The following is a 107,540-nucleotide window of genomic DNA, read 5'->3' as shown; positions in this document are numbered from 1 at the left end:
AGCAGAGAAGATCATCGTCTCAAATATGTTACAACCGAGAAGATCGTCGTCTCAAATACGTTGCAGCCAAAAAGGTCGTCGTCTCATATATGTTGCAGCCGAGGATGTCGTCGTCTCAAATATATTATCGTCGAGAAGGTCGTCCCCTAAAATATGTTGCAGCTCAGAAGATTGCCGTTCTTAAATATGTTGAAGCAGAGAAGATCATCGTCTCAAATATGTTACAACCGAGAAGATCGTCGTCTCAAATATGTTGCAGCCAAAAAGATTTTTGTCTCAAGTATATTGTAGGCGAGAAAGTCGTCGTCTCATATATATTGCAGCCGAGGATGTCGTCGTCTCAAATATGTTGTTGTCGAGAAGGTCGTCCCTTCAAATATGTTGCAGCTGGGAGGATCTTCACCATCATCATCATCTTCAATGTGTTGCAACAGAGAGGATCATCATCTTCATCTTCAATGTGTTGTAGCGGAGGAAATCATCAACTTCATCTTCTCACAAATGTTGCAGCCGAGAAAATCATCATCTTCATCTTCTCACATATGTTGCAGCCGAGAGGATCATCATCTTCATCTTCTCACATATGTTGCAGCCGAGAGGATCATCATCTTCATCTTCTCATATATGTTGCAGCCGAGAGGATCATCATCATCATTTTCATCTTCTCACATATGTTGCAGTCGAGAGGATCATCATCTCATTTTCATCTTCTCACATATGTTGTAGCCGAGAGGATCTTCACCATCATTTTCATCTTCTCACATATGTTGCAGCCGAGAGGATCTTCATCAGCATGTTCATCTTCTCACATATGTTGCAGCTGAGAGGATCTTCATCATCATCTTCATCTCACAAATGTTGCAGCCGAGAGGATCTTCATCATCATCTTCATCTCACATATGTTGCAGCCGAGAGGATCTTCATCATCATCTTCATCTCACATATGTTGCAGCCGAGAGGATCTTCATCATCATCTTCATCTCACATATGTTGCAGCCGAGAGGATCTTCATCATCATCTTCATCTCACAAATGTTGCAGCCGAGAGGATCTTCATCATCATCTTCATCTCACATATGTTGCAGCCGAGAGGATCTTCATCATCATCTTCATCTCACATATGTTGCAGCCGAGAGGATCTTCATCATCATCTTCATCTCACATATGTTGCAGCCGAGAGGATCTTCATCATCATCTTCATCTCACATATGTTGCAGCCGAGAGGATCTTCATCATCATCTTCATCTTCTCACATATGTTGCAGCCGAGAGGATCTTCATCATCATCTTCATCTTCTCACATATGTTGCAGCCGAGAGGATCTTCATCATCATCTTCATCTTCTCACATATGTTGCAGCCGAGAGGATCTTCATCATCATCTTCATCTCACATATGTTGCAGCCGAGAGGATCTTCATCATCATCTTCATCTTCTCACATATGTTGCAGCGGAGAGGATCTTCATCATCATCTTCATCTCACATATGTTGCAGTCGAGAGGATCTTCATCATCATCTTCATCTCACATATGTTGCAGCCGAGAGGATCTTCATCATCATCTTCATCTCACATATGTTGCAGCCGAGAGGATCTTCATCATCATCTTCATCTCACATATGTTGCAGCCGAGAGGATCTTCATCATCATCTTCATCTCACAAATGTTGCAGCCGAGAGGATCTTCATCATCATCTTCATCTCACAAATGTTGCAGCCGAGAGGATCTTCATCATCATCTTCATCTCACAAATGTTGCAGCCGAGAGGATCTTCATCATCATCTTCATCTCACATATGTTGCAGCCGAGAGGATCTTCATCATCATCTTCATCTCACATATGTTGCAGCCGAGAGGATCTTCATCATCATCTTCATCTCACATATGTTGCAGCCGAGAGGATCTTCATCATCATCTTCATCTCACAAATGTTGCAGCCGAGAGGATCTTCATCATCATCTTCATCTCACATATGTTGCAGCCGAGAGGATCTTCATCATCATCTTCATCTCACATATGTTGCAGCCGAGAGGATCTTCATCATCATCTTCATCTCACAAATGTTGCAGCCGAGAGGATCTTCATCATCATCTTCATCTCACATATGTTGTAGCCGAGAGGATCTTCATCATCATCTTCATCTCACATATGTTGCCGAGAGGATCTTCATCATCATCTTCATCTTCAAAGCAGTGCAGCGAAACCATCATCATCTTCATCTTCAAGGCAGCGCAGCGAAATCATCATCAACTCCATCTTCAATGCGGCACACTCGATAAATCATCATCGTCTATAGAACAATCATCGTCGTCTCCATGCAGTGTAGTCGATAGAACAATCGTCGTCGTCTCCATGCGGTGTAGTCGATAGAACAATCGTCGTCGTCTCCATGCGGTGAAGTCGATAGAACAATCGTCGTCGTCTCCATGCGGTGAAGTCGATAGAACAATCGTCGTCGTCTCCATGCGGTGTAGTCGATAGAACAATCGTCGTCGTCTCCATGCGGTGTAGTCGATAGAACAATCGTCGTCGTCTCCATGCGGTGTAGTCGATAGAACAATCGTCGTCGTCTCCATGCGGATCCTCAAATTTGTTCAAGCGCATCATCTACACACTTCACTCGTATGGAAAAAGAATTTGTGGAAAAAAAAAAGGTTTAGCTTCACTCCTATGAAAAAGAAGGGTAAGTAAGTAAAAAAAAAATTGTTAAAAAACATTGGGGTAAAAAAAAAATTGCAAAAGAAAAAGTTTGGAAAAATGGGGACAAAATGGTTGAATTTTCTTTTTAACAAAATTGTAGAAAAAAAAAAAGAAAGAAAGAAAAAGATAATAAAAAAAGAAAAAAAATTGACAAAATTGGAAAAAAAAAAGAACAAGAAAAAGATAACAAAAAAAAAAAGGAAAGAAAAATGGAAAAAGATAAACGGTAATAAAAGAAAAGGAAAACGATAAAAAAAGAAAAAAAGAAAAAAAAAAAAAAAAAAAGAACTACATCTGCCGCATAAAAAAAAAGAAAAAAAAAAACAAGAAAGGAAAAAAAAAAGTTGTAAAAAGAAAGGAACTAAAAAAAAAACTTGAAAAAAAAATGTTAGAACAAAACGATTTAAAAAAAAAAAAAGAGAAAAGAAAACTTTTTCTAAAAAAAAAAAAAAAACAAAAAAAAAGTTAAAAAAAGAAAGGACAGGAAGAAAAAAAATGAAAATGAAATAAAAGTAAACAAAGAAAAACTAAACTAAACTAAAAGGAGTAAAAATGTAAAAAAAAAAAAAAAACATATATGTATATTGAAAAAAAAAAGATGAAAACGTGAAAAAAAATGAGGGGAAAAAGTAATTGAAACAAAAAAAGAAGTAAGAAAAAAAAACAAAAAATGAAAAAGAAAAAGAAAAAAAAAATATATATATATATATATATATAGAAAAGAAAAGAAAAGAAATAGAAGAAAAAAAAAGAAATAAGAAAAGAAAAAAAAAAAAAGAAAAGGAAAAGAAAAGAAATCTCTCCAAAATTAAAAAAAAAAAAGGGGGGGTTTTTTCTCTCTTCTCTGTCTCCTTTTTCTTCTTCATCTGTGCTCTTCCTTACCAATTGAATGAAAAAAAAAATCTGTTTTTTTTTCATCTATCACCTCTTCTTCCAAATCATGAAAAAAAAAAGAAGCACATCGGATTTTTTTTTCTCTCCCAAATAAAGAAAAAGAATTGGATGATCAAACACATATGCAATGAAAAAAAGTTAGAGAAGATGAATTGGTGTGAATTTTGTTTGCAAGCTTCTTCCCTATTTATAAAGGATGGAAGGTAGCAAATCAAATCTTTTCTCAACAAACTAAATAAAAATCTTCTTAACAAATAGTTAGATTAGGTGAGATTATAGGAGAGAATTCCTAACCTCCTCTATTCTTTTCCTTTATTAAATAAAAAAAAAAAAAAAAAAAAAAAAAAAAAAACCTCTATTGTTTTTTTTAAAGATTAATTAAGAAAAACAAATGACATTCTGTATTTTTTAAAAGCATTAAAAAAATTTCAAGTCTTATCCCTCCCATATCCTCTTCATAATTAAACCTTAAAAAAAAAAACCTCAAATCTTGGAGAAAAAAAATCCCCCGATTTTCTTTTCTCATCTATTAAAAAAAAATGTTTAAATTTTATCCCAAATCATAAATGGATTTGAAATGAAGTAAAAAAAAAAAATGGCAAACTTTCCAAATTTTATCCCAATTCGCTAAAAATTCAAATTAAGAGAATATGCAAAAAAAAAAAAAAAAAAAAAAAACTTTGACTTAAATTCATATTTTGATGAATTGGCAATATTCCAATTTTATAAATGTTAAGTCTCAATTCTTCCATTAAATTCATTGGTAAAAAAGAAAAAGTTCAATTTCATTCAAGTTTTGGCTATATTCCAAAATAAATAAATAAATTGTGAATTAAAATCAAAATTCACTACAAATTTGATATTGGGCTGTATCAAAACTTCATTTTTAATCAAACTTATGTCCAAACGCATAGTTTGATTAATTCGACATATTAACTGGAGCAAAAGTCAAGAACAAGATCACTTGTATTTTTTGTTTCAGCTTATCATTTTCGAGATTCATCCACCCATACACGTGTACAAATCTCGAAAAGGGGGCATTTGTTGAACAGGAAATTTTGACCAATTAAATCACGCCACGTCATCACAGCAAAATTGAGATAATTATAATTTGATTGGATTTAGGTAGTCAAGTTTTCTCATACTCAACCTAGTTCAAGGCCTTAAAAAAAATTGGGCCAAAGAAATAATGGACCCGAGCTTGCGCAAATAAGTGGGTCGAGTTCGAGCCCACCAAGCAAATGGATCCAAGCCCAAACCGATCGAGCAAATGGGTCCGAGCCTAAGCCTGTCAAGAAAACAGGTCCAAGCTCAAGCCCAACAAGCAGATGGGTCCAAGCCCAAACCCAACAAGCAGATGGGCCCAGGCCTAAGCCCGCCCAACAAGCAAATGGGCCCAAGCCCACCTAAAGCCCATCGAGATTCTCTATAAATAGAGACCTTCTCATTCATCTTGGGAGGACCTTGGATGGAAGAGAAGAATCGAAGCTCTGAAGAATTGAAGACAAAAACTTCTGAAGACTCTCAAGACGTGCAAGTTATCATCAACCTCAAAATCAACCTTCTGAAAGATCGAAGACTTGGAAGATCAAACTTTCCTTGAATTCCAGAAGATTGAAGCTCGAACTGACTTGTAGTTACAACTTCTTGAAGATCGAAGACCACGAAGTTTTAAATTTTACTTTTTGTATCCGAGAGAAAGAATCAAAGGAGTAAATATTAGAGATTGTATCCGCAATACATAAATCAATACAAAGTTCGATTCCACGAATTAAATTTCTCCTGAAAATCTCGTGTGAACACACTCTAAAATAGTTTAGATTTAACTTTTAAATTGTACTTAATAATTTAAAAAAAAAAAAAACATTTAGATTTGGCTAAACAATCAAATCTAAAAAAAATTAAAATTGTATAAATTTAGATATTCAATTTTAAATAATCTAACCATATAATAAATAATTTAAAAATAATCTTAGATTTGGATAGTCAAATTTAAATATATAAAAATAGTTTATATCCGTTACTAAATTGATCCCAAAATTTAAACAATCAAATCTAAACAACATTACGTGTGGGTACCGATTAATCACCTGACAATGTTCTGTAAATATTATGCACTCTGTTATATTTTTTAAAGAAACCCAATTTAAAAGTTATTTACAAATTTGTTATTTATAAAGAAGAAGAAAATGATATACGGAAAAATAAAAAATCAGCGCCACCGACACGGAACCATGTGCGTAAAAAAAATAAGACGATGCCGACTGCCGGGTCGCGACCGGCGGCTCGGGTGGTCAATTCTCGAACCTTCGAAAAGGCAAAGACCCTTAACCCAACACAACTTGTTTTCTTTGTCTATGGGCCCAACCATTTCCACGCCTCCTTACCCGTCATTAAACGTTCATTTCTAACTCATTTAATATTTTATTATATCTAATACCCCAATTTTGCTTAAAATTCATGCCATTATTTCTACATTTTATAAAATTATATTGCTTCATTTTCTTTTCAATTTTTGAAAATAGAAATAGCTTTTATATATATAAAAAAAAAAAAAATTAATGTTTTTTCTAAAGTAACACTATTATTATGATTTGTTTGGACTTAGTTTTAGTATAACAACTCATCATAAATACTTTTGATATGCGATACTAATTAGGTTTAATTAGCTCAATAAACACGTCTCTCTTATTTTATTAGCTAAGTTACCATTTTATTTTGAATCATAATTAATCTTTGATTTAATTAAAGTTACACCAAACCAATATAAGTCCAAAACCCCAATATAAACTTATAATGGCAGTGGGAAAGTTAGATTAAGGAAATAAAATAAAATAAAAATCATATTAAATTGTGACGTTCTATGACGACTACTAAGAACTGTCTCTCTTGTATTTTTGCGGAGGCACAAACGTCAATATGAAGTTATCAAATATTCCATACCACCTTCCTAAATTTTTTTTTTTTTAATTTAATCAAAATACAAACAATCTAAATACGTCAATCATATTCTATTTAATTATTTTAACCGTTTCTCAAGAAATCATTTTGTAAAGTTGGAAAAAGTACTATTTTAACCCTTCTTCTTCTTCTTCTTCTTCTTCTTCTTCTTCTTCTTCTTTTTTATGTTATATTTTTACTTCAATGATCCATCATATCACACATCTCTACCCTACTATAGTCTATAGGTAACGTGTCTTGAAATGAAACATAGGTACCGTTTTATTATTTTGTTTTGAATAAATTTTTGATATTTTAATTAAAAAAGGAGAGTTGGAAAAATGTTGGGCTGTGGTGGGCAGCGGGCAGCTGAAATTCGGGCTGGAAAATTGGGCTTTCTCACGTTGAAGGCTTTGTCATCAGTTACACACACACACCCTATGTGGTTGCCAAATGTCAATGTGTTACATATATTAAACACAAATTACTATCATTTATGTTTCTAAATTATAATTACTCCACAGTTTAATGCCATAATTAACTTTCGTTTATTCTACACTACAGTACCGGGGAAGGCACGAAATCAATTATTATTATTAAATTTCATAAGTAATATATATTAGTGTTACATTTCATATTTATATTTTATAAAGTTATGATATATTCTCCAATATATAAGGTAAATATCATCGTCTTATTGTATGTCTATATCTCATAAAAGCAAAGTATATGGTACTATTTGGTATATAGTTCAAATTTTCAGATAAGAAATGGATGCAAGATTTTATTTTAAATGTGGATGATGAGAAGGACAGGTCATTAAATGGAGAGAAAAGAAAACAACAATTAATGCAAACATAACAAAATTACTAAAATTTAAGATATTTGGAAATCAATAAAAAGGGGGAATTGTGGACAAAATTTGATGAAATTGTAATGTTTTTATGTTTATGTTAAAATAGAAATGGAATTGGGAGAGTGTGTGGAGGGATTGTAGATATGAGAAGAGTGGATTGAAAGAAAGGGCAGAGAAAAGGACGAAATAAGAGTGTTGGGTGTTGAGGTGTTTGTGCGTGCGTGTGCGTGTGTGTGTGTGTAGATGGGAATTTTGGAATATACGATGTCTTTGGTGTATGGGACTTTCCTACACTGTTGCTTGAGAAAAAGAAAAAGGCTGCCATTTCATTCCCCCCCCCCCCCCCCCCCCCCCCCCCCTCCCCTTCCCCTTTCCCACTTCCATCTCCATATCCCTTTTTTCTCTTTTATCTTTTTATCACTCCCTCTTTACCCCACACTTTACTCTCAAATACATAAACTTTTAAATCAAATGTATCCAACACATTTCTAGGGTTTTTAGAAATAATAAGTGTAGTATTAAAATAAAGGGATTTTTTTTTAAAAAAATATATATAACAAAGGACCAAAATATTTATGACAACGACCCACAATGGAAAATACAAAAAAAAATCCGGTCAACATTCGATTAATTGCATCTAATATATTTGTACACGATCTTGAACCACAATTGCAAAATCTAAACTATTTTTCTTAAACATTTTTTTTTACATTTGACTACCAAAATCGTTTAGATTTGAAAACAATTTTTTTTCTTTAATATTTGTGGTACATGATCGTTTAAATTTGACTACGATTAAACAATTTTTTTTTTCAAAATTCTTTGTTTTAGATTTGGGATCGTGTGTTTTGAACTCCAACAATTTATTCTTTCAAGATTTTTATATTAGATACAGGATCTTGAATCAAATAACACTTTGAAAAAAAACAATAGAAAATTTATAAGATTTATGATTGATTGAAAAAAAAATCATTATTTCAAAAAAAATATATTAAAAAAATGACAAAAGAAGAAAAGAAAGACGATGAAAAAAATCGCAAAAGAAGAAAAAATATAAATGAAAAGAAAAACAAGCCTGGAATATTTAAATAACCGTTTCATGGACTTTTTGATTTTATTACATGTACATAGATATTTTATCAGTTTGCTGTATTTATAAAAATTAACCTAAAATAAATTTACGAAATTTACCGACAAATCATCGCCAATGTGTACCATTAGTAATGATTAAAAATCAAATTGCGTAAATACTCCTCAAGTCATTTTTAAATATTAAAAAAAACCAAAACATTTATAAAATATCATATTTTATTAATAATATACCTTTTTTCACTAAGTATTTATATAATTTAAAATTTTACTATATTTATAATAGTTTATTATTTATAATAGTTTTCTACTGGTTTAGTCGCAATATATATATTAATTTGGTAGATTTCATTTTAATCACTAAATATTATTCTAAACTTTTATTTTGGTATTAAATCAACTTTATTGAAGAATTTATATTTGAAACATTTGTGATCCTTTTACAAAATGGGGAAAGATATTATTAAAGAAGAAGAGTTGGGAAGGGTTAGATGTGGAAACTGCCCTCAGGTAGGTTTGTTTGTTTGTTTGTTTGTAAGAGAAGAGAAGAGAAGAGAAGAGAAGGGTAAAAGAGAGAAAAATGAAAGGAAAGAAAAATGATTGGAAGGGGAAGGGGAAGGGAAAAAGTTGAGGAAGACACGTGGAGATGAGTGTGTAAGAGGGACCCACAGAAGTACCGAAGGCCCGGTTGAATGGGTTGGAGGCGGGCCGACCCAAATGGAAAAAAGTAAAGTATATGCAGTGGCTTTGGCATGGCTTGGCTTGGCTTGGCTTGGGCCTTGGAATCTTAATATGTTCCTGTGGTGGGTTCCATTTCATTTCTTATCATTATGCAATTTAATCTTCCCATCTACCAACCCTACCTCAATTTTACTTTATACTTTTTCAACTTTTCACTTCTCTTTTTCCTTTTTTCTTTTTTTCTTTTGCTTTTCGTTAAAAGAATTGTTTTAAACGACCAAACGATTCAAAATATAGTCAATTTTTAAATTTTATCTATGATAGATATTAATAAACAAAATTGCATAAAAAATCGTAATGAAAAAAAGAGTAATTTTGATGGAGGATTATATTTATGTTAGAAAGGGGGAATTTATCTCTCCAATTTGTAGACACACACTTGAAAACAAAAATAAGCACATCATGAAAATGAAATTCATCCACTAAACAAATTATTGAACCATAAAAAAAAAAAAAAAAAGGAAGAAAATGATCCCCAACACAAAAAGAGAAAAATGAATGGGTTGTAAAGTTGAAAGGAGAAATGGTTTTATCTTCTTTTTTTTTTTTTCCTCCTTTTTCTTGAGAAACTAAAAACATATATATATATATAATTAAGAAGAGAATAAAAAAAGGTTGTTTTTTAAATAGAAAAAAAAACTAGAATATTATAAAATATAACCAAAGTTATTCTACCGTCACCGATAAAAATGCATTTTTTTTCTTCGATTTTGTTCTATTTTGTAAATACTTAGTTATATTTAAAAAACTAAAAATGAAAAAACATAGTAAATTAAAAAAGTTTATCAACTTCTATATTTGATATGATCTAAAATTTTGTTTCATTTTATAAATATGTTGATTGATTTTGCTATATTAAAAAATGATGTTTTTTCTTTCAATAAAGTTTTTTTTAATAGTGTTTGTTGTTAGTTTAATGTTTTTTAGAGTCTCATCCTCCATAAATATTTGAAATATGTTCACATTTTTTTAGATAAAATGTAATTATTAAATTAACGCAGGGATAAAACTTAATCAAACTCCTATAACTAAAATGAAATTTAATATAAATTAATTCCTAAAAGTTCATTTACGCCAAAATAAATAATAATAATAATAATAATAATAATAATAATAGACTCTCAAAAAAATAATAATAAGAATTTATTAACGCATTGTTATTATTTCACTAAGTTTGTTACACTTTTTTTTATTCAATTATAAATCAATTCAACCTTTTTTCAATTGCTCTTTAAATGATCAACTTTAATCACCAAAACTTGAACAAATCTTAAAACTTTATTCTATATCTCGACTAGTGTTCAGCTATTCATTTTTTTCTTTAAAAATTGTCTTTATTAGCACAACATTTATAAATTATAATAATATAATATTACCATTGAATTTCAATAATTTTGATTTATGAAAATAGTATTTTATTTTATAACAAAAAGAAAAATATTATTTTCTCCAAAAACAACAAAAAGTATATAAACCTAACAAATTCCCAAAATCTGACTACAAATCCAACCAGCCAAACACATTTAAATCTAATAATAAATAAGCATAAGCATTAAACACCAAAGCAACTGAAAAAGATATTAAAAGATAAAACTTTACCCAAAATAAGCTGCTGAGAAAGCCACAAAAATTACCATTTCTTTTCTTTTTGCAAAATAATACCAAAGAGACAGACAGACAAACAAACAAATAAATCTTTAAAAGGACATAACAACTAAAGGTGGCAAAATGAACACATAGTTTATAATCTTTCAAGGACATGACAATACTCACATCTTGTTCAACCCATTAAATTGTTCTAAATATGTAGTTTTAATGGACCAATTTTAGTCCTAAAAGAATTAATTTAGAGTTGTAAAAAAAATTAATTCATATTACTCGACATATAATTCTTTTATAATTTTTTTTCTATTACAACCATCAAAAAGTTGGGATTGAATTTTCATATCAATTACGGTTGAACTAAGCTCAAGTTTGATTATAATTTTTTTTTCTATGTATATATAATTATAATTTTTTATGAATGACAACCGAAATATCCACGTCAAGAAATGATTTTTTTTACATTTTAAGATTGAAAGGAATTTCTTGCCAAGTGCAAATTAATAAAATTATTTGATCAAATCTGTATGTATATTATAAGAATAGATTGTTAGAATTAAGTTGTAATAAATCCTAAAGAATAGGAGAAGGAAATTGTTAAAGACCAAAGCGTAAGTAGTGAATGATTATACATAACATTGTTACTTGTACGAAAGATCAGGAATCAAAAGTGACTTTTAACCCATAAAAGAAAAAGAAAGTTTGGATATAATTAGGAAGAAAGTGAAGGGCAAAATAGTAAAGTTGAGTGAGGTACAAAGGAACATATGGGTAGGCTGCATTAAATTCCTCCACATCACTCACCTTTCAAAAACCCCTTCTCTTCTCTTCTCTTCTCTTCTTCTCCCACACCCATAAATAAATCCACACACTCTCACACACCAAAAAATTCAAACAAAACCATACCCCAAACAGACAAGGAAAAAAAAAAAGAAAAGAAAGTTGTGTTGAAAGCCCAACAAAGCCACATTGCTTCAAATTGCCACTTCAAAACCCATTAGTCTTTCTCTCAGAACACTCATCCATGGGTGAAGTAAGCAAAATTCTCCCTTTTTTTATTTTTCCTTTACTCTAATTCTCCTCATTAATATATTCACTTCTTAATTTCACACTTCCCCACTTCCTTTTCCACTCAAACATTCTAAAAAATTTCTTGTTTTTTGGATACCTTTTTCAGGAAATCAAGAAAAATGACGATGGTGAAGATCAAAAGAAGGAAGACACCAAACAACAGGAGAAAAAGGAACCAACTGAATCAGCAGTAACACCACCACCACCAACAACAACGACAGAAGATGAACAAAAGAAACAAGACAATAAGAAAAATGAAGAAGAACCACCCCAAGATATTGTTCTCAAAGTTGATATGCATTGTGAAGCTTGTGCCAGAAAAGTCGCCCGAGCCTTGAAAGGCTTTCAAGGTCTGACAGTTTTACACCGTTTTGAAAAACGTTATTGACTTTGAGTTTTTAAGAGTTCTTTAATTAATTTTTTCCCTCTTAATGTTGTTTAAAGGAGTGGAGAATGTGACTACTGATAGCAGAGCAGGGAAGGTTGTGGTGAAAGGGAAAGGAGCTGACCCTTCAAAAGTTTGTGAGAGATTACAGAAGAAAAGTGGGAGAAAAGTTGAGCTAATTTCACCGTTGCCTAAACCGCCTGAAGAACAACCTAAAGAAGAAGATAAACAGCCAAAGGAAGAGAAAAAGGAAGAGGTAAGTAAAGTTATCAATTTTATGCAAAGGAAAAGGAAAATACTATTCAACTGTTCAAGCAACATCCCTTTTTAAGTTTTTAACTTTCACTTTACCCTATATATCATCCATGCATTTATGCAAATACTACTCACTTTTTCAAACTTTCAAAAAGGAAAAGAGAGAAAAAATGAACAAAAAGGGTGGCTAAGGTTGAAAGTTGGGTTCTTATGTATACTGTAATGTTTTTAATGAACAAAACTTTATTAAGGGTATAAGGTTTTTCTTTTTTTCTTGAGGTTGATCAATTTAAGCATCTTGAATTCAAATTCCTTCTATAGCAAAGATAAGTCTTGAAAGCCAATTCCACCAAACCTTTTTTCTTTTTTTCCTTCTGTGGGTTTCATAATTGGGTCTTTTTGTTGTTGTGTTGTCAGAGAATTTAATTCAAGATTGAATTTTATAAGAAAATGAGGTAGAAATTCAAAGAAGGACATGAAGAGAAAGAAAGACAGTGGAGGAGTTGGGTGAAACTGACATGAAAACAACAAAACAAAAAAAACCAAAAGAAAAGGTCTGGAAATGGAGACCCCACTCCCACCTCACCTCACCTCACTTCACTCTCAGCCCGCACTCTGGTTTTCATTCAGTCTCTCTTCTCTTTGGTTCCACAACAGAAAATGCACATTACACAAGAATAGAGCTGGATTTGATATTGCTGTAGCTCTCATTTATGGCTTACAAAACCCTTTAGTTTTGACCCCACACCCTCTTCCCTTAATTGCCTTCTACTCACGGGTCCTTCTTAAGTTTCTTTCATTTTTGTTTCTTCCCTTTACTTATTTTCAAACAAACTTACATACCAAACATTACCATCAATTTATGGCCAAAACCCCATTTGCGGGGACCAACTCGTTTAAAACGGGGTTCACAACAAAGACGTAAGACAAAAAGGTTGTTTGAATTGACTTTCTTAAGTTTAAAACAAGTTCTTTTAACTACTAAGAAAATCAATCCAAACAAGCCTTTAATTTGAATATGTTCCTCATCCTAACCCATCTTGTAAATTGTTTATATCGGTTAAAATTGTTCAATAAAAAGTTCAAATTTTTTTTGCAGGTTCCTCCACCTCCAGCAGTGGTAACAGTGGTACTGAATGTTCAGATGCATTGTGAGGCTTGTGCTCAAGTTTTGAGGAAGAGAATAAGGAAGTTCAAAGGTAGAATTATACATTTAATAAATAAAAAAGAAAGGGAAATGTTCGATGATAGTGAGAAGAACATGTAAGAATAATGGAGGTTGTATTTGTGTTTGGTTGCAGGTGTAGAGTCGGTGGAAACAGAACTGGCCAACAATCAGGTCATTGTAAAAGGTGTTATGGATCCGGCGAGGTTAGTCGATCATGTATCGAAGAGAAGCAGAAGGCCAGCTTCCATCGTAGTGAAGGAGGAAGAAAAGAAGGAAGAGGAGAAGAAGGAAGAGGAAAAACCAGCAGGTGAAGAGAAAGCAGAGGAGAAAAAAGAAACTCAGGAAGAAGAAAAGGAAGAAGATGATAAGAAGTTCGATATAAAAAGGCTCGAGTATTGGCCATCAACCAAATATTACACTGAGTATGCCTATGTCCCAGAAAGACTTTTCAGTGATGAGAATCCGAATGCTTGTTCAATAATGTAGACTGCAATTCCATTTTGTAGTTTGGCTCAAATTTGCCTTCGTTTTGAATCTTCTGAGATAATTTGTAATTGTGTTAATGCATGCAAGGTTAATGGTTAATATTAACCTCTCCAATGACTTCTTCTGCTTCATTCACTCTACTAGAACAACACTTCGACAAGCATTCACATCTGGATAAAACTCGATTCATTAATTTCTTTGGTTACCTTTAATTCATTTTGATCTCGATACTTTTTTATCTATTTTGATCTCTATATCAAATACTGGGACTGTGGTTCATTTTGTCCATGTTCTTACAAAATATTTCGATTCTTATCTTATACTTCGAACATGGATCCTTTTAACCTTTGAACATTAAATGGCAAGAATAAAAATAAAGGGACCAAAATAATCATTTCTTTTTAATTACAAGAACCAAAATGGTCACTTAGTTTTAAAGTATAAGAACAAAAACTACATAATTCAAGGTATATCTAAACCTTGGAAATAAATTGCTGTCTTAGGAAAAAGATGAAAAAGTGAGTAAGATCATCCTGCTGCTCTGAAGGGGGAAAAGTATGGTAAATGGTTAGAATGCATGTCATATCAAAAAAGAGCTGGCATTATGTAAGGTACAATCTTGAAACGATCCATTCAGACTTCCTGGTTGATTCAGAAGTGTTAAAATGAAATGGCAATTGGCATCAACACCATATGAGGCTACAGTAAGGAAAAATGGCTTTGAATTTTGAATTTCATTACACAGGATGCCTATTCTAACGTTATCTCTGCAAGGATTTATAGAGCACGACAGTTACATACTTCGTAAGGAACCGGTGAGTCGTCCCGAGTGCGACCACAGAAGGGCCACCCCTTTCCTTCTGCATGTAGAGATGATTCAGCACTACATGTTGAGGTCTTGATAAAGGAGGTAAAATCTCATTGTATGGGCAAGGCATGTCAAGCAGTGTGGTTTTCAAGTGTGGAGGAGCCAATGGTGGCTCCTTTGAATAATCATCAGCTACAAGCTGCAAACTGTTGTAACTTGACTCTGGGGACTGAGGAGGTTCAAAGCTGGATATGCTTTCGATGTCTTCTGGGACATAGTCCTGCAAAAATGCATCAATGCAAAAATAACTTCTATAAGCTTTTTATTCCAAATACTGCACCAGAATGATCGGTCTCTATACATCCACTTTGGTGTATGGTTTAACAAAATTCTCATTCTAATTTCAATTAAAGCCAACCAAATGCCTCAATTCATAACAATCAGATAAAATGATTATTCGAATAAAACATCAAAGATTAGAAAGACATCAAATGTTTCATCAAAATGTCTGATAAAGCGTCAATTGAAGGTTTGACACAACAAAAATACTGAAAGTATATGCAGACATGGAAAAATACGAAATTTTGGCAATCTAATTTTACATCAGTTGATTATACAACTTCTTAACTAAAATGTCATCCATGTAAAAACATGCTTAGATATATATATATTTTTTTCCTATCACAAATTTACGAAGTGCTGAGTTCTTTTGAAACCAAATAGTTTGGTTTCTTAAAAACAATAGCATCATAACCAATCTAGTCAAATGAGAGGGAGTTGATTAGCAATCCTGATTTCCAGATCAGAAAGCTCCATACTCGGTAATTGCAAAAAAAAAAAAAAAAAAAAAAAAAAAAAGAATCAAAATGATCAACTTCGATATATCTCATGAAACTAAGTTTCATTGAAAATATTCCATTTAGGCACCAACTGTAAAATCAGTGATCGTAATAGGTTTTCCTACTTCCATTCATAAGCTGTGGTCGGTAAGAAAGAGATCTTTACCTGCAAGTCCAAAATATTGTAAGCATTGCCTGCATCATCTTGGGCCCAAGGCAAGTCGGGAGCATATCTCCATTGTCCATCAGCAATAAACCTATACTGGTAAACACCAGAAGGCAATACCTTCATAATGGCGAAGTCCTTCCCAGATCTCTGCAAGGGTATTCTGATCAGGAAGAAGACATTGAGTATCAGATGGCAGTCAGTCGAGTAAGAAACAAACTACGAATTGAGGGAACAGAGCAACATACTTCATTTTCCAGTTGTCCCAAGATCCCTCAACAGCTACTTCCTTGCCTCCATGGCTCCAAGTAATCATCGTTGGGATTCCTTGGTCACTGCCAACTTCATCAAACCAACTGTTATGCATCCAAGATTGGCTTGAGCTATGCACCTCATCAGGTCTTGGCAATGGAATGACTGGTACCTGTAAGACAGATAGAACTCGAGATTATGGCTTGAAAGAAGGAATGTGCAGACACTGAAAAAAAAAAAAAAAAAAAAAACCAGCTGAGATCACAGAATAATTTACACCACATCATACAGTAATACTTTTGATGAAAACTAAAAGAGGAACATTGTGGTTATAGCTCAACACCATATCTTAATGTTTTCCAGAGTCCAAAATGGGTAACCTTTCTAGACATTCAAGGTGAATTGGCAAGTTAGTTGAGTTAAAAGAAAAATAAATTGGGTTAAATTATACAAAATATCCCTACACTTAGATGTAAGTTATAATTATACCCTTAGACTTTGAAATTTTCATTTTAACTATTTGAACTTTGAAATCCTTAAAAAAAAAAAACTTTAGGGATGTTTTATACTAATGTTTGGATGGAAATTTGCTACACAGTTGATATGTGAAATTGAAATGCACGCAAAATATCATTCACAATATCATTCACGCCAACATCTTTTGAGTTGAAACGGTTGGTCATGACAACTTTAATCTTCTATATGATTGAAATTGATATGTAAATGATGCTATGCACGCTTTCCAATTTTTAAAATTAGTTTGCGTGTCAATTTATGCCGTTCCTTTTAACAAAAGAAGAAAAGAAAAAAATCTATCCAAAGGGTACTTTTTGAAATAATTCTGCGAAACCGAAGCTTTTCAAAGTAAAGAGGTATGATCGAAACCTACAACAAAGTTCGATCCTATTTTGTATAATATAACCAACAATTTTCTATCATTTTTAATCCCAGTCAGTCACCTCCTCCATCCAAGGTTGAGAGGACGACAGGCGTTTTTTTCACTTCCATACAAGCACAAGTAGACAAATTCCATCTTCATGGTAAAATGGATCCCTAAATGAAGATGCATTCTGTAAAAAGATTCCAGAAAGCTTATATAACACAATACTGCAATGGGAAAACTAGAGATAGAGGCAGTCGATCGAATCTACACAGAGAATTATAGTGCAAGAATAGCCATGTAGATTCACCAAAATCGTCCATCTATTCGTGTTGGACTTATATCAAACATATACTGTGCAGGTAAAGTAAGGACACAAAAAGGCCAAGATTCCTAGCAGACGCTTATCGAAAAAGGAAACAAAAGGCATTTCCAATTACATACAACACCAAACATTCCCACCCCATATCAATTTTCATCGAAAGGCAAAGTTCAGAGAACTAACTCACTTGGGGAGTAAACATCAATGGAGATGGAATAGCACGAGGGCTCTGAGGAGGAGAATGACCCATCAACTCTGCAGGTGGATCGCCGGCATGATAGCCAAGATGGGCATCGGGCGGCGCAGCCAATCCATCCGGCAAACTACTCCGACGGCCACCGACTTCTTCATCTTCTTCTTCAGCCCCAGATGGGTTACCATCCTCATCTTCTCTCCCGTTCACATTCCCCATTAATACGAACAAGAATAGATGGAAAGAAAATAAAAATGTATATATAAAAAAAAACCCAACTCGTGGAATCCTTTGTGAGGGGCAAAAAAGAAAGGAAAAAAACGATTCTCCACGGCAAAAAAGAAAAATCAATTGACAAGGGACCACATCATAGAGAAACCCTCATAAGTGTAAGCTTCATAGTTCATCCTGCAAGGAAATCAAAAGGGGGATATAAAATTGAAAACCCAAATAAAGAGAAACAGCAAACAGAGTGATGAAGAAGAAGAAGAAGAAGAAGAAGAAGAAGAAGAAGAAGAAAGGGGTAAAGATTAAAAGTTATTTAAGTCCGATGAGTTAGGAAGTTGTAATGGTGGCCAAAAGATGATGGGGTTTTAAGGATAACAAGAATCATCGTCACGTCATGGTTGACAAAGTCCTGCTACGGATCCACACCCATCGTTTCCATCCATTTATTTTTGCTAATTTACAGCTTCTTCTCTTTGATGCTTTCTTTCTTTTTCGTTTTCCCCAATCGTGGATGCCTCGTTCTAACCTCCTTATGGGCTACAATTACCATTACACTAATAATTCATTCATTCCTACTTTCTTTCATTTTACTCATCATAAAAATCACATCTTTCCACAATTGAGCCAAACTGTTTTTGCAGTGAAAATGACAACTTTGTTTCTATTCCATACAAAACCTTATTATTTTTCCCTTTGCCTTTTCTTTTTCACTCCCATACCATACTACCTTCCTTTTCTTTTTTCTTGGTTTATGGGAATTTACCCTCTGTTTCCCATTTGGAATCTTCAAAGTTCTATTACATTATTATTATAGTTTGAAATATGTAAGGTTGAGACTTTCTTTTTATGAAAAAGAAAAATGTTTCTTTTCTACGGAGAAAATCGAACCTTAAACTTTAATACAATTACATGTTTCATTAAGCATAATTACCTAAATGTGAAAGGTTGAGACTTTTTTTCTTTTGAAAAAAAATGTTTCTTTTTTCCTAAGAGAATCTAACTTAAAATTTAGTACAATCTTACGTCGAGCATGCTCACATCCTCTTAATTATAGAGTGTTATAATAATAAATTCTACGGAAATTCAATATGTGAAATCAATTGGTATTTCAAATTAGTCTATTCAAAGTGATACCATAATTTATTTGAAATTACTTAAAATTCGCGTAGAAAAAGTGAGGGACAAAATAGAATGAAGGAGAATGTTGAATGAAACTGATTCTATTTCTAACCATATGGAGGTGAGACATTACAACCATCAGATTCAAAATTTTTGCCCTCTTATTCCCATCAACAGTCCATAGGGGAGCACAAAACTTTCCTGTTTTAAATATTAGAAGCAAGGGTATGGTCCAATGGTCTAAAAAATGAAGCAAAGAAACAAGATTCAATCTACATGGCAAATAATGTATACATGATGAGCGGTCAAGAAGAATAGAATCTATTAAGGACAGATGACGAGGCCTCACCGCATGTTCAGGTCGTTTTTGTTTAGGTACAAAAGGTTTTTTTTACTTGAAAACGCTTCGGAAGTGAGCACAGGAAAAAATCCAGAATATTGCTTCTGGATCTTTGTGATAAAAATGTTGTTGATACACTTCCATACTTCGTGTTTCTGGATCAACGGTTGAGCGGTGTAGTCCTCGAGTTTCATCCACTGCAATGACAATGGTTACAACAATTACACAAGTGTAAATTGGCAGTTATTGTCTTACATTGGAAGTCTTTTGGATCAGATGGAATTAATCAGCATTGCAATTGAACTAACCAAAGTTCTCCTGGAAAGTTGGTTATTTCATTTTCACCACAAATATTCAAAACATTCAAACGGGTCTGAAAGTTTATGTTACATGACATGTCGATGTAAAGTTTTTCATTTTTATGTTGTTGGCATTGCCTAGTAAACCCAGACGCACCTGCGCATCCTCTATCTCCAGTTCTTGCTTGCTTATTTCAAAGGTCAATGGTTTCAACATGCAAATGAAAAACAAATCTGATTTCCCAAAGAATGTTTGGTGAGTTTGTCTGCAAAAATTTGAATGGGATATAAAAATAAAAAAGAGCAACAAACTTTAGGAGAAAGAAGAAAAGAATTGAACCTCTTCTGTCTTTGAAGATATTAAACATGCAATCTTAAGAAGTTAGTTGAAGAATTTATGGCTTTATATGACATCCAAAGTCTACGGACCATTTAAAATATGATTGATTAAGTGTAAGTTCACACCTGAATGCTAAAACTTCAATGAATTCTGTGTCGACCTGCAGAAGCATAAATCTGGAAACTTTAAAATAATTTCTTATTGGAACGAACATGATAAACAACTGATGACCAGATAATCAGGTAACTTAATTAACTTACACCAGTCTCTTCTTTGACTTCTCTCACTGCAGCTTTGCATATATCTTCCCCCTTGATATTATCCAGCGAAGTGATTACAAGAATTTAAATATATTTATATGCAGATATGGAATCAGATTATATCAGAAACTATTTACCTCATCAACAACTCCTGTGGGAAATTTCCATACACCAGTCCCTCGGAATATTCCACTCTTTTCCTGAACCACGAGTACCTAAAACAAACTTTTTCACCAAATTACACCACAGATTTGGATGAGGAACGTTTGTTCAAATGCTTTCATAATGCATTTGAACAAAAGGCAAAAATTTTAGATGCTAAAAATAGACGAAAACAAAAGCTAATACATTACTTTTTAAAACAAGTACCACCAGATTTATGATGCATAATATTAAATAAGAAAAATTGATCTCCCTGTCATACATGTTAAAGACTGGCCAGTTTAAAGAATTACAACTTAAATTCCATAAAGCTATCATGTCATGAGCATTTGACGAATAGTGATATTAGCCAATATTAATAAGCCATATCCACATTAACTAACTGTCATAGAAAATACTTCTTGCTGCTTTGGCTACCTGTAAAACGACTATGTTTCCTCTCGCTAAAATATTGAATAATCTTTAGTTAGCCAGATAGAGAGAGATTCATTTTAGCAATAATTGACAAAGGTCAATAATTAAACCACAAGATAAGTTCAACCTACATGCACTCTAATCATTATATTTTTCATAAAACGTTCTTCAATTTCCTTAATCCTAAATCCTCCACAAATTGCTAGTATATTACTTATCCTGATTGTTTCAGCTTTACCCTGCAATTAGACAAATAAATCAACATAATTATTAGTGAAGTGGAAGCCATTTGTTTAAAAAATGATTAAGGAGCTCATTCGACCTTGAAAAGCAATTCTATTACAGGCTTGCAGAAATAGATGAATACTTGCTTTAAAAAACACACAGTTTTCATCTCTTTTAAACGTCGTTGCAAATTCTTTCTCAATTCTAGTTTCTTGTTGCAAACATAATTACTGCTCACCTATTTATGTGAAGCATACATAAAGAGATATTCATGAACTAAGCTTCTTTTCTTGGTACACTGCAGTAAAAAAGGGCATGGAAATGTACCTCTTTGTTTTCGTTCAAGACAAAGGCACCAATGCCAACTTGATGAGTAGCATTTACAGGAAGAGTATGAGCACCTTCAGGTATCCAGTACACTAGCATCAAATACTTCGGCTCGGCGTGGTGATACCAGAATCCTTCCTAAACGGAAAACAATATCCGGTCAAAGAACTATAGAGAATAAAAACAATTACTTGCAGCATTGGAAAGTACAAGTTCCAAAATCTACTGTTAAAATGATCTAAAAAACTATATTGGAATATCACCTTGACAATAGCTTCAACAAGATTAGCAAGCTCAATGGGCAGTTTAAGCCAAACGCCTTTCTTTCCCTGCAAAAGGTTTGCGCATCATGAATATAAAAAGGAGAAGTATGAATGACTTAATTGCCAAAAGAAATGACAGATGTATCAAGACCCTTCAGATGTAAACAAAAGAGGCAAAAAAAAAAAAAAAAAGGTTCAGTATTGAACTCGTCAATATAAGAATGACCACCTGTTGTTTCCAATGTGCAATTGAAGCTCTAAGGATAGGTACAAAGACCTCAGAGTTCATAGGTTTATCCAATTCCACAATAACGCCTCCATGATCGTCCTCGTTTGCATCAAGTAGTTCAACACGTTGAACATAATTAGCAGTTGGGGCTTGCTCCATGAAGAATGTTGACTAATTAGCAGAAACTGAAAAGGATTTACTGCAAAACGAAGCTGAATTTCCGACCCCAATGCCTAATAACACAAGAACCAATTAGTTTCATACTAAAATCTCCAATTACGGAAATACTTCAGCGGATTCTCATATACTGTTAGCTCATAACAGAGTGTAAAACAGAAGCTGGTCGAGTATCATATCTCAAGTTAACTGACCTCCATCCAAAACTAAAACTCCGGGATGGGTATTCCCAAAACAAACAAAACAAAAGTTGTATTTGGCTGAAAAAGCGAAATTGAACTAAAAAAATTAGCCAAAAACCCATTTCATCGTTCGAGTGAGGTAAGATAAACGCAACACATTAAGAATCAAAGTAGCAAAACCCCACTTCTACATAACAAAAAGAAGAAAAAAAAAATCAAAATAGCATTAATATTCCCAATCAACCCCCTAACAAGTTCACAATAAAGAAACAAATATTAAGTAAAGTCCAGATTCAAAAACTAGATAAACCCAAGAAACATTACTTAACTATATTGAATTTTCAGGGGAAGGGACAGAAATGTGAAAATCAGAACCTGGGCAATGAAGAACAGAGCTGGGTGTGAAGCGAGCAGTGAAAGAGAAAGAGAGGAAATGAAATCCCCAGAAAGCAGGAAGAACACAAAAGAGATCTGATCATTAAGCCTCAACAGTCGTCAACGGCGTGGTTTATATTACCCACTTCACCCTTTTGCATTTCTTCGATTCAATTCCTTGTTCATGTTCTGCTTGATTTTCTGGGAGTTTTGTTGTGAATGCTTCTTTCTAATTCACTTTTTATTCCCATTAAAAAGTTTAAAATAGAAGTTGGTTTGGAGTCGTCGAATCGATTCCATTTGATTAGATTAAGAAAAATTAATAAAAATTGACTGCGTTTACTTTGACTGCAATCCCCCAAGAAATCTAGAGGTTGCCGAATGCCCACGTCCGTTCATACTCATACCACACCCACAAGCTAAGAAATTTCTATAGTTCGTTATTTCAATATTTTATTTCCTTTTCCTTGAATAAGATTGACATTTAAACTTTAAAATAACTTTTCTTTACGAATTTTGACATTTGGTCACGTCCACTTCTGCGGAGAAAAGGAAAATTTTTCTACCAACCAAATCGTGAATTTAAGGATAAAAATATTCGTGGATATCTATGTATTTATAAATTATAAGATTCAATGGTGCTTTTAAATATTAATGATCAATGAACATCTCTGGACTTCAACTTATAAAATACAAAAAGATGTCGTTTATGTAGTCTAATGTGAATAGAAATATTGCTAATAGTATTCATACGAAAACAATTTAATTATTAATTTAAACAAATTTAATCAATATTGCAACTTATATAAATATTATTCAATATGATATGTTAAAGATTTATTTATAAAATTAAGATTTAACATAAGTGATATTTTAATCTAGTAAGGTCTTATGTTTATTTGACTATTGTTTATTTCTTGGTTTTCTATTTACCAACAGATTCACAAAAACATCAAAAATAAACAACAAAATGATACACGTATAGATCGTAACCTCTCTATATACGGGTATATGTGCTTATCAGTTTGATGTTTAAGTTGAGTGTATTTTACCTTCTCAATGTGTTTGTTCACTCTTCTTTTTCTATGTATATATGTTCGTTGATATTTGCACAACATCAACATTTTTATATATGTTGTAAAAGATTCACAAAGCATACAAAATAAACAATAAAATTGTTACTAACATATATCTCTAAATCAATAGGGTTCAACTTAAATATTTCTTTTGAGTATTTTTATATACTTTTCTATAAATATAACAATTAAATTTAAAATATTGGTGCATATGACAAACACTTTTAAATAAGGTATAAATATAGCAAAATTTGTTAAAGTTTATTAAAGATAGAAATTTATCATTGATAGACAATGTTGTAAATATCGGTCTAGCACTAATATACCATAAAAGTTTTTAATCACCTACTGTAAATTAAAAATGGATTTTTTAAAAAAAAATATAACAAATTGGTAAAATATTTACATTGTATAAAACAATTTCAAATTGTGTTGACCATGTTAAATAATCATATTGACTAAGTAAGTTATCGTTTATATCATATCAAAGTGATATTTAATAATTTTGATATCCTCAAACAGGAGCTAAAAGAAATAAAGAGAAGATGAAATAATAAATAAAGAAAATTAACATGAATGAAAATAAAAAAAAAATTAGAAGAGAAGCTGAATAAATCTGAAATAAAAGATGAATAAGAATGAACAAAGAAAAGTGACGAATCGTCTACAATATCATCGACGAGTCCTAGAATTTACGAAAATATTTTACCGTATACTTTTAAATTTTGTTACGCGGATCGTAAATTAATTTTATAAAAATTAATCTTTAAAAGTTGAGAAATTTTATAAAATAAAAAAGCAAGCCCATCTGAGAAGGCCATGAAAAGAGCGTGGTGGTCGCTCTGCGAAGGGCTTCTGTTCCGGTTACAAGTCCGACCTCATTTGCAAATTTCTTTGGAGAATTATAATTATCAAGTATGTAACACTATTTTTAAATTTTTTTAAATATAGTAAAGTCTTAGATTTTATATGATTGATAGATCTTATGGTTTATTAGTAATATATCAATATTTACTACATGGTCTATTAGTGATAGACTACTATCATCAATAGATTTTGACCGATTTTTTTATATTTGTAATTTTTTTTAAAATGGTGTTATATATTTAATTGTTTTAAATATAATTGTTATATTTGCAATTATTCCAACTTCTTTTATATCAAATGTCACGTTAATGCTACTACTAATAGTCATGTGCATGTATGTACCTTTCACTTTTACACAACATTCATTTTCTTTCTCGTTTGTGTGTAAAATTTATGTTTGTTTTCTCCTAAATTGAAAATCATATAAACATATCTTCATCATTACATAGAATCAATTTATTTAAACAAAATATAAGTCTCCATAATTCTATTTCATTTGCATGAACTTACGAAATATTACTACTACAGTAGAGTCAATTAACCAAAAGCTAAATGCACGGATGATGCTTTATTTTCAAACCAATATATAAGTACCACTACGAAACTACCATTCTTGCACTTCATCTCTTCGAAAAGCTATGAGATTTTTCATCTCTATACTCCCAATTGTCTCTCTCTTTGTCTTCTTTAGTATCTTACTCTTAGTATATTGTCTTTAGATCCAACTACTCTTTCGAAATTGCGTTTCTTATTGTTCCAACTGGGAACCTTAGAAACCATATGAAGTTTCCCCTTTGCTTTCTTTAATATCTCACTCTCGCTAGTATTGGATTCAAATCCAACTCTTCTATTACATTTTGGATTCTTGTTACAAAATATTATTTGACGATTTTGCTTTCGAGTTTTTTCCTTTCGATAGGATTGTACTATTTGCTCCTCAATTTTCCTTGCCTTGCTTTCTAACTCATTCATCTTGGCCACATATAAATCCTTCCATTTAAATGTTTCAATATTCCTACTTTGCATCATCTTGACCACGGTATCAACATCATCTTTACCAAACTTTCTTTCGTAAAAAATTCTTCCATAACTTGTTGGTTATGGGAGTGAGATCTCTCCCTTTTGAACAGTTTTCAATGTGTAGCAATTGGTCAACAGTACAATGAGGTAAAATAAATTGTAAAAATCGTAAATTGGTTTTCCCAACATCTCCAAAAAACTTCACACTATCTATCGCATTGTTAACATCGTTATTCAAGGGTATTGGAATAGGTTTACTTACTCGATGAGACATTCCTATCGATTTTGAGAAAAAGGAATCGGAGGAATTGCCAAAATAAAGAGTGAGAATTGGAAAAAACCAATATGAATTGGGATTTGATCGATAATGATCACATTTTATATATAGCTTATAATATATATATATATATATATATATATATATATATATATATATATATATATATATATAATCAACAATATATAATTTCCTTTTCCGAAACCAAATAATTAGTTATTTTACCGCCCTTTGATTTTATAAAGTAAATTCAAATTCCCGCTTTTCTTAGTTTTAATTTCATTTTTGCGTTGCTTTCATTTAAAAATCGAAAATCGTTTTTATATACCAAATGCACGTGACCCCTCAGAAATCATAAAATTTAAAAAGTTTATTTGTTTTGAATTTTTAAACACACGCAGAAAAGAAAAAAAAAAGAAAAGAAAAGAACAATTGTCGAATATACTTTTAATTTTTTATTTAAAAAAATATAAGACTAAAATAATCACAATTGCAATTATGTTTTGGGCCTTTTGTTTTTGATATTAGGAAACACAAAAACTAAGAAGGATTGCAAAACTTGTATGATTTTTAGTTTTAATTTTATTTTTTCAAAACATGGGAATGAAATTAAAACAAAATTTAAATATGAATATGAATGATTATATTTTAAAACATGAGTTTAGACATTGTTAAACAGACAAACTTCAACATTCTTACTTCACTAGTTAAAACGGAATGTTTAGGAGCTTTTGTATTGACTTACCATTTTTACGTTCATTTTGATGATATCTTAGTCCATACTTTTCTTGACTTAGAAATAAAAAATGAGTATAACAATTTTTGTTTAGAGGACTAAAATTTGGTCATGTTTTGGTCTAAAATTACTCAAATGTTTTTAACTTAAAAATGATAATATTTTGAAATTTAAGAAGGGAAGAAATAGAAAGAGAAAAAGAGTATATTTTTTTTCCTAAGAAAGTGATAAAAGAGAAAACCTAGCCGGGTGTAAGCACACGTGTGTTTCTTTCTTCTTCTTGGTGGTGCCCTCACTCTCGGCAATTTTGATTTATTCAAAGTTCAAAGTATCCATGGTGGACAACGAGACAATGGAGCTTCCTTCATTGACTCTCTGTCGCTTTCTCTTTTTACTCTCCGTCCCACATGGCAGCACTCTTAGGTACACTCTCAAACAATCTCTCTTCTTTAATTTTGCATGATTTTTACTTTTCAAACATGCTTCTTCAAGTCATTTACTCCCGTCAAACTCAAACCAACCATCACTGTTTCTAGTCAAAATCTCCTTCTCCCAGACAATATCATTTCCCTCTTTCCCTTTGAAACGGCCTTTTTTTCATTCCGCCCACCAACTGTTTGATGAAATAACACCCTCCACCAACCCCTTTTTTTACCCCTTTATTTTGCTTTCAAACTTCACTTACCTGACTCACGGTTAACCCCTCTTCCAACTCTCCACCTTGCTTTCAGTGGTATCTTCGTTACTTCCATTTTGATTTCCCTTCTGGTGTTTTCCCCTTTTCTTGTTTCTGTTGATTTTTTGTGTGGGTCTGGTTCTTTTGTCGTTTGATAGACAAAAGTTTTTTTTTCTTCTTTTTTTTTTCACTTTAAAATCCACCATCTTGGCTTTTAATTTCTCTCCCAACCATGTAATTGCAGCTTTTCTTGTACTTGGATGCGGCCATTGCTATGGAAAGTGAATCGTTGGGATTGCTTAAAGTGCTTGTGATTCAAGGGAAGAAACTAGTGATTCGTGATTTCAAGAGCAGTGATCCTTATGTTGTTGTCAAGTTGGGCAATCAGGTCATTTCTTACCCTGTCTTCTTCTATGATGTTCATTTTTATTTTCTTCTTTGGACCCCCTCATGTTCTGATGTGGCTTGTTGAGCAAATTCATTTTATTATAATATTTTTTTCAGACAGCAAAGACTAAAGTTATCAATAGCTGCCTTAATCCTGTGTGGAATGAAGAGCTAAGCTTCTCCCTCACCCACCCTGTTCAAGATCTGACATTTGTAAGATTCTGCTCATCAGTTTTGTGACCTACTTTCTGTGTTCATTGAGTTACTCCCTGTTACGATCTTAGTTTTTCTGTTGCTCGTCCATTTATTTCTTTTCCAAAGTTGCATAACTTTGAACCGATATATGCCACTAGGCCGTGATGATTGTCTACATCAAGTTGTAATGTTTTGTGAATAAGCAACCATCAAACTGATTGTGCTCAGTGAAAAGGTGCATATTGTTTTGCTAGCTAAGCTAGGCCATCTCATGTTTGTGTTATCAGAGTACCATTTGATTACAGGAAATAGAAAAAAAAAATTCTTGATTGTTCATTCCTTTAAGTTCTATTCTATCATATTCTATATTGCTGGTTATTCTGTTCTTTTTCTGAAACTGAAGTATGTGAAATGAAATTATAACAATGCTTGATTGTTTCTCGTTTCGGAAAGGTAAAACAGACTCCTTGAACAGACTCCTTATCTTTTTGTTGGAATAAATAACACACTCTTCTAAGAATAACTCTAAACAACCTAAAATTCGTGTTCTTTCCGCAGGAAGTGTTTGACAAAGATCGGTTCAAGTCAGATGACAAGATGGGACATGCCAAGCTGAGTCTTAAGCCGATAGTTTCGGCTGCTAGGTTGAGAAGGGCTCTTGGAGTTTCGTTAGGGGCAACAATGTTAAGAAAAGTTATTCCAGACACTGATAACTGCTTAGCCAGGGACAGCAGCATTAGTTGTATGGAGGAAGGGGGTGTAACACAAAGTGTTTGGTTGAAGCTCCGTGATGTAGAATCTGGTGAAATAGAGCTAAAGATCAAGTTCATTGACCAACCCGGTCTGCCATCTCGATAAAGATTAAGGGAAGTTTTAGGCCTTGAACCTTGAATAAGCCTGTTTGCAGCCTACCGTTACAAGTGATTACTAGTAGAATGAGGCAGGTTTTAGTGTCTGAAGCTAAAGTAGAAGGTTGTGTTTGTGTTTGGTTGGTGGTTTTTTCTTGATGGGAATGAACGGTAGAGGAATTGGAATGGAAAGTTCATTCTTGTACTTGGATAATATTTTTAGTCGTGGAATGATTCTCTCTGAGAGTTCGAAGTATGAAAATTCGGTAGCACTAGAGAGAAAAATGATGTTGCTAAGAGAAATTTAGGACCAAAATAAGAGAATATGACTTGATGTTTAAACTTCAAAAAGCTTGCAGATCTTGTTTGGATGCATTTTAATTCTAAGTAGAGTTGGCGGGTGCCTTGAAAGACAACCCACTTTCACGACTTTGTTCATGAAACCATCAACAATAGTTTACATGAAATTATAGTATTGTCTTGAATATCTCTCTTTCCTAAATAATGTGACTGAGAAAGTTGAAGATTGAGAAGGGATAAATTTATCTCAAAAGAACAATAAAACAAAATTAAAGTGGACCAATTTAGTTCAGTATCTCTAAAGTATACCATCTTTTGACCTTAATTTTGGAAGTTTTTTTTTTTTTCTTTCCTATTCTTTAATAATACGAATTTGACCCCTACTATTCCATAATTTCCAATTTAGACTCTTCTCAACTATCTTTTTCAAGTATGCATATATAAGTTACTGAACAATGAACATTAAAATTAGTTTAGGATAAACTCACCTGATATTATATGTTGTACGTTGATTCATACTTTAAAAATTAGAACATTGTTGGAGTTTTCCCTTTTTGGACCTTTCATAATTTCCAATTTAGACTTCAAGCTAAAAAAATTATACTAACTCATTCTATAGGTAAGTTTTAGACTTTCATAATTTTTAATTTAGACTTTAAGTATCATTCTATAGGTAAGTTTATCATTGTTGAATTTTAACAAAATAATATAATAAAAATGTTAAAAGTGTAGCACACTAAATTGAATCTTTTTAAACAATTAAAACAAAAATGGCAAGAAAAAAAAATCTAACCATAGTAATTTTTTATGTTTCTATCAAAATTACATAAAAATAAAATAGAATCTAATAAAAAAGTCTATGAAATAACCAACAAAATCTCACAAAAATTTTATTGGATAAATTATAAATTATTCAAACATTTAAAAGTCATAAAATATTTAGTTATTAATTAATTTTTTTAAAAGAAAAAATCTATAAGTAAATAAAATTTTCAAAAATAAAAAAGTTTAATAAACTATTTAGACATACAAGATTAATTACACTTATTCTTTTTTATAAAGTTTAAATATTTTGTTAAATGTTGTATTTTCGACCATTTCTCCGTCTATCTTACCTACAAAATTATGAGAAATTATAATAGGTAGCAATTTTTAGAATAATTATTAAGTATGTAGCAATACTTTTAAAAAATTGTAAATATAGTAAAGTCTATAGACTCTTTTGATTTATCAATGATAGACCAACATTTGCTACATGGTCTATCAGCGATATACTCCTATCATTGATAGATTTTGACAGATTTTGCTATATTTGTAATTTTTTTATAATGTTACTAAATATTTAATTATCTTTTTTCTATGTGTATACATATTTTGACATGTAATTGAAAATAATTTATCAACCTATAATCAATGGATATGACATTTTATGGACATTAAACCTCTGTTCGTGGCCTTCCGGGCGCAGTTACCGGTGGCATCGATCAAATTAAATTTGGCGCAAAAGAAACGAAACGAAACGAGAGCACGAACTATATAAATATGGTACAGTTAAGAAGACAAGAGCCGCAAATTGTGAAGAAATAATGAGTCTCAGGTTCAAAGAAGTGACCGACTCAGAAACGGAGACGAAGATCCCTCGTCCTTTTGATCTAGGAAAGCGGCAGACGTTGGATCTCGGCAATGGAAGCGAAATCCTCTACATTAGCAAGTTCGTCTCCTCCGATCAGGCTTGGACCTGGTTCGATTATCTCAATCAACGTATTCCATGGACCAGGCCCACCATTCGCGTCTTCGGTCGCTCCGTTCTTCAGGTCTTCCCCTTTCTCCATTTCTTATGTTAGGGTTTTGAGTTATTGCTGAACAGCTATAGCATTGTTCGGCGGTTTTTAAGTTTTAATTTGCTAATGCAGCCTAGAGATACTTGCTACGTTGCACATCCTGGATTGACTACATTAACTTATAGTGGGTATAAACCTCATGCCTATACTTGGGATGATTTTACTCCTCTTAAGGACATTTTGGATGCTGTAAGATTTTTTGTTTCGATCCTTCCGTATTGGGTTTTCTTTAGCTACATGTTCTTGTTGACGTTTCGAGTGGCTCCTGATTGGCTTCACTTTTTTCTCTGTCAAGGTCCACGAAGCTCTTCCGGGAAGCAGATTTAATAGCTTACTCTTGAACAGGTATAAAGGTGGTAATGATTGTGTGGGTTGGCATTCTGATGATGAGAAAGTGTATGCACTGAACCAGGAGATTGCTTCTGTATCATTTGGATGTGAACGGGATTTCTTGTTGAAGAAGAAGCCCAACAAAACTTCTCAACGTATCCAGTCTACTTTATCTGTTTCTTTTTTGTTTCTCTGTTCTGATTTGGAAAGCCCTTTTCTCAAATCTTCAGTCTTTTGCTCAATTGCTTTCTAGTTCCATTATCTGATGGTTTATTTGACGTGGCCACAGGAAGAAATGATGAGGTGCCTCCAGCCAAGAAATCAAAGAAATGCAGTGGGGCTGATACACACTCATTTGTACTAAAGCATGGTTCACTTTTGGTTATGAAAGGCTACACTCAACGAGATTGGATGCATTCAGTGCCTAAGCGCCTTAAGGCAGAGGCAACCCGCATCAATCTTACTTTCAGACACATTATAGGTGATTGATTTTGAAGTTAATACCAGATTGTTGTAGGAATGTCCTTCGTAAGGTTCAAGTGGCTCTATCTTTGGAGTGGACGTTTCATTAGTTTTGGTATGTATTTTTCTTGTCTATTGTGTACATTTCTTTCATAGAGCAATGTAAGGTGGAGTAGATCCGGTTTCTCAATTGGCTCATCTATTATATTCGCTTCCTTGTCTCTTATTGCATTTCAAATTCTTTATGATTGCTCATTTTCATCTACAGCTCGCAGCTACCCGGAATCAAATTTATCTTCCAATATGTCACTTCGATCACTATAAATGTACTCGCAGTAGCTTAGATATACTTGAAACATTGGATTTAAGTAATTATATGTTTATACAATAAAATCAAGTGATAAATTGGAAAATTAGCCCGAAAAACCTATATAGAAGCGCACTTTATATTACAACGAGGCACGTTTCAAGATACATCATTTGAAATCACTCTCTATTACTTTAGTGGTGGATTTCAACAAGACTATGGATGTCACCATCATGAAACTGGGACTGTCCATAGGGCTATAGTGTTAGAATCAGTAAAACCAAATTTTTCCTTTCCATCATCTCCTCAATGAAGGAATATGCACCATTAATGAAAGAAATTCATCTCAAAAGTTGATGTTGCTTCAATCATTACATTATTTCGAGTTCAATCAGTGTATCAGAAAGCCTATTCCCATACTTACGTAACTCAGTTTCAATAGTTTTAGCCGTTCCTTTGCTTTTGGATGCTGGCACCTGAAGATTCACCTGAAAAGATCCTTTTCTAATTGGTTCAACAGGTTCATTGATCAAGGATTGTTGCTTGATGTAGTTGTATAACTGTTGATGAAAAAGGTGGTCCAATGAATAGCAATTATTGCCTCCTTGCCGAGCCGATGATCGGGAGGACAACGAGCTCTCTCGTTTACAGAAATGTGGAAGAGATGTATAATCCATTATCTACAAGAAAGAGAGAATAATTAATTCATCATTACATGCATATGGTAGGGAATCCGGTTATTTGATTATTATATTTTCCCCACTAGTACTTAACATTACTCTTGCCACTCTTCATTGTCTAACAATAGCATATGTGCCCTGCTTTATACACTTGGTATGGCATACTACTCAACTATATTCCCATCGAAACATTTAATGGAAAGTTTTGGAAATCTTGATTCTAGCTTCCATTGTCAACCAAGATGTCAAAACTTTTTATATAAAAAAACATGTAGTGGTCCATTTCATTAACAAAATATTCAAGCAGGCCCTTCTTTTTCTTTTCTTTTTTAATGTTTGATAAGAATCAGCAATTTTGATATCCTTTCAAATACTGCAGGCCTTACCTTCAGCAGCTCTTCTTTCCCACAGCCTGGTAGCACTTGAACCTTTTTCCTTGTCCTTTCATGTAAGAGAGGCTTGATAACCTGCGATATCAAAGAGATAACATGATGACTATGTACATCAGTCAGATTTGTAAGGCTATTGCAACATACAAGGTACAGAATCAACTAAGATCGATCTTTTTAATGGCCTTACCTTCCAACAGGATGAAAAGACGTAAGGTGCATTTACAATGTAGTAAGCAGTTGTTCTCTCTGGGTAGTTCAAATCATCAATGGTTGATAAAATTGTCAGTAACTGCAGAAACATGTGACAGGAGCGATTGAATGACCATCTTAGAGATTCGGGAAATCCTTGATTTGCTAGTTATAAATTGCGTATTTAAGGTATCAAAATACATCATAAGTTTTCTTTTCATTTCGCTATAGTTTATCATGGAGAATATGTTCCTCACCATTAAGGTCTTGTTTTAAAATAATGGTCAGAAAGAAATTCCTCCAGACAATAGATTTTATAAACAAAATGAACTGCTTTGAATCTTTTCTTCTCTCTTTTTTTCTTTTTTTCCCCTCCTCCAAAAATCGCACGAGCTAGTGTGAAATTAAATTGTTAGACGTGGATTCAAACCGACAAGAATCCTCATCATAAGAAAATAACTTTGCGATCTAATCGTGCAGATTTGTCTTTAGTTTGGACCAATCAGAACCACTAGAAATGGAATCAGAATTACGGGGAGAAATTTAACTTGTGCCGACAACAATTGGAGAAGGAAAAGAATACCTTTGTGTGGCCAAGTGCTGAAAGTTTCAGTCCAGTCATATCTAAAATCTTCACGCAGGTGGTGATGGGCCGTCCATACTTTTTTGATGCTGAAGGCTACAACAAAAAAAGCGTAGGTGTTATTGTAATGATAATGAAGGGTGAAGAGAGAAGCTTCTGTTGAATCCCAGAATTCAGTAACTCACCAGAATAACACGATCCCGATACTCATTGATTTGTATGTGCGACTGCACATAATCATTCACCTGTGAAGAGATTAAAACACCGGTTAGTAAACTCAACAAGCTTCTCAATTTCTCACAGGTTTTTGAAATACAGATTTTCAATAGTCTAGGCTGCTGTTTGTGGCATCGAAATTCACAGGATGGCCCAAAATTATTCCTATAGAAAATGAATTGAACCCGAATACTTACAGTTGCTTTGTCTAATGCGCTGAGTCCAACGCCAATGGCAAATACAGGAAGGCCCTGAGGTGAAACATAACAAATTACAGATCAGAAGCCGGCACTCAATCTCATTAGAACAGGTATCTTAGAATTATACGGAAATGTTTTATTCAACGTGAGATTTCTGGTTTAAACGAATTAGATATTGATTAGCAAATTCATACCTCTTTCGAGTAACCTGAAAGTCCCACAAGCTGTGAATCTCTCACTGCTCTGTAGACATCAGCAGGAAGTATAGGCTTCTGCAGACAACGGAAACTTTGTCAACACAAGAATTTTGGGGCATCGCAGTGAATGAGCTGTTGAAGCACTTACTCTTAATACATTGTCAATCTCGTTTTCTACCCTCCATTTTAAACAGTCCACCAGCTGAAACATAGAAACAAGGGGCTATTTTAGTAATGCATAACACAGTTTGATGTCCATAGAAAGTTGAATCAAAAACATATTTCTAACCATTTTATGGGCCTTGGCAACATCGTATTCTCGTGCCTTTAAGAATCGTTCTAGCGTTTCAGTTATGAATCCTTGATGTACATTCTGCAAATAGATCATTCGAAGTTACTTAAGAGAAGTTTCATAAGAGGTCATTTGGGATTCGATCTCATATTGTTAGCAGAACCAACAGCATTTTAAGCTCTTAGAACTTGCAGTTAGAAGACAGGTCGTAACACAGAAGGAGATGAAGAAAAAGAAGAAAGCTGGTGAACCTGAAAGGATTTCTTCATTGGCTGATCAACTGCAGTTTTCGAAACAAAAGGACAGAACAAATAGTTATTAGCAATTGAAGTTTTCAGAACTAAAATTGAAGGAAAACGGAGTTGGTCTACTGACCTCGATCCATCAGAGCTCTGAGCTTCTTGATAGCTTCCTGAGGATTGATACCCATTTGATTGATCTCGAGATGAAAAGAACACCAAAGAAAAATGCAAGCTCCCAAGTTTCTATTTCTCTCACTCTCTCTGTAGGACAAAGTGAGTACGAGAATCACGAAGCTAGATGAATAATGAATACAAGAGCCTCTCTTAGAAGAAGAGTCCGGACAAGAAAGTGAACCCAAGATCTCACAAGTCACAATCTTTAGAGGCGAAGGTGCTGTTTAAATACCAAAGGTCTCACACGGACTCACCCTTCTTTATTTCTCTGTCCTTCTCGATGGCCTGTGAGACTGACACAAAAGTCATTATCTTTTTCCTCGATTGGGAAAAGTAAGAAAGTGTGTGTCGGAATCTAAATACGACCCTTAAAAAATGCAGCGAAGAAGAGGAAAAAGGAGCTAACATTCTGAATGGGTTCTTCGTGTCGAAGTTGCTGGCTCTGGTTTGTTTCCAAATTTTTGCTTCCGTAATCTTTTTCAGTATTCTCCACTAATAAATATACACCACAAACATTAAATCTTGGTCGTCCATCTGGTCGTTGCCATCTACCCTTCACCATTTGATTTCGGGTTCTTTTTTCTTTTCTTCCCTTTCTTTCTTTTTTATTCCCAAACCCTGTGGCCAGTTAATTGTGGAAAGCAAAACCGTGGGAATCTTCTTAAAAAGTGAAAGTGCAGGAAAATGCCCATTCTCTTTGGCCTTGCTTGTTGGATCTTAAAGTGAGGAAATTTGATGGCTTTTGGTGACACTTATGGAGAAAACTTGGTGGAGATGTTTGGGGGACTGCCAAAGGTTTGTGATTCTTTGATTCTTGAGTTAATTAGGGACTTTGAATCATGTACAATTTGTGTTGTTTGAGCTGTATTAAAGTACTAGGTTAGAGAAACTTGAGACTATGTTACCTATGTTTGTCTTAGAATTATGATATGACATTGTTGTGTTTACTTAATCTATGATTATATAACTAACTAAACTAAACTATGGGTTTTATAGACCAAACTTAATTAGTTAAAACATCCTTTTTACATGTATGGTAGGGTGGACTTTCGATCCTGTCTCGTATTCTTTGGAGGTAGCATTTATGGAATTGGAATTGGTGGGAGAAATGGTAAAAAATAACCTTAAGGTCCGTTTGTTTGTTTAAATGTTTGGAATTATAGATGCTTGGCGTTCTTGGATAATTATGTTTGTTCTTGTAGCAATGTTTTTCTAAGATATCAAGAAATACATGGATAATTGTGTTTGGTTTAATTGGACTTCTATTAAAAAATATATTAAATTTACGTAATGTTTCAAAAATTTATTGTTAAATCAATACTGTTATATTATTTTATTTGCCTGGATTCTCAAAAAACTATAATACATCTTAAATGTATTCGGCTGTCCACTCATAGAAATTTTGTAAATGTTAAAAACGATTTGAGGGTTTTCTTTAAAAGTTGCGAGTTATGAATAATATAAATATTTTTTTCGACAACTTTTCAATTGATGAGTTAATGGACTCTCACATGTTTAAGTTAAAACTTCTTTATTTTCTTTTAGGTTCAACAATGGAAAATGGAGATAAAATCAACCACATTTGATCATTGAGATGGTTGACCATACTTTACCAGTTTGATGAGACTTAAATGGTACACCTTTTTTTTTTCTTCTTCTTTTTAATTAAAAGAAAGATGCATTTGTGGTGTTCTTTGAATATAGTTTCTATTGGATAAACTTTTTTATTTTAGCTACTCATGCTTTGACATTTTAAAATTCTACCATTATTGCTCTGCAGATGTTGATTTTGGTTGATATAAGGGTTCTTTTTTCCTAACATACTAACGGGGTTTCATCCATACAACTTGAACTAAGCTCTCTTTTGACTTATCCTTACCATGAGAAAAATATTATCTTATGATTTTAAATCAAAATGAGTTTTGTTTATATTTAAAAAATAATAACTGTGGTGAAGAAAATTTTAGATTCATCTTAAAGTTTTTATGTTATGAAAGGGAATACATAACTTTTTCTTAGAACGATGTTCTAATCTAAAAGTTCTGTCGGTTGATTATTCTTTAGTTCAATAACATGTGTTATTGAGAAGATTTAAATTAACTTTGACTTTTCTTTATATATATATATATAAGAGATTAAATTTAAATACATTTAGCTTCATTATTATCCTCGTCATCATTATTTTTTGAATTGGAATCAACAATGAGAATAATACGTGGACCCATTTCAAATTTGAGAATCTCATTCTCGTTTCTTATTTTAAGAAAATAAATGTGATCATTCACATTCTTACTATAACGTGAGATTCACACCATCCGTTTTTTTACCATTTTCTCATATTATGTGATATTCGTTTTTTTATATATTTGATATGATTTGCCATATTCTCTTTTTATTACTCACGTCTACTTTTTCTATTGTTTTTCTATCTTTATACTTATTTGATATTTGTTTCTTGTTTGAACCGATCATTTTTACTTTCATTTCTATGCCATCTTGGGTTTATTTGCACTAGAAATAACAATCAGATATCACAATTTTGCATTGTGGAAGCACTTTTTGTATCTAAGTTGCTGATATTTTAATACCATGTATTGTTTCTAAGGGTTTAAAGCTTGTGCTTGTTAAAAATATAAAGAATTTATTAGTTGATGTAATTTCATTTTGATAGGTTATTATTTATTTATATTAAATAAAATATAAATATAAAGTCATTTAATTTTTTACCGTAATTCTTTTAGAATGAAGAAATTATTACGGTGAATGACAAATCTATAAAAAAACATTTACAAAATATAGTAAAGTTTTAGATTTTATGAATGATAGTTTTAGATTTTATGAATGATAGACACTGATAAACATTTATAAACGTTAGAATATAAAATTTTACTATATTTAAAAAAAATTTGATTCATTTTGCTATATTTTAAAATGTTCAAAAGAAGTTATGATAATGATCCAAAATTATTGTTAATAAATAGCATAGATGTTAAATTGAAAAATACTTCCTTAAAGTGATGGTCTATTCAACCAAATGACACAAAAGGCATAGGGAGAGTCTCCTAAAGGGAGGGAAATAAGAAGCCAAAGGAGAGAAAATATAACCTTTTCTCTTTTTGGTTCAATCCGGTATTCGAAATTCAAATCTCAAAATTTAGAGCTGGATTTTACTTTTTATTATTTAATTTTAAAAATAGATCATTTTAAAGAAAAAAAAATGAAAGGTTTAAAACCACTAAAAGCCACTTTTGATCCAAAATTTACTCAAACAACAATATTCAATATAATTTTTTTAAAAAAGAAAAAGTTTACTATAAGATATATAAAGAACAAATCTTGTAAAAATAAAATAAAACAAAGAACAAATAAATTCCCATACTTTCCATTTTCATATGGCAGACATAGAAAAGTTTTTAAAATTATAATTTTTAAAATTCAACGATGATTCCAAATTTATATTTTAAATGGAAGTACATAATATATACACACATATATATGATATAAAAAAGTAAAGCAAACCGAAAGTGACCCTTTTTTTTTTATAAAAGAAATACCGAAAGGTTCCTATTTAGGCTATGACCAAGTGGTTTAGGTATGCAAACACTTTGTGGTTTGTTCTTTCAATATTTTTTTAGGATTAATAAAAATCTTTACTATACAAACACTTTTGATACATATCAAAAAATTAATATCCATTCAAGTCTAAACATTTCAGGAGTTGATAATATATTGCTTATAAAGTGTATTTAATGATCAGTATAGATTAGAATACGATGCACGTCTTCATTAGAATTTAATTAGTAATGTTTTTATTATCCGTTACTTTTTAAAAAGAGAAAATTAAAAATTTTGTTTAGGCAATGAAATTTTGTATGCTTTTTAATTATATATTTATATTTGGTTATGTTTTGATTGTTTATTTATGTTTATTATTATTTGTATTCGATCAAAGGTTTAAACATCATTGGGCCACTCCCTCCCTTAACCGTTACTTTCAAGTTGGGCTTCAGCCCATATAATGGCCCAGAATTTATTCTCTTAGACGTGAGAACAAATATATATAATTTCTATTTAATTAAATCATGCATAAATTGATACGATGGGGAAATATATATATATATATAATAATATGTTAAAAACTAAATATCATTAAATTGACTTCGTAGAATCAAATTATTAATAATGAATATTATGATATATATTCGAATATTCCAATGGTATTTTGGTTATATGTCAACTTTGACAGACACCTACACCTATGGGCTATATATATATATGTATATATTTATTTATATATTTCTTGATTTCTTGGGTTATAAATTTAAGTAGGGCAACAAATAATTAATTTATTATTATATTCCATCCATGCAAACTAACTAAAAGGGTTGACTTTAAGGAAAAAAAGAAAAATATGAAGTTTACTTCTTGAAATTTATGTTTTGTTAGCAGTTTACTTCATATGTATTCAAGTAGTAGTTATGTAGTTCTTGAACCATACTTTCAATGAAATTAGATATTCACATTATAAAAATTAATTGTTAATGTATCTTTTATGAAATGGACTAAATTTTTATGCAATTAGAAATGTATTGACTAAATTATTACGTATTAAAGTTCAAAAACTAACTTGCTACGAATATTAAACCATAAGAGCATAATTCTTACCAAGTACTAAATTCAATAACTAAATCATTATTCCAAGAAAAGTAAAGGAACTAAGAAGTGTTTTTTAACTTACAATTTAATTATCATCTATGTTGGGAGTTACCTCGGGTAAGGCTCAATTTTCAAGAAAAATTGAGAGGTAAGATGGAGAACGTACATCCAAAAAGAGAAATGTTAGAACCTTGAGTTTTGAGCTAACTAGTAGAGCTAATAAATGTATACCAATTGAGATATAAATGACTAATGCTCGTAGCCATCACAAACTAGCTTGACATTAATAAGGTTACATGTAACCATGCATAGATGAATGTTAGAGAAGACGACATCAAATGGGTATAGTAAGTAATTTTCAAAAGAAAAAAAATATATTCTTGACATTACTTATACATTGTTATACACATAATCTGCTAATTGAAATATCGAAGAAATGTAGTAAACTCAGTACCACATATATGCGGCGATGATTTTTTACACAGATTAGCTCGAAAAACGAGACCATACTAAAAGAAGTGGAATGAAGGTCAAACCTACAAGGGCTCGGTAATAACTAAGAACATGGCGAGATCATGCATCAACAATTCTGGTTGATCATTTAAATAAATAAATAAAACAAATTGTTTTCTTTTTAAAATAAGTAGGAATAATTATAAATATTATTAAACAAATTCAGATCATTTTACCATTGAAATCATCATTAGATAAAACCATTTCACAAGGGACAACTAAAAAGGTAGATTGGACCGTACAAAACAATAAGTCAAACCAAAGACATTAACCAAATCCGTTGTTGAAGAGCCAACCACTATCGTTTGTTATCATCACCCTCCGTCCAAAAACATCACTCCAAGAAGTTGGAAAACTCTAACAAACACTGCTCAATCGAATCAATTCCCTATTCCCGATCTTCATCCACCATGTCGGCGTTGCCATCATCGGCTGAGGCCAGGCACTTTAGCTCCGATGAAGGGCTCCAAACCGAGTTCAGCAATTACAGATACAGCAGCAGCATAAGCGAGATTGAGGAAGAGAATTCAGCTGAGACGTTAGACATTAAAGGAACAAACGTCTCACTACTGGCGACCACGGCGTTGGAGAGCATTAGAGAAGATTACAGTGGCGGTTGTTCGTTCTCGTCGGATGCTCTGAAATGGGAGGATTGTGTTTATGTTGGAATTGGGAAAAACGATTCCAGTGTTGATGCTCTTCAATGGACACTCAAGAACGCCATTACAACTTCCACCACTGTTGTCTATCTCTTACATGTCTTCCCTGAGATACGTTACATTCCCAGCCCATGTAATTTCTCAACTCTCTGTTTCTCTTTTGTGCTTTTTTCTTGACAGAAAAGCTTTGGTCAAAACTATAAAACCCCCATTTTTTTTTCTTTTTTCTGTCTCTAGTCAAAGCCTTATTTTTGAGCTTTTAGCTTTAAGTTAGAAAGTTGCCATTTGGCAAGACGGCAATGGTTCTGAGATGATTTACTGCTTTATGAGAATCTATGCTCTGTTGTATTTGACACTTTTGTTTCAGATTCTTCTTCTTCTTCTTCTTCTTTACTGGTCTGCGCGCATGCTTATGATCTACAGTTTTATAAGTTTGAGAGAGAAAGTTTGAACACTGTTTCTTTTTGACAAGTGGAACTTTTTTTCTGGGATATGTTGGACTTTCAACAGAGGATGAGGGTTTGATGTTTTATCTTGATTGAAGTGAAATCTATTCAGAACTGTTGGAGATAATTATACGAATCCTTTATGGAGTGATTTGTGTTTGTTTTTTTTCTGTGATGGCAGTGGGAAAGATTCCAATTAATCAGGTGAGTAAAGAACAAGTGGCTATTCATGTAGCCCAAGAAGAAAGCAAAAGAAAGGATTTTCTTCAGAACTTCCTTGACTCTTGTTCTGCTGCTAAGGTACCAACAAAGAATAAGCGTGATTTCTAACCTAATAAATAAGTGATCTGTTTTCTTTCTCACTTAATTGATGGAACAGGTTAAGGCAGATACTGTACTGATTGAGAGTGACATGGTAGCCAAGGCCATTTTGGATGTTATACCAATTCTCAACATAAGGAAGCTAGTCCTTGGAGTTAACAAATCCAGGTACTTTTCTCTAGATGTTAAGGCAAACTCATCATCTCAAACACACTCAAGTTTCTGTATCATTGTTTCTTGGATATGGTCAGGAAGTTGAGATCTCGAGGGGGAAGCGGAATAGCTAATGAGATACTTCAGAAAGCTCCGGAATATTGTGAGGTGAAGGTAGTTTGTGAAGGGAAAGAAATGAACCAGCTGGGTCGATTGCCCTCTCCTCTCTCTTCTCCTCGCTACCAAGATGATAGTTTTCATCCTAATTCCAGCATTACAGAAGTGGAACAACAACGAAACAATTCAATTTCTTGCATGTGTTTTAAGACTAGGTTTGTCTGAGCAACGAGTAAATTGAGTACATTAAGAGCTCTCTTGTCCCTAATATTGTGTAGCTTTTTTGATACCGACGTTCTTCATTGTATTCTTACCTATAAAGGATCAAAGTTCGTATACTTGATTTCTATTTAACTGTACTTCAATTAGATTAAATGAATGGAAAAGATTGATATTCCCATGGAGATTGGGAAAGGTCGTCTGGATTCTGATGCTGAAATAGCTAAAGATGTACATTCTAAATAGTCGAGCCTTTAGGAGAAAGCAAAAGAATTCATCCAATACTTGTGCAACATCAATTTGAAACTGTCAACAGACAACAACAAACTTACAGTGTTTTCAACATCTATCAATATGCTTCTTCCTCACTAGTCCCCCTGCCATAAACAGAAATGTTTTAGGCAGGCTTTCATTGATAAACACCTCTATAAAGTGTATGGATTTCTCTCTAAAAGAAATCAAACTCGAGATAATTATCGGAAGCTTTTTTATCTGCAGCAGCTGCTGCAATTGCAACGGCCTTTTCACTGGTTGATGCTACTGCATGTGGTATTCTCTCAATCTCGACCGGCCTAGGGATTTCAGGAGGAGTAGCACAACGTATTAATGCCCAATTTACACCTTCGAAGAAAGGATGCTGCTTGATCTCAGTTGCTCCACGTTTATAAGCCAATCTTTGTTGTGGTTCCTTCACTAGCAATCCCCTTATCAGATCTTTTGCAGCAAAACTCACAACTGGTGCATCTGGAAACCGAAGAGGCTGACCAACAATGTTGAATAATGTAGCTCGATTTCCAGACCCCTTAAAAGGAGTTTTACCAAATAGTAGCTCATATAGAAAAATTCCAAAAGTCCACCAATCTACAGCACTTCCATGGCCTTCACCCTTGATTATCTCAGGTGCCAAGTACTCATGAGTTCCTACAAAAGACATGGATCGGGCATCGGTTGGTTCTGCAATGAGCTCTGGCAATGGGCTGACCTGATTTCCCAAATCAATTTTGGGTTTTCGTTCCTTCTTTGACTTACTAGAAAAGAGACGAGGTGAGAAGCAGGTTGTAGGAACTACACAAGATGGTTGGATGCAGGACGGCTCAATGCAAGCAGGCTGCACACAGTAACCTGTATTCTTTCTCAAAGCTTCCGACTCTGCAGAGAGATTTTTGACCAGAGTCGGGTTAACAGCACAACGGAGAGATAGGTCAAAATCTGAAAGCATTATGTGTCCGTCTTCTCTCACAAGGACATTTTCTGGCTTAAGATCACGGTACACAATCCCAAGCATGTGCAGGTATTCCAGTGCAAGAAGAACCTCCGCTACATAGAATCTGCATTATCAAAGAAGGAAAATTCAGCACCACTATCAACTTATATGCAAATATTACTATATAAGAAGACAACGCATGTTAATTCAACTTGATGAGTACAATTAGGGGGATATAGTCTTTGAGCCATTCTGCTTTTGTCTGGAAGTTCACATCTGACAAAAAAGTCGGAACATTCTCATGTTACTGCTGTTCAATTCTTAAACAACACTTCTATCAGGAAACGATAAAAAGACAACCTTTCCTGATTCACCAAGTACCAAAAGTCTGGTCGATAGATGCAAATGAACCGAACAAAAATTAAGAGCAATAGCCTTAACAGGTAAACCTGATTATTGGAATGCAAAATAAATGCCACTTTCTATTATTTTTAAGGAATGGAAAGAGATTAGGTGCAGCATATGTTGAAGAACATATTTTTCTGATAGACACTTCCTCTTAACTAATTTCATGAGATAATTTAACTTGGCATCTAGCCATTAGAAAATTTTAAAGATTATAACATTCTAAGTAGGTGTCTATCAGTTACTCATACCCTAAAGAAACTTAAATTTAAGCCAGGACCAGGTAGAAACACTACCATCATAGATAAGATGAGCCAACTTGAGTAGTATCTATGGCTGTAATCCTGCTTAGACTTCTGAAAATTGAAGTACAAAAAACAAGGGAAGAAAGAAGATAAGATTAGCCGAGATCTCTTAACCAAAGAAGAAACCTAGGAAACATAACATAAACCTCATGAAACCATCTACATAAAGGTCCTGATATGTTCACGTAATTCCAGGCTACTGGTTTTGAGAGGATGCTAATTCTCACAGCCTTTTTTCTTCATTGTATTATTCTTCATATTGGGATATATTACTTATCCAAAAGAACTTCCACAAATGTGCAGCAAGTAAAGTTTATAAAAGAACAATCAAACACAATACCCATATTTACCTAAATATGCCATTCCTATAGTCATTACCCAAAAAATGAATCTGATGGTGGCAATACTGTTTGTTTATCACACAGAGAACCACTCTAAACCTGCGATTCAAAATACTATCTTGTTCTTATGACAGCATGACAAAAAGCAAGTGGTTTGCCATTTGTGTTCTTGATGAATGTGCTAACTATTTTAATTGAAATTTTGAGTAGAAACCATTGAGAATCCTCCTAATACACCCGGCTAAATCTTTTCTTCTAGACCAGAATAACTAATAATAAAATTTTATTCGATTAAGAAGGTATATAAATTCTAAGAACTCTCAGCAAGATATCAGTAACTTGCACCACTGCATATGCACCCCATTGTTCATCAGATCGCCTAATGGCTGTTGAGGTAGTCATCCAGTGAGGCGAAGTTAAGATATGTTTGATCAAAAACTCAACAGCTGCAAATGGAACGGGCAAAAAACAATTTCTCATAGCTTTTATTAGGGAAGAAGAGGTGGCAAACAATTTAAGCGTTTGTGATACTGTTAGAAAAATAAAGAACATTTTCGTTTTTGCAAACAAAAAGGCAAGAGATACGTAGAACAGAAAATCAGACTGCAAGATATATTAAGTCAGATCCAGGACGGTGAACACAAACATTTCATTGGCATGCATGGGCTGCAAGAATGGTAAGTATGTATGAAATAATATATAATTGCTCTTAACGTACTTTACTGCCTGCTCGGGAAAATGCTTCCCTGGTTGCCTCTGCCTTAGGGTATGCAAGTCTCCTCCAGGGCAGAACTCCATCACCAAGCACGAGAATTTTTCTGTCTCAAAGTGGGTGTATAACGTTGGAAGGAAGGGGTGATCGAGAGATTGAAGTATTTCTCTTTCTGTCTGTGCACGAAGTAACTTCTTACGACTCGCTAAAGTATTTTTATCCATAACCTTCATTGCGAAATGGCATTTGGTTCCCCTTAACTCAGAGAGATAGACACTCCCAATATCCCCACAACCCAACTTCTTCAGAAGTCTAAAATGTCCTAATCCCATAGCCCCATCTTTTGCACGGACAACTTGAATGGCTTCCCATCTCAAATCATTTGCTTTGTGAGGTTTACTGATACTACTACTAAAACTACTGCAAGAGCTCTCGTCGCTTATATCACTGCTTGTGCTTCCTCTACATATACTGCTCTTTCCACTCTCAACAAAGTTACCATGGTCGCTAACCTTCGTACTTCCACTCGTCTTGGCAAGACAACTAGTCCCATCACTTACTTTACCGGAAAAAGAACTGCTCTTTACACTTCCATATTCTGATGTTTTCTTCTCTTGGTCAAGCGAGCTTCCAGGTGAGCATTTAGCTTCATTGATAGGGGAATCTACTTCAGTTGGTGTTTGTTTCAGACCAGGAGACGGTACGCTGAAATTAAATTTTTCAGTCAACAACTTAGCAGATCCATTTTGATTCGATACTGGTGACTTTTTGTCGGAAGATAATTCCACATCCTTCTTTGAAATACTCTTCACTGATTTAGACCGGTCAGAAATGCTTAACTTGGAAATCTGCGGAGGCAAGGACCCGGTATCCTTTCCATTAGCCATTTCACCATTAGCCGGTTGTTGTGGCTGATTTGACGAAGCTTTGGAACCAGCAATTGACGCCATAAGGCTACTAAAGAATCTTAAAATGAATCAGACTGAAAGGGTCCATAGCTCAGCAACTGTTCTCCGGACCATTCTGGCTTCCATTAGCAGCCCATCCTAGTTTCTCGTTCGTGTCCACCGAAAGCAACAAATGATCTATGAAAAAAATATGAAAAAGAATTAAATGACCCACACAAACGGAAAAGATGCAGATACGTTACGGAGGTAAAAATCAACGAAAGCAATGAAATTTTAAGGCAAAAATTAACAGATAAAATGAGCATCAAAGCGAAGTATCAGTCGAGCAACATAGCCACTGCAAATGCAGTTTCTGGGTACAATTTCAACTAGTCTAAACTGAATTAAAATTACTAAACGAACTCCATAAACATGATCCACAACTAATGTGAACTTGTAAGAGCCAAAAGGCCAGATCTTTCTCACTTAACAAAAGTTTTCGTTGAAACCCCATCACAGATCCAAAGCCAGGTCGCGACCCAGATGCGAGAAACACAACAAGAAGATAAGACGATGCAGACCCTTGAAGAACAAAGGCAAGAAAACCAAAAAGCAGAGCGAGAGAAGCCGAAAAGTATACCCAAAAAAGAAGAAGAAGAAGAAAACTTCAAGAACTGGAGCTGAGCAGCTTTGCTTTTCTTGTCACAATAAAAGGAGTGCTGTAGAAAGACTTCTCCGAATAGCTCAACCCCTGAGAGAAATGGGAGAGAGAGAGAAGAGGCAAGGGAGAAGAAGAAAGTAATAAAAGTGGATTTAGCTTCTGGTTTCTGGTGGATTAGAAGAGAAGAGAAAGAAGAGAGGTAGAGAGAGGGTGAGCGGTCAAAGGCATAAAGTTCAGCTCTTTCTACTCTAAATTTTTATTGGTTATTTGAACTACAACCAAAATAATTTGAAGACACCAAAACACTTCTTCTGAGGTCCCGCACTGTCTATCACGCCTTTACACAAAAATCCCTTCATTTTCATTACTCGAGTATTTTCTCTTTCATTTCCTACTCCCACATCAAATTTGGGTTTTCATTTGTACCGGTGAACCAATTTTCTCAAGGTTAATGTCATGTACTCTACCTAACGCTAAAGAAAGATCTTCTCTTTCATCCTTACAATACATTAATAGCATGTTAATTATTTATACTATCTTTCATACATGTAAGTAATGATAGTTTAGAATAAAGAGTACGAATAAAAGAGTCAAGACATCGTAGGTAGAAAATATGAGTAAAGTGCGAGAAGGTGAAAAAAGAAAAACTATAGTGTATAAAAGAACTATTGCACTAGATTAGCCGAACATGAACATAAAGAAGGAATAAGGATCACAAGCAAAAGAGATATAGGAAGAAACTTATCGTATGATAGCTTTATTTTAAGAAAAATCTTAATTTTACATTTGCCAAAATCGAAAGGAACAATATGAATAATTAAAACCTGTTATATTATGAAAATGAGATAGTCATCCTTCTGTATTTAAAAAACTATAACAATTAAATGAGTTACGAAAATAATAATAATAATAACTTTCTCACTTATGTAATCATGAATTTTTCCAACATTAAAAACTTGCAATATAAGAGGAAAAAAACAAAGAAACAGATAAGGTTCTGAATTAGATTTTTCTAACAAACATAGAAGAAAAAAGGGTAATTTTCAACTGGTCTAAAATAAAAGGAATAACTTCAGATAGGAGAGAAAGTATATATGTTGATAAAATATGGATTTGGCAAACTTACTTTTTGTTGGTTTTTTCGAATATATTCACCATGTTTGTCAACAAAGAATAGTTGTTTGCCTCCAAAATCAAGCCACCAAGTGTTGTAAGACTCTGATTTGACTCACAAAATTAGAGCAATAGTCCAAAATTCCTGCCACTTTTTCCCCTACAAAGTGAATAATTGGAATTGTACAATCATAATTAACCAAGACCAAAAAATCAAAAATCAGAAACTATATATATATAATTAGTCTAACACCATTAATTAATTTAAAAAAACATGTCTCCATCTTTATTTAAGGTAATATAATTAAGCATGTCCCTGTCAACATTATTGGACTGGTTTTGATTAATTTTCACTACAATTTTAGGTAGAAATATTTATTAATAATGTAAAGTGGGAAAGCATGCATTAAAATTTATATATATATAATATATATAAATTTCAGAAGAGAACTAAAAAAAAGACAACAAATCAACTTTTGATACCCACTTACGTTTGTTTGTTCTTGGTCGTGGACAACGTTACCGATTCAAGTCACAATTCAGTCCCACTCTAAATTCACATTGGACACAAAAAGGAAAATTTATTTATTAGTGCCCTTTGACTTGACCTCCCCATTTTCTAATCTACATCTTATCTAAACCTTTCCATACTTTATGTGTAAGGTTTGTCCTGGACAAAGCTCAAAAATCTACAAATTGGCCCAAGATCAAAAGAAAAGAAAAATCAAATCCTTGAGTTTTAGGACAAGCATACAAGTTCGGCCCCTACCTACAATCTCAAGGGTCACAATCCTTTGACATAACGTGTCACCATATACATGTTAGAGTGAAAACGTAACAAATAGTCTCATTTGACATCCAAGGAAAAAACATAAACACTCAAAGAGAATTCTAATAAATTTTTGTTGTTCTTTTGAACTAAAACACTCTTTGTGTAATGAATTTAGACAGTGGAACACGGTTAATTTGAGACTGCACTAGTTCTAAGTACTCTCTAATAGTTCATATCATAAAAAATGGATTGAGGGAAGGTGCACGAGACCTACAACGTGACATGTGCTAGGTTCTCGTGTCTGACCTATTACTATAATTTTGAATCCATCTAAAAAAATGTCTTTGAAAAGAGATGGAAAACAAAAATAAATGGTAGTCTAAACTGTCAAGCTATATAGGTTTTAATAGGAAATGGAAGTGTGTGTAAATGTAATGGAGATATATTAATCCACCAATCAAATGGAAAGCTTTGTCCTTTGTTCGTGTTTGTGCCAATTTATTAGTGATTGAACATTGTTTTTAGCAATTGGAATTCAAATTGACATATAAATTATACAAAGTTATTAAGAATCACACAGCTCCATGCTTAGAGGTGCGAGCTCTTCACCCTCTCCCACGTGCCTACGCTTCATTTTCAAATTTTAATCTAAACTGCTTATTTCCTTCTCTACCCCAATTTTTAAATATGGAGTAGAGACAACTTTTAAGATCATTTTTAATTGTTTTTCAAATTTTAGAACTATTAAAAATTATTGCTAGCTTTTCCGGAATCTTTTTACTATTTATTATTCTTTTCCCTATAAATTTTTAGAAACATATTTACCTAATGTTTTTCTTTTAACTAAACATCTTGAACAAAATTTATTGACATAAGACTTTATTTGGATAGAAAAAAAAGTAACCACAAAACTATATATAAATATTAAAAATTAAATACTTATATATTATATGTATGTTGAGGTGGACTCGAGTTTCCTAGACCTATACTAAATCTGCCGGTAATCATTTTAAAATAAAAAACTAATAATAGATACTGGATTTAAGATTATAAAAAAAAAAAAAAAACCAAAAATCAATGTGTGAAATTAAAGCAACTAAAAGTAAGCAAATTCTAAAATACATATACTAATTCGGTATATGAATCGAACTATAATTATTATAATTAACTTATTCAGATAAAAAAAGATAGCAAAAAGTAATAAATTTGGAGGACTAAAATTAAAATTGATTGAAGACACATGCATTACAAAGTGAGGAAGTTTGAAATTGTAAAAACTAAAATCCAACAAGTCCAAAGGTAAAGAGAGAAGAAATGGAATATATATATATATATATATATATATATATATATATATATAGAGAGAGAGAGAGAGAGAGAGAGAGAGAGAGAGAGAGGTAGAAGGAAAAGAAATAGTATTTAAGCAATGTAGAGTGGTCCTCATCTCATCTGATTATTAATTGATATAATAGGAAGAAGCAGATTAAAGACGACAAAGGGGATGTAAAATCAGATGGACACACTTGGCATCATCTCATCTGCCTTATTATTTATAAATAAACTAATTTTGAATCTACACTTCCTTTTTTTTTTTTTACAATGGAATATATTCCTTTAGCCAAACTTAGATCCTTCCCCCCACCTTTCGATTTCCTCAAAGGCTACACTGTTCGAAGCATCTTGGAAGATGCTTCAATTCAATACACTCAAATCAAATGGCTACCCTGTTTTTCTTTTTTTGAATTTTCAAAATCGCCCTTTGCATTTTCCCCTTCAATTCTACTAAAAAATAATACAACCTTTTTTTTTTTTAATTTTGTTTTTGTATGTGTTGATGATGGGGTTGAGAAAGCTTTTGCATTACAAAATGAAGTGGGTATCTTTTGGTGGAAAGGGGGGAAGTGGGTAAAGGCGGTGAAGCTGAGATAGAGAGGTTTAAAGTTTTCAAATGTAATTCATAGGTTTAAGGAAAAGGAAAGGCTACGAAATTACTTGGCAATGGGAAAAAAGAAAAAGCAGACACAGAGAACACGAGAGAGAGAGAGAGAGAGAGAGAGGGGTGGCTATCTATGTATGGCTATAGCTAAGGACATCTTAACTTTTCACCGCTTATTATGTTTTTATGGGCTCCAGCCGTAAGCCCAGCCCAACGTCTTTTTACGGAACAGATTCAGCTTCGGGTCGCTGTCCTATTGCTATGCTACACAATTACTTTTTTGTTTATATTATGTATTCATTTTCAAAACTTTCTATTTCGTACCATTATGAGTGTTCTCATTTTTATTTTTAGTTTTTGTTTTTCCAATTCATCTGCTTGTTTTAACCAGAAATTTTAAAAAAATATATTGTAAATATCCGTTTCAAAAAATTTTAATTTAAGTTTAATAGCAAAATTGATTATTAGTATCATGTTTTGTAAAGAATTTGAAAACAAAGGAATTTTTAAAAAATAAAGTTGTATTTTATGTTTTTAGATATATGTTTGATGGCAAATTCAAATTTTGAATTCTAGTTTTAGAAAAATGTTTAAATGTGTTTCACCAATATATTTATAAATCATAAAACCTATCTTATTTATCCATTAAAATTTAATTGACGGTAGTTATTATTGATTTATTTATAAATATAATTTATTTTCACAAAATTAGTTGAATTACTATATTATTTAGAAAAGTTAGAGCTTAATCTATAGTTTGATAAAACCTAATATGCAATCATTAATGATTTGACAACTTTCGAAATAGTCCTTACGAGCTTTTATGATTTTATCAAAACAAAAAGACTAAATTCTAGTTATAAACCAACCACAAGGACTAAATTTTATCCATTTAAAACCATAGGAACCAATTTTGTAATTTAACCAAAAAATTTATATATTTGTTATTTTGTATTACTATATAATTTATAATACATTACATAATACATGTTCTATTTAAAAATTGAATTGAATTTATAATATAATATATTGTATTTTTAGATGTTCTTATATGTATTTAATTAAATTTTTCTTTTTAAAATATTAAATTCAAATTTTTGATACAATAAAGCATACAAAAATTTGATTTTAGAATTTACACAAAATCTATGGTTTTCAAAAATTATTTGTCATGCCTATAACAATGAATTTAAACATAAAATATAATTTGAGTTCTCTATCAAAGAGAACCTAATAACCTTTATCTAGAAAAAGAAAAACAAAAAATCCTAACGATTTCATATCGAATATATATTATTCATGAAATGGATTAGAAGTTCTTTTTACTTGAGTAATTCTTCAAATAAAATTTATCAAAAAGTAAATTCACCACACCATTCAAGTTTGAGATAATTAAATACACGAACAATTATCAAATTTAAGATAACATTTTGATGAATTTGAAACTATACACATTAAATTTAGTACACTTAACAGTTTCATGAGGTTAGATATTTATATGTTTTTTCTCTTAAGAATTTTTAACTCCTCTTCATTTATACTTGGTTTATCTAAGATAATTTTTGCAACTTTCAGTTTCATTTCGAAAAGTATGACAAATGAGAGTATGAAGGTGTAAACATCTAAACTCAAAAGAGAGTACAGTGTTAAATATCATTTAACTATGTTCAATTTGGTTTTATTATCTAAATACTAGAAGAATTAATATGAGTATCAATTTGTCTTTTTGTCATGTTAGATGCTTTCAAATATGGTACGGAGATTTTGTTGAGTTTGAATTAATTGATTTAGTTTAAGCACAAAAAATCAATTGAAAATAAGTAGAGATCGAAAAAGAACCCGAAAGAACAGTAGAAAGTAGTTCCATAGCCTACAATTGTTAGTCATATGTCCTCTCTCCATGTCCCAATTTATAATTCACCGACTGTAACTGAAATATGAATTACAAAATGCACATTCTACGTAACTTTGTTCAAATTCAAATGATTGGTGATAGTTTGGTCAATTCAAACCAATTTTTTATGAAAAAAGAAAAAAAAAAAGTTCAGTTTTACCTTCTAGGTTTTCAATTTTCTAAACAGTGAACAAACTAGCAAAATCAAAGGCAAAATAATTGATATACATCAAGCTTATTTTGTAGTTTCTACCACATGAAACTGTTGATTAATGTAAACCATCTTCAATATTTGTATCTAATTTTTAAATCAATTTACCAATTATCAACGGCTGAAAAGAACATGCACATTCCATAAGCTTCCATAGGTGCGGAACCGCCCAAACGGGCGCCCAGTAATATGCAATTTACACCTTCGGTAGGTCACCCAGCAACTCTCTCCCTAACTACTTTCCATTCTGCATTCAAATTTTACGTCGAAGGAAAAAATTTTACTCCCCCCTTGTTACTTTTCCGTCAGCTGCTAAGACATCAGGTTAGGCCTAATGATTCTACCTTCTCCTTACTCATCAAAGCCTTCGTTGTATCGTCTTCATCGTTCTGTTCTGAGAATGAAAAAGCAGAGGCGAATCAGCTCCAAACCCACTTCATTAAATGGGGATTTGACCAATTTTTGTATGTTAGTACTGCATTTCTCGATTTGTACTCAAGATTGGGTTTTGTTAAAGCTGCTCGACGTTTGTTTGATGATTTTCCTGAAAAAGACGTTGTATCGTGGAATGCGTTGATTTCTGGGTACACACGATGTGGATATAGCCATGACGCGTTTAAGCTATTTGTGGAAATGCGCAGAAGGGGGTTCGACCCTTGTCAGAGAACGTTGGTAAGTTTAATGCCTTCCTGTGGTACCCAAGAATTATTCGTCCAAGGAAAATCCATCCATGGATTAGGTGTTAAGGCTGGCCTTGATTTGGATTCCCAAGTGAAAAATACTCTTGTATCGATGTATGGTAAATGTGCTGATTTAGAAGGGGTGAAACTCTTATTTGGAGAGATTGGTGAAAAGAACGTAGTTTCTTGGAATACCATGATAGGGGCATTCGGCCAAAATGGATTCTTTTTGGAGGCAATGCTTGTTTTCAAGCAAATGCTTGAAGAAAGTGTCAGTGCTAACTCGGTGACTATGGTGAGTATCTTGTCTGCAAATGCAAATGCAGGATGTATTCATTGTTATGCTACCAAAATTGGTCTTGTGGAAAATGTTTCCGTGGTTACCTCTCTAGTTTGCTCCTACGTAAAATGTGGATATATAGAAATAGCCGAACTGATTTATATGTCAAAACTCCAGAAAAACTTGGTTGCATTAACTGCGATTATTTCTCGCTATGCTGAGAAAGGTGACATGGGATCTGTGGTAAGGCTATATTCCCTTGTACAGCATTTAGATATGAAATTAGATGCTGTTGCAATGGTTGGCATCATCCAAGGTTTTACATATCCTGATCACACTGGCATTGGACTTGCTTTCCACGGTTATGGTGTAAAGAGTGGGCTAATTATTGATTGTTTGGTTGCTAATGGCTTTATAAGCATGTATTCAAAGTTCGATAATATTGATGCAGTGTTTTCTTTATTTCAAGAGATGCACAAAAAGACACTGAGCAGCTGGAACTCTGTGATATCTAGCTGTGCACAGGCAGGAAGGTCAATTGATGCCATGGCTTTGTTTTCCCAAATGACATTGTCAGGTTATGGGCCAGATTCAATTACACTAGCGAGTTTACTATCTGCTTGTTGCCAAAATGGGAATTTGCATTTTGGGGAGATACTTCATTGCTATATTCTAAGAAACAGTGTGGACTTGGAGGGTTTTGTTGGGACTGCTCTTGTAGACATGTACGTCAAATGTGGAAGAATAGACTTTGCTGAAAATGTGTTTAAGAGCATGAAAGAGCCATGTTTAGCTTCATGGAACTCGCTGATCTCTGGTTATGGTTTATTTGGGTTTCACAATCGTGCTCTCCTCTGTTACACCAAAATGATGGAGAAGGGGATAAAGCCCAATAAAATCACTTTCTCAGGAATTTTAGCTGCTTGTACTCATGGAGGACTTGTTGAAGAAGGTAGAAAATACTTCAAAACCATGAAGAAAGAATTTGGTATCGTGCCCGAATCACAGCATTGTGCATCCATGGTTGGCCTGCTTGGTCGGGCAGGATTATTTGAAGAGGCAATTGTATTTATCAAGAACATGGAAACCAATCCAGATTCTGCTGTGTGGGGAGCATTGCTAAGTGCTTGTTGCATTCACCAGGAAATTAAGCTTGGTGAATCTGTGGCCAAAAAGTTGTTTTTCTCTAACTGTAGAAATGGGGGTTTTTTTGTGTTGATGTCTAATCTTTATGCAGCATCAGGAAGGTGGAATGATGTAGCAAAAATCAGAAAGATGATGCGAGAAATGGGAGAAGATGGTTGTTCAGGCGTTAGCCTTATGGAAGCGAATCATACTAGTGAGAATTTCATTTGATTGGACAGTCTTCGCAGTGGCAGCTGCATTTCATTTTAAGCCCTCATTCTGATCATACTAGGACTAGTGTAGTGGACATTAGACGAGTGTAGTCCAAGTGATTTAATTATTTAGCTTCTATCCACACAAAATTATTCATTGTCTAATCATAGTAAAAAGTTATCTATTAAAGAATATATATTTACAGTGAAACAAAAATAAGTATGATAGAATTTTACTTATGAATAAGACGTAAACCCTATCTCAAGTTCATGCACTGGAATGAGATTGTTTCTTATTTTAAAGCATTCTTGTGTCAAAGTTAAAATTTAAGAAAACGGAATTCTAATTTCTTCTCTCATCGAAGATTAACAGCCGAAGTCAACGGAAACCCAAATTGTTTTCATCCAAAATTAGCAAGATTAATGGAGATTGTATAAATTGCAGCGTACCTTGAATACCGGATCGCCAAACCCCACGAAATCCAGCCAGCTGCAGCTCTTTATGATTCCTTCCTCGCCTTGAAGGTAACAAACTTGATGTGTAATAGTCACTCATCAAAAGCCAAGCAGGCCTAAAATTGTTTTGGTGCAAAATTAGTAAAAAATTATGAACAAAAAGAAAAGTTGTATAGTTGTATCATACCTCGAAGTTATCAGAGGAAATTATGTGCTATTAGTCTTGACAGTTATCAACTTACTGGATCACCAAGACCCACGAATCCAGCTATAGCTGTTGCTTTATACGATTCCTTTCTCGCCTTGAAGGGTTGCAAAGTTTGACAAGTGAACTTTGTGAGCACGTCACTATGGCTTCTTGCTTTTTCTCTTGAATACCATTAAAATTACAGTAATAAAAGATCACTGGTCTGGTGGAACACAATTTGATACAAAATGTTCTCCCAGCACATACCTAGACCAACTTTCAAATTGTACCTCTATTCATTTAGATTTCAATCACTGAACGAGAGGAACAAAAATTTGATAGAAAATGTGCTTCATCACATAAAAACTTTCAAATTCGTTGAGGATGATAGAGATCATACAATTAAGCTTAAGCATGCTGAGGGAGAACGAATCTATTCTGAGAAAGCAATTGAATTTCAGTAACTCGGTAGCCAGCAAAACGAGGAGAATAGTCATCCTAAAATACGAAGCCACAAGAGAAAGGAATTCCCACGGACTGCAGAGAACATTTTAGCTCATATGACTAACTTATGAAACAGAGATTCCAATAGACAGATTGAATCAAATTTGCTTCTAGCACTCTTGATTTTGACGAATAGTTGGGATCAAAATTTTGGCATCTTTCCCTAAAAATAAAAGCTAGGGCGGGAAAAGAGAATCAACGATTCAAACAACACTATTTCAATGGTGTCCTTGACGACATCAATCAACTAATCTATCATTACAAAGAATTGCCACTCCATCGAATACGCAAATTGAGATATCTATAGTGATCAAGAAATCAAAAACGAAAATTCAGCCATTCAGAGTGGAAGATAAGGGGAATTGAAAAGTAGATACGAACTTACCGAATAGTCTTGTGATCGTAGAGAAATACGCCTTGAAAAAGTCGAACGGATCCCTGTCATCGGCGCATTGCGAGGACTGAGGTCCCCGAATTCAATCATCGCTTCTTCTTCTTCACGAGAAGATGAATGTGGAGAACGGAAGAAAAACGCGCCAATTTTGAATTTCTTGATTATGTACAACTATTTCTTAATTTTTTTAAAAAAAATATTGTGTATACTTTTTTATAAGGTAAATTTTGTTTCAAATTCATTTTCAGTTTGAATTATCATATCAAATTTTTACTCACATGAAAAATGAATCAATATTTCTATTATATCTTAAATATAATCTATGAATCAAAAAATGCGTAATGTGAATATAATATAAGTAATTGATGTTTTGACTTCTTTAAAAATTTAATCCTTAAGTCGTTATAAATTTATCGATTTGAAAAATAATAGATTTTTCTTTCAAACATCCATCGACATAACATTTTATTAGTATTTACATCAATCTTTTTTATAGGATTAAGATTTGAAATTTCCATCGACACCGATATTTTAAACCTTGATTTGAATACTTCTCAAGCCTAATCAACACCCCATACTGAGCAATTGATATCTATTCAGTCAACAATGAACCAATAAGATACCAGCTTAAAAAATTTTGCTTGAGCCACATACAGTAAAACAACCACTAGGAAAGTGAGAGTGAACTTAAACAGAGTAATGTAATGATACCCCATCATAATTTATTCAATGTGCGTGGGAAAAAAATGAGATTCGGCTAACCCCACAAATCCATCATCAAGGGATCCAATGGCAACAATTGTAATAATCTAGACAAAATACATATAGTTGAATTGACTCTGCATCTAACAGTTAAAAGTAATGGCTTTATTGTGACTGATCTACTAATAAGTCAGGAGTTCTGGTGCAAGTGCAAGAACAATCTTCGTCATGGACCCAATAATTCCAACAAGTCAGACATCTTGGATGTGTAAAAATCTGGTTGAATATGATTGGAGGGATCTTGAAGATTGGATTGAGTTGTTACCCCTGCCATAGTTATGGTACTCATGAATAATGCATTTTTCTTTCCTTTTTACAGTTCATTGATGGAAAAATGGAACAGAAATGAAGAGTCCAAACCTGAAAAGACAAGAAGTGTTTTGCAGCCAGTGCTCTGGCCAAAGAGAATGTCTGTGTCCAGTCTATCACCGACCATACACATTTTAGAGCAACCAAATTCAAATCTGAAAAACAAAACATACAATGGATCACTTACCATCATCTTCGTAATTTATTTTTTTAAATTAAATTACAAGTTTAGTCCCTAACTTTGAGGTTTGGGTACTTTTACAAGCATATAGGATGCTTGAATTTTCAATATTGTATCTATTGTCTTTTTTCAAATAAAAAATATTGTATCTACTATCTAGTAGTTTTTTTGAAAATATCTGATAGATCCTTAGATTCTGACATTTACAAATTTTTTAAGAACTAATCATATGTTATATAAAACTTTGAATTTTATGTCTAATGGAACATTAACCTTTCAATTTCATGTCTATCCAAAAATTTGAAAAAATATTAAATAGGTCAAGGATCTACCAGTTAGTGGACGCAAATTTGAAAATTCAAGGATCTCTTTGATACAAATTTGAAAGTTTAGACACTTGAAAGTTCATGAACCGATTGGGTACATTAAAAGTTTGGGGCCCATTTGGGATTTTTAGAAAATTAAGTCTATAGACATTCCTTCTAGTTCTACCATTAAATTTGTTAACTACTGCTTGCTACCAATGCTTTCAAAGCTAAGCTTTGAAAACTAAGAAAAATACAAAAAAGAATTACAGCGCAAGATAGCTTTATCTTACTTTTTCAATAAAAAGTCCATCATAAATGTTGATGGTTTCCCGACCACAATGGGTTCTTTCTCAGATGATGCACACATTGCACCGACCATGCAACCGGCACCTGAATCAAAAGAATTAACAAAGTTAATGATTCAACCAATGCGAAACTGCATTCCATCAAGTTGATTGAGACTGCAACTTGCAAGAATCAAAGGTCAGTTTGCAGAAATGTACCAGGGACTTCTTGTGATGCATTTAAATGCCCTGTGGCATCGCGATTAGTAGCAATAAAGAGGCATCCTGGATTCTCACGAAGGCAAAATGTAGCATACCTGATCGTGAAAAAAGAAAACTCCATAGTTGAGTGATTATGTAAATGCCATGTATATGAAACTGAATAGCAACAAGGAAGCAAGTGCAGTAATTGACAATATCGAAGGATTCTGTAGGCAACAAACACAAGACATAGGGTCCTAAGTGCTTAGTAACTCAATCAAACAGGTTCATAATCTAGTCTTTGCCCAAATCAAATTAATAGGAGTTATTAAAAAGTCAAATTGGACTAGTCCATTCGTTAAAACTAGAATAGCTTACGATTCTGCATATTTTAAGGCAAACAAGATCAACTGTGTAGAAGACAACAAGAAGGGGATGGGACTAGGGACAAATGGGCAGGATTTGAACTTTCTTACTGAAGCTTGTAATAATTAATATGCCGATCTAATCCAACCACAACTGCTCCAACCTGGTACATCACATGGCAGATATAAATCGAATGCAGAAGAAAGTGGAATCAAAATCTCACTAGAGTACGGCCAATATGTCGTGTTACACTCTTGTCATGCTCAATTGAGCAATCTAGGTAGAGATCTGCAGTTTTTTTGGCATCTTCCTGCACCAAAGTTGAAAGGCACTTGAGAAAAGTTGATCAAAATTCAACTATTTAAAGGAGAAGATATCGATAAAATTGTAAGCTTCTTGAAGTTACAAAAAGTCACCTCCACAACTATGCAAAGTACTACCAAACAAGGATTTCAGTAAAATTTTAATACAAATTTCAGTCGAGTTTCAACTACTGTGAATGCCAATAAAGACAACTACAAGACTAATTAATACCGAAAGCTAATTGCAATTTTGAAACTAAAGTTGTTGATCATTATTCGAACAAGATACTTAGAAATATCATTTCCAGTCGCTAGACCAAGTAATAGGTAAACTAAAGTCATTGAGCGTTGCTTGATAAGACTCACATAAGCTAAAGTACAGCACTGTGCTAAATAATCAATCAACACAAAAGCTTAAACATGTAGGTTATGCAAATTCAATTATATCAAGACTTCAACACCCTCCAACAATGAGAGACTTGGAAATTTATACAAGGCCAAACAAGTAAAAATCATTCTTAATTGGAGAGGCTTGCTTTAATAGCTAGTAAATCACGAACTAACTCAAAAGCCTACGATGTTAGAAAAGAAAATTTTAAAACCATTAATTGGTAGTTGTCTTATCTACTTACTGGACCACCAACTCCAGTGAATCCTGCAAGCTCAAGTTCTTCTATGATACCTGATTCGCCTATGACATAGACCTGCGCAGAGAAAAGAAGAGACCCCACTTACTAAGACAAGCTATCCACCAAGAAGCATGTAAAACACAACAGCAGAATGACAAATAAGAAATCTGGAAGGTTTAAAACCATGCATTGGGGAAATGAATTCTGCAAATTACGTGATCAATAAATTAACTAATCCTACCCACGCTGATGTTTATCTTAAAGACAGTTGAAGTTATTCCAATCAAACCGATACATTGACAAACCTTCTTTTCTGGGGAGAAATTATTGACTTTCAAGAACATGGCAGCTGCAAAAGAGGAGGAAAATATTTCATCCTACAAAAGAAGTCATAAGAACAACAGTTTAGATAAGAAAAACAGTTCCTTCACAACAATATAAGAGAACCTTTAAAATTCTAATCCACCTCAGAAACAGAAATTCCAAGGGAATGGAACTTCTTTGCATATTGCTTTCTTGATTTCGACGAATTGTTAGTGACAAAAACCAACCTCTTCCCCTGTAAACGAACGACGGTTATAGTCGAACACGGTCATTCATAGTTCGAATGATAACAATAAGATAAAGAAAAATCTACCTTAGACCTAAGCATTTCAAGCGTATCAGCGACGCCATCAATCAACTTATCGCCCTTCCATATAACACCTAACCCATCAAAAGTACGCAATCGAAAAATCATTAACGATGAAGCAAACGGAAAAGAAAACTGGGGAAAAGGAACATGTGGAATACCGTCGCAATCAAAGAGAAAGGCCTCAACGGAATCGATCAGATTCCGCGCATTGGCGGAGGAAAGCGGCTGGGGTTCGGCGGATATTTCGACTGAGCTCATACCTCCGGCAGGACGACAGGATCCGGATACGGAATGGGAGTGGCAATCGAATCGAATGGTTGTAGTGTTCTTGGAGGATCGTTCGGTTATTGGTTCGTAGAATTTGTAGATTCATTTTCTTTTCCTCCGTCGTTGGCCAACGAAAGATGGACGAAATTGCTATTTTTTTATGTTTTTTCAAATTCATGTCGTCTAAGTTTGTAATTCTATTTTGATAAAATAATAAATGAAAAATAAAACGTGCAAATTGTTATGGATAGTAAAATAATTAAAAATATATAAATGTTGGTTTCGTTTTCATTTTAAAATGTTTTATTTTGAGATTTTGATTCGAATTTAGGTCACTTTTGGTAAATAAAAACATTACAACTTCCATTCAAAATCTAAAAAACAGGTATATTTATTTGCGGTGTGTAATCGTACCGACATATAGGATTCAAATCTAAATATTTAATGCAATCTTACTTATGAATAGATGGTAATTAATTACGTTTGATAATTATTTTCTACCATTCTTATTATTATATAATTGTTGTTATTTTTACTATTATCATTATAGTTATTGTTATAGTTTAAATTTTATCAATTTTGATATATTTATTGTTACCATTATCTATAACATGGATTGATCCTCAAAGTTAGAGATAATGGTAGCAATAACAATAAATTTTACAAAATTTGTAATTTTAAATATACGCAATAAAAAGCAATCCATTTACGATTATGATTCAACTTCATTACCATTGATCTATCAATTTAGTTTCACTATGTTTGCATCAATTTCTATTTGGTAAACGTGACATTAGGTTTATTCAATTATTTCAAATTGATCTCGAATTTTAAAATTTACCCATTTAACCTTAATTGTATTAAATTTGTTGACGTCGATGTTATTATCTATTAATTAATTTAAAATCATTATGAATTTATATTTCAATAGTTATGAAAAGTAGCAAACTTAGTGAATTACAATTCTTTTAAATTAATTTATTGATATTAACTCTACGAATCTAAACTAACTATTTGATGAAAAATTGAAGTTAGAATGATTTTGAAACCAACAAAAATTAAATTTCACTAATACAATCGTAACATTTTAAAACTTAACAAGTAATTAATAAGAATATAGTAACTTGAAGTCTACAAACTAAAGAAATACTAAATACAACATTAAATATTTTTTCGATAAAATTTAGTAGGATCGTGAATTTATCTTTTTAACTTTGAATTTTGCCTTTGAATTTAATTGAAAAAAGAAAGTCACTAAGTTGGAGAAAAAGTAATTCTGTCGTTTTTTTTAACAAAAGAAATAATAAATAAAAAAAAGAGCAAATCAGTGCTTTGAATTTATAAACAGTGAGAAAAAAAATTATAAATGAAAGGTATACAAATATGACCTTACAAGGAATATTTCAATAGTTAATTAACATAATCAATTGTCACTTTTTTAGAACAGTATGATCAAGTTTGATCATTGGATTTTTTTATTTTTTATTTTTAAATATCATTGGATTAATCTTCTCAAGAAAAGAATTCAAAGCAATCGATTAACATCTTGTATTATTATTTCAATCAACGACATTAGAATTTTCGTGCTTTAATATATCTTTAAATCCAAACTAACCCTAATTTTTGTTTATTAGTAAAACTTTTATCATCATCATTTAATATATAATGGAATATATCGTAAACTATACTTAATGTGAATTCAAATCCTAACCCTCAAATATTGTTGATTTTGAGAGAGTTTACTCATTATTCAGTGAAACGCGCTACTTATTATAAAAAGAAAAATAAATTGAAATAGTAAAAAATGGTTTTGGTCGTTGAACTTCTATGCAAGTAAAGACTTAGTTCATAAAATTTAGCTAATAACAATTTAATTCTTATACTTTTATAGTTGTGTAATGATTTAGTTCTTAATAATTTATCAAGTAATGATTTAGTATATATTTGCACGACGGTACAATTTGTTATGATTTAGTCATACGAATAATATTAAGTATTTTGCTAGATTTGGTATTGTATTTTCATAAACTTCGAGACAAAACTTTCATTTAAAACATCCGTTAAGTACGATACTCGTAGCATGAAATCGAGGCACAAAAGCTAAGAAAAAGAATTTGGGTGATGGGTAATAGAGATTGGGAAAATAGGGCAAAAAAATCTCACACTATTTTAAAACATCATTAATTAGGGTGCATTATTAATTAAATTAGGTAAAGCTTTAAAAAGGGAAACCAAATTAAAAGTATAATCCCCACTTTAATTTAATTACTTTGGTTTGAAGTTGTTGGAGAAGGGCCCCTTTGTTTTTCTATCTCTTAAAGTTAAAGCATACCATAATAATAAATAATTCTAATTTTGTAAACCAAAGTGATACCCCAATGAGCCAACAATGTTATGTGGTTGCCCCCCACCAATCAAAACCCTCTTTGCTTTATTTATTCTCTTCCTTTCTTCTTTAATACCAAATTATCAATAAACTCATCATATTGGAGCTGAGTTTGACTACCCCTATCATTAAATCACAATCCCATCAAAATATTCTCTGTTTATTAAAGTCTGTTTTGGCTTAGATGTTTTAAATAATAACAATAATAAAGTTTTGAATCTGTGTTTGTGTCTGTCTTTTATATTTCATATTTATAGTTTTGTGTATATATTATGATACATGACATATATCTTTTTTTTTTTTTTTTTTTTTTACAACTTAGATTAATTTTCAGAAATATTTTTTAAATTTTTGGGTTTTTAGCTAAGTTAAAATTTTAGAAGTTTCTTCATCGCCACATCTGTGTATTAACAAAAGTCTTTAAGTTACACGATATGGTGTAATCACAGAGGGAGAAATTATGTATCATATAAATCGTCTTTTGTTAGCTTTAAAGAATAATTTTTGTTTTTAACTTTATCCCACAAAAATTAAAATTTTGAACTTCGAGTTTATGACAATTTAGTTTCTAAACATTATTTAGTAGTATTTTAGTAAGCATACTACATTATTCACAAAAATTTAGTTCTTTTTGTAAATAATATGTTTAAATTTTATTTTGATGTTTTCGTTAACTCTTTAATTGATTAATGAATTGACTTCTATATTTAGATGCTTAGACTCCATACTTATCATATTCATTAAATTGATTAATTATAAAAATATTTGTTTACAATTTCGTAAAGTTTATGTGTTCTATTTAAAAAAAAAGTTCAAAGACTAAAACATAAATTTTAAATGAGTTGTTTCAAAAAATATAAAAAATTGATAAACTGTTTACATTTCATATAACAAAATTAGATAAAATTTATTACACCTCATTTTTATATGAAGTGTTAGTATTTTATCAAATGTTTTATTTTTGACAATTTCTCAATTTTTTAAGTTTAAAGAACAAAATAGAACTATGTACAAAATTTAAAATTTAGGTTTAATCAAATTTAGACCTAAATAATATTATTAAAATTTAATAACATTTGCTACACATTTAGACCCCCAAACTAATTGAAGATGAAATATGTACATAAATTACACCGAAACTAAATCATTACATGATACAAACTAACATTTAATATTTACAAGATTTTTTGATCCAAAATATACATTCCTATAACATTTGTTACGAGGTTAAATTATTATAAAATTAAAAATACAGAACACTTGTATTTGAATTATCTTTTAAATTGTTTATATTTTTAAAAAAATCATTTTCAAAATTTAATTTTTCAAAATACATTTTTAAGAAACAGAATTAAAAAATAATTCATTTTAAAGAAAATATTCATAACTAAAATTTGAGAAAATATAATTTAAACAAATTATATATATAAATACTTGTAAAAAAAATCTAAATAAACAGTAAAAAAAATTTATCGAGGCAAAATTATTATAAAATTAAAAATACATAACTAAACTACTATTAAATAAAAGTTTAAGGACTAAATTATTTATTTTTGAAGCTAAATAGTTTGCTTAGATGGACGTGTAATTTTAAATTTTAAATAATACAATAAATTTATTAATATTGCTTGGTCACGTTGGGGTTCAAATATGTATGTGTGTGTGTGTGTATATATATATATATATATGTATATGTATGTATGTAGCCAAATGATTCTAAAATGTCAATCCAATCCTCATTAATGCGAAGAACAATAATTATGATAACAACCAACTCCAACCATATTTTTCTATAAAATTAAAACAATACTATGAACTCCATTCCTTTTATTGTTAGTATTATTATTATAGTCCATAAAAGAACATAAACAAATTATTAAATTGGACCCTTCGTTATAATAATTTTGATCATAATTTAGTCCTTTAAACAACAAGAAAATAATCAAAATAATCGTAAGACGTAGAAAAACAGTCTTAATTAAAAGAAAAAAAAAACAAAAAACAAATTAATTACTAAATAAATTTAATTAATTTCAATTTTTTTTTACAATTGTGTTTACAAGGAATGCCATTTAGATTAGTGATGTATTTTATCATATTTCATGTTTCATAATCGATGCAATAAAGTTAACTCAAGCAATATTTAACGAACGCTAGACCAAATCATAATGGTTAATGTCATGTAAGCCTTTAGTGAAAGAAAAGAGAAAAAAATGACATCCATCCCGAAGATATTTCTAACATATTAGAGTGAAAATAGCATCATAGGTTATAAATATATATATATATATATATATATATATATATATTGATGTGGGTCAAATTTGATAGATTAGGATTGATGATGCTTTAATAATTTAATTTGAAGAGGCCAAATCATAGAAATAATAAAAAAATTACAAAAAATGAGAGGCATAGTAGAAGATCAAGTCAGAACTATAAAGCCTAAGTCCCTCTGAATTTTAGGCTATCAACTAGGTTATCAATAATCTAATACAATAATAATGAATAATCTTTGGCTCCCTTTGTTACCTTAAAATAATAATAAATAGTTAAAGAAAAAAGTTTGCCTTTTCTTTTCCTCTCTTTCTTTTATTTTCTTTTCATGGGTTTTGTTTGAGCTCATAAAAAAGTTTAGATTTGTTTTAAATGAATTTTTTTTCTTCAATATTATGTATTTCGAATTAAAATATAAAGTAATTCGGGATAATAAATTAAAAAAATTATAAAATATAGTAAAATTGATTAACTTCTTTTTTGGTAAATTTAAGGTAAATAGTTTCAAATTTTTTGTATCCATAATATTGTTTTTTGCTATTTTTTTTTCTAAATTTCAAGATTGCTTTAAAAAAAAAAAAACAAAAATATAGCAAACTTTCATATTATGTCACTAGTAGATTAATGACATTCATACACATCCATAAAAGTTAAAAGTTAATTTGTGTCTATCATCACTGGATTTTGAAATTTTACTATATTAGTAAATATTTTCTACAATTTTACAATTTGATATAATTTTCCATATTTCTTTACAAATTTCTAATTCTATAACTAAACAATGTGATGTCTAAGGGAAAAAAAAAAAAAACCAAATCATTTGCAAATTCTACCTTAAACTTGAATAAATGTTGTCATATTTACATTTGTATAAGAAATTGCTAAAAAGAACTTTTTTGTCCATTGAATAGATTATAAAACATGTCTACGATAATAAAATGATGGGATTTTAAAGGAAAACATCAAATAATTTGTTCAATGGAAATTATAGTTCTAGCTTTTTTTTTTCTTTATAATTTTATTTTTTCAGTATAAGTAAAAAATACAAAATTGTTTCGTATAATTTTAATTCATAATACTTGGCATTAATAAACCTTAAATTTAGTTATACTAATAGTTGATTGTTTAAATTATTTGTTTAGTATAAGTTTTTTAGAAATAAAATTAAAAGGTTAATTAATTGGGGAATTGAGCCTAAGATGTAAAATACCACAAAAGTTAGGTAATTAAAAAAACAACAAAAGTAGTACTAAAAGAAAGAAAAACAACAAAAGTAAATAACAAAACGGTGGGTCAGAGAGTACATAAATTACATTCGAATTGGGCAAAGCTTCTTCCATGATTTTGAGCAATCAAATCAATGATGAAATTGTAAGAAAGACGATGGAAAAGCTTTATTCTGCGGGAAGTTCGCGCCACTGTTTGAACGCCGCCGGCGGAGAATGGCCGCAGGCGGCGGCCGTTCCGCTCGCGCATGGAGAAATTAGGCGACACAAGTTGAAAAGAAAGAGAGAGAGTTGTCTGCGATTGGCCTCCGAAACCACCAACAAAAAGAAGAGTAATCCAACGTCAGAGTGATACAACCGGCGACACGTGGCCGACATGCAGATCAAGAAGAACCAACCAACGATTAATGGAAGAAGAATCAGCGGAGTTAGTGGGGGGAATCATGATGAAGGCTGCCATTGGCGATCTTTCAATCTCGAGAATCACAGGGACCCAGTAAAGTTCCTTTTTCCCCTCTCTTCTTAGCTATAGAGCATTAAACCCTAGCCCTAACCCCACCTCTGCAATTTGTTTTTGTTTTTCTCTATCTCAATTCTCACTTTATAATCTCCATTCCCTGTTTCAATTTTGACTTTCAGTGAACTTCAGCTTTATCTCTTTGGCGTAACCTTTTGTTGATCAACTTCAACTATTTATGACTGTTTATCTGTGCATATCAATTTCCTTGATCTTGATTGTGCATGATTCATTTGGAGATTTATGATTAGAACACCATTTTGTCTAAAGACTGCCCTGCATTAATTTTTCATTACATTTTCCTTGTGTATATCTTCAAGCGGTTTATGATAGCGTTGCTTTAGATTATTACTAGGTTGACTAATCAGGAGATTCCAAACCCATGTCCCTCTCCTTGTCCCCATGCACTCAATGCCCAATATGCCTTTACTTGGCGTGCCTCACCAGTAGATTTTTAACACCCATTTTTTTCCATCATAAAATTTGAATAAATCAGCTTGTGATTTCCTAACCCTTTTCACCATTAAGGCTTTCTCATCTTCTGCATCATAACATATGGCGCTGTGTGGTTGAATCTGAATCAGCGGAGCTTTTTCAGTTGTTTCCTCCGATCACCTGGGCTTGTTTAGCGTTTCTACAGCTTTTACGGTGTCCCTTTATCTGGAATTGGACCTCTTCAACCGCATTTTGTATGCCTCTCCGAAGGTAAACGCTCTCATCCCTTCTTTCTTGCTAGATTTAATTTGTGAGTTTACTTCAGGCCTCAGTTTTGGAAGTAATTTTGTCAATTAGTGAAATAAAGTAAATGGGTTTTTGACTTGTGGAAATAAACAAAACCCTTTTACTTTAATAGGCAATATCTTAAATGAATCTTCAATTTAGCTTAGATACCTTCCATTTTTCTTCTGTTTTACTCGGAAGAAGACTTTTAACCACTCTATGCTTGGTGTGGACGTTTTTAGAATGCTTCCAATACAATACGGTCAAAAAGAACAAATCAAAAACCTTGTCGAGAATCTAGCAAATCCAGATTTCAAAGAAAAGAAAAGCAAAAATTGGACTTACAACGCGCATATTCCACATAAGACTGTATTTCCCTTTGAGAGAAGAACCTCAGAGACCTTCTGGAAAAGTAACGCGATAGGTCTCTATAACACTCTGTTTAACCCATTTGTCTGTAAAAACGAAAGCTTTGATTTATTGCTACGTCAGATTGCGAATAATCCATCGTGGGAAGGCATTTTCTCTTGTCTTCTAAGTTATAACAAGGATACTGGATTCTTTTCCACCAGGAGCAACAGTAGCTTTTCACTTTTTTGGTGTTACCATTCTTCTTTTCACTTGTTTAAAGCCCATATTCCTTTTTGCAACTTCAATTCGATCCTCCTCCTTTTTCCTCTCTTATCATCTCTTCTTTTTGTAAATTTTAAAGGTTTGTTTCCCTGTTTTTGTCATTGAACCGATTGATGTTTGTTGTTTGGTTTTTAATGCAATGCTCCTGCATCAATAAAGTCATTGTCCTCCCTCATTTTTCTCCATTGTATTTGTGACTTCTTCCAAGTTGGACGCTTCTGGCCATTGTCTTTCCCATTGATTTTAATTTTCTTAGTTTCCGCTTTCATTGATGGGTTACTTAATCCACATGTTTTTTTTTCTTCTTTACTTAATTTTAGCTAACATTCTGTAGAAAAAGGCGATATGCGATGCACACAACCATTATTTCTCACTCTGGCATTTGATTTGCAGTACATGCCAATGAATCTGGTTGATATAGAACAGTTTAGAAAATATTCTAACCACTGCATTCAATTATTCTATGCATTTTACACTGTAGAGCACAGATAACTGCAATAGCAAGCTGTTGTCGGCTGTTCTTTTTTCTTATAAGTCATCCAGTCAACGTAGTTGAGAATTGAATATACCTTTTTGTATTTGAAAGGCGCTCCACAGTTAAATACTGACGACCCATGAAAAGAAAAGGCAATTCCAGAAATGAAGTTTATGAAATTAGGAACGAGGCCTGACTCCTTCTATACAGAAGCGGCTACCAGGTATCATTTCATAATTCAGAACCACCCTCCAAAAACAATCCCTGACAATCTCTTGACTAAACACACCCTAATTGTAAACTGCAGGACGGTTCTTTCTGATGTCCCAGGCAATATTGTTATATGCATCGACAACTTTAGTTTTCTTCTCCACAAGGTAGGAACATTGACAATGGTCTATTTTTTGTTTTGTTTATCATAATTTGAGGATGGCATATCTAAGCTCTTATCGCGATCATTTCACTCATCGTATACCTTTTCTTTCTCTTGATATGATCGTCAATTTCAAACTTAGAAGTTTCCGAGCGCAAATCATTTTTAGACTGGGAAAGGATAATGTAACAAAAAATAAAAGTATTCCTTTTTATGAACGTAGATTGCAGAGTATACAAATTATATACATAGAATTTCGTCTTTACTAGGATTTGTATTTTCTGGTTTGCTTACAGTTTCAGCTTCTACCGAAGTGTGGACTCTTGCAACATCTCTGCCCTGACTTGGGAGATTCCAACATTGCCACTATTGAGCTTCATGATGTTCCCGGAGGTGCAGAAGCATTTGAACTGTGTGCTAAGTTTTGTTATGGAATGACCATTAGTATCAGTGCCCATAATCTTGTGCCCGCATTATGTGCTGCTAAGTTCCTCCGCATGACTGAAGCAGTAGAAAAGGGCAATCTTGTTCTGAAGCTTGAATCTTTCCTCCACTCTTGCATTCTTGTTGGCTGGAAGGATTCCATTATTACCCTACAAAGCACCGTAAAGTTACCCGACTGGTCTGAGAATCTTGGAATTGTCAGAAAGTGCATTGATTCAATTGTAGAGAAAATCCTAACACCACATTCAAAGGTTAATCAGCATTTTTTTTAATAGATAAAGGATGAATTACTAATGTTGAAGTACCATATATTAACCCCAAAGTTTGAAGTTATTGAATTAACACAAATTCAACTATTAATTTATTCTTAATACATGTCAGCTTGAATATTTGTTCATTGTATAGTTCAAAAGTAGCATTCAATGCTCTTGATATTAAACTGAGAGAGGAATAGAAATGACAAAAATTGGGTCTAGGATTCATTCTTCTTGGAATTGGTTCTGACATAAGATGATTCTTTGCAGGTATCATGGTCCTACACTTACACAAGACCAGGTTACACGAAAAAGAACAACCAAAGTGTCCCAAAAGATTGGTGGACTGAGGATTTGTCAGATCTTGACATTGAATTGTTCCGCTGTATAATTTTGGCTGTTAGATCTACATACATTCTACCACCACAACTTATTGGGGAAGCCCTGCACGTCTATGCCTGTCGTTGGCTACCTGATTCTGCAAATGTCAAGCCTTCAGAGACTAAGATTTCTCAGAGCAAAGAAGATATGGAAAAGAGTCGACAAATTCTCGAAAAAATAGTTGGCATGATTCCTTCAGATCGGGGATCAGTTTCAGTTGGCTTCTTGCTCAGACTTCTTAACATAGCGAACTATCTAGCAGTGTCATCAATGACAAAAACTGAAATAATTCGGAGATCGAGTCTGCAGTTTGAGGAAGCAAGAGTGAGTGACTTACTCTTTCCTTCGCAATCAACCTCCAATACACATTTCTATGATGTTGACTCAGTTGTGGCGGTTCTGGAATGTCTTCGAGCGCTATGGCGAAGGCAATACTCTGGGGCTTCCGAAAACAGTCATTTCTTGAGATATATTCAAAAGGTGGGGAAGCTTGTCGATTCATATCTTCGAGTGGTTGTGATGGATATCAATATGCCTGTATCTAAAGTGATACAACTTGTTGAAGCTCTGCCAGATATTGCTCGCCCAAACCACGACGATCTTTACAAGGCAATAAACATGTATCTCAAGGTAGTAAAACATTACTCAATATTTTATGACATCTCCTATTTCACTGATTGATAAAAACATTTTTTTATTGGAAACAGGAACACCCTGATTTGAGCAAAGCAGATAAAAAGCGACTTTGTCGAATTCTAGACTGTCAAAAATTATCGTCAGAAGTCCGTGCCCATGCTGTAAAGAATGAGCGATTACCATTGAGAACTGTTGTTCAGGTCCTGTTCTTTGATCAAGAGAAAGGATCAAAGGTTACAAGTTTTACACCCACTGCAAAACAGCTGATTTCTGTCGAAAAACAGGCGACGATCACCAGTGACAATCATGGTAAGCTAAAACCAGAAATTGACAGCAGTGTCGATAAAGAAGTAAGAGAAAGAAAGACCTTCTCTGAAAGCAGTGAGAGAGATGGGCATAGAACAAAAAGAGCAGATGTGAAACTGCCACTTGAGAGGGAAATGAAAGATGATAAATCAGAACTTGATGTAAAGTCAGTGAAGAGTTGTAGGACCAGAGAGATAGGCAAGGATAACAAGTTCTTAAGCAAGTCAGATTCTAAAAAATTGGTACCAAGAGGAAGCAGATCAGATCATGGTGGTGAACAAAGACAAGTTAAAAGATGAAGGCAGACAATACACAAAATGAAGATCAAATAAGATCATTTTACATTGCTGCTTGTTTATTTATTTTTTGTTATAGTTTCATTTCTCTTGTACTGTTCTAGAACTAAGGCTCAGAAATATGTTTCCATAGCTCTAATATAGGCAACTCTTTCAATTGTGGGAAATTACAAAATTTCTATCTATTAAACAGTAATAATATTCCATTTCTTGTGTGAAACAGTACATAGAGAGTTGAATTACAATTCTGTCAAAATAGAATGTTACTCTCGCTGCTGATGTGTACTGTATTGGATGTTGATAATTTTAATTAATAGATTTTGTATGTCAAAAGCCATTAAATATTTTATTTCAAGAAAAAAAGTGAATTTAATGTGTGGTGAAGATCGTTCTTCACGTGTGATTGGTTAATGCATTGGATATTTGTAACCTGGGAATATAATACAGTAGATGAAAACAAATTATCTGTTTCAATAAAGGAATGAAAATAAATTTAAAATTTTCCCTATAATGGATATTTTTTATGGAAAAATACATAAAATATTTATTAATATAAAAAATAAATTAAATATCAATGCATGGTTGTTTTTCTTAAAGCAAATTCAGTGAGTGGGAAACTTTGAACTTATGATATAATTGATAAATCTAATTTTAGGATGAATTCCCTCTGTATAAAATATTACCCCCAAACCTTTATAAATGTTTAAAAACTATTATGAGTACAAATTCTTTAAAAATTTTGGACAAAAATTAAGATATGAAGTGGTGTGACAATTATCTAGAACGAAAATATAGATCGTCTGTTTCGATATTCTAAAAAATTTATGTTTCAAGAATAATATTGTAACTCTCGAAAGAACAAAAATATTTTTGTACACAAATAAATATTTGTTATAGTATGATGGAAGTTTTAACATACATGGTAACCAATTATTTTGAAGAAAATGCATCATTTTCATCCTTAAAAACAAAATTCAATATTGTACACTTTCCAATTTTATTTAGGTTAATTAAACCTATTACACAATTTAAATGACTCCACACTCCAAGACATTTTCTTCATTATGGTAGGTATAAGTGTACAAATAATTATTTCAAAAAATACATAAAGAAGAAAACAACAAAACACTATTATTATTATTATTATTATTATTATTATTATTATTATTATTATCATTTAAATTAAAAAACACATTTTTGTCAAAATTCGAAACTTTTATTTTCCATAATATTTCTTAAAACAAAATTTATATATGAGCGAAAAATTTAGGAAAAGAGAAATTAGAATTTTCTCATACGCCGTTCTTGTTCGTCTCAGTAACAAAACAACAATAAAAAACCTCAATTTCTTAACTTCGAAATTACTTTTTTTTAGGAAAACGAGGATTAGTTAGCCATGTATGAGAATCTCGGCTCAAATTCGCCTTCAACCTGCAACGGTTTCTCTCTCCGGATTTTTTAAAGGTAAAACAAGAAGATCCATCCCTACTCTCTATTTTCTCTATATTCATCTTTATTTTTCAGCCTTTTTTGATGGTGTTTTCTCGTTTCATTTCTTGCGTTCTTGATGTAAATCTCTTCTTTTGTTTTCAGATTTGTTGACAAGCCCTAATTTTGTTCGAAACCCATGATTTTCTGTAACTTGTTATTGCTCCACCGATTGTGTTTCTTCTGATTGAGAAGCTGCCATCTGGGATTTTACCTTTCATCGGAATTGTTTCCTATCGTCATTGGCATTTCATTTAGACGATATTTGTACCAAATTGTAATTTGGTCTTGTCTTTCCATCCCCCCATAGCAATCTGAATCTTTGTTGTTGTTATTTTTTAAAATTTCCAATAATAAATCATTTCTGTTTGATGAAATTATGCTTCTTGGGTTTATCACTTTTGCGGTACTTGTGATTGATTGTGATGATTAGCACGTGACCTTGTTTCAACAAAATTGTTTAGACATTTTTCTTGGCGATTTTTGGCGCAGGTATGGAGTGTTTTGAGATCTGTGAAAGATCATGGTTCAATGCCTAGAGGGAATAAAGCATTTTTGTGCTTCTATAGCGAACTGTTGTGATGCAGATACGTCTAGGCAACCTAGGGGCCTTCAAGATCCTGAAGCTCTTGCAAGGGAGACAGTATGTATGTTTCTAGAATTTTCAATTTGACACAGACACTATCATCCTTCTGATTTCTTGGTGTGGATAACTCATTCCGTTTCATATCGTGTTTTTCATCTTTTCTTGGCGAAAGTTGAGCTTAACTCATTAGTAATTGACTTGACTTATCACACTAATTAATTTGACAGTATATTAATTAGTATTTTTCTTTGTTTCCGTTTCTTCCTCCTTTTTGTTCTTTGCTACAGACTGGTTTCATTTGTGTTGATAAGACTTTCACTCTTTTATTTGCTTCTAAAATTTGACAGTATATGTTGTTTACTTTCTTTATTGCAGTCAGCGTAAGTGAGATAGAGGCATTGTATGAACTGTTTAAGAAGATTAGTAGTGCAGTGATTGACGATGGGCTGATCAATAAGGTAACAGCAATTATCTTAATCACTTTCCTCTTGAATATAGTGATTTCAATCATGTTGCAATATGATAATCAGTTTGTGTTTGAGCTACACTTACTCTTGCTTTGTTTTGACTCTTTCCTTGTATTTTACTGCAGGAGGAATTTCAACTAGCACTGTTCAAAACAAACAAAAAAGAGAGTTTATTTGCAGATAGGGTAACCTTAACGTCTTGGTTCTATTTCCATATCCACAATACATTATTTTAGCACATTGTTACCACTATCAAGTAGGCTCTGTTTTGGTACAAATCATTGCACTCTTTGCTGGCTGATTTTTTGGATTTTACTACTCAAGACTTCTTTTATGCAACATTATAGGTTTTTGATCTGTTTGACACAAAGCATAATGGGATACTTGATTTTGAAGAATTTGCACGTGCTCTTTCTGTCTTTCACCCGAATGCCCCCATTGATGATAAAATTGAGTGTAAGTTTCTTAATGTTAATTTTCACATGTACCTCCGTTCCACCACAAATGTCTCAAATTGTACTTTTACATGGTTGCATTCCTTTGTTTTTGTACATTCCATTGGTAAAGGAAAAACAAGTAATTGGTGTTTTGTGGTTGTCGGAGTAAATTTCTTGTTCAGTTTTTCTTATTTCCCTGCTTTGGTTATTGTGTGATCTAATGTTTGTAATAATTTGCAGTTTCATTCCAATTATACGACCTTAAACAGCAAGGATTCATTGAGAGACAGGAGGTAACGTCACCAACTCTCTGTTTGAACAATCACATTTCCTAAATGATGACCAGTGACCAGTTACCACTTTCGAACTGGTTGTTATAGCAGGCTACCCTTTTTAATTGATGATTGCTTATGAACATTTTACATGGTTGATACCAATTAATATGCAATGGTTGTCGAGAATGCATTTTATCGTCTACTTCCTAGGACCTTTTAGAGGAGGATGTACAGAATCTTTTGACGTAATCTAAATTTTAGTTCTTCCTTGTACATCTGAGAAATGAGCCAATATAATTTTCTTTTTTACTGCTTCGTGATCAGAAGTTGTTGGATATGGGATCTTCCCATGAATCTGAACTCTATATTGTCACCTAAATTCTCGCCCATCTTTTCATTATCCCAAAGGCTGACTTCAACCTGCAATGACGTTGATACTTTATGAAGTTGGGCTGTTGAGTTCTATTTTTAGAACACTTTTATCAAGATAGGCGACAGCCTCTTTGCCATTACATTACACTGTTGGATATCTTTAATTTGATTTTTGGAGTTAAAATTGAAAGGTCATATTGCATTGATGCTTTAGTGTTATATTTGATGTTTATAAAAATGGAGATCGTGCCATCGAAAGCTATGGTTTTTCGATACGAGGTTGGGTTAAATATTTTTTTCCTCCTTTCCATCTTCTATATTATCACTACTTTTTCTTGCCGTATGGGTACCTTTCTTGAAATGTTTTCCTCAATAATTGTAATCTGTTATAAAATAAAATGTTGTGTAGGTAAAGCAGATGGTTGTGGCTACACTTGCTGAATCTGGCATGAATCTGTCAGATGATGTTATAGAAAGTATTATCGACAAGGTTCACTTCATCATCTAATTACTTTATGATACAGTCTTTTCGTGGTTAACTAATATGGAACAATGTAGTGGGCTTTTAATGCATTAGCTATGCATTCAATATTTTGTGACTATTAGCCTTTTAACTTCTAATTGTCCAATCTGCTGACGGCCATGTGGATTCTTTTTCATTTCATTTTTCACCCCTTCAATTCTGGACCTGCTGAGTTACAGTGTGTTTTTTTTAAAAGGAAACAAAATTTATTGATATAATCTAGTGATAAGGATACAATGTGTGCTAACAATCATGAGATACACTTGGGTACAACTTTAGGGCCTCACTAATACGAAAGCTTTGAGGTTATGCTTTTAACTTAAAAGAAACAAACATAGTTAAGCTATAGAGATTAATATATTCCAGTTAAGGGGAATATCCTGAATGGAGTAGTCAGTGTAAAGCTTAGAGAGTGAACACCAAGATGAGGCAAGGACGTCACATGAATCGAATCAAATCATCCGATTGCAAGACTTGTCGTGGAAGACTCATTGATTCCATTCAAACCAGATTTCTGATAGTAATGCTTTTGCCACATTCGACCAGAGGATTTGTGCTGAGTTACAGTCGATTGAGCTGTCTACACTTATTTCTGATATTTCTGATACGTGAACATGTCCCTATTGGTTACTATATGCAAGTGCCAATCTTGAGTGAGAAAACATTTGAGCTTACGTAATGAATGACTTAGACTCAAGAGTCATTACAGACTCGAGAAATCCTATGAAGCTGTACTCTAGCAGTCTAGCAGATGCTCTCTCCGTTTTATCTTCTAGAGGGAAACATCTTTCATATGGACTAGAGGATCATCGAAAAGAGTGCAAAGCATTTCACTAGAATTTATTATACATTTGGAATTTCTTGACTGTTTTTGTTCTATTGATTTCTTTCTTTGTCGAATATGTCTATCGGGCGCAATCTTTTGTGCTGTCTAATCAAATTAAGCTATATCTTAGATGGGTACAGATGTATTTCTGTTCTTCAAATTATACCTGGATGTCTCCTAATTATGCAGACATTTGAAGAAGCTGACACAAAACACGATGGGAAGATTGACAAGGAAGAGTGGCGAAACCTTGTTTTGAGGCATCCATCACTTTTGAAGAATATGACTCTCCAATATCTCAAGTGAGTGAGCTGCATCTTCTGACCTCCCTTATTAACCAAGTCTTTACTCCTTAGTTTATTAGATTGTTTAAAATTGGAAATAGTTAAATCAATTTTATTTTAGAAGTGCTTATAAAACACTCTTTCCCAAATACATCCCAGGCTTTCTCCTTACGCTACTGATTTTTTTTTAAGAAAGTCACTTGGAACTCTCGTTTACACTCTTTGTGTTGGGACTGGCAGGGATATCACGACCACGTTCCCAAGTTTTGTGTTTCACTCGCAAGTAGATGATACGTGAGATGTCTCTCATTGGGGAGGAGTTTTGGTGGTACATGTCAAAGACTGTTTGGCTTGCAAGTTTTGTTTTGAATTTGATTGATATGATTGCAGCTGTTCCTTTCTTTCTTTCTTTCTTCTTTTTTGTTGAATGAAATTGGAAATGTTCCTGTTCTTGCATTTCACCTGAAACCCGAGCTCAGTTAAGCCAAATTCCAAGTAAAAATTGTAGTTAGGTTTTGTATCCTTAACGTTTTGGTTCTTATGATTTATTATTTGTTTCTTCTTTAAACCAATCAGTTAAATTTCTAAATGTGATCGTACAACTTGAAAGTCATTATCTTTATGGCCATTCAACCACTAGTTAACATTATTATCCATTAATTTGAATCCCTATCTCTCCAAGAATTCACAATTGTTTTGGAATCGCATTGTCCATATTGCGGGAAGACTAGAAAATCTTTGACTAAGATACATAAGTTACTTTTTATCATTAAATCCTTAAAAAGAGTAGAAGTTATTTAAGTATTTTTTAGTTCAACGATATATAATAGAGTATGTGAGGATTCAAACAAACCACAAGATTAATAGTGTATTAATTTTAATCCTCCAACTTTGATTATAAAGAAAATTGAAGGGACAAAATTTAATTGAGTAAGTATTAACGTATTTATTAGATGAATTTTGGTTTGTTTTTTTTTTTTTGCCATTCATAACAATTCCTCGTTTGACTTTTAATTTTTAAAAATTAAATGTATTTCACTTTTGTTATTTTTATTATGATTTTTAATTCAATTTATAATTAATTTTCGATAATAAAACAAAGTTTTTAAAAATATGAGTAAAGATAGATAAAAAGGAATATATTTAGAAGTAAGATGAGATTTAGGGTTAAATAATTAGAAACTAAAAATGAACTTTTGCAATTATTTTTTTTTTAAAACCCCAAAAACTTCTTTTTGCAAATTTCTTTTCCAATTACAATTTATAATTAGAGAATTGAAAGCTTGAAACGAAGCGAAGGCTCGTCGTCATTCGGTTGCGCAAGACGAAAGGGAAGATTCTCCCATTTTCCGATCAACCCAACAGGTCCTTTTCTTCTTCAACTCCGCCATTGCATTATTCTCATCTTCCTTCTTATTTTACTCTTCTCTTCTCTACTTTTTGTCGATTCTTTTTCCCTGTTTTTCTCTTTTCGTTTCAAGGAAATATAGTGTTTCATTTCAGTTTCCAATTTATAAACTAACATAAACATCTCATGAATGCCTTAGTTTTGATTTTCTGAAGTAGGTTTTTCTTGGAGCTTAATCGAACTAAACCAGAGGAACAAATTTTCAGTAATGTCGGAGAAAGGCGAAAAGGGTTTTTCAGTGCAAAAAAAACCTGCAAAGTCTTCCCTCAAGTCTTCCGCTCTCAAGGATGGTTCGTATCGTTAATATCTTTTCACTCTACCGGGAATGGGAGGTTGTGTGTTGTTTTCAACTTCATGCATCTGTTCTGTTGCCCCCATTGATTCAACTGAATTCACTCTTGTCCAAATTACTTATCAATCTTCGAGGAAGATTTTGTTTTGAAAATCTCTTTGATTTTAAAGCTACTATTATAAATGTGAACTGAAAATTAGTGAATCCTTGTTGCTTCCAGCTTTCCATGTGATTATGCTGGTAGTTTGCTAAATTGATCATGGGTCACAGGCATACATCATTAAATATAATTAGTTATGTTTTCTATCAAATGATTCCTAACTTGTTGCATAGCTTCTCTAAAAGGAAAGGATGATAGTTTGTCAAAGCTAAAGAAGGGAAGGAAAGTCCAGTTCGATGCTCAAGGTCAATATCCTTTTTTAATCCTTCTAGGAGTGATACTTTTTGTGTTATTCAAAATACAAATCACTTGATGTGCTAATGTTGAATAAGTTATATGTCAGAAGAATGTGCTTACCATATAAAACTACTTAATTCGGAAATAATTGTACATACAGGATCAGTTGATGCGCCAAATACTTTTTCGATGAAATACAGTGGCAAAAATGGTACTAATTTTAAATGTTTATTTTATTTTCTATTTTATTTACTCTAATCTTTCTACTGACTTCATAAGGCTCTTCTTTGTTATTTTTCTGTTAATACAAATTCTCTCCTTTCCAATTGTGGCTTGTAGGTGACATGGGTAAAGGAGGAAAAGGTGCAAACACGAAGGCTTCTGTTGCAAAGGAACCCCAATCACTAGAATTAAAGATTGAGCAAGGTGGGTATTGCCTTGACTTTGAATATGGTTTTATTCAGTATCGCATGGTCATGAATTATTCGCTTTTGCTGTTATTCATATCATGGAACGTCGGTTTTGCCTTACTCTGTATGGCAACTGGCTGTTTTCTCTTTTCTGTTCTGAGGCTGTATTTTTTTTTTTTTTTACTTTTATTCTTTTACTGATGGAATTAAGAGAAGTATGTCTCCTAGTGTGAAATTGTTCATTTGATGGAATTGTTGGAGGGTGTTTGTATCCTGTTTATATTGTGCCTTTTTTTCTTTTTCATTTTGGTTTTAAATTGGTGTGCAGAACTGCCCAAGAATGTTAAATGCCAATGCCTTATGGACTGTGAAGCTGCACAACTTTTACAGGGAATCCAAGATCAGATGGTTTTTCTATCCGCTGATCCAACCATAAAAATTCCCACGTAAGTGAATATTAGTAACCATTTATTTGTAAGAATAATTTCCCATGCTTACAAACTTGGTTTGCTTTCATCTTTTAGGTCATTTGATAGGGGATTGCAATATGCTAAAAGAGCCAACCACTATGTAAATGCGGAGTCAGTTAGACCAGTTCTTGAGTATCCTTGTTTTGATGAATAGGCCATTAGATTGTATTCCTAATTTCTTTTTTATTTTTCTTTTTGGATGGTATCAATTTATATACTACTGTGGAAGTATGCTTTTGCACCAACCCAGCACTCCTGGTGTGCTGTATGGTACTTGTTTCATTTGTCTTTTTATTTGAGTGCTTAACTGAAAATTCTAGAACCCTCAAGAAATATGGCATAACAGATAGTGAGGTAGTTATATCTATCTTCTTTTTTGCCTTTCTCAAAATTAGTTCTTCGAATGATGAACTGACTCGGTATTAATATTGATTCAGATATGTGTGATTGCTAATGTCTGCCCAGACACTACTGATGAAGTTTTTGCTCTTCTTCCATCCTTGAAGGTACGATTTATCTGTCCGTATTTTCTGTAATATCACCATGCCATATGAATATACTTAAAACACATTTTTTTCCTGCCTATCTGAGCATCGCTAAAGTGGCCAAGGCATTGTACCCTCAATCAAAAGGTTAGAGGGTTAAATTGTCACCTCTATTAGTTGAACTTAAAAATTTATTTAGTTTCTATACTTATTCTGCTATTTGGTCCTCTTGTATTTCCTTAGATCAAGTAGGTCGTCCTAGCTTATAATTACTTGACAAGAATAATTTAGTGATTTACTAATGGGTAAAAAATATGCACGTGTGCTGAATTTCAACACAATATGAAAATATTTCGTTTCCTATCACCCTAAAAAAAGTGAAAATATATAATATAAGAACTGAAAATGCAAGGGTAAAACAAAAATTGAAGACTTTAAAAGAGCAATGGTAAAATAATTATAAATGGGTCATAACCTTTTTCAGTCAACTTGGTATTGCCTCCCTCTTAATATATTGTAATTCTAAAAGTATATTCAAAATATTTAAGGTTTTGTAGCTTCTCTTGTTTGCCCTCCCAAAAACTTTAGGATTCAATATTATATTTATAGAAAGTTAGATCGAAAAGAATTTGCTCCTCTCTAAGATTTTTTCTTTTCTTTTTTTGGATTTTTCTTGTTCGGAGGTAATCCTTTTGAACTGAAACTATTCTTCAAATGTTTCCAAGTGTTAGTAAGGACCTTAAAAATACATTTAAATATGTGTAGCCTACATAGATGGGTTATGTATTGGTTATGCATCATTGGAATTTTGTTGCTTTTGATTATTGTTTATTCATTTATTTGATTCCAACATGGTTACATACAAAGCAGAACAAAAGAAGCAAGCTAAGTGAACCTCTCAACAATGTCTTGAGTGAGCTAGCCAAGGTAAAATCATCCTGAACTGAAGCCATCGAGTTGCTTGCTGTTGCTGTTGCTCAGGTCCGGTTGCCCTCTCCCCTTCCTGTGAAAATTGTTTTATGGCATTTGAAAATTAGGACCTTATCTTTTCAATGGCTTTCAATAGATATAACTTCGGGGGAAGTAAAGTATTAGCCCATCGGAATATTTTGTTCTTGAAGAGATCTGTATTTGCTACTGGCATTGTTGATATAGTGTAGAAATATGGCTTAACTTTACTGAGAATGCATTTCCCACCTGAATCAACTCTGATAGCCTGAAAATTAAACTAGAAAACTTAGATAACTTATAGATATTAAATGTCAATTATTATATGCTTTTTGCTATTAGAGTACAAGATAATACTTTCAAGATTTTCAAATGCTCCATTCTAACTAAATGTACTTTCCGTTTCCGATAAGAAGAAAAATTTACGTGGAGATTATAAAGACCAACGATGTCATTTGGAATGCCCATTGACTCTCCAATCCACAAACGTTATTCTAACAAAAGAATTGTTCCGATATCTCATGAACTACATTCTTTCACTAAAACCACTAGACAATTCATCAGCCTTTTCCATTTCCTAATTATATTGCGATCAATAGAAACAGGATCCGGCTGAATTCTTGGACTTGTTGTTGCCATGGAAAATTGTTGATCCAAGTTCTGGGCAGTGTTTTGTTCATGTAATGAACGTTTATCCTTATTATTGTGTTCTTGGATGTCAGTTTCTTCACGATTGATCTCAGAATACTTCAACAAAGGGTTCTTCAATCAGCTTCTGGGTTAGAGCTTCATCAACTTTAAATGAGTTGTCCAGAATTGATCATTCCTCTCCCCTCCTTGTTCTTTCTGATTCACTGAACCTCAATTCGTCCATTGAAATCAATCCACACTGAGCTTTCTTGCTAGAATTTCTTGACGATTGGTCATACATTTTAACACAATCTTTAACTATATGCCCAATTATACCACAATTGAAACAAAAATCCGGTAACTTTTCATATCTTATTGGAAATCAACTTTCTTTCATTGAACTAGGGGTGAGTATGATAAATCGAAAAACCGAGTCGATTAATCAAATCGAAGTCGGTTGACGGAAAATGGAGGTCGTTTGAGGTCAGTTTTAAAATGTTTCAAATCGAAAATTTTCAGAAGTTTTTCAAGTGTTAAACCTATCCAATTTGACAAAAACTAATTGATACTATGTTGAGGTAGATCGGTTCGAGACTTCTTGAAAAATCGATCCCGACCACCTATGACCACCCTTACATCTATCCATCAATATTTATCTTGATCCTTGTATTTATTGGATATAAGCCATTCTATTTATTATTATTTTTCTTTTCTTGTCTTGGAAAGGTCCATTCTGTTGTTTTTTTTTTAAGGATATTAATATGTAAATGATAAAATTATTAAAAATACTTACAAAATGTAGCAAAATTTTGGTTTTATTAGTATCAGATTTGAAATTTTGCAATAATTAAATATAAGAACCAACTTAAAAAAAAAAAAAAAAAGTTAAAATTTCTAGTTTGAAATTTTTAGAAGTTTTGATATAATAGACATCTACCCAAAGAATCTTATAAATTAATTATTTAACTTTAAAGAAAGTGAAAGTAGGATTTAGAAAAAAGAAAACAGAAGAAAGAAAGGAAAAAAAGTCAATTATGAATTACCCTAAGCATGCGAGTTCATAAAATGGTTTATTATAAATTTTAATTTCATTCAGATTAGGCTTCATGGTTATTTAAAAATGTTGGAATCTCAATCAAAAATTTCCAAAGGTTGCAAGTTTTGTCCTTTCAAACCGTCACATTAAGAACTATATGTTAATTAAGCTACTCACCATTTTTAATCACCATTGCTATTTTAAATAATCTTTTTTAAAAAAATTAGTCTACACTAAAGACTTTTAAAAATAATAAAATATTAAAATTGTTTACAAGTTATAATAATATCCATTTAAGTGTACGTTGTATTTTATAAATAATTTGTTTTTAATATTCATAACAATTCTTCTCATTAAAATTGATTATTTATAAAGAATCAAGTGAAAATATTAAAGACTCAACTAAAATAAAATTAAAAAGTTTGAAAATATAACCTTTTGAAATTATTAAAATATATTTATTTTGAACGGATAAAATTGTTAAAAACATGTAATATCTATAAATGTTTTATAATTAGATATATTATTAAGAGGCATTTTTAAATATATTCAAATAAATTAAAATTTAAAATTTATCTATTATTAATTAATTGGTTAATATTTAAAGATGAATTACAAAATTTTCAAAAAAGTAAAAAGGGATTGGACGGTAGTGAGTAGTGAGTGGAGAGATCACTGAGTAGAAAGCATCCCTCGTGACTTGTCATTTCAGACAAACTCTTGACCCTCATTGACTTCATCATCTTCCCAAAATCCATTGATTTCAAGAGAATTCATAATTTAATCCCCAATCGCAGTTCTCGATTTCAAAACGTCGATTCAAATTTTAGTTTTACCAAACCCATCGCCGATGGAATTTGTGCCGGAAAACGAGAGAACAGAATCGTCCGATGAAGACGAAGATGAAGAAGAAGAAGAAGAAATATGGAGGAAACACTACTCGTCCAGACACCGAATATTACTCGTAGGAGAAGGCGATTTTTCCTTTGCACTGTGTTTGGCCAAACACTTCGGATCCGCTCGCAACATCGTAGCTACTTGTCTCGATTCTCAGGGTACGATCATAATCGCACTTGATTTCTTTTGTTTGTCTTTTCTTCTTGTTGTATTGTTGACGATTTGATGATTCGAGGGTTTGGTTTGGTTTGGTTTGGTGTTGTTTCTCTATCCAGATGACCTAGAAAAGAAATACAGCGACGGAATTAGGAACGTGAGGGAACTAGAAGAAAGAGGATGTTTGATATTCTACGGAATCGACGTGCGAAATATGAGTACACATTTCTTCCTTAGAACTCAGAGATTCGATCGCATCGTCTACAATTTCCCTCACGTCGGGTTCCTGTACCGCGAGGACAGTTTCTGCCAAATTCAGTATCGATCTTCTTCTTTTTCTTCTTCTTCTTCTTCTTCTTCTTCTTTCTCAATTGATTAGAATCAAAATGCATCGAAATTTCTTCATGGAATGAATGGAACTGCAGATTGAACAAGGAATTGGTGGAAGGGTTTCTGAGGAACGCTAAGGTTTTATTGAAGAAATTAGATGGGGAAATTCATGTATCGCACAAGGAAGGGGAACCGTACAACAAATGGGAGCTGGTGGAGGAAGCCATGAAAGTGGGGTTGAAGCTGGAGGAAACGGTGCCGTTTCACAAGAAGGATTATCCGGGATATCAAAACAAGAGAGCCGATGGAGGTCATTCCAATGCTCCGTTTTGGCTTGGCGATTGCAGTACTTACAAGTTTAAGCTTAATCACTCTGGCTGAGATGGCCATGGCCATGGCCATCGCCATCGCCATGCCGATCGATCAACCACACACTAATTCAAGATGAAATGGAACAAAACTTCTTTCCCCTTCGCTGCTGTATTGTCATGACATTTCACTCTCATTCCCATCCAATGAAATCAATTACCATTTCGCGATTAGTTTTTCAACATTGAAGCATATGGACATCCATTTCACATTCCAAGTTCTTGTTTTGTTATTCTGCATTGTATCAATATTTTCAAAAACTAATGAAAATTTTGGAAACTTTGATCCAAAAAATTTATTGACAGGATTTTTAAGTAATGGACATATTTAACGACATTTTTGTTCAAAAGCAATTATCATATAGTTCTTAAAATATAGTTGATTACCAATGTCTTCTATATGGAATTGATTTCTATTTAGTCCTTAAATATAGTTGATTACTAATTGAGTTAATGAAAAGATGCTGAAAAATTATGAGATGTTTATGGAAAGAAAAGTCATTGACCACTTCAAAGACATTGAGAATGACACGAGGCCAATAATCCGTGTAAATATATGAATACCACAACTTTTTGTCAAGCCAATTAAATAGAAATCACATTCAAATTTTAAAAGACTGAAGAGTATTACTCTTGAAGCCTTAAAGACCACTTTAGTTCATTTAAATACTTCTCCGATTATTATCCAAGCTTCTAGTAAACAATCTTATAACACTTTGGAAGACCACAGTACTCTTTTTATCTACAAGAAGTGAACTTCTACTTTTAAATGTCAATTCTATTCTCTCAAGAAAATGAGTCCTGTTATAGTGATGATATTAGACTTATCTCGCTATGGTAAACATCTTCTATATATATATATATATATATGCATCAAAACTAAGAATTTTAGAGTATTCGTGACAAACGATTGAGTTTAGATTCAACTCATATGGAAGATATTCAGAGAATAGTAACACCATCAATTCACTGAGACACATCTCTACATTACAAAGACATTGGAATTAATTTATTCACACTATAGGCTATATAAAATTAGAAAACAACTGAAACATCATTATCAATTCCATTGAACAATCATTTTACATTTTTTTAAGGAAAAAAAAACACAAGAATTATAGTCTCCAAACATCACAGCTGAAAAAACATATTGAAGCATTCAACAAAAGTTGATTTTATGTAATCCAAACCCTCCTAAGATTATTTTCTCTCAAAGATCCGTTGGCCTTTTCTTAATATAGACACACACACAAACGCTTGACTTTCATTATATAATTCACAAAGAGAATTTGAATGATTGTTCTTTGAAGCTTCCTGATTTGAGCTTCTTAATTTGTTAATTTATTTGACTTTGATTATTTCTCAAACACACGTCATTACTTGTCAGTTTGTCCTTTCAAATATGTTTTACATTCAAGAAGGAGAATGATCAACTCTTCATCTCTCCCAAATACTAATTCATACTCTTCTTGTTTCTAAATTTCATCTCAATAATCTTCTTTCCCTGTTTGCTTCTTCTCTGCTTTTTCGCCCTTACTTTGAGAGTTTGTTTCATCGAACAACAAAACAGAACTATGGGAGGCAAGCCTTCTAAGCATATTCACACCCATCTGCACATCCATGATAATACTCGGGTGCAGCCATCAAAATGTTCGTGTGGTCATACCCTTCCCCCAAGCACGAGTTCTAGGCCTTCTTTCCAGTACCCAAGGCATAAAATAAATGGTGATGATTTTGAATCCCTTGAACAGGTACCATTCGTCTTCTCTCATTGGTTCCATTGAAATGTTTTGATCCACCTCGTTTTCACGATCTTTAAACAATAATACTGAAAAACAAATACTTCGCCAAGTTTTCTTTCTCATAGAAGGACGGAAAAAAAAAACATCCTGGCATAAAAACTGTGGCGTCTTGAGCATCTATCAATTGGATTCATAAGTTCCAAACTTACAGGTGACTGAAGCCCTTGAAAAGGCAGGTTTGGAGTCCTCCAACCTGATCATTGGAATCGACTTCACAAAAAGCAATGAGTGGACTGGGACCAAATCTTTCATGGGGAGGAATCTCCATGACCTTGCTGGAGCTTTTCTCAATCCCTATGAACAAGCAATATCTATCATAGGAAGAACACTCGAAAAGTTCGATGACGATAACAAAATTCCGTGCTATGGCTTTGGAGACGGTGTGATTTTGTGATCAGACTATAGAATTTCATCAAACACACACACATATATAAACACTCCTATCTTAAAGTGCCATTAACTTATGCAGTTACTACTGGAGATAGGGAAGTTTTTAGCTTTCATTCGGGAGATAGGCCATGCCATGGCTTTGAGGAAGTGCTCTTTTGCTACCGCGAAATAGTACCTCGCGTTCTGTTGGCAGGTAAATTTTCTGTACAAGAATCTCAATTCACTTCTTCATTTATATTCACTATAACTTCTGCTTGCTTGTATACTATTTACTATGTCAGGACCAACATCGTTCGCTCCCATCATAAGAAACGCAATCAGAATAGTCAATGACAGCTGCGGCCAGTATCATATTCTTCTGATCATTGCTGATGGCCAAGTTAATAGCTACATATTAATTGAAGTTGATCATTTGTACTTCGACTTCTTGTGGTTCCTCTAAAGCTGATTAATTCATATTATCATGTTCTCTCTGTGTTAGGTAACAAGGAACATAGACACTCGTCAAGGTCACTTTAGTCCTCAAGAACAAGCCACAATAGATGCAATTGTGGAGGCAAGGTTGGTTGAACTATATAAAATGACCACATGTTTGCTACAATCCCATTGCCTTCTGTAGCTTCAGCTTTGATGTTCTTTTTATGCAGCAAATATCCTCTGTCTATAATCTTAGTTGGAGTTGGTGATGGGCCATGGGATCAAATGAATGAGTGTGATGATAAAATCCCAGCTCGCCAATTTGACAATTTTCAGGTGAAAAGAGAGAGAACTTGAAGTACTAGACTCATAAGACCATTTTTTGGTGCTACTTTTTCAATTTTTGTTTTCATTCTGAGGTTTATTGTTTGGGGCAGTTTGTGAATTTTACTGAGATCATGTCGAAGGGTACTTCCCCGTCTAAAAAGGAGACTGAGTTTGCACTGCAATGTCTGATGGAGATACCACCTCAATACAAGGAAACAATGAGGCTCCAACTTCTGGGGTAAATTACCAGCTGAATGCTTCAAATGTCCGCCTTATCCGTAAAATAAATGGTAAATCATAGTCCCTATGGTTTAACTAAACTTTCCACGAATTTTACTTGCAGCCAAAAAAAAGAAACACAACAGCATTTGCCCTTCCCACTGCCACGGCCTCCTCCAATCACCAATATTCGACGCAACTACTATCCTCCAAGCTATAGGCGCACAGACAGTGACATATCATCATCTTTCTCTGGTTCCACTTCTCCAGCTCATTCAGTACTTTCCCGGTCATCTACTTGGTCGTCTACACCGTCATTTAATAGGGTAATGCTACACTTGAAAGCTTTAACAACAAAAAATCACATGTTGGCTGAAAAACCTACAACGTCATTCAAAAAATGATCGATTTCTTAATAACCACATTGTGATTTGCAGATTTGTCCAAAATGCTACTTGAATGAGAAAGAACTTGCATTTGGATGTGGACATCAGGTAATTCGTAACACAATTTAGCAGTTACCAATAATTGGGAATATCTCCAATCTTTTTTCTCTATATTTTTCTTGTTTAATATTAACAAGCATGTTTGTCGCAGACATGCTCGGATTGTGGTAAAGATCTCCTCTTCTGCCCAACATGTCAAACGCAGATAACAAAAAGCATAAAGCTCCGGAACTAACCAGCTGTTGAACCACTTCAAGTAATTCTCGATAAAAAAGATATTGACTATATTGCTAAAGTAATAGTAGTAGAGATTCTGTGCAGTGTGCTTTACATCGATTGCTAAAGTAATCAAAGTGTGAAGTGTGTTTGATCATTTTGATTTGTGTGTACCAATCAGAAATCATTTCCTGAAATAAAAAGTTGAGGCAACAAACAAGCACTTCGATTTCAAAGTAAAGGGTATCTCAAGAGTTACACACACATAATCCTAAATTTCATTTCAACTAAAAACCCATTATGGACTGTGATTTTTCGGATAGAGTAGTTAACTCTTAACAAAATCGGGCTGATTAGTGACAGATCTAACCCATGCCCATTTATGATCTCTAGTATTAACTTCATTCTTTGCTTCTGCCACCTCTTTCAATGGAATATATGAATAGTTTCCATTGATAGGGCCAGAGACAAATCCAGTATAACCAGCCATTACTCCATGAATGGCTGAATGAGCGAGCAGTGTACAATAGGAATTATCTGTAGCATTTGCAGGCACGGCACGAATCATATAAGTAGGATCTATGTATTTCACAGTAAATAACTCACCGGGATGCGTTCTCTCCCACCAATTCTTGAGCTCCGTCTTCAACCATCCGCCAACGTCCAAGAACACCGGATTTCCAGATTCATCTCTCTCTTCCTTTTGCGCTTCAGTTCTAGGTATCATACGTTGTCCTGCTCCCTCGGCAACCACCAGAACCGCATGCCCGTTCTCCTTCAACCTTTGTTCAAGAAACGGAAACAAACCTCCGTTTCCTTCCAAGTAGAACTCCATTTCAGGTATCAAACAGCAATCGACGTCTCGGCTGCTTAATGTGGCGTGGAGTGCGATATGGCCAGTACTTCGGCCCATCAATTTCACCAGACCTATGCCATTCACGGCGCTCTCGGCCTCCACATGAGCAGCATTGATCGCTTGTTGTGCCATTTCGACTGCTGTTTGGAATCCAAATGATCGGTCAATGATTCCAATGTCATTGTCGACAGTTTTAGGGATACCGGTGACCGCGACTTGAAGATTCCGACGACGTATTTCCTCGAATATCTTGACGGCGCCACGCATTGTGCCATCTCCTCCGGTTATGTAAACCTACCTCATTTGGCAGGAATTGCCATTCAAACAATCATAATTCGTAATTGAAAGTTGAAACTGCTTGAGCATGGAAAGATCCAAGTTTTACGTTTGGAGTTGGAAGGGCATAACAGACATTTTAGTATGAAAATATAATATTTATTAAATTTATTTGTCAAAAATGTCGAAATTTCGAAATTTCAAATTATTAAAATTTAAAAATTTATTGTATTTTATTAATATATACTTTTAAAAGAATATAAATAAGCACGTCATTTCGACGTCATCCGCCGCTACAAAACAGAGAAACACGTTTGATGTTGAAAAGACAGAGACGTAAAGATCCGCTTAGAAACAGAGTAAAAACCTGATTGAAACCATGATTTTCTATGGCATCGACGATCTTCTTAAGATCAAACCCTCCTCGTGAAGTTCGAAGAGCAGTCCCACCTCTCTTATGCCAATTATCAACCAATTTCAAATTCAGTTCCACCGGCTCCATCGAATAAAACCCTCTGTAACCGGCCACAATCCCATATATCCGCCGCACTCCGTACAGTTCCCACAGCCCCACCACCAGCTCTCTGATCACCGTATTCATCCCGGGGCACAGCCCTCCGCACGTCACGATCGCCGCTCGAACCGACTCCGGTTCGAAATAAACCGTCCTCCTCGGACCAGCCCGTCGGTACGCCACGTGAGCAGGGGAAGTGTTTCCGGACAGGTCGAAGGCGATCCGGCGGAGGACGATGTCGGTGGAGGTAGCGTAGAAGCCGTCGATCGGGTGGAAGAATTGGTTGGTTTGAAGTGGGTTGGTTCGGGTTTCGAGATTGGGGAAGTCGTCGGTCAGGTGGGGGAGGTCTGCGACGGCGATTTGGGGGTGTTGGTCGGAGATTTTGGCGGTGGCCATTAGAGAGAAAGAGGGGAAATTGAGAATGGAGTGTGAAATAATGGCGTAAAGTAGTTATGGGAATAAAAGTTGGGAGAATTTGTTGGCTTTGTGTAAAGGCTTTGTGTGCAATATAAAATATGTTTTAGGGGAATCGTTAGTTCTTGGAATCATGAAAAAATAAAAACTGAGAGTTTGAGCTCAAGCTCGAACTTCTTCAAAAGGTAGGGAAAACAAGAGGGGAAACTTTTTTCTTTCTTTTTTGCACAGTTAAGACTCAAGAAGGTGAGAGTAACCTTTCCACCCTAAATTTCGTAGAGTGCTTTGGAATGCTAATATAAACTTTGAAGAAAGAGTGTTTGATTCAATTTACAAGGTGAATTAATCAAAAGTTATACTCAAATTTCTTTCTTTCTTTTTTTTTAATATTGAAAAGGGTAAAATATTTGGTGCATGTACATATGTTTATGCATCCTTATTTTTAGAAAAGAAATAATGAGAATTGAATACATTCAATTCCTAAAAGGAATGTATTTAATTTTGTAACAAATATGAAGTAAAAGAGAAATAGATGAATGAATACTGAATGGCGAATGCCCCAATACAAGCGAAATCCGGAACGCATTTTGGGAAGCCCACGTCATTTTGTCTCTTCCCCATATTTTAGCCACGTGTCATTTTCTCTTTTTCTTTCAGAATTTCCTATTTTAAACAATTGGATTTTTTTTTCTGTTAAATTCTTCCTTTGAATTTAAGTTCCAATATTTTCTAATATTCCATTTTGTATTTTTCTAATACATTTAAATTTAGTCTTTATTATTACTTTAGGTTTGAATTTTTAAAAATCTTTTTATTATCTACCTACATAATTCTTGAAATACATTTATATTTTGTATTTTATTGCATACAAATTATAAAAATTAAATAGAGACTAAATTTTGACGATATAGATTAAAATTGAATAAATGTTAAAAGTAACCTTGGTTCTAACTTTTTTTTTTTTTTTTTTTTGCAAAGATTTTAATATCTAAGTTTGAGGGAAGAATTTTAAAGCAATTAAATTGTTTTTTTTTTCTTCTCATTTTTACATTTTTTGTACCATTTTTCAATTTGACTTTGATGTTGGGTTCCATTTTTAAATTGAGAGAATTTAAATCTCAAATTTCTTGGTTGCTCACATGTATTATAGGTTAATAGAGTTATATGTTTACTTGTTAATTCGTTTTAACAAAATTTATCCTTCAAAATATACACTTTTGAATAGAAACATCAAAACCTTTCCACAAAAAGAATGAGCAAATTTTCTAGAGGGTCGAGTAATTTTAAAATAGATTTTTCTCTAATTATCAAAATTAGCATAAACTGTACGCTTAGCTTAACTGGGAGAGTTATGTATTGAGATCCAAGAGGTTCCAAATTAATACTAGAAAAAAGGACCGTGGTAGAATTATTTGGAAAGAGCCACAATGAAGTAGGCCAAGTAGCCCTCGTATTTTTTCTTTTTTAATTCAATAAAAATATTGGTGTGACCATCTTTTGTGCAAGCTAACTCTGTCTCTTTTACATTAAGTGGTTGCACCTAAACATTGATTGTAACCAAAAATAGAAATCTCTTAATAATAATATCAATATATATAGATTTAAAAAAAAGACATATCGATTAACTTAACCACCAAATAACTAGAATCATCTGACATTGTGATGGTTTATTTGAATAATTTACCGTTACATGAACTATTTCTGATAGTGTATCCAATCCTTTTACACCATTGGACAGTGCAAAAAGGGAGATATAATTATATAAGAAAATGTCTTTAAGAATAAATATGTCCAAAGCACTTAGAAAAATTAAACTTCAACAAATAATTCAAGTTCTAATTAATTCACCAATCTCCAAAGAAATGCAATGAAATCTACAAATGAAGAAAACAAAAATAAATAAATAATTATAAAACAATGATCTACACACAAAGACGATTCATATGATTCTATAACAATTACATTAACTAACACACCCACTACAAATTGTTAACATGTAACACTCTTCAAAATTTCAAACTCAAAACTATAAACGATACATATACAAACATACAGTAGAAAATTAGAAGTGAAACGTACCTGAGAAAAAAGGGAGATGTTGTACATAAATGTATAAGTATATGTATACATAGAGAAGTAACAAGAAAGTATTTGTGAGTTAAAGGTGCCTGCATGACTCCCGTGATGCCAATTAAGAAGGATGCGAATAAGAACTTTTAGCAAAGCCTTCGTAGTTGGCATTCAGGGAGCCAGGCAGGGGCATATATATTCATCCATACCTCTCGATTCCAATACAAAACCATCAATCAAAATGGCCTTTACATATGTGTGTGTATATATATACATACATACATAGGAGGACACAAAAATCCAAGAATAAAGCCAAAGGGAGTTCATGGGATGGATCGGATAATAGAGATTAAATTTTTGTAATGCATTGTTTGTACAAAAACAACCACTCAAAACGACAACGTACAGCGCCATGGCTCCACCTTTCCTCTTAACTTTTTTTCAACTTCGAGAAGGACAGACTACGAGGGCTTGCTGTTCAAATATGTCCGTTTCTCTCCATCCAACCAATTCCATGTTTTCTTCCTCTAATTTCTTTAATTAATTACCTTTTTCAGCTTTTATTAACAACTTACTTACCTTACATTACAACCCCATAACCATATTAAATTCCCATCCATAATATTCTAAAATTGATATCTCAATTAGCATTTCCATGTATTTGTAATTATCTATAAGGTTTGTGCTTGGAATCTCTACCCAATTATTTAAATTAATATTTTAAATGTTTGTTTACTAAAATAAAAATATTTTCTTAATGGTCCATTTTATCAATTTTTTTTTCTTTATTGTTGTTGTAAATTTGAGGTTTTAAACCTCTTTTTACAGTGAGGTTTTTTTGGCTTTAGTCCTTTTTCTTTTTCTTTTTGTGAGAAAGTCGTTTGTCCATTTCAATGTCGACATTTACTTTCGTTATTATCTTTCCTTTTTTTTCTTGAAAAAATATTGTTATTCTTTATTTTATATATATACATATTCTCCATTTGCCGGAAAGAATAAGCTTTGATATCAACGATGTGTTGTGTGGAATGAGGGAGCCAGTGGCATCTACTTACTGTTCCTACACCCAATTTAACAGTAAAAATAGAACATTTGATAAAAACGAGAAAAGAGAAAGGTAGAAAAATTTAATTCTATAAAACGTAAATAATTTATCGAGTTTAGTTGAAAGAAAAAAAGAGAAAAAGTAAAAAAAAAAAACTTATTCAATTTGATGATGATATGAGATTTTTCTAAAAATATTTAAAAGGTGTTTTTGAATTAATCGATTAAGCAGTACTCTTTAATAAATAAAGTGTAACCATGATTGATGCTAAAAGTATATTTTTTATCTCAAAAAACTAATTTTTATTGAAAACTAATACAGTTGAATTTAAAGACGGTTTCATGATAATGCCCGGTCAAATAGTCTTTTAGTAGAGTTTGATTTGATTGAAGTCACCAAACTATTGAACAAAGTAAGAATTTTATATAAAGATGAAAACAAATTTCTTGGTGATGTAGCTTTTGGTTGTTAGGTTTATTAGTTGTTTGAATGAATCTTGATAAATGACAGGTGGATAAATGTATAATATGATATGAACATTTTATAATTTGTAAATATTTGAAATAAAACAATGTGTATTTATATTTAATGAAAATATTATTAGATGCTTAAATAGATGCGATAAAAATAAAAAAATAACAGAAGAGAATGGTGACCGTCAAAGAATATAAGATAAGATAAATAAACTACTTCTTTTATTTTCAATTTGCTTAGAAGTAAATTCGTGTATTTGTAAATCAAGAATCGTAAAACTTTATTCTAAGTTGTAAAATTATGGAAAATAAAATGTTAATTTAATAATTAAAGATACGATCTTTGTCATAAAATTTGAAACTTATTTTGGGTTTTATCGTTTCGCGATTCACCCTCTCTTCATACTTCACTCGTTTTCACCTTCTTTCATTGTGAATTGCTCTATGATTCTCCGTTTTTGCATAAATTCAGACGATAATCTTTGGATTTAATCACACCACTTTCGCGATTAATCAGTGTATTCTATTTCCGAAGCAGATCCGGCCTGAAAAAATGTCGTATGCTTACCTATTCAAGTATATCGTCATCGGCGATACAGGTACGTCTCTCACCCTCCTCAATTACTGAATCAGTTTTCTCAAGATCGCTTTGCATTTAAGGCGTCTTCTGGGTTTTTTTTTTCAATATCATAAACATCCCTTGTTTCGTCTTCAGGAGTTGGAAAATCGTGTCTTCTCCTTCAGTTCACAGATAATCGATTTCAGCCTGTTCATGACTTAACTATCGGGGTCGAATTCGGAGCCCGGATGATCACGATTGAGAATAAGCCAATTAAGCTCCAGATTTGGGATACTGTATGTTCGAATTTTGGTTTATATATTCTTATGTTACTGTCAATTGATTTTGATTATGCCTTTATTCCTTCTGTTGTGTCACTTTCTTAAAGCAGTTTTAGACTCTCTGCTTCAGTATGATTTTTTAGGTAACTTTTCAATTGTTAGCCACTCAATCACTTTGCATTGGAGTATCCAAAAGATGCTGTCCTTCTCCTTGTCAATGTATGGTGCCAATTGTCTTTTGTTATTTTCCTTTAGTGGGATCTTCGTTCATATTGTAATTGGAGCCAAACTTAGTAACGTCCTCTTTGTCCTTACTTTCTTAAAGTGTGCCCTTTCGGTTGTCCTCTTTATGATATATTTAACAAGTTTAAGAATTTTGGAGCTGGGTATTCGAATCATCAACCTTTAGAATAGAAATAGACACCTTACCGTGTAGCTTGGACTTTTTCTTTTTGGCACTTAGAATGAATTTGACCATGTTTTGGAATCTAGGAATAATCATCATCTAACCCATGAAAATTGTTGCATTAGCACGTGGTCATGGTTAATCCCACTTTGGCAAACATCGGTGTGCATTTGGTTAGGAATAGGGTGGCCATTTTTCTAATTGATAAGGCCGGCTAAGATACTGTTAACACAGTTCTAAATGTTAAGGTTTGTATGATTGTAACAGGCCGGCCAAGAGTCATTCAGGTCCATTACAAGGTCCTACTATAGAGGTGCTGCCGGTGCCTTACTTGTCTATGATATTACCAGGTCTTATTTTGTTTCTTTTTCTTCTTAAATGACTAACTAATATGCAAATGCAAAGCTCTTTTTCACTTCATCTTAATAATGCTGAATCTTTACATGCATCCTTGAATGATTAAAGAGATGGGACTCGTCATCATTTGGTTCTTTGAAATCTGTTGGAAATGGATGTCCTATTGGATTCTTAATGTGAAGTTTTTTCTAATATATCCTTACCAATCTGATTATTTAAACGAGATTTGTGTTGACTACGTTATTCAGAAGGGAGACTTTCAATCACTTGATTAGCTGGTTAGAAGATGCAAGACAGCATGCAAATGCAAACATGACAATTATGCTAATTGGTAATAAGAGTGATCTTGCTCATAGAAGGGCCGTGACCACAGAAGAGGGTGAGCTGTTTGCAAAGGAGCATGGTTTAATATTCATGGAGGCATCTGCCAAAACTGCGCAGAATGTTGAAGAGGTGACTACTCAAAATATGCTTATGCTGAAGTACTTAGAAGCATGACGAGACTTGTTTGGGTGGAAATTTTATATTATGCTAAAAACATTTAAGAAATTCAATCACTCTAAATATGACAAGCACCCCATTTTCAGGCATTCGTAAAGACAGCCGCGACCATATTCAAGAAGATTCAAGATGGAGTATTTGATGTTTCAAATGAGGTAAACATCTATCTCTTATCTTTTCAACTTCTTAAGTTCGACGTACATAGATGGAAAATTCGTGATTTGTTATTATAACATTGAACTAAATTGCTAATGTTCTTAACCTAACCAAACCAAAAAGCAAAAACATCAAGAGTGTATTCTACTTCTTATAGTGCATTATGCACAAGGAATAATGCTGTCACTGAGGCTGCATTTTTTATCCTCCTCAGTCTTATGGAATCAAAGTTGGATATGGCGGAATACCGGGACCGTCGGGCAGCAGGGAGGGATCATCTTCCCAAACTGGCGGCTGTTGCAATTGAACCATGAAATTATAGAAACTAGCTGGCTTCAACAATCTGTTTGTGCCTGCCTTAATTCATTTCATTCTTTTGATCTTTTTCATTTTTCCTCATGTGCTGCTGTGAAATGTGAATATCCCCTCCCCCTCCCCAACCAAAGAAAGATAGAAGAAGTTTTTGTGTTAAAAGAAAAGGCAGTTTCTTTTAATGCTACATTTTCACTCTGCACTCAATTCAATTGTAAATCAACATTGTTTTGAATTCATTAGCTCTTTTGGTGAAGAACCTTCAGCACCATTTCTTGATTTTCGTTGTTTTTTCTTTTTGTTCAATAAATGCGATGACGGGGATCGTACTTTGATTTTCAATCTCAAGAAACATAAGTGGTGTCATATCATTGAAGTATATTTGGTTTGTCCTACTTTTAGTAAAAAACCTTTAAGAGTCGTTCACACATCCGTATATATGCTTTCAGCTACGTTTGTTTTGTCAATTATGATTGATACTTCATCTTGCCTCTATTGAACAGGAATAGAGTATAATGGACGTTTAAAGGAGTTATAAGAATCAAAATTGTTGAGTTCACACGACATTGAGTGGAAGTTATGTTACTTTACCTACAAGTAATGTTTTCAACACTGGACCCAACTATAAATCTCCACACAAATCATGTTGCATCTCAGAATTCAGTTCAAATATTGGTTTTATGCATTACAAAGTTTTTTTTTAACAACACACTTATTAGGGACAATTGCAAATATAATTATCATACCCAAAATATTAAAATTTAGCGTTGATAGTCGACCATGCTCTAATATGAGCACATATATTTTGCTATATCTTTAATCTTTTTTTTTTTTTTAAAAAAAATAATGTTATACACTTAATTTTCACATTGATTATCTGTTTGAAATTATGTTGGTTTTATCATCCAATTCTCTCCCTTAAAAAATTTGAACTATTAGTTACACATTCAATAAAGACAAAAAAGATTCAAAAGTTGGCTGATTTTGTTGAAGCACACTTTTTCATAAAAACTGTTTTTTTTTTTTTTAAGAAAAGTTTTGACCAATAATTTAAATATAAATTTAGAGTAATTTTGTAGTCTCTTTCACGACCTTTAAGATGATATTAGAGTAGTGTGGTTCGAAATGTTGTATGCTTATTTAGAAATTTTCATTATCTATCAACCACCTGATCAAATAATTTAATTATTCATATATTATAAGCTTTTCGATGTGTTTTTGTTAATTTATAATTGATTTGGTATTCCATATACAAACAAAGATTAAAACCAATTCACAAAATTAAAGAAAGTTCCAAAAGGAAAAAAGCCTAATCTCCACCCATATTTCCATCAACTGGAAAATTCTCACGATTTTTTTTTGGATCGAAATGGCAAGTCCCTATCAATGGAATTCCATAGGGAGGAGGAGCCTATGTAGGATCAGACCTCAAACAGAAAGAAGAAGAAGAAGAAGAAGAAGAAGAAGAAGAAGAAGAAGAAGAAGAAGAAGAAGAAGAAGAAGAAGAAGAAGAAAGAAGAAGAAGAAGACAGCAAAATCATCGCATGCAAGAAATTCATGACCGATTCTACAACGCACTACTCCCTTGTTGAAGCGGTTGATTAAGCACAGACCTCCAGATACAATCCATTCCCTCCCCTCCCTGCTCTCCGCCGTCCAAAGACGGCGGAGGCTGCGGCAGCGCTTGTGCCTCGTAATCCTTCTCCCAAGGATCCGGCAGAAATTCTGTAAACGCCGTCGTTCCAATTGTAAGCGGAGTAGCAATATCAACGGTGGATGATGCTCCATTGTAAACGGAGGTGAAGAAAACGTCTTCAAATTTCCAGTCATCGGATTTGGAATAAATCAGGCCGTCCTTCAACCAAGGGAAATCGAAGACGCCGAACGACAACAGATCGAAATCAAATGATGTACCAGGAGAAGAATATTCTTGATCAGCATCGTGGCTGTGCTGCCTCTTTACGTTAGCGATCTCCGGCGGCGAAGATTGATCATACATACCATCGGGTGGTGGTGGTGATGGTGATGATGATGATGATGATGATTCTCGTGGTCGCTTTGTGTTATGGCGTTCCATTGCATAAACTGATGGAAGTGATTTGGAAAATGAACGATGAAAAACCAATTATATATATATATATATATATATATATGGGCGGGTAAAGGTAAAAGGAAAATGAGAGATTTTGTTAATTGGAAATAAATAACTTTGTTAAATTACCCAAAATACCCTCCACTTAAACTATGCGTTGGCTCTCCTCTCATCCCAACCAACAATATTTAAGTTCATCTCAACGTGCATTTTAGCATTTTATCGAACACCTTCGTTGTTGAATTTATAAATGAAATGGTTCGATTATGTCCACTTAGGTGTACAAATTAATCATAAACAAAGAACGTCATGTAGAATGGTAAGAAGAAAAACTCCAACTTATACGCTTCACAAATACACTATCATTTGAATATAGTTTTTTTTTGTTTGTTTGTTAATTTAATTACAAAATGTCTATAGAAGAGTTGTTTTCAAACGATCTTCAAACTTCAAGATTAAATATAAAATTCAAAACATTCTTTATTATTTAGATTAAAATATATAATACTCTAAGGTTCGTGTAAGATTATATGTTTAAGGAAGTGGAGAATATAGGAAGTAAAATAGGGAGGGAAAAATGAAAAAAGAAAAGGAGTCACGCAAATAGTGAGGAAATGGCGTGGGTTGTGGGGATATAAGTGAGGGAGAGGAGAGCATGATTGAACACCCAACAAACATGAACATGTTACACATGAGGTCCACCTTCCAAGGGTTTGTTCCACTTTTCACGTTCCATCCTCACGCTTTCATTACACCATCCCCCTCCATTCCAACTTCAACACACACATTCATCTATTTCTCTCCTTTAAATCGCAAAAACCTGAATTCCTTACAATCTCATGTGTTATTCTTTTATGTTTTCAACTATGTTACCAATTACCCATTCTTATACTTAACATTCTAAATTAATTACCTTCTTTCTTTCTTTTTTTAGACCAATTTTGTCACGACATTTCTATATAAACCAATTTTGTTAGATTTAGAGACAGTTGAGTACTAATGTGTCCCTTCCCTAAATTAAAATGTTGTGTGTTTTATTTCTAATTATCTAATCACATCGATGATTGAGCTTCGTCCACAATCAGCAAATTTGGATAGAGGAAACGATTGACCATGAATTTATAAATTGGGATTAAGTTGAGCACTTAGTATTTTATTTTATAAGTTCATTCCCACAATTTTTTTAATATCTTGAATTTAGGCTTTTTTTTTTATTAAGATTTGACTATATACAATATTGTTCTTCACATACCTATTCATGCCAATATTTAGACGGATAGGACACATCTGATTTGATCTATGTGCAATTTAAGGGAAAGAAAACACGCAAACAAAGAAAAGCAATTCATATATATATATATATATATATATATATATATATATATATATATATATATATATATAGTTTAGGGTTTATATATAATTAAGATGAGTTTTTATATAATTATATTCAAAATAATTAAGTATATAGCAACATTTTAAAAAAAATGCAAATATAGTAAAATCTGTCAAAATCTATCAATGATAAGAGTCTATCAATGATAGACCAACATTTGCTACATGGTCTATCACTGATAAACCATAAGAGTCTATCAACGATAGAACTACACTTTGCTATATTTACAATTTTTTTAAAATATTGTTATATAGTTAATAATTATTCTAAAAATCACTTTGCTATATTTACAATTTTTTTAAAATATTACTATATACTTAATAATTATTCTAAAAATCACTTTGCTATATTTATAATTTTTTAAAAATATTACTATATACTTAATAATTATTTTAAAAATTGCTGGCTATTATAACCGGTAATTTGAGACAAATCCTTTCTTTTGTTGGTGTGTGAATGGGCCGGCGATTTGGGCCCATGGCAAAGTAAAATTTTGAGACCGAAGGGTGTGTCAGTCAGCAGTTGTTGAATACTTTTAGTAGAGTATTGCAACGGTCTATTTCTAACATTAATTTTATTTTGACAACTATCACTTCTTTATTGACAATTATGATGACTGCGTATCCTCCTAAAATAAATCAAAATAATTCATTCATCTACATTTTTAAATTGATTAAATTCTGTCAACAGTTCCCAAAAAAAATAAAATTTAGGTGGCTTCTCGCTTTAGAATTACGTGGGAGTGGGAATGAGTTTACACGTTTGGAAAATGATAGTGAAAAATCTTATTCCTTTCTATCTTTTTTGCTATTCCACTCTTTCTTCCATCTTCTCACTTGTTTCTCAATCATACACTAAACACATGTTATTATAACACTGCTATCATAATATTTTCCTCAAACACATACTATCATAATATTACTTATCGTAATCTTCTTCCAAACACATACTATCATAATATTACTTATTGTAATCTTTTCCCAAACACATACTATCACAACACTAGGCCTATTATAATACTGAGATTATCATAACACTAACTATTCCATAAATCAACATTTCCCCCGAACGTTCCCTTAGTGATTGTGATTTGATAAAATTTCATAAAAGGCGTATCATACTTTAACAAACACTTCCAACGACATACATAATCTTTAGAACTAGTTTATAAGTACTTTTATAAATCATAAGAACCAACTTCCGACCTTCTTAAAATGGTAAGATTAAGTCAAAATTTAACCAATTTTTTTAAAATATATTATAAAATACGAGACGCATAATTGAAAATACGTAAATTTATAAAATTTTAAAGTTCCTAAAGACATTAAACATCAACTTAATAGTTTATATAGACCTACTAAACACAACGAAAAAAATTCCAACTTATGACATAGATATAAACTTCAAATTAAGAGACTAAACTTATAATTTACTTGTAATCATGATTCAGGATTATAATCAATGTTTAAAACATCGACGTCGATAAAAATATCAAAATCTTAATTTTACAAAACTTTCGATCAAAATATCGATTTCGTAAATTTATTCTATCAAACCCAAGAAAATTTAAACATAACAATTAAAATTAGATAACAAATATTATGACAAATAAAATATAACTATATATATATATATATATATATGTATGTATGTATGTATGTATATAAAAGGTGAAATGAAATATAAATAATTAAGAGGGTAGAGGTGTCCGTGTCCGTAATTACCTCTTTCAATCACGTGTTTGACATCTTTGATTCTTAGTTGTCACTCTTTTTTTTTTCCTTCTCAAAACTGCCACTCCCATTGCGCCAACCCCGACACAACACGCTCACGCTCTTTCCATCAAAATCAAATTCCTTTCATCTTCTTCTTCCGCCATTTTCTTTTTCTTGAAAAAGCTTCTACCTCACCACTGTTTTGCTGTTCTCTACTCTTACCGACGATTCAGTTTCGTCCTAACCGAAACCCCTCTTATATTTCCTTTATCCATTCCCTTTTTTTTTTCTCTTCTTAATAATATCCTTTCCCCTTTTCCATTACCTTCTGACCCATTCTTTGAAGACGCGTGTCGTTTCTTTGCCTTATCGATCCAGCCCAACGAACGAACGGTGGACTCAGGATTTTTCATTATTCTGCATATTTCGTGTTTTCATGAAAAATGCTGATCAGAAATTTGGTGGCCTTGATGCTCTTTTTCACGGTCATTGCTCCGATTTTGCTTTACACTGATCGCCTCGCCTCCCTTAAGTTCTCATGTTAGCGTTCTTCTTCTTCTTCTAACTCACTGATTTAGTTTTTATTATTGCTGTTTATTTTTTAGATTTTAATATTGGGTTTTTGTTTCTGCAGCTAAAGGCGATCTTGTTGAAGGTTTTGCAACTTCCGTAAGTAAAGCGTTTAAATAGCTTCCTTTTTTTAAATTTTAATTGCAATATTTGCAGAACGGTGTTTGGTTGGATCGTTTGGGTATTTTCTCTCAGTTCTTCTTCTGATTTTCCATCGTCTTATTGAACTAGGGTTTCAATAGCAACTACGGGCATCTGAATCTTGTTGATGGGGTATTTTATTTATCAATTTCCCGTGTTTTTTTTTTAAATTCTATTTTTGGATTATTACTTTATTTTGTTATTCTTTTTGCATATTTGAGTTACCAAGTTTCTGATGTTTTTTCTTTGATTCATCGTTTTGGGCTATAGAAATCTTCATCAAGCGTAAAAGAGCCCGTTGCGATTATTTACTCCGACAACAAGTTGCTTCCAGATTCAGCTGCTTCGAACTGGCAGAGCAATGATGGCATCCAAGGTTTGGCAAAGAATTTGCTATATGATATATATATTTCTTTGTTTTTGCACCATTGCTTTCTAGTTTTGTATGTTTCTTTACCTTGTGATTTGTTAATTTCTTCTTCTGGTGCACAATCTCTAGGCGTAATAGAGCGTAAATCTACTCGAGTATTGTCCACAACTGATGAGGAAGGTCTTTCTCAAAATGAGAATCCCATTAAAGAAGTTACGGACCCCATTGGGCTGCCAAATATCATTTCAGGGAATCCCAATAGTACCAGTGAAAAGAACAGCGAACTTGATCCTGTATGAATATTCTTTTTTTTTTTTTTTTCATTTCTCCTATACTATTTAGTTGTATTGTATTTGCATGTTCATGGTGATATTTGGTAGCCTTTGATAGCTCTTTCATGATTTCACATTGATAGCTCTGGCTTTCAGTTCTTAACTAAATGGTAATGTTATATTGTGCACGAACTTCCTTATTACCAGAATTAATCATTTTAACTCTACTTTCTCTTCTTCTTGTTCTGTGTTGCCGTGTCAACTACCAGAACCTAAAACAGGAGCAGTCAGCCACTCAGACTTCTGAAAAAACTGATGGGGGAGAAATAGTAAAATCAAGATTTCAACAAGACAGTGTACAAGTTGCTCATCCTAATGCTCGGGTAAGACATCTCAAGGACCAGCTCATCAGGGCCAAAGTTTACCTCTCGCTTCCAGGCACTAGGAACAATCCCCACCTTACAAGAGAACTTCGACTGAGGATAAAAGAAGTTCAACGAACATTAGGTGATGCAAGCAAGGATTCTGAGCTACCTAAAAAGTAAATTTTCTGTCTGGTGGCATTCATGATCACTTCGAAAATGAGTTATTCTTTTTTATATATCTATTTAAATATAATTGGATGGCACATTCTTGAGAGGGTCTTTGTGTTCATTGTTGGACTTCTATTAATGTTGCAGTGCCCATGAGAGATTGAAAACGATGGAGCAAACCTTGGCAAAAGGGAAACAAGCTCAGGATGACTGTTCTACCGTAGTAAAGAAACTACGAGCGATGCTTCACTCAACTGAAGAGCAGTTACGAGTGCACAAGAAACAAACCCTATTTCTAACGCAATTAACAGCAAAAACACTTCCTAAAGGCCTTCATTGCCTTCCCTTGCGCCTGACAACTGAATACTATTCTCTGAATTGGTCCCAACAGCCATTCCCAGGTCAAGAGAAACTTGAAGATCCAGACCTGTATCATTATGCATTATTCTCAGATAATGTATTGGCAGCAGCAGTAGTTGTTAACTCAACAATTACTCACGCAGAGGTATATATTTCTCATGGAACTATGCTGTCTTTTTATAGTTTATATAGTGACTTCTTTTTCACATTTAATTGGGATTGGTAGGAAGAATCTGATTTCTTGTCATTGTTAAAGTTTATACAACTATGGACCTTTTCCTTTGTTTGAGATCGTAACTTATGTAATGTATTTGATATTTTCAGGACCCTTCGAAACATGTTTTTCACATTATTACAGATAGACTCAACTATGCAGCAATGAGGATGTGGTTTCAAGCAAATCCACCTGACAAAGCTACAATTGAGATTCAGAATATTGAAGAATTTACATGGTTAAATGCCAGTTATAGTCCAGTTCTTAAGCAGTTGGGTTCTTCATCCATGATAGATTATTACTTCCGGGCTCATCGGGCTAGCTCTGATTCAAATATGAAGTTCCGGAATCCAAAGTACTTGTCCATCTTGAACCATCTACGATTTTACCTCCCACAGTTATTCCCGAAGCTCCAAAAAGTTTTGTTCCTGGATGATGATATAGTTGTGCAGAAAGATCTCACGGGACTTTGGTCCATTGATTTGAAAGGAAATGTTAATGGTGCTGTTGAGACTTGTGGAGAAAGCTTTCATCGGTTTGATAGATATCTCAATTTCTCAAACCCTCTCATCTCAAAGAATTTTGACCCTCATGCCTGTGGCTGGGCATATGGTATGAATATCTTTGATTTGGATGAATGGAAGAGGCAGAATATTACACAGGTGTACCACTCCTGGCAGAAGCTGGTAAGTTCTTAAGGATGGATATTTATTTTACTTGTGAGCAAACCTTTTCAACACTGAAAATACATCTGGAAGAAATTTTGAAATGAAACATCTTTGTTCTGTTTTTATTATTATTATTATTATTATTATTTGGTGGGGGTGGCGGGGAGAGTCTGATGCATATCTATTTAGTGCTGGGAAGTATTGTTTTATTGTGACTTGTAGATCCTAGCTCTTTGGAAGTAGAATTAGGGTAGTCCTCTTGCTCAAAACATTTGCTTTTTTTATTCAGAATTACGACAGGCAATTGTGGAAGCTGGGGACATTACCACCGGGTCTTATCACATTTTGGAAGCGCACTTATCAGCTCGACAAATCCTGGCATGTTTTAGGTCTAGGATACAATCCTAATGTTGGGCAGAAGGAAATTGACCGAGCGGCCGTCATACACTATAACGGAAACATGAAGCCATGGCTCGAGATAGCCATACCCAAGTACCGAAATTATTGGGCAAAGCATGTTGATTTTGACAATGTATATCTAAGAGAATGCAACATTAATCCATAAATGGTCCTTGTGGACTCCTAGTTTCCTCCATGATTTTAACATCCACAATAGTTTTCCAGGTCTGGATCTCTGCTTTTTTTTTTTTTTTTGTTCTCTAATTTATTCTTTTCCCTTCTCCTTAATTTGTTTATTGGTTATGTAAATTAGATCTTAACTGATGCTATCTATTTTAAATTTCCCCACCTTAGATGTATATCATATGTGGGTCTTTATATTCTGTTGCTGTACAAAATCTGCTTAACCAAATCCTTTTCCTCAAACATTGCCCCAGTCGCAAGTTCAACTTTCGGAAAAGATGTCAGCTTTCTATCTCTCTCTCTCTCTCTCTCCCTTTTATTATATATTTTCTGAAACTCCTATTTCGTAAAATTCAAAGAGTAACTGAAACAGGCCAGATGAGGGCGCTATACCAAAAGGAGATTGCAAAAATTAAACTAGAGAGAGAGAGAGAGAGAGAGAGAGAGATTTGGCATTCGTCATGAACTGTTAGCATTTCCGATTGCTCTTTCTTTGATTTACATCCCCAAGTTGCTTGTCTATTGAGTTCATTCTTTGTCCGATAATCTGCATTTAATCAACTTCAATTTAAATTTATATCAGTAGTGCTTTATCTGGCATGATTTTGCACAAACAGAAAGACAGACAAAGACAAAGGGTTGGGTTGTAGCTTGGAAATAGGATTTAGTTTCATAATGAGAAGAGCGGTGGGGAGTTGACGGTTGGTGAATTGAGGAAAAAGCAAAGGTGTTTTATGGCTGTGGCATTATGTGTGCAGCTGGCTTTGTTACCTGCTGCTTTATTCCTTCAATCACGCCTGTTTGGTATCTTTTGCCTTCTTTACTTAAATTTGATTGATTGAATACTTCTCTTTCTCTGTGGGGCCTATTGAAAATGCCTCCTAACTTTGTTTCAAATTTCAAACTGTGTGGATATAATTCTTGTATATGACTCAATGTCTTTATTTTTGTTTCATATCTGGATTTTGGGTCTTAACTATTAATTTATAGCCATTTTCTTTGCCACTAACTTCATGGCCCAGTAGGGATCGGCCTGCATGCCTAACCCTCTCTTTCTATGCAGCTCCATAACTTCTTTGAGACAGATGGGGTTGGATGGGTTAAACTCATGGACAATAGACTAAAACCAAGCAAAAACTCCGAGGTATTATTTGTCTTTGTGTGTTTGTGTAAATCTAATTAAACCTTTGGACGAAGCTAACTTGTGCGTGACTTAACTAGTCAACATGTATGCTATCGACCTAGATGTCAAAATTTGATACTGTACTCAGGAATTTATGGGATGGATTTGTAGTAATTGATCTTGTTGCTCTCTTTTCGAGAAGTGATTCTAATTTGATTTTGATGGCTTTAAAACCCTATTCATAGATTAACCTTGATCACACGTGTATTTAGGGTTAGAAGATAAGAATTAATCTAATCCAACCTTTTTGAGATGAGATGGAGGGAAGAAAAGGGAATGAAGAAGATAACCAAGAAGAGGTGAAATAATTTTCTTAATCTTTATAATTATGATTAATTGGGATTATTGGGCTTGATTACTAGTTAAAATCAGATATCAAATCAACATGTTGATTTGAAAAATACAAAAGAAAGTTGAGTAAAGAACCGTTGTTGTTAATAAATCGAATCAAATGGTGAAATTGATTGAAATGGACTAAAACATAATGAATAATACTGAAACTAATCAAATCAACAATGATGATTAATAGAGCTGGAGAGCTTTTTCATTCGTTTTTCAAATTGCATAAAAACAAACCTAGAAATTTATTTAGCCAAATAGATTGAATCAACCTACCTCAATTGGGTTGTTGTTTGTTTTTATTTGGAGTTGCAATCTTATAGTTTAGGCAAGGCATGTGAAGAGTTTATTAAGATATGAACCTTTTTGGGTGAAACCATGAGG

At 33.0% G+C, this 107,540-nt stretch overlaps 18 protein-coding genes, 1 long non-coding RNA gene and 1 other non-coding gene across 61 annotated transcripts; 12 read left to right on the top strand and 8 right to left on the bottom strand.

Moving 5' to 3' along the window:
* The first annotated feature begins 11,615 nt into the window (after positions 1–11,615).
* LOC103485230 (heavy metal-associated isoprenylated plant protein 7-like) lies at positions 11,616–14,299 on the top strand. The gene is made up of 5 exons (XM_008442759.3): positions 11,616–11,850; positions 11,995–12,238; positions 12,333–12,529; positions 13,628–13,727; positions 13,830–14,299. Exons 1-5 carry the CDS (start codon positions 11,842–11,844, stop codon positions 14,180–14,182), a joined length of 903 nt encoding a protein of 300 aa, XP_008440981.1. The 5' UTR covers positions 11,616–11,841; the 3' UTR covers positions 14,183–14,299.
* A 439-nt stretch (positions 14,300–14,738) lies between these two features.
* LOC103485228 (SNF1-related protein kinase regulatory subunit beta-2) lies at positions 14,739–18,768 on the bottom strand. Its single transcript, XM_008442757.3, has 4 exons — positions 17,637–18,768; positions 16,244–16,419; positions 15,996–16,158; positions 14,739–15,270 (listed from the first exon to the last, which is right to left on the bottom strand). Exons 1-4 carry the CDS (start codon positions 17,859–17,861, stop codon positions 14,944–14,946), a joined length of 891 nt encoding a protein of 296 aa, XP_008440979.2. The 5' UTR covers positions 17,862–18,768; the 3' UTR covers positions 14,739–14,943.
* Positions 18,769–19,074: 306 nt separating this feature from the next.
* Positions 19,075–22,883, bottom strand: LOC103485229 (nudix hydrolase 2-like). The gene is made up of 9 exons (XM_008442758.3): positions 22,583–22,883; positions 21,849–22,081; positions 21,620–21,685; positions 21,357–21,494; positions 20,366–20,443; positions 20,229–20,279; positions 20,094–20,128; positions 19,786–19,894; positions 19,075–19,526 (listed from the first exon to the last, which is right to left on the bottom strand). The coding sequence occupies exons 2-9, from the start codon at positions 22,005–22,007 to the stop codon at positions 19,335–19,337; spliced, it is 828 nt and encodes a 275-aa protein (XP_008440980.2). The 5' UTR covers positions 22,008–22,081; positions 22,583–22,883; the 3' UTR covers positions 19,075–19,334.
* A 4,073-nt stretch (positions 22,884–26,956) lies between these two features.
* On the top strand, positions 26,957–29,151 carry LOC103485227 (protein C2-DOMAIN ABA-RELATED 11-like). Of its 4 annotated transcripts, none has more exons than XM_008442753.3 (4): positions 26,957–26,981; positions 27,479–27,622; positions 27,739–27,834; positions 28,375–29,151. In XM_008442753.3, exons 2-4 carry the CDS (start codon positions 27,509–27,511, stop codon positions 28,672–28,674), a joined length of 510 nt encoding a protein of 169 aa, XP_008440975.1. In that variant the 5' UTR covers positions 26,957–26,981; positions 27,479–27,508; the 3' UTR covers positions 28,675–29,151. The 4 variants fall into 4 exon arrangements, with proteins under 4 accessions (XP_008440975.1, XP_008440974.1, XP_008440978.1 ...); XM_008442752.3 differs by lacking the exon at positions 26,957–26,981 and adding an exon at positions 27,047–27,291; XM_008442756.3 differs by lacking the exon at positions 26,957–26,981 and adding an exon at positions 27,047–27,326.
* A 1,269-nt stretch (positions 29,152–30,420) lies between these two features.
* On the top strand, positions 30,421–36,819 carry LOC103485223 (DNA oxidative demethylase ALKBH2). Of its 22 annotated transcripts, XM_051089004.1 has the most exons (11): positions 30,421–30,778; positions 30,878–30,994; positions 31,101–31,290; positions 31,425–31,616; positions 32,425–32,628; positions 32,964–33,354; positions 33,646–34,015; positions 34,209–34,274; positions 35,750–35,864; positions 36,110–36,198; positions 36,615–36,819. In XM_051089004.1, exons 1-5 carry the CDS (start codon positions 30,551–30,553, stop codon positions 32,454–32,456), a joined length of 759 nt encoding a protein of 252 aa, XP_050944961.1. In that variant the 5' UTR covers positions 30,421–30,550; the 3' UTR covers positions 32,457–32,628; positions 32,964–33,354; positions 33,646–34,015; positions 34,209–34,274; positions 35,750–35,864; positions 36,110–36,198; positions 36,615–36,819. The 22 variants fall into 22 exon arrangements, with proteins under 22 accessions (XP_050944961.1, XP_050944956.1, XP_050944952.1 ...); XM_051088999.1 differs by having other exon boundaries at positions 32,964–33,123; positions 33,285–33,354; positions 33,646–35,864; XM_051088995.1 differs by having other exon boundaries at positions 32,964–33,123; positions 33,272–33,354; positions 33,646–35,864.
* On the bottom strand, positions 31,999–35,150 carry LOC103485225 (SEC14 cytosolic factor). Of its 3 annotated transcripts, XM_008442751.3 has the most exons (11): positions 35,029–35,150; positions 34,905–34,933; positions 34,651–34,734; positions 34,510–34,563; positions 34,359–34,436; positions 34,162–34,215; positions 33,934–33,993; positions 33,749–33,844; positions 33,164–33,265; positions 32,971–33,051; positions 31,999–32,584 (listed from the first exon to the last, which is right to left on the bottom strand). In XM_008442751.3, the coding sequence occupies exons 1-11, from the start codon at positions 35,081–35,083 to the stop codon at positions 32,276–32,278; spliced, it is 1,002 nt and encodes a 333-aa protein (XP_008440973.1). In that variant the 5' UTR covers positions 35,084–35,150; the 3' UTR covers positions 31,999–32,275. The 3 variants fall into 3 exon arrangements, with proteins under 3 accessions (XP_008440973.1, XP_050944946.1, XP_050944947.1); XM_051088989.1 differs by having other exon boundaries at positions 33,934–34,215; positions 35,029–35,143; XM_051088990.1 differs by lacking the exon at positions 31,999–32,584 and having other exon boundaries at positions 32,966–33,079; positions 33,934–34,215.
* Positions 36,820–40,395: 3,576 nt separating the features above from the next.
* On the top strand, positions 40,396–42,288 carry LOC103485222 (U-box domain-containing protein 35). The gene is made up of 4 exons (XM_008442749.3): positions 40,396–41,030; positions 41,525–41,643; positions 41,723–41,832; positions 41,916–42,288. The coding sequence occupies exons 1-4, from the start codon at positions 40,649–40,651 to the stop codon at positions 42,157–42,159; spliced, it is 855 nt and encodes a 284-aa protein (XP_008440971.2). The 5' UTR covers positions 40,396–40,648; the 3' UTR covers positions 42,160–42,288.
* Positions 42,289–42,406: 118 nt separating this feature from the next.
* Positions 42,407–46,952, bottom strand: LOC103485221 (serine/threonine-protein kinase D6PKL2). Its single transcript, XM_008442748.3, has 3 exons — positions 46,648–46,952; positions 45,127–46,205; positions 42,407–43,481 (listed from the first exon to the last, which is right to left on the bottom strand). Exons 2-3 carry the CDS (start codon positions 46,068–46,070, stop codon positions 42,602–42,604), a joined length of 1,824 nt encoding a protein of 607 aa, XP_008440970.2. The 5' UTR covers positions 46,071–46,205; positions 46,648–46,952; the 3' UTR covers positions 42,407–42,601.
* An 848-nt stretch (positions 46,953–47,800) lies between these two features.
* On the bottom strand, positions 47,801–56,567 carry LOC127150620 (uncharacterized). Its single transcript, XR_007823183.1, has 4 exons — positions 56,424–56,567; positions 55,535–55,716; positions 55,342–55,463; positions 47,801–47,941 (listed from the first exon to the last, which is right to left on the bottom strand). It is a non-coding gene; the product is annotated as an uncharacterized LOC127150620 (long non-coding RNA).
* Positions 52,623–55,194, top strand: LOC107990461 (pentatricopeptide repeat-containing protein At2g04860). Its single transcript, XM_017043805.2, has one exon. The coding sequence runs from the start codon at positions 52,784–52,786 to the stop codon at positions 54,908–54,910; it is 2,127 nt and encodes a 708-aa protein (XP_016899294.2). The 5' UTR covers positions 52,623–52,783; the 3' UTR covers positions 54,911–55,194.
* Positions 56,568–57,114: 547 nt separating the features above from the next.
* On the bottom strand, positions 57,115–60,824 carry LOC103485219 (phosphoglycolate phosphatase 2). Its single transcript, XM_008442747.3, has 11 exons — positions 60,567–60,824; positions 60,412–60,479; positions 60,241–60,333; positions 60,080–60,151; positions 59,778–59,849; positions 59,094–59,153; positions 58,954–59,006; positions 58,496–58,593; positions 58,283–58,382; positions 57,555–57,658; positions 57,115–57,461 (listed from the first exon to the last, which is right to left on the bottom strand). The coding sequence occupies exons 1-11, from the start codon at positions 60,664–60,666 to the stop codon at positions 57,361–57,363; spliced, it is 921 nt and encodes a 306-aa protein (XP_008440969.1). The 5' UTR covers positions 60,667–60,824; the 3' UTR covers positions 57,115–57,360.
* A 5,848-nt stretch (positions 60,825–66,672) lies between these two features.
* Positions 66,673–71,819, top strand: LOC103485218 (BTB/POZ domain-containing protein At5g47800-like). 4 transcript variants are annotated; one of them, XM_017043643.2, is made up of 7 exons: positions 66,673–67,060; positions 67,666–67,786; positions 69,021–69,132; positions 69,217–69,286; positions 69,579–69,977; positions 70,251–70,991; positions 71,069–71,819. In XM_017043643.2, the coding sequence occupies exons 3-7, from the start codon at positions 69,074–69,076 to the stop codon at positions 71,600–71,602; spliced, it is 1,803 nt and encodes a 600-aa protein (XP_016899132.2). In that variant the 5' UTR covers positions 66,673–67,060; positions 67,666–67,786; positions 69,021–69,073; the 3' UTR covers positions 71,603–71,819. The 4 variants fall into 4 exon arrangements, with proteins under 4 accessions (XP_016899132.2, XP_050944944.1, XP_008440968.2 ...); XM_051088987.1 differs by having other exon boundaries at positions 67,610–67,786; XM_008442746.3 differs by lacking the exons at positions 66,673–67,060; positions 67,666–67,786 and adding an exon at positions 67,955–68,225.
* A 1,062-nt stretch (positions 71,820–72,881) lies between these two features.
* Positions 72,882–77,377, top strand: LOC103485217 (calcineurin B-like protein 3). 3 transcript variants are annotated; one of them, XM_008442740.3, is made up of 10 exons: positions 72,882–73,063; positions 73,193–73,364; positions 73,580–73,734; positions 74,049–74,131; positions 74,266–74,325; positions 74,488–74,596; positions 74,818–74,870; positions 75,634–75,714; positions 76,763–76,875; positions 77,098–77,377. In XM_008442740.3, exons 3-10 carry the CDS (start codon positions 73,611–73,613, stop codon positions 77,153–77,155), a joined length of 681 nt encoding a protein of 226 aa, XP_008440962.1. In that variant the 5' UTR covers positions 72,882–73,063; positions 73,193–73,364; positions 73,580–73,610; the 3' UTR covers positions 77,156–77,377. The 3 variants fall into 3 exon arrangements, with proteins under 3 accessions (XP_008440962.1, XP_008440963.1, XP_008440964.1); XM_008442741.3 differs by lacking the exon at positions 73,193–73,364 and having other exon boundaries at positions 72,884–73,063; XM_008442742.3 differs by lacking the exons at positions 72,882–73,063; positions 73,193–73,364 and adding an exon at positions 73,090–73,168.
* A 684-nt stretch (positions 77,378–78,061) lies between these two features.
* Positions 78,062–81,525, top strand: LOC103485216 (DNA-directed RNA polymerases IV and V subunit 4). Of its 8 annotated transcripts, none has more exons than XM_008442738.3 (10): positions 78,062–78,222; positions 78,424–78,555; positions 78,903–78,962; positions 79,115–79,165; positions 79,294–79,380; positions 79,693–79,810; positions 79,889–79,966; positions 80,155–80,188; positions 80,272–80,340; positions 81,190–81,525. In XM_008442738.3, the coding sequence occupies exons 2-10, from the start codon at positions 78,474–78,476 to the stop codon at positions 81,259–81,261; spliced, it is 651 nt and encodes a 216-aa protein (XP_008440960.2). In that variant the 5' UTR covers positions 78,062–78,222; positions 78,424–78,473; the 3' UTR covers positions 81,262–81,525. The 8 variants fall into 8 exon arrangements, with proteins under 8 accessions (XP_008440960.2, XP_008440955.2, XP_050944941.1 ...); XM_008442733.2 differs by having other exon boundaries at positions 78,891–78,962; XM_051088984.1 differs by having other exon boundaries at positions 78,077–78,222; positions 78,405–78,555.
* A 2,056-nt stretch (positions 81,526–83,581) lies between these two features.
* Positions 83,582–84,867, top strand: LOC103485215 (uncharacterized protein At4g26485-like). The gene is made up of 3 exons (XM_008442732.3): positions 83,582–83,988; positions 84,106–84,304; positions 84,412–84,867. Exons 1-3 carry the CDS (start codon positions 83,784–83,786, stop codon positions 84,695–84,697), a joined length of 690 nt encoding a protein of 229 aa, XP_008440954.2. The 5' UTR covers positions 83,582–83,783; the 3' UTR covers positions 84,698–84,867.
* Positions 84,868–85,010: 143 nt separating this feature from the next.
* Positions 85,011–88,564, top strand: LOC103485213 (E3 ubiquitin-protein ligase RGLG2-like). Its single transcript, XM_008442730.3, has 10 exons — positions 85,011–86,435; positions 86,638–86,866; positions 86,956–87,069; positions 87,158–87,255; positions 87,358–87,437; positions 87,524–87,629; positions 87,731–87,858; positions 87,964–88,165; positions 88,277–88,333; positions 88,437–88,564. Exons 1-10 carry the CDS (start codon positions 86,259–86,261, stop codon positions 88,518–88,520), a joined length of 1,275 nt encoding a protein of 424 aa, XP_008440952.1. The 5' UTR covers positions 85,011–86,258; the 3' UTR covers positions 88,521–88,564.
* A 141-nt stretch (positions 88,565–88,705) lies between these two features.
* On the bottom strand, positions 88,706–90,885 carry LOC103485214 (ATP-dependent 6-phosphofructokinase 2). The gene is made up of 2 exons (XM_008442731.3): positions 90,001–90,885; positions 88,706–89,651 (listed from the first exon to the last, which is right to left on the bottom strand). Exons 1-2 carry the CDS (start codon positions 90,541–90,543, stop codon positions 88,830–88,832), a joined length of 1,365 nt encoding a protein of 454 aa, XP_008440953.2. The 5' UTR covers positions 90,544–90,885; the 3' UTR covers positions 88,706–88,829.
* Positions 90,886–92,720: 1,835 nt separating this feature from the next.
* Positions 92,721–92,825, bottom strand: MIR160D (microRNA MIR160d). Its single transcript, NR_120794.1, is given in 1 exon segment — positions 92,721–92,825. It is a non-coding gene; the product is annotated as a microRNA MIR160d (primary transcript).
* Positions 92,826–94,508: 1,683 nt separating this feature from the next.
* Positions 94,509–97,000, top strand: LOC103485212 (ras-related protein RABB1c-like). The gene is made up of 6 exons (XM_008442729.3): positions 94,509–94,748; positions 94,865–95,004; positions 95,663–95,745; positions 96,001–96,205; positions 96,340–96,408; positions 96,624–97,000. Exons 1-6 carry the CDS (start codon positions 94,703–94,705, stop codon positions 96,714–96,716), a joined length of 636 nt encoding a protein of 211 aa, XP_008440951.1. The 5' UTR covers positions 94,509–94,702; the 3' UTR covers positions 96,717–97,000.
* A 4,972-nt stretch (positions 97,001–101,972) lies between these two features.
* On the top strand, positions 101,973–106,931 carry LOC103485211 (probable galacturonosyltransferase 4). 4 transcript variants are annotated; one of them, XM_017043830.2, is made up of 11 exons: positions 101,973–102,464; positions 102,559–102,593; positions 102,726–102,767; positions 102,906–103,011; positions 103,135–103,298; positions 103,547–103,818; positions 103,958–104,315; positions 104,495–105,070; positions 105,342–105,676; positions 105,806–105,914; positions 106,698–106,931. In XM_017043830.2, the coding sequence occupies exons 1-9, from the start codon at positions 102,368–102,370 to the stop codon at positions 105,615–105,617; spliced, it is 1,926 nt and encodes a 641-aa protein (XP_016899319.2). In that variant the 5' UTR covers positions 101,973–102,367; the 3' UTR covers positions 105,618–105,676; positions 105,806–105,914; positions 106,698–106,931. The 4 variants fall into 4 exon arrangements, with proteins under 4 accessions (XP_016899319.2, XP_008440949.2, XP_008440947.2 ...); XM_008442727.3 differs by lacking the exon at positions 105,806–105,914; XM_008442725.3 differs by having other exon boundaries at positions 105,342–105,914.
* The last annotated feature ends 609 nt before the right edge of the window (positions 106,932–107,540 follow it).

This window comes from Cucumis melo, chromosome 8 (assembly GCF_025177605.1).
Source record: "Cucumis melo cultivar AY chromosome 8, USDA_Cmelo_AY_1.0, whole genome shotgun sequence".
Lineage (NCBI taxonomy): Eukaryota > Viridiplantae > Streptophyta > Magnoliopsida > Cucurbitales > Cucurbitaceae > Cucumis > Cucumis melo.
Note: the sequence above shows the minus strand (reverse complement) of the source record. Positions and strands in the feature narration are given on the sequence as shown.

What these genes read in the sequence shown, in the direction of transcription:
- LOC107990461 (XM_017043805.2), top strand. Translation starts at nt 52,784, where the DNA reads ATGCAATTTACACCTTCGGTAGGTCACCCAGCAACTCTCTCCCTAACT.
- LOC103485214 (XM_008442731.3), bottom strand. Translation starts at nt 90,543, where the DNA reads ATGGCCACCGCCAAAATCTCCGACCAACACCCCCAAATCGCCGTCGCA. An exon ending in AAAATCATGGTTTCAATCAG is followed by an intron (nt 89,652 to 90,000) that starts GTTTTTACTCTG and finishes CAAATGAGGTAG; the next exon opens with GTTTACATAACCGGAGGAGA.
- LOC103485230 (XM_008442759.3), top strand. An exon ending in AGCCTTGAAAGGCTTTCAAG is followed by an intron (nt 12,239 to 12,332) that starts GTCTGACAGTTT and finishes TGTTGTTTAAAG; the next exon opens with GAGTGGAGAATGTGACTACT. An exon ending in GAGAATAAGGAAGTTCAAAG is followed by an intron (nt 13,728 to 13,829) that starts GTAGAATTATAC and finishes GTTTGGTTGCAG; the next exon opens with GTGTAGAGTCGGTGGAAACA.
- LOC103485216 (XM_008442733.2), top strand. Translation starts at nt 78,474, where the DNA reads ATGTCGGAGAAAGGCGAAAAGGGTTTTTCAGTGCAAAAAAAACCTGCA. An exon ending in AGAATTAAAGATTGAGCAAG is followed by an intron (nt 79,381 to 79,692) that starts GTGGGTATTGCC and finishes ATTGGTGTGCAG; the next exon opens with AACTGCCCAAGAATGTTAAA. An exon ending in TCAGTTAGACCAGTTCTTGA is followed by an intron (nt 79,967 to 80,154) that starts GTATCCTTGTTT and finishes TGAAAATTCTAG; the next exon opens with AACCCTCAAGAAATATGGCA.
- LOC103485222 (XM_008442749.3), top strand. Translation starts at nt 40,649, where the DNA reads ATGTCGGCGTTGCCATCATCGGCTGAGGCCAGGCACTTTAGCTCCGAT. An exon ending in ACTCTTGTTCTGCTGCTAAG is followed by an intron (nt 41,644 to 41,722) that starts GTACCAACAAAG and finishes TTGATGGAACAG; the next exon opens with GTTAAGGCAGATACTGTACT. An exon ending in CTTGGAGTTAACAAATCCAG is followed by an intron (nt 41,833 to 41,915) that starts GTACTTTTCTCT and finishes GGATATGGTCAG; the next exon opens with GAAGTTGAGATCTCGAGGGG.
- LOC103485217 (XM_008442740.3), top strand. Translation starts at nt 73,611, where the DNA reads ATGGTTCAATGCCTAGAGGGAATAAAGCATTTTTGTGCTTCTATAGCG. An exon ending in TCTTGCAAGGGAGACAGTAT is followed by an intron (nt 73,735 to 74,048) that starts GTATGTTTCTAG and finishes TCTTTATTGCAG; the next exon opens with TCAGCGTAAGTGAGATAGAG. An exon ending in ATGACTCTCCAATATCTCAA is followed by an intron (nt 76,876 to 77,097) that starts GTGAGTGAGCTG and finishes TGGGACTGGCAG; the next exon opens with GGATATCACGACCACGTTCC.
- LOC103485227 (XM_008442753.3), top strand. Translation starts at nt 27,509, where the DNA reads ATGGAAAGTGAATCGTTGGGATTGCTTAAAGTGCTTGTGATTCAAGGG. An exon ending in TTGTCAAGTTGGGCAATCAG is followed by an intron (nt 27,623 to 27,738) that starts GTCATTTCTTAC and finishes TATTTTTTTCAG; the next exon opens with ACAGCAAAGACTAAAGTTAT. An exon ending in CTGTTCAAGATCTGACATTT is followed by an intron (nt 27,835 to 28,374) that starts GTAAGATTCTGC and finishes TTCTTTCCGCAG; the next exon opens with GAAGTGTTTGACAAAGATCG.
- LOC103485229 (XM_008442758.3), bottom strand. Translation starts at nt 22,007, where the DNA reads ATGGAGCAAGCCCCAACTGCTAATTATGTTCAACGTGTTGAACTACTT. An exon ending in TTGCACATTGGAAACAACAG is followed by an intron (nt 21,686 to 21,848) that starts GTGGTCATTCTT and finishes AACCTTTTGCAG; the next exon opens with GGAAAGAAAGGCGTTTGGCT. An exon ending in AAGTCAAAGAAGAGACTGGT is followed by an intron (nt 20,129 to 20,228) that starts GTAAGTTAATTA and finishes ATGCTTCTGCAG; the next exon opens with GTCGACACAGAATTCATTGA.
- LOC103485219 (XM_008442747.3), bottom strand. Translation starts at nt 60,666, where the DNA reads ATGAGCTCAGTCGAAATATCCGCCGAACCCCAGCCGCTTTCCTCCGCC. An exon ending in ATTTCTCCCCAGAAAAGAAG is followed by an intron (nt 59,850 to 60,079) that starts GTTTGTCAATGT and finishes TTCTCTGCGCAG; the next exon opens with GTCTATGTCATAGGCGAATC. An exon ending in ATGGACTTTTTATTGAAAAA is followed by an intron (nt 57,659 to 58,282) that starts GTAAGATAAAGC and finishes TTTGTTTTTCAG; the next exon opens with ATTTGAATTTGGTTGCTCTA.
- LOC103485218 (XM_017043643.2), top strand. Translation starts at nt 69,074, where the DNA reads ATGAAGTTTATGAAATTAGGAACGAGGCCTGACTCCTTCTATACAGAA. An exon ending in TATACAGAAGCGGCTACCAG is followed by an intron (nt 69,133 to 69,216) that starts GTATCATTTCAT and finishes TGTAAACTGCAG; the next exon opens with GACGGTTCTTTCTGATGTCC. An exon ending in CAATAAACATGTATCTCAAG is followed by an intron (nt 70,992 to 71,068) that starts GTAGTAAAACAT and finishes TATTGGAAACAG; the next exon opens with GAACACCCTGATTTGAGCAA.
- LOC103485211 (XM_008442727.3), top strand. Translation starts at nt 102,368, where the DNA reads ATGCTGATCAGAAATTTGGTGGCCTTGATGCTCTTTTTCACGGTCATT. An exon ending in AGAACAGCGAACTTGATCCT is followed by an intron (nt 103,299 to 103,546) that starts GTATGAATATTC and finishes GTCAACTACCAG; the next exon opens with AACCTAAAACAGGAGCAGTC. An exon ending in ACCACTCCTGGCAGAAGCTG is followed by an intron (nt 105,071 to 105,341) that starts GTAAGTTCTTAA and finishes TTTTTTATTCAG; the next exon opens with AATTACGACAGGCAATTGTG.
- LOC103485215 (XM_008442732.3), top strand. Translation starts at nt 83,784, where the DNA reads ATGGAATTTGTGCCGGAAAACGAGAGAACAGAATCGTCCGATGAAGAC. An exon ending in TACTTGTCTCGATTCTCAGG is followed by an intron (nt 83,989 to 84,105) that starts GTACGATCATAA and finishes TTCTCTATCCAG; the next exon opens with ATGACCTAGAAAAGAAATAC. An exon ending in GACAGTTTCTGCCAAATTCA is followed by an intron (nt 84,305 to 84,411) that starts GTATCGATCTTC and finishes ATGGAACTGCAG; the next exon opens with ATTGAACAAGGAATTGGTGG.
- LOC103485228 (XM_008442757.3), bottom strand. Translation starts at nt 17,861, where the DNA reads ATGGGGAATGTGAACGGGAGAGAAGATGAGGATGGTAACCCATCTGGG. An exon ending in TGGGACAACTGGAAAATGAA is followed by an intron (nt 16,159 to 16,243) that starts GTATGTTGCTCT and finishes CTTCCTGATCAG; the next exon opens with AATACCCTTGCAGAGATCTG. An exon ending in ACAATATTTTGGACTTGCAG is followed by an intron (nt 15,271 to 15,995) that starts GTAAAGATCTCT and finishes GCATTTTTGCAG; the next exon opens with GACTATGTCCCAGAAGACAT.
- LOC103485223 (XM_051088999.1), top strand. Translation starts at nt 30,551, where the DNA reads ATGAGTCTCAGGTTCAAAGAAGTGACCGACTCAGAAACGGAGACGAAG. An exon ending in TCGGTCGCTCCGTTCTTCAG is followed by an intron (nt 30,779 to 30,877) that starts GTCTTCCCCTTT and finishes TTGCTAATGCAG; the next exon opens with CCTAGAGATACTTGCTACGT. An exon ending in GCCCAACAAAACTTCTCAAC is followed by an intron (nt 31,291 to 31,424) that starts GTATCCAGTCTA and finishes ACGTGGCCACAG; the next exon opens with GAAGAAATGATGAGGTGCCT.
- LOC103485225 (XM_051088989.1), bottom strand. Translation starts at nt 35,083, where the DNA reads ATGGGTATCAATCCTCAGGAAGCTATCAAGAAGCTCAGAGCTCTGATG. An exon ending in CAGAGCTCTGATGGATCGAG is followed by an intron (nt 34,934 to 35,028) that starts GTCAGTAGACCA and finishes CGAAAACTGCAG; the next exon opens with TTGATCAGCCAATGAAGAAA. An exon ending in ATCGGGATCGTGTTATTCTG is followed by an intron (nt 33,845 to 33,933) that starts GTGAGTTACTGA and finishes TTTTTGTTGTAG; the next exon opens with CCTTCAGCATCAAAAAAGTA.
- LOC103485221 (XM_008442748.3), bottom strand. Translation starts at nt 46,070, where the DNA reads ATGGCGTCAATTGCTGGTTCCAAAGCTTCGTCAAATCAGCCACAACAA. An exon ending in TTTCCCGAGCAGGCAGTAAA is followed by an intron (nt 43,482 to 45,126) that starts GTACGTTAAGAG and finishes TTGATAATGCAG; the next exon opens with ATTCTATGTAGCGGAGGTTC.
- LOC103485213 (XM_008442730.3), top strand. Translation starts at nt 86,259, where the DNA reads ATGGGAGGCAAGCCTTCTAAGCATATTCACACCCATCTGCACATCCAT. An exon ending in ATTTTGAATCCCTTGAACAG is followed by an intron (nt 86,436 to 86,637) that starts GTACCATTCGTC and finishes CCAAACTTACAG; the next exon opens with GTGACTGAAGCCCTTGAAAA. An exon ending in ACCTCGCGTTCTGTTGGCAG is followed by an intron (nt 87,070 to 87,157) that starts GTAAATTTTCTG and finishes TTACTATGTCAG; the next exon opens with GACCAACATCGTTCGCTCCC.
- LOC103485212 (XM_008442729.3), top strand. Translation starts at nt 94,703, where the DNA reads ATGTCGTATGCTTACCTATTCAAGTATATCGTCATCGGCGATACAG. An exon ending in AGCTCCAGATTTGGGATACT is followed by an intron (nt 95,005 to 95,662) that starts GTATGTTCGAAT and finishes TGATTGTAACAG; the next exon opens with GCCGGCCAAGAGTCATTCAG. An exon ending in CTGCGCAGAATGTTGAAGAG is followed by an intron (nt 96,206 to 96,339) that starts GTGACTACTCAA and finishes CCCCATTTTCAG; the next exon opens with GCATTCGTAAAGACAGCCGC.